Below are 121,896 nucleotides of genomic sequence, written 5' to 3' on the forward strand. Positions count from 1 at the left end.
CACTCATATCAGAAATGACAGTTTTTACCTACGTTGGTTCTCTCAAGCATAATCCTCTCACAGAATTACACACGGTCTCTGGTAGACTCCTCTGATTCTTTATGTAAGTGAAGATGAGTAGAGAGATTGCCACAGAGTTTGCAGTCTCACAAGTCTATGGACCAAAGAAGAGGTATGACTGGATTTGCAACCTCACATTAGTATAATAAATAGGTCAGGAAGGAGAGCCCAAATGCTGAGCTGGAGCAAGATTGTACCTGGAAAAGAAGGAAAAACAAACAGTTCAGAAGCACAGAAAAGCACGTAGGACTACTTTGTTTCTCACTTTGCTGACTTGTCTTGGAGATTAGCTATTGAAATCTGGCAGAAAAATACATACAACAATCCTTATCACTGGATGTCACAGTCAGAAAAAAATTCAAGATGTTTTTAAACATTTTTAAACAGTGAGGTGAATCAAGGCCCAAAGTAGCTGGACAACATGTGTGCCAGATTTGGTCATATGAAATCCCTTTATGCCTTTATGAGGATATACTGCAGCTTGTGTGGAAGCTTGCTATAGAAATGGTTGGGTGAAGTGTTCTGGTTTGTGTTACATGGTCGATATGACTTACCAAACACAGTAAGTACCTCTTTCTGGCTTATTTATTTCTGAAGTGACAGACTTGTTTGGAAGAATACCTGGCAGAAAAGAAGAGAAAATGTTTTGAAAGGTCTGAAAGCTTTTTAAAATGCCCCTCAAGCCAGGCCACAGTGGAGAAATACACTACTCAAGAAAGCAGCACTGGAAAAGAAGAGATAATTTTGTGCAATGTTGGTATCGACACAGCCTGTCCTATTCTAAGAGGAAGAGGACACCCGAGGTGTAGTTTAATTTTGAGGGTCCCTGTTTAGTCAGAGAATCCAATTCTCCTGTAATCCATGTGGCTTTTACTCCAGCTTGTTCTGTTGACCAAGCTTCCCACTATTATTGGTCACTCATTTCAACACCTTTTGTGCCATTTTTAACCCTTCTTGTCATGAAAGGTATAAGAGAACAGGCTCTTGTGAATCATTTACACACCTAATGGAAGACTGCAGGTTTCACCTGAATCTTCTTGTTGTCCAGATGCAGTATTTGCTTGTACTTGCTCTGGAAAACAATCACAGCAAGTTTCATCTGGAAGGAGGCAAGTAAAGCCTCACAGCAACAGGACAAATGACATAGCTGGTTAGCTGACAGTCAGACACTCCATGCTACATCATCCAGGCTCTTCTGCCACAAAATCAGCCTTTAGAACAGCATTTCAAAGCTTCCAACTGTACACTGTGCAAAGATTTAATACATCAAGGCCAAAAAAAAAGGGAACCTCTCCTGACTTAATCTTTCTCATTACTTCACGGGGGAACTTTTATGAAAAGGCAGCAAAGAATATGGCCTAATATGACTACCTTCTTGTTGCATTTCAGTAGTTTCATACAAAGAGCAGAGTCAGAATTGGAAAATCATTATACTTATTGACACAGTATAAATTAGCATAGTAATGTTTTTTAACCATGGTATGCATAGAAAGGAACTTTTCCCTAGCTAATCTTCTAAACCATTATAGCTCATCAATTATAATTTTTGTTTGAACTTATTATGTAAACTTGAATGACATTTTATGGGAAACCCTGCAGATTGAAATGTGAAAGAAAAAGATCTCAATATCTGGTGCTCATGTAACCTGTACTTCAGTGTATTTCTGAACTGGAGGCTGGACTTTGCAGTCAGACCATATTTTGTCTTTTATGACTGAGCCTTTACTGCTTCAGATATTTAATGGCCTAATCCCCAGTAAGTTATTTGGAATAAATTAATACAATAATATTCTCAAGGATTTGGCTTTTTTCTTTGAATATGAGCAGGAAGATTTCTCTTGACTAACAGAAGGTGTATGAAATCCAGTTTTCAGCATGTGATCCACATAGTGTCCAGGCAACACTCTTACACGCAGACTTGCCTTTTAATATTTTGGTGTCAATTCAGGTATTGTGTATAGCAAATGTGATGGAAATATTTTGCTAGATTGGATCTTGTAAAACAAATGCTGAAATGTCCCTATCACCACTGTCTTCAGTTCAGAGATCAGAGCAAGGTATATGCATCTTTGATACCCATCTAATTATATGTCCCTGATAGGTACCCTGGCCTTCTGCCAGTCTGGTGCATGACAGGAGCACAGGAAGGGATTTTCCACTACTTCTGTCCATATAGCCCCTTTCTGAGGCTGCCTGTGTGCCATTGTGCAGCCCTGTAAGAGCTTCTCTGACCACAACCTTGCTTTGACTAAAAAGCCTTCCCAATTTCCAGCCTCCTTCTGGTGTCTCCATGATACACAAGGAAGTGCTGTTGTCCCCTTTTCACTCATGTTTGGTTGAGCTGAATTTCAGATGTCAGATGATTTGATGAGCCTTGGGGTTAAGGTGACTGCTCTGTGCTTGTGTGTGGGTGTGAATTAGTGTTCTCTGAGTGGAGAACCAGACTTGCAGCTGACATCAGATCAGGTGCACCAGACATTGTCTAGCATCCTATATGACGGTCTTTATAAATCTGCACTAGCAGTATCTCACCATTGTAGCTGCCGAGATTAGCTGTACATTTGCATCACACTACCAGCGTACTCATATGGCCAGGAACTGAGTGTCACCCCAAGGGAATTAAAAAATTGACAGTAGATGACGTTCAATAGCTTCTTGTTTGGCAAGCAAAGAAGTGACCCATGCTCTCATTAGGATTACTTAATGTACTGTAGGCATTGAAGGTATTTTGCTGTAGCTGCAAGAGTATTCACTACAGCTAAGACAGTAAGGCTTCTTCCATTTTGGACCCCTTTGCTGCATGCATGATACTTCACTGTCATCAGCTCTCAAGCTATACTTTATTTCTCAGGAGGAATTTTTTTTTTTTTGGCTTTTTTTTTTTTTTTTTTTTTTTTTTTTTGGTAAGGGCAAAGGATTCCCTCAAGCATTTCTGAATTAAGGAAGAAAAGATTACCCTGTGATACATTTTGGACTTACTAGTGAAGGGGGCAGGGTGTTAAAATTTTAAGTTTATCCCTAGCACTTAAATATATCCGTACCTAAATGTCAGTAGAAAACTTAGGATGAAAAATGCGTTTGACAAATGTGAAAGTAACTAAACAGAAAAGTATAATGTGCACAGTGCAAGACTTAGAGGGTAACTCCATAGGGCAACTCATAAACCTTTGTGAACAAACATACATGGCTTTGTTTCAAAATCCATTTGAACTGAAGAAGTTTTAGATTTGTGCAGTCCAAAGCCCAGAGATACCACCTGCAAGATGGTATCTACTATAAATTAAGTCTTGGTCTTTATACTGCAAAATGTACCGGAATGACTTTTCAGAAGGATTGTTGAGAGGTTTAGGGCTGAAACACAACAAAGACAGATGAAGTTTGGATTTACAACATTCTTTCTGTGCCTTCTGGCTACATAGAATCTTATAATGCAGCAGTAATTTGGGGTTTGTTGCTTTAGGATCTGTGATTGATGGCACTCCAACTTAGTGACTCCTCCTAAAGTGCATGCTGAAAGATATCCAGGGCAGCGTGCAGGTCGATTTTTATTTATGACCTATTACATACTGATATATTTTTAAACATATATTTTTAAATTAACTCCATTTGCTTTATTAAATATGATTACTATGTATTTGTGCTCCATATCCCACTGGAATCCTAAAGAGGGACAAAGATTCCATTTGCTCAAGTGTTGCACAGATACAAGTTAAACTGTTTGTCTTTCAAAGAGGTTGTAATCCAAATATAAAGAGTTGCAGGTGGGTAGCCCATGGTGCACATGACTAGGTCACAGTTTTGGTCAGAGTGAAGAACAACTTGCAGCACATCAACTCAGTGGTTTCTAAGGAAGTTGGGGGTTTTGTTGCAGATAAAAGTTGGAAGAAAGGATTTGAGGGTGACTGAAGTTTTTTTTGTGGGCACTCCTCTCACATATACCAGACAGTGTGGAAGAAAGCACTTAAGTATTCACTAGCAAAATAGCATCTGGGTATGAGAGAGCTGAAAGGGAATAAACAATGCAAAAGTGACACTAGACCCCAGCTTTGAACTGTAAAGCTGGTGAGAAAGAAATGCTTCAGCAGAGAGCAACTCTGCAGCAGGGAGCTATGTGAGATAGTGTGAGTAAATCTCTGCGGGAGGCATCCCTCCCCTGGTGAATGAGTGACCTGAAGATGAACCATCAGCACCAACAGTACATAGACAGGGTGCCTAAGCTGGGAGGTACAAGTTGTGCTCTTTGCAAAGACCTACCTGGTACTCCTGAAAGGAAATAGAAATCCAACCAGAATCACACTGGTTTCATGTAGTCTTAATATTGAATTCTGCCTGAATTTCATTGTAACCCAGCATCAGTTAATATCCATGTGTTGTAGGGTATTTAGTCACAATTGGATTTACGCTTTTCTCGTAGATTTGTTGGAAAGTATTTTACTGCAATTGTGATTTTCAAAATTCAAAGGGTGTCTTTTATTGAACAGCTGTTGCAGAACATCATGTTATGGACTTTAGTGTCTGGAATATAGTATAATTTACATCATTCCATCCAACGTCTATCAGATTTCAAGCTGGGTTTGAGGCTACTGCATTTGAATCAATAAAACATGTACAAATTGGAAACCTTAAAAAAAAAAAAGAAGAAAAGGATCAGCTTGTGGCTTTAATTTCTTTGTTCAAATCTACCATGAGGGTGAAGAAAAATTCTTTTTAAACAAAAGAATCAGATCTACTCCTTATGAAAACAAACGATTTAGAAAAACAAGGTTAGAATGCCACCTGGGGGCTTATATTGCCATCACACTCCACTTTAGATCAGAACAGCATGCAATTTGTTGTCAGATAAAAAAAAATTGTCCACTCCATGTTCTTCACAAAGTACAGTCAGACTTTGAGGAATTCATGCAGGTGTTATTCCATTTTATGGCACTTGCTTCCTTAGACCTTCAACATGAATATAATAGAAGAAATAGGCACCGAAGAAGCAAACCAATTTGCTTTGCAAAGAGAAACACAGCATTATGCACTGTATGAGGTACTCTATTTTTCACAGATAAATGTAAACCAAACACAAGAAACACAAAAATAAGCTTATTTATTGACAACACATAGAAAAGACTAGATTACATCAGATGGAGAAGGCCAAAGTTTGTGGCGGCAGAAAAGGGATTGTTCAAGCACAGATAAACTACAACATCAAAACATTAAAAATGGAAATACACAGAAAATAACTCTAATCCATAAATCTAGTGTAAAAAAAAAGGTCTTCCCTTGACTTTAATTTCAGGGATTGTGCCAGTATGACAAAAGTGAGAGCTGATAAGGATCTTTGCCAGAAATTACAATTTAATACAAATGAAGGCTGTTAGTATGTGAGTAGGGTAGCATTCCCACACTAATAGTATTCATCTGCAGTTTTGGTGAACTTTCCTGAATCTGACCAGATAGGAGAAATTAATACATGTTTTGCACACTTAGATGTTCAATCTAAGGGGAGAGAGGAGATTTTCTTGAGAATTTAATCAAGTCACCATTTAGTCTTCCCTTGGCCAGGAGCAGTGTGATACCCTTCCCCACTTCTCTCCAGACTGCTGAAATTCTCCGTGAAAGGGTAGATAGGAGCACTGCTGTATTTGGCTCCAGTTTGTCCCAAGACCCCGAAGCACTCAGGTACCTGCTGATTGGCTCTACTGAGCTGCTCTGGTGGCAAGGATCTGGGAACTTGGGTGTCCTTAGAGATTATGAAGGATGCCTATCTTTATGGCAGAGTTATTTTGTGTTTGCTCTTCTCATGGGTCATTTGATCAACACAGAAATAAGACAGCATGCAAAGGTGACCCCATATAATTGGGCAGAATGTGAATTTCTATTGTAGCTTCAAGAGTAGCTGAAGTCATTGACTAGAAGGGTGACAAAGCCTTTTCTTGCAGCCACAAAAATCTAGAGAAATACAGAACTATTTATTTTCGTATATGAATCTGAATCCATTCATTTAACTGGCCTGTGAGCAACTCCAGAATTTCATGATGGAAGCAGCTGAACCTTCTGTCAAGGTTGAGAAACATTTCTCTCAGATACAACACCATGGCTGGAGCTGCAGAGGTCCCCTTAGAATAAAAAGGGTCAAGTTAATTACCACCTGTGGCTGAACTTCCATTCCCTCACAAGTTCTGGAATTTAGATTCAGGTTCACTTAAATCAAGCTAATATTCCTAGGCCAGGTCTAGTGCAACCAGGATTCAGGCCAAGAGGAGAAACTCAATGAGCCCAGGTGGTATTGCTGGAAGATCTCTTGCCCTTCTCCTAAACCTCTAAATGCTGGTGGTTAGTTCGGAGACAAAAATGTGACAAAATGAATTGAATCCTGTAAGGAATGCCATGAGGGTGCCCTGGTAGCACACTGCATATCAACAACAGTGCCCTTGAACTGACAGGAGCCACAGGTCTGTTTTTTCTCAGCAGTTTTTATCTCCTTCAGTCACAAAGTGAACTGGTTAGACAGCCTCAAGCACCAGAAAGATGCAAGTGACACTTAGCTGTGTTATCCCCCATCACCCAAGCCACACTACACTTCTAAGAGGGTGTACAGAACTGAAACTGATAATTTTTCTGTAGGAATAACAGGTGTCTGAACTTTCATACCACTCACCTGACCTGGGAATGCAAAGTTAGCCGTTTCCTGAGGGCGTGGATTTACCTACCGTTGAATACAAGGAACAGCAGCATGGATTTTTAAGACATATATGCTATTTGTGGAGGAATGTAGCATACACTGTCCACTGAAATATCATCTGTTGGCTGCTTCTAAATCTGTTTCTTTTATATAAAGTGCTTTAGGCTGTATATAATCTTGGCAGGGTGTGAAACACTTGCGGGCATTTTTCAATGGAACTATTTGTTAGACATAAAGGAAAACACTTGTGGGGATTAGGTATGAATTTTGAAATTGAATCACAATTATATCTCAAAAGAATATCGTCTGATTTAGAGAATCCACCTTTAAGATATTGTCTTCTAATACTTCCTTTGTAAAAATCTCTCCAAGTAATTCTTAACAGAAAGATGGATTGTAAATTGTTCACTGTTCCTAGGAACTCTATTCAATGAATAAAATCCATAGAAAAATTTGAACTGTGTAACTTGTAATAGGCCTTCAGCAATTTATAAGAGATATACAATTAATGTGACATATTGGAAATGTTATTTAATAGAGCAAGAGATAACCTAGCGACAATTTCCGTGCCTAGTCACTACTTCAGAGGCCAGGATCTCACTGGGGCAAGTTAAAAGGGAAGCCATCATGCTAGAAGATGGCAAGAAAAAGTATTCCTCCAGTCAGATGGAAAAGTGTGCTTGTATAATCACAACATGTGCTGCAAATTTCCTGCAGTGAGTGTTATGCTCCAACAATATATCATTTTTGAATAGCTTAAGAGCCTGAGCACAATCCTTTGCCAATGGTTGACAGCAACAAGCCATAAATTGCAGTAAACACTGCATCTTGGTCTAGCAAATGCAATGCTGTGATTGACTGCACTCTTTACCCAGGCACCATGACAGACACAGCACCTGTACCAACCACACCGGGAAGCAGAGAAGCTTCTGCTTCCTGAAAGTGTAAAGTACATTAGATGTTTGAAACAGTAACAACAAAACTGGTTTTTTAAGGTTGCAAGAAGGATTCAAAAAAGAACTGTACAGAAATTCATACAACCTACAAAGGTAGAAAAATGGAAAATTGAGAAAAATTCTGGAAGTATACAGCATTGTTGGTTTAAAGAAGAAATGAAAAAAATGCTCAGAAGTAGAATTCTGAAGTCAGTTCTAATTAAAGAGACAAAAAACACTCTCTTGAAGTCCATCTGCAGTGGGCTGACCCTGTCCGGATGCCAGGTGCCCATCAAGCTGCTTTATCACTGCCCTTCTCAGCTGTACAGGAGAAAGAACAACAAAAGTCTCATGGGTCAGGATAAGGACAGAGAGACATCAGCCACCAATTGTCATCAGGAAGAAACAGACTTGACTTGGGAAAAATTAAATTTAGTTTATTGCAAATCAAATCAGAGTAAGTAAGTAAGTAAGAGAAATAAGGGAAAAAACATCCTACAACACCTTGCCTCCATGTCTTCCTTCTTTCTGGGTTCAACTTTATTCACAAATTCTCTTCCTCCTGCAGATGCACAGGGGGATGGTGGAAGGAGGTTGTGGTCAGTCCATCTCACATGGTCATACAGGTCATACAACTGTAAGTAGTGTTATGCTGTGCAGTCCTTCCTTACAATAAATAAAATGTAACAAAATGACTCAACATTTGCCAGTTTGGAGAATATACCAAATTATTTAGGGACACTGCCAGGGACCAGATTGCTGATGACAAAACAGCCGATTACCATGGAAACCTTGGCAGGTGTATCTGCACGCACCAAGTAATTCCACTGGCTACATCCTTAGTCTGCAGGAATTACATGTCTAAGATGGAAATCAGCATGATTGAACTGAAATGAAAAAGCACAAGTTTGCTAAAGTAGGCAAACAATTGCTTTAAGACTGGTTTATGACTTACCAACTTCAGTTGGTTACAGAGCTGCAAGGAATTCACAGTAGCTAACAAATGGCAAAACTCAGGTTACACACCACAAATATTTTTTGAACTTAGGTTACTACAGTATAATTCCATCTTATCATCCCATGCTTTAGACACACAGACTGGTCCATAGCTGATGTTCAGAAGGGGTGGAACACCTCTCCTGTGAAGAAAGGTTGAGAAGATGGAGGTTGTTGGAGCTGGAGAAGAGAGGTCTCAGTCAGGCCTCTTGTGGCCTTCTAGTTCCTAAAGTGAACCTACAAGAAACATGGAGAGGGTCTTTTTACAATGGCATGAAGTGACAGGACCAGAGGGAATGCCTTTCAACTTAAAGAGGGTAGATTTAGACTGGGTATTAGGAAGGAATTCTTTACTGTGAGGGTGGTGAGGCACTGGCACAAGTTGCCCAGAGAAGCTGTGGATGCCCCACTCCTGGGAGTGTTCAAGGCCAGGCTGGATGAGGATTTGAGCAACCTGGTCAAGTGAAAGATGGTCCTGCCCATGGAACTAGATGAACACTAAGATCCCTTCCAACTAAACCCACTCAGTGATTTTGTGATTTAGAAAAGCACCATAATCTCCTGCCCTATGGGAAATCTCAGGAATGGTGTTATCTGAAAAAATCTGTGCAAAAAACCATGAGGGCAATTGACTTGTATTATTCAGATGCTCAGGATAGTGCCTGTTGGACATGTCTGTACACCTCCAGGGCGTCTTGTGTCTGCTCAAGAATGGGGTTTATATGGCCTTTTGGGATGGGTTTTGTGATCTTGGCCCACATTTAGCTAAAACTCAAAAGGCTTCCAAGATTAATTCATCACCTCATCAATATATATAGCTGTTTAAAGAGTGTGAAAAAGATGGATCTAGGCTCTTCTCTGTGGTGCCAAGTAATAGAACAAGAGGCAGTGGGCAGACACAGACACACAGGAAATTCCACCTGAACATGAGGAAGAACTTCTTTACTGTGGTGTGGTTGACTGAGCCCTGGAACAAGATTGCCCAGAGAGTGTGGAGTCTCCCCCACTGGGGATACTCGAGAGCTGCCCGGACACAATCCTGTGGGTCATCGAGTGGATGACCCTCTTGAGAAGGGAGGTTGGGCCAGGTGAAATCCATCGTGGTCCCCTCCAGCCTGACCCATCTTGTGGTTCTGCGATTCCGTGAAGGGCAGCAGAGGAGCAGGACAGTCAATCAGTTGAGTTTGCTTGAGTTTAATTGAGTTTATTTGTTGTTTCATCCTGACAGGAGCATCAAAGACCTCAGCGAAGGAGGATGGAAACAGCCATAGCCAAGGGAAATCTGTTACTTAGAAAATATTTTGGTACTCATTCCACTTCAAGAAACAGTTGAACACTGTCACAATAAAATGGCAGTAGCAGAATTGTAATGTGATAATATGCAATACGATGATATGGCAAAAGCTAATATCATAAATCTTCTCTGACGTCGCAAGACAGCGAGGGAAAAGGCCAGCTAATATTTCACTCGCCCGCCGTTCGAAGCCGCGCCGCATCACCCGGAGCGTCCCTCCCGGCGCGGCCGCTCGGCGATCGGCTGCTCCGGCCTGCCGGGCCCCGCCCGCCGGCGGGCGGCTCTCCGCGCCGGGCTCGGCTCAGCCGCCTGTCGCTGCGCGCTGCCGCAGGACGGGCCGGACGGGGCCGGGCCCAATGCTGCGCTGGCTGATCGGCGGCGGCCGGGAGCCGCAGGGCTTGGCGGAGGTGAGGCGGCTCTCTGCGGGACCTAAGGCTTGGGGCGAGTGGTGCCTTGCGGTCGGGATGCGCTGGGCCATGGCCTTTCCCACTGGATGGGTCTAGGCCGTGCATGGGCCGTGCTCCGGGCCGGGTCTCGGCCTGCGAGGCAGTCGGACTGGTAAAACGTATTATGGGCGTCCTCGAAGAGAAACAGGGGAGGTGGGAAAGCACAGAGGCGAACCTCAAGGACTGTGTCCAGGTCTGGCCACTTCGGTTCAAGGAGGACATTGAAGTGCTGGAGCTGTCGAGAGAAGGGCAACAGAGGTGGTGCAGGGTTTGGACCACAAGACGTCTTTGGAGTAGCTGAGGGAGCTCGAGTGGTTTTGTCTTAGGGAAGAGGAGGCTCGGGGGAGATCTTGTCACTCTTCTCAGCTACCTGAAAGGAGGGTGTAGCCGTGGGAGCTGGTCTCTTCTCCCAGGCAACCAGTGACAGAGGAGGGCAGTGTCAAGCTGCACCAGGGGAGATTGAGGCTGAGCATCAGAAATAATTTCTTCACAGAAAGAGTTATAAGATATTGGAATGGGATGCTCAGGAGGTAGCGGAATCACCATCCTTTGAGGTGTTTAAGGACTGGACGTGGCACTCAGTGCCGTGGTCTAGTTGGCAGGGTGGTATTTGTCATAGGTTAGGCTCGATCTCAGACATCTTTCCCAGCCTAATTAATTCTGTGAACAGCAGAACGACTGAGCTAAGCTCCTGCTCGGGAGTTATGGTGTGTAGCCTACTTGCAGTTCTTTCAAGTCTGCCTTTGGGACTCTGAGGTCGATAAACTAAGTCATAGGCAGTAAGTTGTTTTTTGTGTGTCACAGTAGTTTGTAGTAGCTTTCCAGCATTTCTTCTTAGTTCTTCATCCAGGAAATATGCTTTGTTATGGAGTGCACTATGCACTGACATCCTTGCTGCTACTCAGGTTAAGAGCAATGCTGCTGAATTAGACGGAGAAATTCCTGAGATTTTCATGTCTCTAAGACTCTGCTGAAAGTTCTCAGCATGAATTTAACAATAGTTAATTAAAAGTATTGCTGTGCTCCATACACTTAGTGCTTTTGTAATGCAGGCAAATACGAGGAAATAATTGTTTTTCAGCTGCTGTTCATGAGCAAGTCATGCCAATGTCATGGTTGACTTCCAAGATCAGTACTTAATTTGGGTCAGGCACCAGGTTGGAATGACAGTGTGTGGGAATACTTCTGGCTTTTGTCATCCGTCAAAATGCCAGTTGGATTGCAGTCATATTTACAGGTTTGTGTGCAGTTGTTTTTAAAAGGAGGATAGGAAATAAGATGCAGTTTTCTAAGATGTGCTAGAAAACTGCCTTGTGTCACTCTCCAAAGTTTAGACTCTGGCTTTGGTTTATATACTGTGTCTTAATAAGGCATGAGCATGAATCAAGAGGTGGCCAGCTTCTTCCATTCTGCCATTCATGCCTTGGTTAGCTCCAATCCACAGGACTTTTGTTCTCATTTTGTTCTCACAGCATTGTGGAGTGATAGTAATAATTTTACTTAGTGTAAAATCTGAAGAGCACGTATTGCTGAGGATTAGTCCCACGACCTCTCCCCACTGGTCCCTGCATCATATGGTATTGTTTCATCTAATAATCTTTGTCACCATTAGTTCTTCAATAGATAAGAAAGTCCCCAGCAGTGTGTGGCTATGGACTTAGTTTCACTTCAGACAGATGTGTTTGAGTGGCATTGCACTGGGTGAATAGAGGAAGCCTCTGGCAAAGCTGTCCGAAGTTTGTGAAGTGGAAATTTCTCCTTACCCATTTCCCTTTTTTTTTTTTAAACTGTGGAATTGGAAGTAATTTAGACTTAAGGTCCTGAATCTCTTCAGTTGATGGCCAGCCATGGTGCTCATCTTAGGCAGGGTGGCTCTGGTGGGAAAGAGTGGGAGCACTTAGGTGCAGGAGCAACATGCATGCTCCATGATCCATAGATCAGTATTCCTGTGTACTCTTGTATCCATGTTTTTCATTAATTGCTTTTAAAAATCTCACTTTTTAGATGCTTCACATCATGAGGGTTATAGGAAGTTTTGAGGCTGAGATGAACATTTTGGTTTGTTTTTTTTCTGTAGTGTTGCTTACAGGTCGTGCATAAAAATATGCATGTTGGGAATAGATTACATTAACATCAGCACCGAACTTTTAAATTCAAAAAGTTGGTGTTACTGCAGGAGAGTCCAGGTAGTAGTTTGTATAAAAAAAATAGATTTCTTCAGAGAAAGACACTCATGTAACCCAACACTTGGGTAAATATTAATGAAGGTCTAACGAGAGCATAGCTTGTTGAATGACATTTCTGGGGAATAAGATGTTTTTTTTCTCTAAGTACATTATCAGCACTGTACCTTTCAGTATTCGCAGGCACTATTAGGATTAGACATGTTGTTCAAAAGAAATGGCACATTGAATTGAATAGGAAGCAACATCAGACTGTAGAATTGCTGTGTTAATGATACAAGTTCTGAGTTTTTCAGAGTGGCGTTTAAATTATTTTCTGAATGCATGTTTTCTGAGTGCAGTATTGCTAATATACTGAGATTTCCTTAGGCTTTTTAGAACTCTCATTTTTTTAAGGAATGTTTTGATTAGCTTTTGATGGGTGAACTCCAAGTTTTTTAATTTATCATTATAGCAGACAGATTCTACTTGCTCTATTTTAAAGGGGAGCTGATGTTCTCATGTGATTGCATAAAACAAGGAACAGCTGATTCATGCAATGCTTCAGGTAGCACAAAACCAAGATAAAATCACAAGAGCTTCACTTAAAAATTAAGAACTCTTAATTTTTAAAATAACCAGTGGTTTCTTTCCATCCATATTTGTTAACTAGGTCATTCTTAGTTTCTGAAGAAAATTACCATTGTACCAATATCAAAGTACTAGAAAATAATTTATTCATCTTGCAAGAAAAAGTTCACATTTCTGAGGATAACATGTTTGTCTTTCATGTGGTGTTACCTGTCATGTGCTGGATGCTGTATAGTGCTCTGTAGTTTCTGTTTTCATGATGTGCATTCTGTTGAAGTTCTCAAAGAGGGGACAATCTAAAGGGAAGAGTGCTGTCACTGAGTAACTATCAATTTAGATGTTTATTTAGATGTTTTTTTTAAAAATAATGTCTGATAACAAGCTGTTCCACAATGTTTAAGGCCTTAATTACAAAAAAGTTGTCTTGAAATAAAATGATGATTGAGATCAGCAGAACTATTCTGCCTTGAATATGCAGTTCTGTGCAGTATTTTATTGACCCTGCCTAGTCATCAGCTTGCTCCAAGTGTTTGATTGTTCTTTTAATTAATGGTCTAGTTGGGGGTAATTGCAGATGCTGTTCTATAAAATGATTAATCATTCTCTATGTTTTTTAAGTGGTTTGCTTTGGTATTTTGAGAGTAGAGTACCAGTGGGTTATTTATATATTATGGAACAGAACAGCATTTGTTCTTATTTGTTTTAAATATGTTGTCTTTATATAGGATTTAAAAATTGAACAGTAGAGGAAAGATATGAGAAGTTCACAGCCATTTTTTAAGAGATATAATTTAATGAAAAACTGAATGTATGGTGAATTGAGTCAGGAAGCTGGCTTCACATGACAGCTTATAACTGAGCTAGGTTTTCATCTCACTGTATCAGCAATCAAATCAGTACAGAATGTTTTTGTTGAACAGAAAGTGCTACATCATAATTTAAAATGCTATAGAAAGCTATTATTACATGAAATAACAGGAAATTGTATTTTATAATGAGTTTCATTAAGGCAAAATGGTATTTCAGAAACTTCAGAGGTAAGTCTGTATGTAGATTGTTAGACATTACAAAGACCTGATGAAGATTATTATGTTAGTATAAAATGAATTTACTTTCTTTTATATGAATTTTAGAAATCCTCTGTACAGACAATTGGTGAAGAGCAAATACAGAATCCTTACACGGAACTCCTTGTGTTGAAAGGCCATCAAGATATAGTACGATTTCTAGTACAAATAGATGATTGCAGGTATGAAATGCCATTTCAAATTGTTTCACAATGCCCTTGGCAATATGTTCGTAAAAATGTAGTAACATTTTAATCCTCTCTTTTTACTTTTTAGGGGTGAGGGCAGGAAAAACTGGTATTAAGGCAAGGCATGAATACTCCCTTTTCTTGCTGTGTTACCATATCTTTTGACTTGTCTTTTAAGTCATACTTTAATGAGAAATTAATGGTGATAATGTTATGTTTCTCATACAGATTCATTAGTTTGTAAGAATTGCCTTTAGCTAATTCAGCTGTTCTTTCTCAGTCTATTCCTGGTCTGAGTGTTGCCTTCTGTACAAGCATAGATTTTCACAGGACAATATTCAGTACTGTCTGCTGTTGTTCTGACAGGATGAATGTATTCTGCGTTTCTGAATTGAGGACAGCTGTTGTTTTAACTTCTGGTTCTACAAGAGAATGTAATAGACCCCTGCAGGTGTGCTGTAGCAATTGGACGTGACATCTTCAATGAGTGTTTCTTTTCCTTTCTTTCTGAACTTTTATTACACTTTGTTTTGATGCTATAGTGCTAAGTTCCCTTGAGCTTTGCTTAATGCAATTTTAACTTTTCAGGTTCTAAAATATTTCCTACTTTATTCAGAATGACTGCTCTGCATTACATGTGTCTTCCAGTTTGATCTGGTTCAACTTTGAAACCTGATAGTTCTTTGTTTCCCTCCTTGAGGTTTCAGCTCTGTGCACCTTTCTGTGTGTTTCCTGACAGTCTCTATCTGTAACTTCTGAAGACTGAGTTATCTGTCTTCTGAAGACAGTTATCTAAAAACTGGAAAACTGGTTAAGAACATGGAGTAATTATATTTACCTTTGTTACTTAGGAAGTGTGACTGAGAGAATGGATTATGATAGTTGTACATTACAACCTAGTTTCTATTCTAGTTTTCTCTAAATTAGACTTGCATGTTCTTTAATATAATACTACAAGAGAATAAATAATTTTCTGCCTTTAAAGTAAGATTGTGAAGTCTTTATTCATTCATAAAATGTAGTCACTCTTGGCTGATGTGAAGAATTAAATAGAGAATGTTTAGTGACTAAGAACATAAGTAATGGGGAAGAGTAACTGTTAAGGAGCTATAGTAATTTATATATTTTATGGATTAGACATAAGAGAAATTCTGATATATTCATCAATACACTGCATGAAGTTAATATGGGCAAGAGTTTGTTTTACATCCTTGCAGTGTGCAGCAGGTGTTTTGTGAAGGAAGGTTCTCTCCTTCCCCATACATGTTAATTGGAAGAAACCATGCTAGTGGTCTCTTCTGGTTCAGAAATGCCACATAATCTTATTTTCTAATATTATGTATATCTCTATATATACATAAATAAAATTTCACAGATGTATACTGAATTTGTGTAATTCATCTTTGTAGAAACAACACAGTATTCTTAGCTTGCACATGCTGTCTTGCACAAAGAAGTCTTTTACTATTTTGGGCTTTGTTATTTGGTGGTAGATAAATTACTAAAGCTAAAATTATAGTAATCATTGTGAAACTAGAGCCTAGTGGCAACGTTTAAGATAGGTTATGAAATAGCATATGGATAATGAGTAAATTGTATAGCTGGTTGGTATTCTGAGAGTTTGAGGAGTTTAATAAAGTTGTTTCAGTTGTTACTGGACGGTAATTCTAAATTTTTATTTATCAAGAGTATGGTATTTTCTATATTATTAAACACATGATAATATTTTTCACTTGATTCTTTTCAGTAAGATTAGTATTATTACTCACTTTCTGAAATGTTTTTATTTAGTTACTGTAGCTATTCCATTGTGTGCTTTTTGTCAACTATTGTAAGCCAAGTTTCACGCTTCAGGTCTTTAGATAATATCATCTTAGTGAGAATTTTACAGAAGGATTTTCTTGTTTTCTCAGTGGCTCAGCTAAAACCAGTGAGTGGAAAATTTTCTCAGATTGGTTTTTGAAGGTACTAAATAAATCCTCTATGAATGTAACAGAAAGCTGGCTGAGTTTTTTGGGTTTTTTTGGGTTTTTTCTTTCTTTGCTTTTGTACTTTTGAACATGAAGTAAGGCTCATATTGATTGGAAGATCACTAAAGAAGGCTAAGCCTCAGCAAGAGTCTTCCAAAAACTGGACTGAGATAAAATTGCAAGTAATACTCTAGCATTTGACACATTAAATTAAACAGAGTTCATAACACATCTTAAGAATAGATTTTTTGTTGATCATTTGACCATTTCTTGCTCCTTCAGGAAACAGACAAGGTTATAGATGATGGTGCTCATGTCTGGAAAAGACTGAGGTGACCCATGAGGGCATTCTTTTTATAACACTATTGGAATTCTTAAGTCTTGTTCTTATATTAAGTATATGTTGATAATCGCCTAATTAAATATACTATTGCAGTTTAGAAACTGATTAGGATTTACAAATACTTGCTTATTCTTTAAAGGCAGAATCTGATGTATCTTATAAGCATTTTTGCTTCCATAGGTATTTACTACTTTTCCATTACATTGTGTTATAATGCAGTTTTCAGGTTGTTATGGTTCTTTATTTGTGTTTTTTTTCCAGGTTTGCATCTGCAGGAGATGATGGAATCATATTTCTGTGGAATGCTCAGGTTAGCTGTCTTTCTTAGGGGTGGATTGTGTGCCCTGGAGAGGGTAGGAGTTGTAGTGAAGAGGTGGAAATGTCTAGGAGCAAACAAGCAGAATAAATAAGAATTACTGCAGAGTTACTGTTTGAAAATGTAAAAGTTGAGGGATTCTGTTAAATCTTTATTAAATTTACAAGGTAGAGTTAGGAAAGTAAAAGATGGGTGAACCCAAGGGAACAGTAAGTTTTGAAAGAGTGTTTTGGGATGACATAGTGATTTTAGAGAAATGATGGTGTTAAAAGCAGAAGTGTATATGAAATTGTGGGTTTAATTACTCTTTGAATGTATGTTCTGTATGTGCTATAAATTCTGAAATGCTGAGTAGTAACTCAACAAATACGTAGCAAGATCCCAAACCTGCCAGGATTTTTATACACACTTAAGATTAAAATACATGTCAATCACTCTATTAGTAATACCTCTTTAGTATGACTGATTAATGGAGAGCTATCACAAAATTGTATTGAAAAGATACTAAAGTCAGTAAAAATTAAACATTTCATGCTGTGCGGGAACAGACCCTTAACTTCTTGCTGTGATAAAAATCTTCTTATAACTTCTGAAAACCTTTCCAAGACATTAGTTTTATCATACAAATAGTGCTCTCTAAGTGTGACACCTGCTGTTTTGCTCTTCTACTCTGTTTCTCCATACCATTAACAAAACTGTTGAGAATGGATGAGCACTAGACCTGGGTTAAGTATATGTGTAACATTGTTTAATGAGAAGTTTGAAGGGGAGACATACCGTAAGGTCTACAGTGTGTCAAACATTCAATTGAGGAAGAAAAATTCCCAGACTTTTAATTTTCTTTAAAATCTTCTGAAAAATTTATGTGACATTTATGATGGTGTAATTTTAAAATACAGAAGGAGAGACTTGATACTTTTCTTTTGAGCAGTTTCTGTTAGTGCTTTGCTGGTTTTGAACGTCTTTTGTAATTTTATAATTCTATAATTTGGTAAAGTGATTTGAATATTAAAACCTGTATGTGTGAATATATATGCCCAGTGTTCTGAGCAGTTTGTGAACATAAAACTCATTTGGATATCCAGCTTTATGAACTGAGTTCCATTTTCTACTTCTCTAGGACTTCTGTTGTGTTTGTTAAAGCAAATCTTTGTACTTTTAATTTAAAATGTTAATCCAGGTCTGTCAAGAAGTTAAAATTACCCTGTATTTTAGCTGCATGTTTAAAATGCTGGATTGCTTTGATGTGTTTTTTGTAGGGTTTTACCATTTAACTAAAATGTTAGTAGACGTAGCTGTAGTTGGTTGTCTAAAGCACCAGTTGGAATCTATAATGTGCGTACTAAACGAACCTGGCAGGAGGTTGACCATAAATATAGGTCAGGGTTCTCCCATAATTAAAATTTAAAAAAACCCCACATTTTCAAGTAAGGATTTGTCAACAAATCTGAATTGCTGTGGTATTTAAGAAGGGTGAATAGCCAAAATATGCCTTAAAATTAAATGAGTTAAATACAGAATTCTGCTCTTAAGGGCTTTTAGAGGTTTTTTATTCAGAGAATAATTTACATTATGTACTGCTACTTTAAACTTACTCAGAGTATGTTATTTAAGATCTTGAACAGCACTAAAGTAGCAAAACCTTAAAATACTTTAGGAAGGGAGATTTTAGACTCATAGAAATTCTTGCTTTAAAAAGTCATTTAATACCTCTATTTTGTGCTACAGTAGGCATTTTCCTATTTTAACTTGAGTTTTCCATGTTTTTGTTTTTCAGACTGGAGAAAAACTTCATGAACTTCATGGGCACACACACAAAATTACAGCTGTAGCACCATTTTCTTCATCAGATGTTACTGAGGAAAAAACTGATTTGATTATAACAGCATCAGCTGATAGAACAGTTATTGTATCCTTTGGTCTGGAGAGAATTTAAAATTATATGGGCTTTTTGTGGTTTTTACTTTTAAAGATAACACTGTCTACAGGGTGCAACCCATCTCTAAACTTAATGGCTACCAATACGCACTAGGTGTAATTGGATTACGCAGGGGTTTCACTAGTTATTGTTCACATGTAGATACAATCCTTGCCACAAAAATGAATCCATAATAGGCCTTTGTGAATATATTATTGAGGCCAAATACTGAAAAGACTGTCAAGAGTTTAGGAGACTGAGTCTCTGCATACCTCTTTCCTAATCTATCACTTAGTTACCAACACGGCATTTACATTTATGATATATAGAAACCTTTCATTTTCCTTAATGAATAAAGATAGGTTTGGGACTGCACTAGTGGCAGACAGGTTCAGAAAGTGTCGTGTTTCCATTCTACTGTGAAGGTACTGAGGAAGCCCTATGAATGTCTCTTGTTTTGTTTATACATTAAGCTATTATGTCTGGCTCATGGGTCATGTGGGCAGGTGGTTTAGAATGAATGGCATTGCTTTATTTAAGAGAATGAGTGGCTGAGAAATGGGCACAATTCTTAATTTGTTTTTGAAACTCTTAATACCTCAATTTTCTTTTTGAAAGGATGTGGAACAAAGGTAATTCTGTGACTTGGTTTTATTACTGTGTTGGAAAAGGCAACCTACAGCATTTAAAGTTTTTGCACTGTTGATTAAAAAATTAACATAATAGTGTGTATTTAAATGTGTGTTTCTCAGAGACCTTGATACTGTATTTCATAGCACTTACAGATGTATCTAAAGCTTATGATCATTTCACTGAGAAATTCCCTGAAGAACTTTTGCAGGAGGCATATATCTGATTTTTGTTCTGCAGTGTTTGACAGTTCTTCAAAGACTGAATGTATGGTTGTCTGGAGGGAGTGATCTATGTGTTTGGAACCGAAAATTAGATCTCTTGTGTAAGACCAGTCATCTTACTGATGCAGGTAAAAGTGGAAATGACTCATTATAGCTGTTAAAGTGCAAGTAAAATGGATCTGTATAATGATGCAAAGCCAACTTGGCAAATCCATTTTAATTCCTATGATAACATTATGTATTAGAGCCGCTCTTTATTTTTTTAAATGTCACATTTAATAGTTTCTGAACTAAGACCGCTTTTATTGTTCTATGCCATGTGAATTTTAGAATTTCTCAGATCTCAGTAACTGTACATCATCTTGGACTACAAGGCTAGAGCTCAGATGCTGATTTGTGTGTTTGCTGTAACATGTACCAGATCCTTTGACACACTTTTTGTGTGATTGAATGGGAGTTTTATTATATTTCTAAGTGAAGCTTTGTAATAGTAGAGCAGTAAAAACTACTTTTTATTGTTAAGAATTTTTGTTGTAGAAAATGCATGTTTTGATAGGAATATAATAAATCAGAAATCAGTATCAATCACGCTTTTCTATTAATAAGCATCTATATTACCTATCCATGTGAAGAAAATTGTTGCATGTTATTTCTGTACTTTAGCAAACTGTACTTTACTTTGAATGTGAATGACATTCAAAGGTGAAACCAATATTGGCCTTATTTTTGTCATATAATAGAGTAGTGGTAGGCAAAGCCTTCTGAATCCTTGAGGTTATTAATACTTCTTTTGGTCCAGTATGGAATATCATGCTAAATACTAGTTGGACTGTGATACTTAGCATGAAGTGCTGTTGAAACTTTGGTGCAAGGAGTCAATGGACTGTATGGCATGGGCCCTCTCTTCTGTCCTAATTTCTAACTTCCTTTGTGGGGAAAGAGATTGTTTATTCCTTGGGGAATTCTCCTTTAATGGTGCTTCAGCACAGCATGAGGAAATTCTGTGCAGGATGAAGACAGATGAACAGCAAGCTGGATATTTTATCATATGCTTTATCCTTCATCTTGCTCTGCACGTTATTTTAGAATTCCCCATACTTGGGGTAGTATCAATACCTAATAATTTTGGTACTGTCTGTATTTAGAGTTGCAATAATTGTCATGGTGTTTTTAAGACTGTCCAGCATTAGGACATAAATATCTTTATTGTATTTAAAATAAAAAGATAATTTACTTTCAGCTTCACCACCAATTTGATGTTCAGAATTCTGCTTGATTCAGGACCAAAACTCCTGACCTTCCCTCTGATTGAGATTCTGATTCAATTTAACTTTCAGGCAATATACTTCTGTTTTGATAAGTGGAAAGAAGATTGTTAAGAACTTTATTAATAAGGAATTAGCAGTTTGTTGTGTCTTCTTGTGATCAATAATATCCTTTTCTCCCTTCCCCCCCTTTTTTTCAAAGGCATCAGTGCTTTGGTTGAATTGCCGAAAAATTGTGTTGCAGCAGCAGTTGGCAAAGAGCTAAGTGAGTATCTTGCATTTTCCAGTGTTCATACTCTACCATGACAGCTGCTTCTCAGAGATATTTATGAAGAGCACTCTGCTGGAATTGTGTAGGAAAAGTAAATGGTATTAGGGTAGGGTGTGGTCAGCAACACTTTTTCTTCTACCATTGACAAAGAAGAGACAATCTTACTCAAGAATTTTTTAGAGATATGCATGACATGCAAATTCTGTATTTAGAATCATAGAAACTAAGTTTGCAAAAGACCTCCAAGATCATTGAGTCTAAGCTTTGACCAGTCACTACTGTGCCATCTAGGCCATAGAACTAAGTACCATGTCCAGTCATTTCTTGCACACCTTCAGGGATTCTGACTCCTCCACATCCCTGGGCAACCCATTTCAATGCCTAACTACCCTTTTAGTGAAGAAATTCTTCCTGATGTCCAAACCAAACCTTCCCTTGGACAGCTTGAGGTCACTTCCTTTTCTCCTGTGATTTGTGGTCTGTGAGAAGAGGCCAGTGCCTACTTTGTGACAGTCTCCTCTCAGGTGGTTCTAGGAAGTGATAAGGTCTCCCTCTACTCCATGCTAAACAGCCCAAGCTCTCTTCTCATAAGACTTGTGCTCCAGACCCTTCACCAAATCTGTTGGTGTTCTCTGGACACACTCAGCATCTCAATCTTGTTTGTCATGAGGGACCCAGAACAGAGCACTGAACTTGAGATGTGGCCTCTTGAGGTGTGGCCTCATGTGACTGTTGTGGACCTCACCGGTGTGTAGTACAGGGAGCAATCCCTGCCCTGGTCCTGCTGGCCATACTGTCACTGATAGAGACCAGGATACCATTGACCTTCGTGCTGGTCAAGCAGGACTTGTCTTACTTAAACCACGCTGTTTGGGCCTGATTCCCTGGTTGTCCTGTATGCACTGTGTGATCACACTAAAGATAATTTGTTCCGTAACTTTACCTGGCACTGGTTAGGCTGACAGGCCTGTAGTTCCCTCAGTGCTTCCTACAATCAGTTACGTAGATGGGCATCACATTGGCCAACCTCTGTTTGACTGGGACGTCCCTGTTTTACAAGGACTGATGATAAAAAAAAGAGATTGGCTAGGTGAACTCCTCTGTCAGCTCTCTCAGTGTTAGTGCCACCTGTCCAGATCTGATTGTGGGAATTGACTTTTTTTCTTCTGGAGAAGGTCTGGAACTGATTACCTGAGCTGTCCAATACTCAGATTCTCTAGAGCTTCCTTGTTCCAGGATCCGAAGTATGAGTTACTGATGTTCTCTTACTATTCAAAGCTATAATGAGTAGCTTTGTAGTACCCTTGAAATAGAAAAGAAATTCTGAGACTGATTAAAATAAAATCTTAATTTCTGATAATACTGATTGCCTTACTGGAGGATATTGCATTGTTTTTGAATATTAATATTTCAGATAGATCAGTCCTCAAGAAACATGTTTCACATTTAGTAACTTATCCATGAAGGTATTTGATGCTTTTCACTTCTGGTGTTGACCAGTTCTCTGAATTTCAGAGTTACTAGGCTGAAGTGTTTTATCCTACATTTGCTGTAGTTGAGGCTTAGTCGTAACACAGAAGTTTTTTGATGTTATAGTTATTATAAGTGGCTCTTATATGGTCTCAATTACAATGTTTAATTTGTGTCTGAAAAATGTTTTATTTAAGCATAACTACATCTAATTCCGAACGACAAATTTTATTTAGACAATTTTTCTATCTTTGAAGTAATTTTTAGGTTGAGTGCTACTAACAATGGGTCTGAAGGTTGGAATATTATTGAAGTAAAGCGCCTTGTTGACCATCAGGATAACATTTCATCATTAGTCAGTGTCAATGGTAAGAATAATTTTATAATGTTACTGGTTTTGTTAGTTACTAGTGAGATATTTCACCTATGGAGTTTTTATTTGAATCAAAGTTTTAACTGGAGTGAAACTTACTATCTGGTGGATGTACCTTGCTTTATAGCTGCAAAGGTAGTGATATGACAAAATATAATTCCTTTTTTTATGGATTAACAATGAAATGAAACCAGGCAAGTAATAATTTAGAAGAGTCAATGTCATTGATGGAAATGGAACTCTTAGTCTTTCTGTTCAGCAAGTTAAAAATGCTACTCTTTTTGTCTTGTTCCTTCTTAAAATTGGATATGTAATGCCGTATCCCTTGCAAATGTAGTGCTAAGGTAACTGCAGGTTTTGAGTGTTCAGATGCGAACCTTCATATAGATCCATTATAGAGGGAGTCTGGAAGCTGATGCAGTCTATGCTCATTAGAGTAACACTGAACTAATAGTGAAATTCTGTCTACTCTGCTGCAAGTATCAGCCTCTTCTACTCTTTTCTTCCTTGTCTTTTTTGTTTTATGGAGCACCCCCACAGACTAGGAAAAGGTATTACTGGTGGGATAGAGAGTGTGTGTTTATCCTTGGGTCTATCTGTGTTCTGCTTGGTTGGCACAAAGGGGCTGTGTTACAGAGGTAACAAGGGTCTGGAGAAAAGATGTCTTGGATTCTGTGGTACATGTTTCTGAGCTTAATTGTTGCCATTATTTTCTCCTTTTTGATTATGAAAGGCAAGCAGTGTTTGGCCTAAAAAGACAAGATGCTACCCACATTAAATACTGTTGTAGAAGTTCCTTTCTACATGTGATAAACAAATTCATGAGCAGTTACTTCAGTATTGCCATTAACTCATTTATTCAATTTGTGATCATATTTCCATTTATGGCAAACTTTGTTGTGTCTAGGGGATGTCTACACATCTACTTCACCCAGGAATAGAAGGGCTTTGTATGTAGAAATGAAGTTCAAATATTTGTATACACTTCTGGTGGTGTTCCTTACCTTTGCAACTCTGTGCTGTGCACTGTGGCCCATGAATATTCTCCTTTCTAGTTCCAGTTTTCCAGGAGAGCTCGTCTGAGTTATGCTAGGTAATTAGGTGAGTATTTACTCAAAAAGAGAGGTTTTTGTCCAGTCAGTTATGTACTGTATATTCCACACAGCTTTACACATAAATGGTCTGTCTTCCCTTTCTAGGGTTGTAAATTTGTGTGAAATACATTTTTAAAATACCATGTGATTTCTATGTGTTGTTTTATTCCCCTTCAGATTTGACTTTTGTGACAGGCTCTCACATAGGTGAGTTAATAGTTTGGGATGCACTTGACTGGACAAAGCAGGCATCTGAATGCAACTTCTGGGACTCCTCTGTCCATCCGGATGTACAGCCAGAAATAAAGTTATCCCAAAGCCCACATGAAACTTCAGTTCAACACTTAACGTCTGACAACGAGGTAAAAAGTTTCAGAGTAAATTAAGTAAGCTAGGATGATCTTACCACAGAAGACTAAGTGGTTTCTATTTTCATTTTCCTTGTTTTAATATAAGAGGCTTCTTTTAAATGTGCACAGCTACTTTATGTGATCAACAGTTTTTATGTAAAATATTGGCTGTTGACCTATATGAAGGGTTTAATATGTTGATGGTATGGAAATTAACATAATGGACTGTCACAACAGCATTTCTTTTTGACCAACAAAGATTTATTACAGTAATTTCACGACCATAAGGCACACCAGACTATAAGGCACATCTCTGGGAGTCGGCAAATTTCGCAACTTTGTACATTATATAAGGTGCACCAGACTATAAGACGCACTTTTTTTTTTGCAGCGAAGATCCACACCGCGCGCAACAAAGTAACGAGTTAACAACAGAATTGCACGATCGGGGGGTTTACTGGCAGGTGCTCAATTTGCAAACATTTTTCACAGATTGGTGTAGCCTTTAAACGCAGCCCCAAGCGTCCTCCCTGTGCGCGGGCCCTGGCGCTCCTGCCCACCCCCGGCGCCGGCTGGCGAGACGCAGCTCAGAGCTGCCCGCTGTCTGGGGCGGCTTGGGGCTGCCCGTGGTTCGGGGTGGCTGAGGGCTGCTGTGGCGCGGCTGCGGCTCGCCCTTCCAGATTGGCTTGGGCTGGCCACTGGCACCCTCCCTCCTGGAGTGGCGGTGCAGCGGCGGGGTCCGCCACTCCCCTTGTTCCCGGCGTGGCAGCAGGGGATGCCACTCCCCTTACTCCCGGTGCAGCGGCACGGTGGCAGGGTCCGCTGCTCCCCTTGTTCCCGGCATGACAACAGGGGCCACCGCTCCCTTCGCTCTTGGCCCGGCAGTGGTATCTGCCGCTCCCCTCCTTCCCAACGCAGCGGCAGGGGCCACTGGGGTTCGTCACTCCCCTCACTCCTTGTGCGGCGGCAGGGGCCGCCGGAGTTCACTGTTCCCCTTGCTCCCGGCAGGGCGGCACAGCGGTGGGGGCTGCTACTCTCCTCGCTCCCGACGCGGCAGCAGGGGCCGCCGTTCCCCTCCTTCCCGGCATGGCAGCAGGGGCCACTGCTCCCCTTGCTCCCGGTGCGGCGGCGTGGGCCACCTGCCTCGTCCATATGCTGCTCCTGCTGGGCTGGGACTGCCCGCTCCTGCCCCTTCGCGGCTTGGCACTCCCTGGGCACCGCCCCCCCTCGTGGCTCCCACTTCCAGGTTGGCAAATTTCGCAACTTTGTCCGTTATATAAGGTGCACCGGACTATAAGGCGCACTTCCGGATTCGGACAAAAATTTTAGTCAAAAGGGTGCACCTTATAGTCGTGAAATTACTGTACTTGTTTACAATGCCACTGGAGAAAAATAAATATGGTTGTGTGTTTTGATAGCATGCATCTTTTATATTCCAGCTTCTGGGAATGCAATTTTCCCAATAATGGGCATGTTTGAACAGTTATAGCTGAGGTTACTATAAGAATACTGTGGGGTACTATTTAAGAGCAGGCATATGTCTGTGCTTAATAGTAAATCAGCATTGCTCTTTCTGTTCAGGTGGATTATACAGAATTGTATATTCAACTGTGTTTCCAAGATCATGTCTACTGTAGTCATGATTTAGAAATAAATTTAGAAATAAATTCTTGGTCAGAATACTCAGTTAGAACTTAGCTATTACACAGCAAACACTAAAAACACTTAGGTTGATATTTAATTTTGTGAAATGTTACCAACTGTAAGTGGTAAAATAAAAGATCTTTCATTGGGGGTACAGTGGGATTTTGTTTGGGGCATGTAGCTCAGTTATTGGGGATAATTAAGAAAGAAATTATTGGAAATGGATTCAGATACATAAGCTGTAACAAAATAAAAGCTGTGGAAAAACCTTAATATAGGGTGTGGATGAAATAGTCATCTGATGCATTTGCTTCTTTCTGAGTAGAACTTCCCTAAAACCCTGGAAAGAGAAATGTTGTGGGATGTGGGGAGCTAAAAAAGATGATGTTTTCTTTAAAGGTGAGATTTCTAATGGTTCTGTTGTCAGTGCTTATTTCTACAGTGAGCCAAAAGTGAATTTTGTTTAGGATAAGTTCTGTAATTTGGCTTTGAAATGCTTTCATTCCATGCCTTGAAAGCTACATATGATGCGTTTTAATGTGTTCCATTCATGGAACTGAACTAAATAAATTGCTGTGACTTTTTTTTTTCGTTGTGAGAGTTTTGAATCATGGGAAGAAAGCATTGTTCTAGTGTTGCATATCCAAATAGAAGGTGCTTTTAAGGTAGTGCTGTTTTGTAAAGCTTCTACTTAACAGGTCATGCAAAAATGTGTTAGTATAATGAATTACTGTATTAACTGCTACCTCAAAGCAGAACACTGTTCTTCATGTCAAAAAAAAATTGTATAAAATATATGTTTCCTATGTTTTCCAGACTTGGTAGGTAGGTAGTTGGAGAGGATACACTTCTCTAGATTGGCACTGAGCTTGTAGGCAAAACACGATTCAGAAACAGATGGGATGGTAAAGGTTTTCAAAACTAGGAAACAGTGCTAAGTAGTGCATCAGCAGTCCTGGTATATGTGTGTTTAGTTTGCCTGTTAATAGAAGTGCACAATTTATGCTTCATATATTTTGTTTCCTTGGATTTTGAGATGACAAGGATTTTGCCAGGACTTGTGATAAAAGAAGAGTGTTCCATGAAGAGCATCTTTTGCAAAGCTGTAAGACTGTATGGCTCAAGGTGGAAGAATTATGTGGAATTCCGGCCACTAAATTTGAGCCTTATGCAAAACTAGGATAAATGGGCTCAGTGGTTTGGCTTTTTGTCTTCATTTGGTAGTGGTGCTATCAGAAATCTGGTTAGTTTCAGTGCTCCCACAACAGATTCACATAAGGGGGAAAAAAAAGAATAAAACCTGGACAAAGAGTTTTGCACAATGTCAAAACATTGTTGAATATATATAGGAAATTTTAGTCAGACCCTAGGTTACAAAATGTTGAGGGGCATGTTGTGTGAATTGTATATGACATGTTAATGTTTGGGTTGTGTAAATGGAAGCAGTCTGTTCAGGGAAATATTCCAGCACGCTGTCATCTAAACAAGGCATGTTCGAAACTGCAAATACATAGTAAATGGAAACATTTTGTTCTCCTCTGGTACTGATTATTAATCATGTGTATACACACAGAATTGTACACTTGTCCTCTTTAAGTTCATCACAAGTCATGAAGTAGTCCAGGTCCAAAGATCTGTAAGCTCTTTCTGGTGTCTTAGGGTCATGATGGTTATGAGATGGAAAGCCTGCACTCTTCTGAAGAAGAGCATTCAACGCAAAATGCAGTACTGTGTAATATTTTAATAAGAGAAAGTTCCTTTTCAGTATTCAGTAGAGTCCAAAATGCTTGAGCAAGGCCTCTTTATTAATTTCTGTCTTCAGTTACATTTAAGAAAAGAGTCAAAAATGCCAAGCAGTTTCCTGTACTCTCAGCCTTTCTTGATAAAACAAGAGTTTTTCAAAACACGGGATATTATTTTACTGTAAGAACGTAAGCATTTAATTGTGTTGAAGTGTGTTGATTTGTTGGTGTCCTTAGTTTCTGCTTAGACTGTGAGGTACAGGATAAGAATACAGACATTAAATTACTGCTTAGAGTATAGGATTATATCCCACATTTACTTTTTAAAAGTCTGTCTCTTTTTATAACTTGCTAATTTCATATGTTTGGGATAAAGCGGTAACATAAGGACAGAAACAAGCTAGGTTATAGTATCACTGGAAATCCATTATATGCAAGGTGATCCTTCAGTGTCTGTTTCTGTAAGTTGTTTTATTGAATTTTCTTTCCAGTGTGTGTTTGCTGCTGTTGGGAAAGGCATATACGTATATAATCTTCAAATGAAGCGTGTGATTGCCTGCCAGAGAACTGCTCACGATTCCTCTGTGCTGCACATTGAGAAGCTTTCAAACAGGTACAAAACATAGTACATTTTGTTACTGCAATAAAGAAAAACAAAACTTGATAGGGTGACTAGAGACAGACTGCAAAGCTACACTGGATTTCTGGGGAAAGGACTTGGTCTTCAGTTTGAGCTGCTTTTATTAGGTAGAACTTGTTGATCTGATTTTGGAAAAGCTGTAATTGTAATTCAGTGGGAAAACCTATATTCCTGTATGACTGGTACACAGGCTGAAAATATCTCAACTATTTTCAAAATCAGATTTGATGAAACACTTTTTTCTGTATTATGAAAGTATAGCTTGATGGTATTTTACTTGTGGAAAGCAAAGGCGTATAGCATATTCGGAATATTTTTTTACTAAATATTTTATAACACTTGAAATGTTTTAACAAAAATTAATAACTTGCAGTGTTCATTTGTTGGGGCAGAATTTATAGCTGGAGCTTGTTTTGACAGCCAACTTGGACAAGCTGCTGCATATATGTGTATATGCTCATAGTAGTGTTAAGATCTCATTATATTCTTATTCAATGGGGCAAAGTCTGCCATGAGATAAAAACTGAGGCCTTGGTCTTGTAAATTCATTGTTCTAAGCTATTCTAAATGTGTCATGAAACCAAGTACCTTTCCTTTCATTATTTTTCTGGAAGAAAAAATAGGGTTTTGCTCAATGCAAGTAAAGTTACAGAAACCAATTAGTGGAGCTGTGTTTGCAGTTTAGTTGTGTTTTGGTTTATATAGTGGTATACTTTTAACATGGGGTTGAAAAAGTTTATTTTCATCCACTTATTCTAAAAGTCTATTATAGTTTGTTCTGCTACTAGTTTTCTGTGGAACATCTGCACACCCTGCTACTTTTAAGACTTCTAGTAAACTTGTGGGGAGCCAGAGGCACTTACTGTCTCTTTCATAGAAGCATCACAAGGTGATTTGCACAGGTAAATATCCATGCAAGTGTTGCTTATCAACTGTTTTTGCAGGCAGCTGATTTCCTGTTCAGAAGATGGCAGTGTGCGCATTTGGGAACTCAGAGAAAAGCAGCAGCTGCCAGCTGAGCCGGTTCCGACAGGTTTGCTAGTAGTGGGAAGTGAAAGAAACATTTAAAAATCCAGTATTCACCATATAGGAATGCTTTCAGGCATTAAGAGATGCTTAAGAGATGCTTTGTAAAGAGAGATAATGTATTGTGTTTAACCAGCTGATTACAGGTGCGGGAGGGAAATTGAAGAGAGTGTGGGTGGACTAGTCCTCCAAGATCTGATATGGAATGATAGAAGGTTCAGCTGAAGCAACACTGTGCCATAAAGCTTACTTAGAGTTTACAGTTGTATGAGCTGGTTAAAAAAAATGACCTGACAAACCTTGATCCTTTCCTCTTTGTACCAAATAGTATTCTATATCATGCAAGGGTAAATAGTTGCAGGACTTGTTTTGAAAGCTTGCAGATAAGCAGCTGGCACCAAAAAAAAGTGTTTTCCTCATCTCCTCTTTGAACTTGGAATGACATTGGGACTTAGTTTGAAGTTGTATCTGAACGCACATACTACTTCTGGGCACTGCAGTCTTCAGTGCTAGTTGATAGTGTTACAGGAAGCATTTTCCCCAAGTAAAGGCTTTCACAGAATCACAGAATGGATGAGGTTGGAAGGTATTACAGCAGGTCATATGTTCCAGCCTCCCTGCTCAAACAGGGTGATCCTGGAGCTCATAGCACAGGATTGTGTCCAGATGGTTCTAGAATATTCCTGGTGAGGGAGACTCCCTAACCTCTGGGCAACCTGTTCTGGTGCTCATTCACCCACATAGTAAAGAAGTTCTTCCTCCTATTCAGATGGAGCTTCTTGTGTGTCAGTGTCTGCCCATTGTCTCTTGTCCTGCTACTCAGCACCTCTGAGAAGACCTTGGTCATTGTCTAGAAACCTCCCTTCAGATACTGGTGGACATTGATGAGGTGTCCTCTCAAGGCTGATCAGGTCCAGTTTTCTCAGCCTATCCACATGCTCCAGTCTTCTCATCTTTTTTGCAACCTTCTGCTTGACCTGCTGGCTTGTCCTAAGGAGCCCAGAACTGAACACAGCAATCCTGTGGAAACCTCACTAGGGCTGAATACAGGGCTGGGATCACCTTCCATGACCTGTTGGCAATGCTCTTCCTAATGCCCCCAGGATCCCATGGATTTCTTGACCACCAGGACATGCTGCTGGCTCATGGACAGCTTGTCCACCAGGACCCCCAGGTCCTTCTCTGCAGAGCTGCTTCCCAGCAGGTCAGCCCTGGCTGTGCTGGTGCCTGGGGTTGTTCCTTCCCAGGTGTAGGACCCTGCCCTTGCCTTTGCTGAATGTCACAGGGTTCTTCTTTGTCCATCTCTCCAACCTGCCCAGGTCCTTCTGAAGGGATGCACGGCACTGTGGGGTGTTGGCCATTCCTCTCAACTTTGCGTTCTCAGTGAATTTGCTGAGGAATCACATTCTGCCTTTTACAAGTCAAGGATAAACAAGTTGAGCAGTTCTGGGCCTACTGTTGGACCTTGAGGCACACTGCCAGTGACTCCAGGCTCCAGCTGTGCCACTGATTTTGATCCTCTAGGATGTGTTGTTCAGGCAATTCTCGATTCACCTCACTGTCCAGTCATTCAGTCCAGATCTGTGAGTATGTTGTGAGAGGTAGTGTTGAAATTCCTGTGGAGGTCAAGTAGAGACAATATGCACTACTTCCACTCATCCATCAAAGTAGTTGTTTCGCTGTAGAAGGCAATTACAGTAATTTCACGACCATAAGGCGCACTGGACTATGAGGCGCACCCTCCGGGAGCCGGCACATTTCACAACTTTGTAGATCAGATAAGGCGCACCGGACTATAAGGCGCACTTCCTTTTTTGCAGCGAGGAGCCATGTGGCGTGAAACAAAGTAACGAATTACTGACAGGTGCTCAATTTGCAAACATTTTTCACAGATTGGTGTAGCCTTTAAATGCAGCCCCAGGCGCCCTCCCCGTGCAGCGGGCCCTGGCACTCCTGCCCATCTCTGGCACCAGCTGGCACGGCTCACGACACACGGCTCCCACCGCGTGGCCGCACTGCATCCTGGGTTGCTGGCGGCGATGGTGCTTCTCGTCGCTTCCCCGTGGCCAGCGGCAGCGGCCGTGCCACTTCTCTCCGCTTCCCTGGGGCTGCGCCACTTGTCACCGCTTTTCGGCGGCCGCAGGGGCTTGGCGGCCGCAAGGGGCTCGGCCGCTGCCGCAATTTGGTGGCCGCAAGGGGTTCGGCCACTGCTGTGATTTGGCGGCCGCAGGGGCTTCCCTGCCTCCACTTTTTGGTGGCCGCAGGGGCTCGGCCGGCGCCGCAGTTCGGTGGCCACAGGGACTCGGCCACCGCCGCAATTCGGCAGCCGCAGGGGCTCAGCCGGCACCGCGATTCGGCGGCCGCAGGGGCTTCGCCGCCGCTGCTCCAATGCCGCTGCCGGGTAGGCTCTGCTCGGGGCTGTTGCGGGCTTACAGTTCTCATTCCCCCCGGACCAGGGCCACCTGGGTTCTTGTTTCCCCTGTGCCCAGACCGGGGCCAGCACCGCCCGGCTTCTCGTTCCCCCCCCGCCCGTGGTGGCGCCGCCCGGCTTCTTGTTCTGCCCGGGCCAGGGCTGGCGCTGCCTCCTTCCCTCCCCTCGTGGCTCCTGCCGACCTTGGCTACCCGCTCCCGCCCCCACCTTGCGTCTCGGTGCTCCCGCGGCACCGCCCCATCGTTGCGGCTCGCACTTCCAGTTAGGCAAATTTCGCAACTTTGTCCATCAGATAAGGCACACCGGACTATAAGGCGCACTTCTGGGTTCGAGGAAGAAATTTAGTCAAAAGGGTGCGCCTTATAGTTGTGAAATTATTGTAGGTTGGTCAAACATGACTTACTTTATTGAACCCATGTTGCTTGTTCCTCATCATCATCTTGTCATCCATGTGGATAGAGATGGTCTCTAGAATGAGGTGCTCTGTCACTTTCCCAGGGATTGAGGTGAGGCTGACTGGCTGGTAGTTTCCTAGGTCCTCCTTCTTACCCCTTTTGAAGACCAGGGTGACATTTGCTTTCTTCCAGTCCCCAGCATCTCTCCTGATCTCCATGACCTTTCAAAAATGATCGTGAGCGGCCTTGCAGTGGTGTCCACCAGCTCTCTGAGCACTCATGAATGTCATGCACTCAGGGCTTATGGTTTTGTGAATGTCAGGTTTGCGTAGGTGGCTTCTAACCTAACCCTCCTTGACCAAGGGAAAATCTTCCTTTCAGCATTCCTTTACCCTGGTCTCCTGGGTCAGAGAATACTGAGGGCTGCTTTTGTTGTTGAAGACTGAAGCAAAATACAGTATACTTGACTTCTCTGCATTCTGGTCTACCAGGGTCCCTCCCTCCCTCCACTTAGTAACAGTCCCACATTATTCTTAGTTTTTCTTTTGTTATTGATATATTTGAAGAAACCTTTCTTATTGTCTTTGACACCCTTGGCCAGTTTTAATTCCAGAGGGGTCTTGGCCTTCACTGTCTTGTTTCTACTTACTCTGACAACCTCTCTATATTTGTTTCAAGTGGCCTGACCTTGCTTTCATCTCTTGTGTATTTCCTGCTTATGCTTGAGTAATGGCAGTTCCTTTGTAGTATTTGCTACTCTTTGACCAAGCTGCCCTGTACGCTGGCAGTTGTGGTCTTTGACGAGTGCTCTGGACAATATAGTTAGTATCAAGGACTGGGAACAACAACAGGCTGTTGCTCTTCTGTAGGAATTTTTTTATTCAAAGTGTGAATAATTTTCTTGATATATCTTGTCTATCTGGCTGTTCATCTCTTGGTAACTTTTGAAAATATATTTTTGCAGCCTGGATTGATTTAGGAATGTTCTGTGTTCAGCATTGCTGGTTACAGGCTGATCTACACAGTGACAAGTGGTATTTGGTTTCGCAGTAGAAATTTGTAACTTCTATGAATGTTTGGAAAAAACCAAACATAGGCAGATATTCTGTTGATTTGTACTATTTTTATTCTAGGGATCCCCCTGAGAAGCAGTTCATCTCACCAGTTATCTTCCATGCATCAGGGCCACAGTTCAGCACAATTCTAGTTTTATGTGCTGAGGGAAGGATTGTGAAAGTCTGAACTGCTCTGTGAACAGCCCAACCTTCTTACTTGTGTCAGTACTATTACCCAGTTCTGGGGGCTGTGGCTGTGTGCTTTTGTGCAATTTAGATGGAACATGTGGGGTGCTATCTTTACACTGCACATTGGCTGATAGTTTTAAAACTGAAGGAAGGAGGCAATGAGCCAGCACTTAGATAGTGTAGTGCAGAACATACAGGGGAGAGATTGGCGCCTCATTTTTGTTCTCTTTACACAAGTAACAATTTAGGACAGCACAGCAAAGATAAACACAATTTGTCCTGCATCTACCTTTGCTATTCAGTTCATTCTTTTAGGAAGTCTTTGTATTTATTCCTAAATCTGTGTATTGTCTCATCCGGGTGTGTAATTCAACATGGTTTCTAGATTACATTAAGTAGGACAGATAGCTTCTTCCCTCAAGATGAATAATCCAGATTCTGAAGGATTGCATAGTACAAAGCTTTTGTCTTTTTGCCATACAAATGTCTTGCTTTTAGATTTTATGTGCCTTTTGTAATTCTTTCCTTAGCTAGAAGAAATGAATTATATTTGTGATTTTTGCCGAAATAAGAGAATTCTTTTTTCCCTCTCAGGGTTTTTCAACATGTGGGGATTTGGAAGGGCAAACAAGCAGGCAAATCAAGCTGCTAAGAAGATGCAGGAGAATACACCTGTGTATTTCTTGGAGCTGGTTGGTGATTTGATTGGTCATTCATCAGCTGTGCAGGTAGGTCAGCTTTACTAAGAATGAGAAGAAGTGAATGGTAGTAATTAATATAAGTTCGACAGCATTTCTTGAACTGTAACTTTTGACTGTGTGGATCTGGAGGCTACAAGTACGTTGTTTGGTATCTTTAGTGCAGTGTGAAAACAGTAAATACATACTGACTTAATATTCTAATGACAACTTGCTCACTGACACCTGAGGACTGTGTTTGCGCATATATGCTAGAGATAATCTGACAGAGTATTTTACTTCATTTATAAACTGCAGACAATACAACTGGGAGCCATGTACATGACCTATATTTCTTCTGAAATTCACAATCTAAACAAGGGCTCCTACAAAAAAACCAAAACCAAGTGCCACTGAGTAGTTCTTTAGCCCTCTGTGCTGTGAGCATTGAGTAGGTCTTCTAACTTAAGGAGTACAGTAATTGCACGACCATAAGGTGCGCCGGATTATAAGGCACACCTCCGGGAGTCAGCAAATTTCGCAACTTTGTACATTGTATAAGGCGCACCAGACTATAAGGCGCACTTGTTTTTTGCCACGGAGATCCATGCTGCGCTCAACAAAGTAACGAATTAGTAATGGAATCCCTGGCAGGTGCTCAATTTGCAAACATTTTTCACAGATTGGTGTAGCCTTTAAACGCAGCCCCAAGCGTCCTCCCCATGCGCAGGCCCCGGCACTCCTGCCCGCCCCCAGCTGGTGAGGCAGGGCTCGTGGCGGCCATGACTCACACCTCGGGGTTGCTGCGGTTCAGGACGGCTCGGGGCTGTCTGTGGTTCGGGGCGGCTCAGGACCATCTGGCCATGGCTCACACCTCGGGGTTTCTGCGGTTCAGGACGGCTCGGGGCTGTGTGTGGTTCGGGGCGGCTTGGGACCGTCCGCGGTTCGGGGCGGCGCGAGGCTGCCTGCTCCCTCTCTCCCCATGCGGCTCCTGCTGGCCGGAAGCTACCTGATCCCGCCCACCCTGTGCGGCTCCTGCCAGCTGGGGGCTGCCCGGTCCTGCCCGCCCCGTGTGGCTCCTGCCTGCCACAGCTGCCCCCTCCTGCCCTCCCTCATGGCTCGGCTCACAACTCCCACTTCCGGGTTGGCAAATTTCGCAACTTTGTACGTTATATAAGGCGCACTTCTGAGTTCAGACCAAAATTTTAATCGAAAGGGTGCGCCTTATAGTTGTGAAATTACTGTACTACCAGTATTGTTCCATGCTTCTGTCTGCCTAAAATAATGTGTGTTTGTTTTAAATGGAATTTTCTTTCCACATTTTACTGTAACAACCTTTTGGAGTAACAAAGCACTTTGTTACAGTGGACTTCTACATACATTCTTGGCAGGAGCAGGATGAAAGAAAGCTAGAAGGGGATGGTGTGGTTCTGGAGTAACTTTGCTAACAAACACTTGTGAGACAGACTGGATTTCAGAACTGCTGCTGCTAAAACCTGAAAGCTTTTCTTTAATAGCTGAGGTTAACCTTTCCGCCTAAGGGATTTCTGCAAGGCTCTCTGTCCCTTTCTGCTATCCTTATTTTGAAAAACTGTTGGAAGGGCTTTTTATTATCCACTTGGAAGATAGCTATCTAAGATGGAGGACATAGTCTGTAATTCAGCAAGATGAGTTGGCTGAGATGCAGAGCAAAGACATAGTGGACATGATGATGGACGTGGTTTCCTGCAATGGTCTACATATGGAACATTTTTGTGGTTTTTTTTAAACTCTGGGCAGATGGGAGCTGTTGAGGAAGAAAATGTTGAATAGCAATGAAATGTGATGGCCAAGATGAGGGCTTAGGAGACTGTGTCTACTAGAGCCCTGTAGCTATTAAGTGACCATTCCCAGGGCAAGTAGGCTTTGGCCTGAATATTTCCCCCATACAGATCCCTTTAACTGAAGTGTCCCTAAACTGAAAAATCAGGGCATTGTGAGCATACCATAGTGACGTCACTGGTTCCATTGGCTGTCATGTTGAACTGCAGTTAGTGGTTAATTTTAGGAAGTTTTGTGAAGATATTGGAAGTCAGGTGTTATCTCATAGTTTATCAGCTCCATTGGTCTTACAAAATCCTTCCACTGGTGCTGTACTTCCCTCCATGTTGTGTTTCTTGCTTGCTTGACTTCCTCTGTGTGACTAGGCATGTGCTGATGTCTGTCACAGTTGTTCATTGTTTCATCTTTCCAGGCCTGCAGTAGTACCTTACTGTGCTGTAGGGAGGAGGGGGAATCGTGTACCCAGTGAACAGAACATTGAGGCTTGTGTTCCCAAGAAACCAGATCAGAGTTCATGCTAGTCATTCACTCTTCTTGCAGACTTGAAACAAGTTTATTCAGGATTCTGTCCTTTAGCTTCCCTATCTGTAAGGCTTTATTGCTTTTTTTAGATGGAGATCTTTCAGTATGAAGTGCCTGAAGAGTTTATTGTTGTGTAGCAACTTTAAAGAGTTATTTTTGTGTGGCAATTTTATGGCATGTCAAATACACAGACAGTATGTACAGTAATTTCATGATTACAAGCCGCACGGACTATAAGCCACATCTCCGGGTGTTGGCAACATTTTGTTCTTTGTCTATAAATAAGCCGCACCTGATTATACGCCACTCTGTCGTTTGCAGGGAGGACCCGCGTGCAACAAAGTTGCCAAGTAGTAACAGAATCGTGGGATCGCGGGGTTTACTGGCTTGGCTCAGGCTGTGCAGGCTCGGCCTGCTCGGGGCTGCCGATGAGGCCAGGTGGCCCAGCTCGGTGGGGCCGCTCGGCGGGACCGCTCGGGGCCGGCCGCCGCTGCCACTGGACTCGCTTGCCCCAGCCCGGCGCTGCGCCGCAGTGGCAGGTGGGGATGGAGCCCGCCGGCACCAACAGCGGCAGCTGCAGGAAGGGAAGGAGTCCGCCTGCTCCTGTGGCGGCGGCGGCAGGAGGGGAAGGAGCCTGCCTGCGGCAGCAGGAGGGGAAGGAGCCCCCCCTACTCCTGCGGCGGCAGGCAGGGACGGGAGCCCCCTGCTTCCCCCACGGGCTGCGGGGATGGCAGCACGGAGCCCCTGCCTCCCTCCCCCGCCCCCCTCCACCCTGCTGCCAGCACGGAGCCCCCGCCTCTCCCCCGGCTGCATTGCCTGAAGGAGGGAGGGAGGGAGCCCCCGCCTCCCTCTCCCCCTGCGCTGTTGGCGCTGAGCTGGCCCCCACCCACTGCACACCAGAGTAACCAATTTGTAACAATCATGAAATCTTGGGTTTTACTGGCAGGTACTCGGCTCGGCGCCCTGGCTGGCACTTCGGGGTTGGAAATTTCAGAAAATTTTTCACATACTAGCCGCTCCTGAGTGTAAACTGCATTCCGGGGTGGGAGCAAAATTTTAATCAAAATGGTGCAGCTTATAATCACGAAATTACTGTAATTTTGTATTGCTGTCTATAAGCAGAGCCATTTTAGATACGTGTATTTGTTTAGTCCGGCTATACACTAAATAATTAAACAAGTTGACCATCTCATGCAAGCATCATGGTAATAATAGTTGTTTTATTGCAGATGTTCCTGTACTTTGGTGAACTGGGATTGGCTACATGCTCTGCTGACCACCTCATTATTTTGTGGAAGGATGGTGAACGAGAATCTAGCCTCCGCAGTTTAACACTATTTAAAAAATTGGCACAAAATGGTGACTTGCAGCTCAGACTTTAAATTGTTTGAATACGGGCTGCATGTATGTAAACTGGATGTGTGTTAAACATGAGTGTAAAGGTACTGAGCTGGGAATCAACCAACTACTGGTAAAGCTTACACTTGATGTCATGTGTTATATTGGAACTTCTCTTAGTTGCTACTCTTCTCAAAGGAGAATTTTGCATTTTGGTATACCAGAAATGATATTCTCTTGAAAGACTGAAGGTAAAGATGGCTCATTAAATAGTTTCTAATATTATTCAGAATGTTTAAAATTATCATGGATGAATGTCAAAATTAAGAATTGTGAAATACGTTGGATGGATCATTATGAAAGCAGTTGAGGGCATCCACAGTGCATGTGCAGGAAGAAGGCACGGGAAGAAATCTGCAGCTTCCTTCTTTATCTAATTTATTTCTAGAAGCTGAACTTTCCTCACTGATGGCTCAGATTTGTGCATATACAGAAAGCCCCAAAAGAAAGCATTCTCGAATAGAAATTTTGCACTTAATGTTAATATCCTGCACCAGTGGTAAGAAAAAGAAAAAAAGGTAGGTAATGCCAGTTTGTCAGGTTCTTATTTTTGGCAAACTGAGGTACATAGAAACTGTTTACTAGTAGTAGCTGAAGTTTTACGTGGACTATTCTACATTACTGGAGTTTATACAGCACCATTACCAAGTCTAGCATGCAGTGTGATTAGCTTGGTCTTTCCATAGTGCATTCATCAAATTAATTTGTATCTAATAAAAAGCATTTGCCTTACCTTGAATTTTCAGAATGTACAATACTTTCTTAAGCAGTAGGAGTTGATCTTTTGAATAGTAGTGAAACTGTGTTTTACCGTATAAATACTAAATTCTCAGCTGAAGTCTGACTTCAGAGAAATCTGCACTAAGTTTGTAAGGGTAATTAGTATTTCAGAGTTAAAAACAAAGTGTCTAAGTACACAGGTACTAAGAGTCTGAAATAGCAGCAGCTAAACAGGAGTAGGGGAAGAAATGCGAGCTAAAGCATAAAGCTCTAACCACAGAAACAAAAACACAAAAGCAGAAATCTAATCAACACACAAACAAGCAAATAATCCCCTCCGCCCCCCAACAACAACAAAAAAACAGAAAATGAAGCAAAGGTAAACCTAGAACTGATACAAAGAAGGCGTGAGGAAGGACAAAGTAATGAGTGGTACATTACCATTTGAACAGAGAAGAGCTAGGGAAAATGGAAGGTTTGGGAGCATATTGGTCATCAGACTAGGTAGAAGAGGGTGCTTCTGTCCTCAGGTCTACTCAGAATAGATACAGCACTTCAGTGGTGTAGGAATAAGTCTTGTGCAACTTTTCAGTGCCATCTCTTCTCTTTGAATCAATGGGAATTGTTTTCAGTACAGAAAACTATATCGCTGTAATTCCAGACTTCAGTTACGGTGGTTGCAGTAGGTGCAATTAAAACAAAGGGCTAAGCAGATTCTCACAAAGAGCAGAAACAAAAGGAGAAAGCTCCTAGCTTCTTATAAGAAACCAAAGAGCTTTACAGACTTGCTTTCCCCAGCAGCAGTGGGCACATGCCTTTCTCTTGCCACTCAGAAGCCCACCTTTGCCTCTTGAATCTTATGAGATCATAATCTTCTCTGGAAGGCAGGGCAGAGGGGCAGTAAGATTTTGAGTTGTAATTTTGCCCTACCTTAGTCAAGTTTTACAGCTAATCTTATTTGAGTTTAGAGCTCAAAATAACACATTTCAAAACCGCAAAACAGATGGAGGAATTGTTAAATTACCCTCTCCTTTCAATTCAAGGGAGATTAAATCACTGTTAAATCTTGAGCTCCATGTTCTTTGCTAAGGTTGGCTATTCTGTTCCCCTGAGTAGGAAAGGCATTTGGATTACAGCTGAGGATAACATGCCTTTAGGTATATTGGTATTAAACTTGAGACAGGAAAGCATTTTAAGCCTACATTGCTTCAGCTTGTCTTCATCAGCAGATGTTGCATTTTTGGCTTACCCAGGAGAAACTGGGGAAATAAAACCTCTTTTTGAATCTCTTTTCCTTGTTTTAATTGTGAAATAACTATTTGGTTATATATAATACTTGTGTGTACACATTGTTATGGCACCTTACAGTGAAAGCTTATAAAACTTAGGTTTTTTGGAGAGCCTCCTGCTGTCATCAGTTATAACTAGCGAGAAGGAAGATTATATTTTTATTATCTCTTCTTATAGCCTGAGAACAACTATTTCCTTTTTATGTGACTGCTTTTAACTGAACACCTGGTAGAGAAACAGACCTATTTAAGTGAACAGTTCTAGTCACAAAAAATGCATTCTACAGGGATGTAATTCAGCTTTAAATAGTCCTACTTGCATGTATAAATACTTAGATTTATCAAGAGTGCCATTGTTCTCAGGTAGACTACATTGGCAGTAGATCTCCCAAGGGTCTTTTCTTTTAAAGATGGTTGACTTAAAAGTACTGAGTTCTTTGTTTTACAAATGAACTTTGAGTGTAACAGAGAACATAGGTAAATATCCTACTCCTTTGTTAGATGTCACTTGCTGTTGGGAGATGCAGTGAGCAGAATTATGGTGACTAGATGAGACTTTTTACATCTAACCGATGTCCTGATTTTTTCCACCTTACAGTAACACTGAATTCCATATGTTCACATCATGGAAGTAAATATCTTTATCAGACCTCCTCTTAATACTTTTACAACGTCAATGCATTGACAACAGCGTGGAACAAGCAGCTGTTAGTAAACTGGACTAGTCTAGAAGATCTGACACAACTGGCAGATGATGATTAATTTGTGCTGGTTTATTTTGCCTAAAGAGGACCTATATCCACACAATTAATTTTTTTCTTAGTCTGACTTGGAGGAAGTAAGATCCTACAGCAAATATGTTGATTCTGAATTAATGCCTTGGCTTCAGTTCTGGTTCACAAGTAGAACTTTATTTTTTTGATGCCTTCCATTGTTGACATTTTGTTCTGTGTGACAGAAGTGTGACAAAAATTATGAATTAAATGTTTTACATGGATGTGGTCTTACAATGTTTCTATATTTAACAAATGAAAGTAACTCTTTTCTCTAATGCAAGCTGCAGTGAATGTTCATTTATCAGAATAGTTACGGTACAACCACCAAGAGCACTAGTTCTAAATAAAGAAATGGTAAAAGCAAACAGTATACAGTATTAAAAAACAGAGGTTCAACTTCTCTAATAAAAATCCACTGAAGAATGTTGCCATAGATAATAGGAAAGAGTGAATAATCATGCTTCACCAGAAACACCACTCTTCAAGTATACACGATGTGGTATTTTAATACACAGCAATCTGCCTTGGCTACGACAGAAGTAAGGATCTGTTACAATTCTAACAAAAATATAGCTTCTATATATTTTTCTGCACATACATTTTATGAATGTTGCCTTTTGTTTCAGAACTTGGTACAAAACATACAAAAAAGGTTGGCACATATGTAAGCTACGTGCAGTAAACAGCATTGTCACTATTCTTCCATAGCAACCTATGCTGTTTGCTTTTTTTCCCCCCTTTTTCTATACCCGGTTTGATTTTTGATACAGCACAGGGTAGATGGACTGCTTCTTTAACTGCAGCCACAGTTTTGACAGTCTTGCTTGCAGCCTGGAGTGCACAGTATTAAAAATCAGCAGTTCTGCTAGTAGTTGTTTACTGAATAGTCTGAGAATAGTCTAAAATTTAAACTCATGTTCTGCATGTGATTAAAATGAGATGTACAAAAATACACATTTGTGCTTTGAAAGCCTTAGCATAAATTTCATGTCTTAGAACTAATGAAGAACTATGTTTGATTTTCAACTGATTTACATATTTTGAAGTACTTCTTACATCACAAAACCAATCAGCATTTTATTAGGAGAATAAAGCAGTACAAATTATAATGCTTTTATAAATTATAGCCTGGAAACTTTTTTTAAAAAAGTGGTAGGTTCATCGTAGAAGTAGCACAATAAATTAACTTGTCATAAAATTTGTCAGTTTAATAAAAGTGATGACCATGTTTACAAACACCATTTTTATAAAAAAGGATGGTGATCAAGTGCCACAATAGTTTTTTTGTGTAAAATTTGGTGAAAACTTGTGTTATAACATCTGAAAGATGGCAGAGAACCATGTGGATGGCACTACCTAGACAGAACATGCTTATTTTCTTGTATTATATGATAATTTTTAGAGAACATTGACTCCTACCAAGATTTTATATGGAAAAGAAAGAACAGGTAGTGGTCTGAGAGAGTCTCTGTAATAAGAAAGCTGTTTTAAAAGGTGTCATGTTTGGGTTTTTTATGTTTCCAGTTTATTAAGGTTTACTTGTTTTACTGTGCATGTTCTCTTTAGAAGTATGGTTCAGAGAGCTGAAGAACATTGATAGAATTGGAACAAATTTGTGCTAGATAAGTGGGAAGTTTCTATCCTTATTTGACAGGCTATTCTTACTCTCCTGGTGACTAGATTATCCCTGTCTCTGAAAAACAGTTGTGTGAAGCATTAGTGAATACATTTGTATCAACTACAAGATTCAACAAGTGCATATTCAATATTAGAAACTAGTTTCAGAAGTACATTTTCTGCCACAAAATATTATTTCCAAAGAGCACTTAGTCATCTGTGGTTTATATAGCCTCTAAAAACATTTTTCTGTAGAATTTGTAGAAGCTTAAAAATGAGAAAATATTTCCTTCTTGTCACGCAGTCTTAATTTCACTGGAAAAGCAACATTAATCCCCTTTGTAGCCAAGAGTTTCTGTAAGTGATTCACAGTGAAACTGGTAGAGCAAGAGGTCTGGTTTTCTTGACTTAGTGTCAGTTGTTGTTTTCTGATGGGAGCCTGAGACTCTTGCACTTCAAATCATCCAGTGTTTTCCAGTGTTTGTAGTTGTTAGCCAAATGTTGCATCAAAACAGGCAGATGTGCAAATGCTGAAAGAACAGGAAAAAGTTTTACCATGTTTATAGAGTTAGCAGAGGAACAGCTCAGCGTGATCTGAAATTGGCATTCTCCTACTCTCTTTTGTTCTTCTAATTCCTTCAAGTAATACTAAAAGGGGAAAGATTTTTTTTGTAGTGTGTTTCTCTTTCAAGAAGATCCCTTTTCAAATGCTTGGTGACTTCATTAAATTGAACTGCTAACGTGCAGCCATGGTGGTGTCAGTTTCTGCTGCTCAGAAGAAATACAGTACTAAAGGAAAAAATACATAGATGACAAAAAAGCTTAGTTTTAAGCCATTACTCCTTCTCTATGTGGATTGCCTGGTAAGTGCGCAACTTCATCATGTGCAGTGAAACAAGCTTCAAAGTCGTGATAGCATAATATTCTGTGCTGTACTGCTTATATATGGATACTGCCTCTGAAAAAAGTGGATACAAGGCCACCTTGAGATTAGTAATTTTGGACTGTAGTTATATCTGTGTCAGAGCAAGGAAGAAAAATCAGTACTTACCATCCCATGCATCAAACATATCTGTTATAAAATAATCAATGAAGGAAATCTGAGACTTGGGGATGCTGCAGGTGTTTCTGTCAAATACTGGCATTACAACAGGCAGGCCCTGTCTCTTCTCTTCATCAGTCTAAGAAGACAAAACTCCAGTTAGTAACTAGAGCTTTGCTTTGACTTTAATGCTGGAGTAGCAGAGGTGAAGGCATTAGATGAATTGCAGTATGAGATTTGAGATTTTAGAACCCCTGAGATGAACTGCCTAATTTCACATGTGTTTTGTCTGGAGCAGGGACTGAAATCAACGCCTCTTTCCCTTTCACAAGTACTCTATTACTGCAGCCCTGTGATTGCACTTAGCTCCAACAAAACAGAATGCTGTAAACTCATGTAGGGTATACCAGCTAAAAGTATGGAAAATGGGGTTGCAGGGTCCTTCAGCAGAGAACAGGTTTGATCTCTCATTTTTCCACATCTGTAATGGGTGTTACAAACCATTTGTCTTCTAAGTAAAAAGAGATTGTTGCTACTGCTACTTGCTCGTGTCAGGTTGTAAGATTAATGGAAGTAAAGGTATGCCCTTTGACTGTGTGTCCCCAACTGGAAGAGGCCTGGTTTTGTTGCACTCACTATGGTGGAGGATCAGATCACCTCAGCAGTTTCTTAGAATGTACAGTAATTTCATGAATACAAGCCGCACTGTTTTGACCAAAATTTTGCTCCCACACTGGAAATGCGGCTTATACTCAGGAGCGGCCAATATGTGAATAATTTTCTGACATTTTCAACCCCGGGAGTGCAAACTGAGTCAGTGCAAACTGCAAAGTGGAGCACCTGCCAGTAAAACCCGGCATTTACGCGATTGTTACAAATTGGTTACTCTGTTGCGCGGCGGGTGGAGCTGCTCCATGCAGGCAGCACAGGGGGTGGGGAAGGCAGGGCAGCTCCCTCCTGCTGGCCCTGTGGCTCGAGGGGAGGCAGGGGGCTCCATGCTGCTGGCCCCGCAGCTCGGGGGGCTCCCGTCCCCGCATACTGCTGCTGCAGGAGGGTGTGGCTCCATCCCCGCCTCCCATGGCCGCCGCAGGTGCCAGCAGGCTCTGTGCCCCTCCTGCCACCGAGCGGCAGCGCCGAGCTGGGCTACCCAGCCCTGTCGGCAGCCGCGAGCCCACATGGCTGAGCTCAGACAGTAAATCCCGCCCTGCTGCGATTCTGTTGCTATTTGGCAACTTTGTTGCACGTGGGTCCTCCCTGTGAACAACAGAGCGGCTTATACTCAGGTGCGGCTTATTTATGGGCAAAGAGCAAAATGTTTGCCAACACCCGGCGATGCGGCTTATACTCAGTGCGGCTTGTATTCTTGAAATTACTGTAATTCCAAATAACATCCCCTTTGAAGTAGTACAGGCAGCATTTAATACAGGAATTTATGGTAGAGCACTCTGCAAAATTAGCAGAGGTGAATAAACAGGAGAACAACTCTCTGCTCCTCATATTTTTGGAAGTAGGCTAGTGCTTAATTTGGACAGTTTAAAACTAGTTTATGATACCTTGACTGTTAGGGAGATAAAACATAAATGATCTTTGATCTTTCTTAGGACATGACAGAATTTATTCACTATGATTAAAATGAAATTCAGACATGTTTCAGATAGTAGCTACAATTTTCTTTCAGTAGTAACTGTCACATGTGTGACCTGAATTTGAAGGGTAGGCATGCCCACTTTTCTTTCTCTCCACTTATCGCTTTTATTTCCACACCATTACTGGCAAATGAAAGCTAATATTCGATCAGTTGTTAATTGAAAAGCTAAAAGAGTTAAGCTGGTTGCATTTCTGTCAGAAAAACTGAATGTGAAAGAAAGAAAGCTGAGCTTCCCGTACTATCTGGAGACATCCCATGTGATAAGTATTTACACTGCCTACATGTCTGCACTACTGTTCTGCCTACAATGATAGTAGTTCAGGTTTCATCTTAGAAGAGAAAGGGCAGTCCCAATAGTTCATCTGAAGTATGGATCTTCAGGGAAGGTATTGGGACAAGAACCTGGAATGCTGACCATCTTGAATTTCAGCCAGATAAATTGAGTAGGACTAATCAAATAGTTTTGTTCAGATGACAAAAGTGTAAAGCCTCCTCTCCACCATTTTGTAGAATGAGCTTCGTGATAAGCAGCCTAGCTAACTGCTTGAGGTGAATTGTTCTGCATGAAATTGAGGGGCCACTTCTGACTGCAAACAAAAAGCATGCATCTGGACTCGGTGGTGACACCAGGCAGACCCTGTGTGGAATAGCAGATCAGCTAACATGCTCTTCCTTACATAATAGCTGAATCATAAAAATATACGTACCTGTGCAAAGTACTCCTCTGAAATCCTGCCTGCCCATTCGATACATAGCTCTAGGGGGCGACATGGATTTGCTACATCTGCACATTTAATCATCATGCGCTTGATCAATGTCTGGTTGTCTGGAAAATTCTTTATGTTGGCTGTGCATTCAGTTTCGCTGCCTTCACTCTGTAAAGGAGATTTGGTTACAGAGGCCAGTGTCAGCATCCCCTGCTAGCAGGAGCGGGGGCATCATCATCAGCTATACCAGACTTAGGCACTAAGCAGGCACCCAGTCTGCTGCCTTAAAATTTCAAGCAGAGCACCAGGAAGTTTGAGAGGAAAGTGATGTCTGAGAACTGGAGCCTCGCTAAGTAACTAATGATAACCCAAATACATACTATAGTTGTGGACATTCTTAAAATTAGTATAAAAATTTGTGAAATAAGGTGCCACAGGCTCTTTATCAGGTAGGATGTTACCTTCTCTGCATCCCACCCTGGTCCTCTTGGAAGAGGATCATGATAGGGGATGCATCCACCAACTGCAAGCTCATAAACAATGCTCATTTCTGAATGTTTAAATGTAGGGGTGGTGATGGTAGGGGATTGCTTCACTTAGTGAAGTTTCTGGAGTTAGATTTTTATTCCTAAATGAGAAAACTGAGTCAGGCATATGGGGCTGAATGGACTGCACAATTATTTCTTTTACACACAGAAGAGCAGATCTCTGACATTCAGTTCCAGCATGTTTCCAAGTAGAACTGATTTCTTTGTGCCAGATTTTAAACCTTCAGCCTGCGATAGTCTTCGATCTCAGTTCCCAGGGACGATCTTGCATATCTATGAGATTAACAGTAGGAAATCACAGGAGCGGCAGACTGACTGCAGAAATTTACTCCTTGCTAGACAGTAAATACCAGACTTCTTACTGGCTTCTCTGGAGACCAGGTGGAGGTGACAAATTTTTCCCAGTCTACTGTGGCATCACATTCTGGGTCTTGAATGGTTTAGAAAGGCACAGGTATGTAGTAATGACTCTGCTCACATGGCATTAATGCTATTCTCAAAATAATATATTTGTGGGATTTTGGCCTCCCTTCACTGCTAAATTAAACTCTTTAGTCAAAAACTGAACATAAGTACTTTTTGCCACCACAACTAAATTAGTATCTTTGTGGCTTATGGGGAAATATTTTGCAGTGACTTTTGCCAATTTAGGCATTTATCTTCTAACTTTATGTTTAGCAGTTAATCCTTTATCAGCATGGATAGCCCGGAAAAGAACTGTCACGTTAACCCTGTACCTTAACTACTGTTCAAGACCAAAACCAGAAAGCCACTGTTAACAGTAAAGAGCAGAACAACGTAATGCTGAGGGGAAACAAGAAGTCTGTAGTGGAAGTGATTCTGTCCTCTGTGTTTATTGTGAGATAAGTTCAGCTTATATTGCTGGAGGAGTGGAGCTCAGCAGTCCCTAGAAACAGGTAATTTCAGCTGACAGAGTGCTCTCTTTTAAAGTTGTAAACTGTACCCATGACAGTCTACAGTACGAAGTACAATTATGGATAGCTAACAGAAGATAATTGTGTTTAGCGTTGCTGACCTTGTCTGATTTTTTTTGCATGTTTCCAGCAAAGCATTATATTCACTAAGGTGCATTAAGATAGTCTTTTCTCAGGTAACACTGCCCTGAAGAACCTGGTCGGGCCCTGGGTGCTCAGCCTCGAGAGACAGCAAGAGAAGGTAAGAGGAGATGGGAAACTCAGAAGCAGTTTATTAATTAAACCCTGGTGGAACATTAGGGTGTGTAACTTTTACACAAAGAAGCCTGGACATCTCTTGGAACAATGAGGAAGGAGAGGTCTCAGGAACTTAGTCTTTAGGGCTTGAAGGCTCCAGGTTATACAGAGACAAAACTTTTGGGGAGGTTCCTCAGTTACATCCCTACACTCTGACAAATCCCACTGTTTGGAGACAGGACCATTGGAAGAGGTGCCAACCTGGCTCCATGCACAGAATTTTCTGTGTAAAACAACATTCACCCATATATTTCCTGAATACAAGGTGGCTTTGAACGCAGCTTATAAAATGAAGTGTTTAAATGAACTAAAAGCCGAAAAGAGAAGAAGCGTATTTTTTTACACTTAAGATACATGAGGCCACAAATGCATTTGTATCATTTGGGCATTACCGCAACACAAATTAATGCAAGGTGTATGAAAATGACACTTAAGGTTGTCTGGGAAGAATCTCACTGAAATGCCTGAAGGCATAAAGTCTGGCAAGCACTTACCCGTGGGCTGGTCTCCTCAGATGCCATAGGCTTGTTGATACTGTTCACAAATTTGTTCACATGCTCAAAGTGCTTCGTCATCTCTGTTGCCAAAACCATGTCAATAATGGCCTGTCGCAATGTCCGGTAGCGATTTCTAGGAAAGAAAGAGAGTACTTGCTTATGAGATTGCCAGGTAGAGCTCTGCCCTTTCCTCATCCCTGCCCACACAGTGCTACAAAACACTGCTCAGGGGCTCAGCCACAAGCTGGCACCTTCAGAGTTAGGAACATTCTAAGGATGGAGGAATGGACAAGATCATGCCTCTCTAAGTTCCCCCTGCTCTGTTATTTTTACCTAACGAAAATCAATCCTGTGAAGTCAACAAAAATTTACAACGTAGTTTCATAATGCTGTAAGATTAAGATAACTTCTCCAGGAATGGCACCAATGTGTCCATTGCATTGCATATTAGTATGTTAGCTTGGAATGCAAATCTCAGGTTTTTCAAAAACAGGGTAGTAGGCAAATCAATTGCTTCTGGGGTCAGGCTCTTTCTCTTTCAGAGCTCTTTCTTTCTCACCTTATCCCTACAAAAGCTAGAGTCATACAGTGGGGACTCCTGGGCTACTTGCATGCCCAGCCAACCACCAGGAGCTTCCAGCTCTCCCAGAGCTTCATATCCTTTACTACCACCTTTTCTATTCCATGTCAACGTAGTGCTGGGATGCATAGGACCTTGTGCAGATACAACATGCAGCATCTAGCTGCTGGTGTGTAAAACATTCCCCAAAAGTGTAATGCCTGGACTCTTTCAATGAAAAGGCAGTGGGCCAAGATGCAGCCTTGAGGCTGTTAACTGGATGAAATTAATGTAATCCATGAAAGATTATTAAACGTCTCTCTAAGCTTCCAGTAATTGCAAGTTGGAAGACGGGGCTGGTGAGGGGCGAATTAAAACCTTTTTATAAATCACATCAACGTAGGACTCTAGAAGAGGTTAAATTTTATTATCTGTATTTAAACTATGTATTCTTGTTTAGAAGGTAGGCTCTCAATTTTCCCCAAACTAAAACTGCCAAATAAACAGTCCACACATGGACACTCCCGTTGTCCAACAGACACACCTATCAATATTCTTGAAAATGTTGTATTTGCTGTCTTTCGTTGTAAGCTGAAATGCCAGTGCTGTGTGATGACTCTCTAATACAGCTGTATCATTGTATAGGACAGCTAATTCGCTGCCTGCATTGCACAGGAAAGAGTTGGTCCGTCCGGGATGGTCTACATCATGAATGGTGGCAGCTATTAATGCAGCCACCTCATCTAAACGGTCCAGACTTCCCTACAGGAAGAGAGAAAAATTACAATGTGGCACAAAAATTGCAATAAATATTTTCTAAGAACTTCCAGGTACCCACAATTACACAAATGTAACCTTAAACAGGGGTGCTACCTCGTTGCAGTCATTTTCCATTCACTATGCCCACAGATTATCTACCACAAAATTTCTACTCCTACCCTTATCCAAATATGCTTTTTTTAGTGAAGGTTTTTACACTGCTGCCACCTGAGCAATATTTTTGCATAGAATTCTTCAATGGATAAATCACCTTTGGGTTTCCTTACATTTTGTATGCTTGCCTGAATGCATCTGTATTGACTCTGGTCCTACACACCTTATGTTTTAGCATGGGATACAATAGGCTATTTTACTTGGAAGTGGAACCTACAACAGTCATTGGCCAGACTACCTGACCATTTCAGGGCTGAACAAAGTTAAAGCATGTTATTATGGGCATTGTCCAAATGCCCCTTAAATACTGACAGGTTTGGGGCATCAACCACCTCTCTGGGAAGCCTCTTCCAATATTTAACCACTGAGTAAAGAAATGTTTCCTAATGTCCTGTCTGAACCTCCCCTGGCACAGCTTTGAGCCTTTCCCATGTGTCCTGTTGCTGGGTACCAGGGAGAATAGCTCACATCTCCCTCTCTAAACCTTTTCTGAAGCTTTATTAAGAACTGTTACCTACAGCCAGTTAAGGAGACAGAAAAGGGCCAGATTCTCTCCCCACCTCCATCATTGCTACTTTAAAATGTAAGTTTGTATAAACAGACTTTAGAGAAACTCTGTGGGCCTGCTTGCATCACAGGAGGACTTCAAGGACAGAGAGAATTTATGAAGCCAGGACCATTATTTAAACATCTGACTTCTGGGTGACACATAAAATGGCAATCACACTGAAATCCTAGCTCAGAGAACTCCTAGGTGGTGATTCTACCTTAACTCTCTCCTTCCCGAGAAAGAAGGCAGTAGCATGCAGGACATCTGCTGCATGCGTGGAGTTGTGGTATGAGTTGGAGGAATGGTAGTTGGCTTCAATGACCTGCAGCCATGCCCGCAGTGTTGCTTCCGAACAGTTTAAAAACTCCGAGACCCCAAACCGGGCAAAAACTTTTAAGCCCAAATACACTAATGGCCTGAAAAACAATAGAAGAAAAAAAGCGCTGCTGTAAAATAGGAACTTGTGGTGTTCTAGAAGTGATACATTCAACAAAGAAACGAAGACTTCTAAAAGAGGTGGGTGAAGTTAAACATTTTAAAATTGCATATCTATAACCTCTAAAAAGCCTGGCCAAAGTTACAAATGATTGCATCTATCATCCTTTCAGATGTTGTTTTAATGTTGTGTGGAAATGGTACAGTTCCATTAAAGTTACAGCAATTCCTGTGGCTTCAGAAAAAACATCTTAAAAGCCCATATTTTGTGTTAAGTATCTGTCATTGAAACAAAATTCCATTTATTTTTTTCCTGAGGAGAAGAAGCAGACTTTGAATGTGGCATGGATACATGCCAAAGACTAAGAAGTCCTAAGCCAGGGTCAAATGTCAACTGTAAAGTGCTCTGTATGTGTGTGTATGTGTGTGTTTGTGCAATGCTAAGAAGCCCATGTGTGAAACAGTAAACAGAGTAAAACCTCTGATCTTTTTGATACTTAAATCCAAACCCACTCTGTGTTGTCTTTTACTCTGTGTTGCCTGTGAGAGAGTCCTATCCATTAATTGCATTTTTCACTCCTGCAATATGACGTACACAGTCTCTGAGCTGAAAAAGGCATAACCAAACCCCAGCATCTGTGCATTAAAACCAGGCAAATGCAAATTTAAAAAACGGCCACTTTATGCAAAGAGAGTACAAAAGAATGGGTAGTCTGTTTGATTCTTTGTGTCTTGGAATGAAGACAACTTATCTCTCTGGATGATGTGCTTATTTTTGTGGTCTGCATGACTCCAAAACTACTGATGTCTGTTTTCATTATAAGCTTTAGAATCCCAATCTGTTGATCCTATCACTGCTGTATCCTCCATCCCATTTTTTGTCCCTATAATCAAAAGCCACAGTTGCCTTAGATCTTCCCAAATTGTGGGATGATTTAGGTGGGGAAGCGGAGAGGTTTGCTTATTCCAGCCTGATCATTTGCGCATGAGCTAGAAAAAGGGCCATCTGGAGGGCATCCAGCATGTGACAACGTTGGACTATATTGAACAGTGTCACTTGGACAGAATGGATGTGAGTCAAGCAAGACAGCTCACAGATTTGCTGTGCCTTGCTTCAGTTTTTCCAGAGCTACAAGCTCTTCAACAAACTTCCTGTGGGCACCCAGGGAAAGGAGTCCAGTACCTTTTATTTGTAACAGCCTCCAATTCAAAAATATTGAAGTCCCAACTTTCCTCGTTATCAAGGAGCTGTGCAATACAGGGTGGAACATCACTGATGGTGTTTGGCACTGAAAGGTGAGTATGGCTCAGGTTCATATCTGTTGAAATGGAATTCAGGAATTAAAACATTTCTGGGTTATTCCTTCTACACTACCACAGCACCTCTTCAGAATTGCATTTAGAAGACAACTCTTTTTCAAGAAAAACAGCTTTTTTTCTTACATGAAAAAGTCTGTAAATGCCTATAATAGAAAATTTTATTACAGAGCATTTGAACATAAACCAAGAAGATGAATGAACATTTCTTTGACAATTTGTTTTTTTGCTAGCACTTTGTAATGTGTTATTTTAATTATTTGAGTCTGTTTCAACACCAAAATAGAGGCACTGTGTGCCACAGTCATTTAGACAACCATTTTCAGAGACATACATCCCACTGCAAATTAGCCTGAAGCTGCATGTTAGCAGTATCAACAAAAGAAGCCATATGTGCAAAGGGAAGTTTAAAATGATGGCTTACTCTTAGAAAACACGTACTCATTTCCTGACAGTCTTCTCAAACCATCCTGAAAAAGAAAGCAAGTTTATCTTAGATTTTGCAATCACTAGTTGCAAAAATACTACATGCACTTTAGGTACTTTTCCTGGGTACAGGAAAAGTGGCACTATTGCATAATCCTTGTTTTAGGGTCTTCCAAAAGAAACACGAAAGGATCCCCAGAACACTGGCATAAGATCTCTAGGAAAGATACTAATTACACAGATGTATTGCCTTCCTTGACCCTCTCATTTGCACCTGCAGGATTTCGTCAGCCATTATAATTTATTATTAATTTTCTTTATTGTGGGGAGGATTAGCTCTGTGTCTATTAAAAACTGAGTAAATCCATGACAAAATTTAGGTAGTCTGTCTCTTGCTGCTGTTACGGGACCAAAATTAGAACCTGATTAAAGCAACCTCACTGATACACACTGGACCAGCTATAGAGCAATCCCTCTAAACCCATGTAACCTTCTAGAGTTTCTATAAAGTATCTTCAGTATCTTCTGAGAGATTGGATGTAATTTCTCGTGGCATGTCTGTTCACTTGTATCTGAGGATGAATGCACCCAGTGAACTGAGATGTGGCCATAGCTTACTACATCCTGCATTACTGCTAGTAAAGAGGCCAAAATATTTAGCTGAAATGTTGATGACCTGCAAGTCCCCTTCCCATTGCTTGGGAAATTTTAGTACAGCAGAGCACTGAACTGTGATGTGGGACACTGGTAGCAGCAATTTCATCTTTACTAATTTTACTCACGTTCATCAGACCTCCAACAAGATCACTTGTGTGAGGATCTTCATCTTTGGTACCTAGCTGAGGGGAATAGAGTTCTGTTGTCCGCAGAATTTCCAGGACTCTGTCCAGGGCCTCTGCTACTGTGTTCGGACTGTTTTCCTGGGCAGCATTAATTATGTTAATTACCTGAAAGCAGATTAAGGAGGCAGGCAAAGAAAAGTGAATGGCACTTTTTTCTTATTACAGAATTTTTATTCTTGTCTTGATTATGCTAATTCTCATCAAATGCAATGTAATTCCCCACAACCCTTGAAGTACAACTCTGAAAATGTAAATTTGTGCTCTGATTTCCTGGTATCCATCTGCTATTTTTAACTGGCAAACTCCTGGGAAGTGGAAGTGGAATGGTGTGAAGTATATGAAATAGTTCCAGGTGGGTAGACCAAAAGCTAGCAATATCCCAGACCTTCAGCATATCCAGGTCTGCTCTGAAACGAATTCAATTCTTGGAGGAAAACCCGAACAAACAAACTCTTTGATGCGACTCAGATACCCTGATACTAGATGTAACACCTTAGTTTTCTCCATGTACAAGTGAAGGGTAGAGAGCAGAAAGAGCTGGGCTGTGGGAGAAGAGGCTCTTTGAAACCCACGCTGTGTCTCAGCCACAATTCAGAAATTCACCAATGACTGCTCCTAGCTCTGCCAAGAATAACAGGAAGAAAGTCCCAGTGCTGTCTACTCCAGGAGCCAGAGGCTGCTGCACAGCCACTACAAGCCTTCCTGTGGGTATGACTGAGGATCGGGAAAGGGAAAGGAGCCAGTTGCTCTTACAGTCATAGTGTTGCTGGGAAGTAAGGGCTTGATGATAGCAAGAAAAAAAAGAAGAGGAAAAAAAAGGGGGAAGGAAAGTTCTAGGAAGGGAAGTTTGGGGAAGGGGAAGAAAGGAAAAAGGAAAGGGAAAGGAAAAAGGAAAGGGAAAGGAAAAAGGAGAGGGAATGGAAAAAGGAAAGGGAAAGGAAAGGGGAAAGGAAAAAGGAAAGGAAAGGAAAAAGGAAAGGAAAGGAAAAAGGAAAGGAAAGGAAAAAGGAAAGGAAAGGAAAAAGGAAAGGAAAGGAAAAAGGAAAGGAAAGGAAAGTTCAGGAAAGGAAAGTTCAGGAAAGTTCAGGAAAGTTCAGGAAAGGAAAGTTCAGGAAAGGAAAGGAGAAAGGAAAGGAAAGTTCAGGAAAGGAAAGTTCAGGAAAGTTCAGGAAAGTTCAGGAAAGGAAAGTTCAGGAAAGTTCAGGAAAGTTCAGGAAAGGAAAGGAAAGGAAAGGAAAGGAAAGGAAAGGAAAGGAAAGGAAAGGAAAGGAAAGGAAAGGAAAGGAAAGGAAAGGAAAGGAAAGGAAAGGAAAGGAAAGGAAAGGAAAGGAAAAAGGAAAGGAAAGGAAAAAGGAAAGGAAAGGAAAAAGGAAAGGAAAGGAAAGGAAAGTTCAGGAAAGTTCAGGAAAGGAAAGGAAAGGAAAGGAAAGGAAAGGAAAGGAAAGTTCAGGAAAGGAAAGGAAAGTTCAGGAAAGGAAAGTTCAGGAAAGGAAAGGAAAGGAAAGGAAAAAGGAAAAAGAAAAGAAAGGAGAAAAGGAGGAAAGGAAAGAAGAAAAAAAAGAAAAAGAAAAAAAGAAAAGAAAAGAGAAAAGAAAAGAAAAGAGAAAAAAGAAAAAAGAAAAGAAAAAAAGAAAGAAAAGAGAAGGAAAAAGAAAAGAAATGAAAATAAAAGAGAAAAGGAAAAAAAAAGAAAATAAAAGAAAAAAGAAAGAAGAAAAGAAAAAAGGGAGAAAGAAAAAAAGAAAAGGGAAAAATGGTTTGTAAGTGGAAGATATCTGACACCCTGGTGTGTTACAAGTCAATATGCAGCTGATTTGTGACAGCAGAATTTGTATAACACAGTGAAGAAAGGCTGCAGAAAGTGCAGGAGATAGAAGATGGTGGCGGTGCTCCCTCTTCTGCATGGTAGTAGTGAGAGCAAAGGTAACACTGGAAGAACATCCTTCTACTCACATATGACCCAACAAACCAGTGTCCCCTTCCAGCCAGAAACCATGCGTCTAGCAGGGGCACCCTTCCGCCCTCCTTAGTATTCCTTATGACTAGCATTTGAGATGCCATGATGAGATGGCAATAAAGTGGTAAAAAAAAAAAAAAATTGCTGACATTACTCTGTTAAATACAAAGTGCAGGATGCTTCTGCTTCTTTGTCCAGAAAGTACATACTTCCCCATGAATGCAACTCAAAACTGGAGTTTGTGGAAAAGTCAGTGCTCAGAACTCACCTTTGTGATAGGAGCTTCTATTGTCATAGAATGAATCCGTGCCATTGAAGAGTACCGTCGGGTCTGTAAACTTGGAGCTGCCATTAAAGAGAGTGTGAATCAGATGACAGCATTTGAAGAATGCAGACAGCTGGGGCACAGCACAATAAAATACAGCCTTGTGTCTATTTCTCCTGTATCTCTCCCCCTGCAAGTTTTTCACTGTTTCATTTCTTGTACTTGTCTGCCTTCTTGGCAGCCACCCTTCATTTTTGCTGTCAGATTTTCCATCCGTCTTTTACTTCAGAATGGTTCATGTCCTTTGATTGCAGTGGATCTCTATCAGAGATTACTCCTCCTCCCGTAAGTCTGTGTGTTTCCCTCATCTTGGTGGTACAAGTGCTCTAATGAAAACCATTCCTGCTCTCCATGCACAGGGGCAGAAATAAATCTCTGCCACCATTGTCCCACCCCAGTAAGCAGTCACAAATAGGATCAGTAGCAGTGCTCTCAAGTAACCAACAGCAATAGGTTCCTTCATGTTAAACCTTAATAAACCAAAAATACGTATTCAGGAGCACAAGCTGCAGCTTTCTAAGACAGGTGGCACTAATGCTTCACCATGCACTCTTTTAGCAGGCTGCTCCTATGCCTTGGCACAGTCACTCCTGCTCCCTCTGAAGGCATTCAGGGCTGCTATGCATTGTATAGCAATGCTGGTACTTATGCTGGGGCACTGCTTTGGAAATCAGAAAGAAATTTTACAGCTGCTATAAAAAAATGGAGTACAGTAATTTCACGAATACAAGCCGCACCAATTTGACTAAGATTTTGCTCCTAAACCGGAAATGCGGCTAATAATCAGGAGCGGCTAATACAACCTCAGAAGTACCTGCCAGAGTGCCGAGCCGAGCTGCTGCAAAGTCGGCATTTTGCAATTGTTACAAATCGCTACTCTGTTGCACCGCAGGTGGAGCCTGGCTGCCTGCAGGCAGCACGGGGGGCGGGGAGAGAGGTGGGAGAGCTCTCTCTTTCCCTCCTCTGCCGCAGCCCGGGGGAGAGACGGGGGGGCCCCACGCCGCCATTGCCGCGGCCCAGGGAGGAGAGGGGGGGACCCGGGCCGCCCCTGCTGTGGCTCTGGGAGGCGGCGGGGGACCCGGGCCGCCACTGCCGCGGCTCTGGGAGGATGGGGGGGACCCGGGCCGCCACTGCCACGGCTCTGGGAGGCGGCAGGGGGCTCCGTCCCTGCCTACCACCACAGGGCAGTGCCGGCCGTGGTGACCGAGCCCAGTGGCAGCGGCAGCTGGCCCCCAGTGGCCCCGCCGAGCGGCAGTGCCGGGCTGGGCTACCTGGCCCCGTCAGCAGCCCCTAGCGGGCTGAGCCTGCACAGCCTTAGCTGAGCCAGTGAACCCCGCCCTGCCGCCGTTCTGTTACTATTTGGCAACTTTGTTGCACGCGGGTCCTCACTGCGAACGACAGAGCGGCTTATACTCAGGTGCGGCTTATTTATAGACAAAAAGCGAAATATTTGCCAACACCCAGAGATGCGGCTTATACTCAGTGCGGCTTGTATTCGTGAATTTACTGTAATCTCTGTTTAGTAGCTGTGAATCTGTCTGATTATTCTTTTGTTCAGCAGTTTTATTGCCCAAGCCAAGTCTGTTCTTTATTTATTTATAAATATACATGTATATTTATAGTATTGTACATACAGTTTGTTTTCTTACCATCACTACTTTGAGATGTTATTGATTTAACATCAACTGAGTCTTTCCTTCTGTTCTTGCACTTGTAAGAACCAGATTCTGTAAGTACAAAACAAAAGCTTTAAAAATGCATCAAGTAAAACCTCTACAAAATATCCATCTAAAATTTTGGAAATTTAATTAAGTGATCTTAACAATATCACATAGTGGGGGAAATATTGAAATTTCTGCACATCAGAACAGGGAGCTCAGTGTATCAATTTAAAGCAACTTGTCTGAAGTCACCTGGAAGGGTTTAACAAGGAGGCCAGGATGCTTTATGGAGCAGGAGACTTGTTTAGTCTAATTTAGCTCCCTAAAAGCAGCAGTCTTGCAGGCTGCCATCATCTAGGGTTATCAGAGATCCTGCTTCAGGAGAGATGTCTCAGGCAGTTGGGTGAACCCCTTGTGTGAGCTTTTTTTCATCTCCTCTGGCCAGTGAACAAGCCTGAGTTTAACTCCCTAAAACTTAAGCCAATTGAGAAGGTCTCATGTCAGTCTATACTCTTAAGCCAAAGCATAGTTCAGACTCAGACAGCTTTTGCTTTTATTTGTAATAATTATTTGTAGCCTGTGTTTAAGGAAAATCTAACATGCTGAGATTGATTAAACAATCCATTTAGTTCTTTTGAATATCAGCCATGCAACAAACTGTTATTCTTGAAACTGCTGTTTACTAAAACAAGAGAAATTATCACATGCAGTTAAATTCAAAAGCTGGATGAAATGCCAGGAAAAAGTCTCAAAAAAACCCAATCTGGTAAAATTTCATTTTTCTCCAAAACATTAAAGTCTGTACTCTCTTTTATGTTTGAAAACAGCAACTGTGCATCTTTTTACCACTCTCCAAGAGTCTCTGTAGTACCTATTCCCAGGTATCTAAAATGCCACTTAAGGAACAGAGACCCTAGCAGGCTTTCAAAATCAGATAAAACCATTTGAAGAATCAGAAGTACCATCACTTTGATATTCTTAACATAAAGACCAATTTTCATGATAATGTCACAAGACAGGATGTATGTATGCAGCCTCTCTTTAGCAAAATAAAATGTTAACATAAAATTCTCTAGAATTAGAAGGGTGTCCGTCCTAAAAATTACTGAAATACTTTCTGTCTTAATCCTCTTTTTCTACCACAGACTTATAAGACAGCTTGGGTCTTCTCTGTTGTAGTCTGAACAGGAGAAATTGAAAGCATTTTCCTCTGTTGACACCTAAGAGCAGGGATTAAGTAATGCACATTAAATAATTTTATTTATTATTTGATAGTACTCCTCTTATAAACTCCATTCTTTCACTAACATTTGGATGTGTTTATCATAAGGCACTTGAGTGGGAGCAAGTGTTTACACATCAACATAGCTGTGAGTGGCTATAGCTGACAAAACAACTCCTTGTGTTAAATACCAACTAGCAGATCAGAAACTTTGCTAGTGCCACCCAAAGACTGACAGGTGCATAAAAGCTATTCTCTGCCGTACTGTGGTTTCATGTATAAATATTTAAATGCCCACATAAAATTTTTTTCTTCACCGGTGAGCAGAAAATCTTCATCCAGATTGTTCTGAATGACATCACCGCAAACAGCATGCATTACTTTTCTATGCTCATCACAAATTGGTATATGCCTGTGGCTCTAAAAATTTACTCTTGGAGCACAGCTATGGACTGCAGGGAAGGACAGCCTACATCACATGCTCTGAGACTGCCTACTTTCACTGCACTGTAGTCATCAATATGTTGTTGTAGGATGGGGCTTCCCAGTCTTGCTGAAACCTGTCACAATAATGAGCAAACCTAAAACATTAGTAAGCTAATATAAATGTGTTAATTAGTAACAAGTATCCTACTTTATTTATGGGCTTCCTCACCTTCCTGTCTGCAGGAAAGAAACTGTGAGAAGAAAATCTGCTTTTATTACAAGGATGCAGAAGCAAATGGTTTAACATACTGTGGATCAGTTCTGGTGGTAGCAATGGGAATGAGCAGCCAATTTCATATTGTCTCTTCTTCCCCCTGCCCACTATTATTTGGTATCACAAAGCTCTCAGATGTGAGTATGTATTCTTAGGCTCCTTGAAAGAGCAGGGGATGTCAAGCAGTCACATCCCATGCTCTTAGTATGTTACATCCTCCTCCCATGTGAGTGTCTGAAGTTGCACAGCAACATTGTCTCACCTTTCATAGCGGGAAAGGCCTCAGGTGCCAGAAGGTAACAAGGCATGAGAACCTTTTCACTCATAAGACAACAGTCTGGCTGAGACCACTAGAGCAGCTTAAAATCAGCCTTAAGTACCTTCTTGTTCAGGGAAAAGTGATATTCCAGACACTACCTAGCATTGGAGGAAGGGATTATTCGCTTGTGCTCCTTGACTGCTAGTCAAAAGCTCTCTGCAAAACTCAAGGAAGGCTGGAGTGTGCTGTCTGCGAGTAAGCAAACCTACCTGAAACTTACTGCAGCAACTCAGTGCTGACTGCAACTGAGTTGTTCAGGCCTGGAGCCCTCAGACAACTGTCTTAGCCTGTGCTGGGGCCAAACCAATTGCCTGTTGGCAGGTCCTAAACTTGGAAACACCGGGGCAGGTGTCCTGGCACAAATCAGCACATTCCACATTTCAAACACAAAGAGGTGCCAAGCAGGATCAAACACACTGTTTTAATACAACAAAGAGCAATGCGTCTGAACTTCAAATGCACAGCAAGGTCTTCACAGGTGACTCAATTGATAATTACAAGTCCAATTCATGGTGTGATATCAGAGGCAGCTGGCATCTGTCCTTGGCTGATCTGTCCATCAGCTCTGACCACTGACCAGACAGGGAGAAAAGAGACAACAATTCATACCAGCAGAGAACCCCGACACCACCTCCAGCACAGTGGAATGTAGAGGTAAATGGTAGTATCCTAACCTGACTGGGAATTGTCTCCTGTGTTCTTATCCTCACGGTGACTCTTGTAGAGCTGGAGATAAAAGTGAAATACATATGTAAGAAAAAAGGATACAGAAACACTTTAAACAGACGGCATTCAATACTGTCCATATCCAGTACTTTCCATTCTGCTATTTAAAAAAAAAATTTGGCGAAGACTCTTCTTCAGGTGTAATTAGATGTAGGGAAATAATATGAAAGCAAACAGATAACACCATGCAGAAAATCACAGATACAAGTGCTTTTATGTACTGAATTCCTGATTAATGCTGCTATTTACAAGAGAACTAATACTCGTTTAGACAGTGTTTAAGTGCAAATTGCATATGAACCTGACAGAATAAAAAAAAAAAAAAATCTTACTACGTTATTTTTTGTGCTTTAAAAATAATTTTCCTGGAACTATTGAAGCTAATTTTGAATGCATCCTTTCAAGGGTCACTGATAAACTGGACTTCAAAAAATTCAGTTATAAAAATCTACTCTCCAGGAAGTAAGGGGTAGAGATAAGTGTCGTTCATCAGACCTTTATTTCCAAGGAGCTTTTAATCATTCCCATGAATGAAAAATGAAACATGAAATCTTAATTCTTTGTGCTTCTGAAACATCTTGGGTAGCTCCAATTGTAGATATTTCAAGCTCTCTTAGAATTTAGATAGGGTATTTCGATCTATTATAATTTACAGCTATTGCTTGGTCTGCAATAACACAGATTAAATGTTCCTCTGCTTTTTCATTTTTCTCAAAAACAAAAGTACTGTCCAGTTCATGACAGTTTAATACCTGCTAATCACCTCACCCCTTTGCTTTGTTATGTGCTTAGAAGAAAGTATTTTGCTGTTAATGGGAAAACTGACCAGAAATGGGAGTTCCTCAAGTTATCCTTTTAAAATTGGTGTGTGATGTATTTAAGCATAGCTAACAGAGTCACAGAGAAAGACTAGAAATAAAGCACTACTTTTTTTACTGCAGTCACTAGAGAAGATACACATACTCTTTTACTTCAAATGAATAATTGTCAGTGTTGACACTCTAATTACACATTATTCTGTACACATGGTATTTAGGAGTCCATTGCTGTCATATGGTGGCTGGTTCCTCTGACCAAATTAATCACCTGCCTGTAGCAAAGCACTAGATCTCATGGAAGCATGAAATCCATGGTTGCAACCTGTCAGTTAAAAGGAGAGTGTGACAAGGTTGTACTTGTATGTTTTAGTGTCTGTATCAGTTTGTGACAATGCATGCTGCAGTGTCCTCATGGAGATTATTCAGGAAAGAAAGGAAAGGAATGATACAAATTCTCTTTGTGATTCTAGCACACCTTTCATTTTTTCCTTTCTGCTGTGGGAGGGAGGCAGGCAAAGAGGGTGAAAGGAAAAGAGAAAATGGAAAGGAGTAAAAAACCATAAAATTCAGGCATGGCTTTTTTAATGAATTAAAAAAACAGGAATGGGAAACCCTTTGCTCATGCTCCATATAGATCTTATACAGGGGAGTGTAAGACCTGACTCTTCATCCAAAAAATTTTTGAAAGCTTGAACACCTCTCTTGTAACCATGTGGAAATTCTTAGAGAAATAATCTCATCAAAACACAGTAAGGTTAAGGAAATCTCATCAAATATGGTACAGTGACACAAGGCATCTGAACAGCTTGTTCTGGCCTCAGCCTGGAGCTTCTCTCAAAGCCAGTGGATATATCTCTACTGCACAACTGGCAGAAACATAGGCACAGTCCTCCAAGTGCTTTTCTAAAAAAATAAACCACATTTCTGTTCTGAATATTTCTCTTCCCCTTCTGCAGGCATGTCCTGAAAGAGCCATGTAAGGTAAGTTATGAGGGCAGTTACACAGTTAATCTTGGGTCAATATGTTCTTGAAAGAAACACCACCTCTCTTATAAATTTATGAATGTGAAAACACTGGACTCTATCCTGCCAGGTCTCAAATTGACAATGGCAGCATTAATAATTACCTAGGCTCAGCACATGGGAATAGTCACATGAAAGTCAATCCCCATTCATAAATCTTCACTGTAAGAATGCTTAATACTCTTTTAGATATTTTTTTCCATGCATAAATTTAACATGCTAGGTTTTTATATGTGATAAATCTGGCATAGAAATACATGAAGGTTCCAGTGGTCTCTGATATCCCTTACAGAGACTTTTGGTACAGGCAAAAAAACACATATATGTTTTTTAAGGTGTAACAGTGTATAATGATGTAAGGATGTTTTGAAATCAACATATGCTCTCTTGATGCTGAGATCAAGCTGTTTAAAATTATGTTGATGCAGTGAAACATTAGACATTTGCATCAAAAATTGAATTATGACAGCTTTTACTGCTCTGTAACTTAAGTAAATATTTCATTTGATTTCTTTTTATCCTTCCGTAAAGATATATCTGTGGCTTGAAAAGGAACCTTTTTTTTTAGTGTAAGGAAAAGGTCTACTGCTGCAAGTATTAAGGCATGGATATTAGAAAACCTGCCTTGTCCAGGATCTCCTACAGGCATGAGATATTTCTGTGGCAGAAGTGAAACAGAACACTTACATAGTTCTGTCAGATACATCTTGTTTTTCTCCAGGGGACCTTGAATCTCCACAGACCATATGTTCTGTTAAGCTGCGGTATTTTACCTTTGTGGCAGATCTCTGTATCTGGAGAATCTTTTGAAGGCCATATTCCCTAGGATCACCAAGAGCAAAGCTCCCTAGGTCTATAATGCTGAAGTAGCTTCTCATGGACCAATACTAAAAAGACAGGAATGGGTGGTACTTTCCAGCAGTACAGAAGAATATGAATGTTGCCTTGGACACAAGCCCTTAAGATTTGTTTCTTAACTTCCCTTTCTCTCACTAACATGGAGAGGCTATGGGGCACATGAAGTTCAAGGGCAGCCTGGGCTGCAGCAATCATGAAATGAAGGAGTACAAGACCCTCAGGGCATTGATGAGGGCACACAGTAAACTCACTACTGTGGGCCTCAGGAGAGCAGACTTGGGCCTATTCACAAACCTGCTTGGTAGAGTGCCATGGACTAAAGCCCTGGAGGGAAGAGGGGCCCAAGAAACCTGATTGATATTCAAGGATCACCTCTTCCAAGTCCAGGAGTGATACTTTACAACAAAGAGAAGTCAGGCAGAAATGCAAGGAGGCCTGTATGGATGAAAAAAGAACTTGTTCACAAACTCAAAGAAAAGAAGGAAGCCTATAGAGTCTGGAAGCAAGGGCTGGTAGCTGGGAGTAATATAGAGAATGTCTGAAGAGCCAGGGATCATGTTAGGAAATCTAAAGCCTGATAGAATTAAATCTGGAGGGCCATAAATAACAACAAGGAAAGCTGCTACGGGTACCTTGGTGAATTGAGAAAAGATTAGAGGAAATCTGGTCCCTCTCTGGAAGGAAATGGGATGTGGTTACCTGGGACACATAGAAGGCTGAGGTACTCTCTGACTTTTTTGCCTTGGCCTTCAGCAAGTATTCCAGCCACGTACACTGCCTGAATCACAGGAGGTAAAGGCAGGGACTGGGAAAATGAAAACCACCTACTGTAGGAGAAGATTGTGTTTGGGAACATCCAAGGAACTTGAAGGAACACCAGATCACAGGACTTGATCAGCATTTGTGAGTCATGAAGGAGTTGGTGGAGGAAGTGGCTAAGCCACTATCCATCAGATTTGAGAAGTCATGGCAGTCCAGTGACGTTTCCAGTGACTGGAAATGGGGAAACTTACTTAACTGTAATTTCTAAAGATTAAAAAAGAAAAAGGAAAACCCAGGGAATCACAGGCCAGTCTCATCTCTGTGCCCTGCAAGTTATGGAGCAGATTCTCCTGGAAATTATGCTAAGGCACATGGAAAATAAGGAGATAATTGTTGACAACAAGCACAGCTTCACTAGGGGCAAATCATGCCTGGCATATTTGGTGGCCTCCTACAACAGGTGGATAAGGGAATGTCATCTAACTGGACCTGTGCAAAGCATTTGATGCTTCCATGCACACCCTTGACTATACATTGGAGAGATCTGGATTTGACAGGTGGATCACTCAGTGGATAAGGAATTGCCTGGATGGGCCTGCTCAGAGACTTGTGGCCAATGGCCAGTGGTCAGTGGCTGGGAGTCTGGGTGGAGAGGAGTGACGAGTGGTGCTCCTCGGGGGTCTGCACTAGGGCCAGTATTACATAACATCTTTGCCAGGGACACAGTGGGATCAGGTGCACCATCAGCAAGTTGGCTGATGACACCAAGCTTTGCGGTGTCACAGCTGCCAGAGGGGCCACAACAGGCCAGAGGGGCCTCCAGCATAAGACGTGAACCTGCTGGAGCAGATCCAGATGGATCAGAGAGCTGTAGCACCTCTCTTATGTGAAAAGGGTAAGAGAGTTGGGGTTGTTCAGTCTGCAGAAGAGAAGACTCTGGGAGGTCTTTTAGCACCTTCCAATTACTAAACGGGCCTACAAGAAAATGAGAGGAAATTTTGCAAGGGTGTGTAGTGATAAGACAAGGGGGGGGTGGTTTTAAATTCAAATAAGCTAGGTTTAAACTAGGTATCAGGAAGAAGTTCTTGACTGTGAGGGTGGTGAGACACTGGAACAGGTTCCCCAGAGGAGCTGTGGATGCCCTGTCTGCGGAAGTTCAAGGCCAGGTAGGGTGGGGCTTTGAACAATCTGTTCTAGTAGAAGGTGATCCTGCCTGTGACAAGGGGGTTGGAACTAGGTGATCTTTAAGGTGCCTTTCCAGCCAAATCAAGCTATGATTCTATGATTAGTGGTTTAAGCAGCCTAATCTACAGGGCAAAAAATAACAAAAGGACTTTTTAGTGTATTCCTACTGCTATTTTTTACATATGGGTATGAGTTTGTAATACTTATTATCTTGTTTTAAAAATGTCATGTATACACCTCCTTGTACCAGTCTTTCAGCTGTGTGTATAATACAGAAAAAGCCATCAGATTATGTCTTACTTTAAAATCAACGTCAAAGCAGCTATAAATGAAACAATAGTTATGAGGTTTAAACAATTAATTTAAAAAAATACATGTAACTTTATCACTGCTTTTATTATAAAACTCTGTTGCACTCTAGCCTGAGCATTTTAAAACATCATGTGACTGTAAATGATACTTCACTTCTAATACTAAAATACATGTTTTAGTTCAAAGATGAAGTCAGTTTTAAATACTATGAGTCTTATTTTTCAGTGATAAACTTGCAAAGGTCTTCCAAGAATTATGCAGAGTTCTCCTTGATTTGTTACTACCTACCTCCACAAAAATTTGTGCAAGGAGGATGGTTTCAACAGTCAAATGTTACCACCTATGAAATTCTTTTAGCAGTAGTGGTATTCCAATAATGTGTTAATATTCACTATTATTCTACTCAAGAATGGGCAACTAGACATACTAGTGACTTTCTAAATACTTTTCCTGCCTAAGTGTCTGTACACACATCACAAATAAAAGCACATAAAATTTTAAATTAAACAAGATACATAACCCCTCCCCTAAACAACATGGACACATATCCTATTTGTGGAGCACATGTTTGGTCTAAAATGTTTCCAGCCACTTCCTATGCTTCCCACTTTCTATGTCTCCTCTAGAGACCACATGCCAAAGACAGGCTTCACTCCTTTGCTCACACAAGCCCAGACATCTTTACTCTACAGGGCACTTACTAGAGGATTTTTAGGGCAAAATATGTGATATGATAACTTGCCTCAGAAACTCAGTCAAAGGAAGGAAACCTGGAGAAGGTGACAGCAGACAGCTCCCTACACCACCAGGTTTGCTGCAGGAGCAGCTGGAATTTGTGTCTGGTCTGCAGAGATCCAGCTTTGCCACTGCTTCTGGTTTACTCAGCTCATGGCTTGAGTTGCACTCTTCCGCAGCAGCTGTTCTGGCAGGTGTGTGACGTCTCAGGGCCAGCATGAGGGCTACACTTCATGTAAGTACCACACATTGTCAGACCTTGGGAGCACCTTTAAGTGACCTTTAGGCCATTAGTTGTCACAAGTACACCAGATCAGACTGGCAAAAACAGCTCTACAGAAAAGGGGTGAACTCCCTTTGAATTGCATTCTGTGTTGCTCCACAGTGTTATGGACTCAACCGTCATATCCCTGCTCCAGAAGATGGAAGATGGTCTTCCTCTACTCAGGGGTCATACAAACAGAAACTAATGCATACAAATGTTGAAGTTTTCTTGCTCCAACTATCAGTGAGAATCTCATTGACAATATAGATCACATCGTCTTGGAAAAATTTGTAAACTAAAAAGTATCAGTTGACTAAAAACTATGAAAATTATCACATGAATGAAATACAATACCTGTTTGTTGTTTTCATTGGTACAATGGAGCCTTTTGAGGGACACAAAGTGTCTTATTTTCCTAGCAACAGAAACAATCACTTGTTACCGTGTCAAATTGTAAAGAGAGAAGTGAAGTGATACATTACTGTTTTCTAAAGGAGAGATTTCCAAGCCCTCAGGAAAACAGATACCAAGCCCAAAACCAGCAAGACTACTAGGTGACAAGCACTCCTTCAGCATAACATTGAGATTTTTGTCCCAGGACACCTGATCCTTCTGCTGGTCCAGGAATTCTCCTGCAAATCTGGGAGTTGAATTTGGCAATGTGTCCATTCTAAATCGTGAAGGTGGGAACACGTACAAGCACACACACAAACATGGGGGTTGCCCAGTTGCTAAATACATGGGGGTTCATATCAAACTTACAGATGCAGAAAGCAGAGAGAAGGCCCTAAAACCCAGAAAGCAATTATGTTCCGGACAAGTTAGTTACCCTCCTTGACCAACCACAGGCGTTATCTTCACGTGCTGCTGGATACTGTCTCCCGATTTTCTTCTTGCGTAGTAAACTCCTTGCCATTCCTAAAGAAACACACGAAACAGAGACAGCATCTGAGAATGCATAGCTTGTAGTCAAATACTCGTTTATTACTGCATAGTCCTTATGTACTGAATTATTATTTTTATTTCATGGTTGCCTTTTCAAAAACTATAAAACTAATTTACTTTTATGTATAACACAGAGAGAGCAAGTGAGCAGCAACTATTCACCCAATGAAGAGCAGCACCTTTAACTAACATAAGGACAGTATAATTATGTTCCACTTGGGAAAAAATAACAAGGATCTTTACAATTTTACAAGGAACTTTAGGTATCAGCTACTTAAGGAGGTGACAGACATTCTTGCTAGGTGCCACTATAAGGAGCAATACCTGCAACACATCCAGAGGATTTCCCTTGGCGCAAGCAAAAATGAACCCTGTGCCAAGCACCATTTGGCTTTGAAGCTGTCGGCATGCAATATATTCAACTAACCTCAAAGAAGAAAGATCTTAAGGAGGGAGCTACCCGGCAGGAGGGTAGGATGAAGTTGGAAAATGGGTAGAAGATACCTTTGAGCAGACAGTGCTAGCTGCTGGGCAGCAATATAAATGAGGAGGAGCACAGCAGGAGTGTCCTGTAGGTATTGCTAATGAACCAAGGTGAACCCACAAACAACTCCAGACAGTGACTCACAGAGCTCAGATCATTGCTGGATGTGACTCAAAGGTTAAAGAACTCCCCAAAGGTCTTGAAGCAGAACATGAGATGGGGAAGGGTGACAGGTACTTCTGCAGCCCAGGGGAGCTGGGGCAAGAGACTGTTGCTTGTATTAGGGGAACATATTGCCAGGCCCATCACTGCAAGGACAGGAGTTCACAGTGCACTGCAGATACTCTAACTGTAGTTATTAGGAAAGCAATTGGCATCCCACTGGGTGCCAATACATTTTGGCGCTTTAAGTATGCAGTCTGTGAAGGCTTGGCTGTTTGACAGAAGTTACACATTTTTGGTTGGATGATTCAGCCACCTGAGAGACTGACTGAGGGACAAATTGTTACATTCCAACTAACAAAAGCTCCATGGGCTCTAAGCAAAACAGAAACAGAAAACATTCTGATACTGATCTTAAGCCAGCAAATCAGCAGGAGTTCAGTCAGATCCTAAAAGCAAAGCTAATGAAATATGTAGTCACTTGTCTGTGTCAGGGCTGTTGTGCTTAGACATCCGAGAAACAGAATTCTGGTCTTATATATGTACTCATGAGGACCACATCTTGTGTGCTTAAACATACAGCAATAAAAACCAAATCAGAATAGATCTCTATAGCAATTTCACGTGAGTTTGTTTTATTTGCTTACCTTTCCTTTTTTAATAAATGTGTTTATGTTGTCCAAAAGATCTGCAGAGTTTTTATCACTTTTAGGTAGTTCAGTGAGCTCCTTGCCAATAAGTTCTCCCTTGCAGTATCCCATCATCCGTTCAAAGGCTGGATTAACGTACTGCCGAAACAAAGGTACATTGTCAAACAAAGGACAATGTCAAAAACAACTTATTTAAAGGCTAGTAAGTTATATATGAGTATCAAAGTGTGACAAACTACATGCTAAAGCCCCAACCACATACTCCTACAATTCAGTGTTTCTCATACAGAAATACTATGTAATGGTGAAACATTTTATTCAAGTGAAAGGCTTAACAGAGAAGGCAGTTTGTAATCTATCAGAAGTCAAAGAAAGAGAACTAATGCAGGTTTTACCAGAAACAACATTACTGAAAACTATCATCTAAACAAAGTTACAGAAGGAAAAGTCTTAAAAATTCAGCAGGCTTCAGCAACCAGAAATTAAGCGTTCATTGCACAAGGCTTTTTAATGGGCAACAGAACTAAAATATTGATATAGAACAGGAACTACTGAGCCAAGATCTCTTTGGGGTTCCTCTTTTCAAATTCTATAAAATAGTTAACATTTCCTCCCCTACCTGGATGACATGATCTTCACTGGTTATTTCAACAGCTTCCTGACAATGGTCTAATGCCGTAAACACTGCATTACAAGCCCTGAAAGTAGCAAATTATTAGCACAATTAGTTTTATTGTTAGAACATTTTGTTCACTATAAATACATGATTAAATTGTACTTATTGATAGACAAACCACAAAGTAGCAGTTGTTTTGACTAGACCATGTCACTATCCTTATTATGACTTTTTCAGAACATCCAGCCTGAGACATCCCTGTTATTAACGTGCTTTTACTGCAGATTACATTGTAAAAGCGCTCATAGGTACTGCAGCATCTTAATAGTATGCTTGTATCTATACACATGCTCTGAACAGCAGGTACTAACAGTTAGCAGTAAAAATAACAATTACTATTACATCAGAAGTTTTGTGATCATTTAAGATTTGGAACACAAAAATCATGACAGCAGATATATATAAAGTTTTCAATACAGCAAATGCATTGGCACTACCAAAGAAACTGTAATACAACACAGTTAAAGGAAACAATTTGAGCCATCTCAAAATTCTCATTAAAAGAATATTGATTTTCCTTCTTCGAAGTAATAATGCAGTGACTTGATTTCTGTACATCCTGATCTTTCAGAAGCCAGATGATCTTTGTTACCATTTTTTTCAGGGCTATCCTTGAACTAATTCAGGAAAACAAAAGCCTTACCTTCTTACCTGCAGAATTTGAGTTACTTAAATTATGATTTACACAGGATGTCAATAATGTTAATATAGGCTTCTAATACTGAGGAAAAATGTATATCTCAGAGAATCATAGGATGATTTGGGTTGGAAGGGACATGAAGATCATGTCGTTCCAAGACCCTACCATGACCTGGAAGAATGAATACTAGAAGAAACAACTCAGGCATACTTGCTTTGATAGAAGTCAGTACCTCATCTTTGATTTGGTCTAAAGACAACCTAATTATCTTTTACGTAACTCTCATTGCAGGGAGCGAAAATGCACCATGCATAAACATTCTTGTATAGTTATTACCTAAAAGGAACATCTTGCTTCCAGGCTGCATAGTAAGGCTTGAGTTATTGCCACTGACTGGAGAATTAAGAAACACAGGACATTGCTGCTTCTGTTTATTGTGGAAGCAACTCAAAATAGAATACATGAAGAGACATACAAAGAAACACAGACATGCAGCCGTGTGGATGAAGATTTGTAGGATAGAAGTATTTTATACAGAAGATGACAGAAGTGCTTCTCCTCATATAAAAAAAGGAGCTCAGAGTGTAATTTTATATGTGATTTTCCTAGCGATTCAAGCTGATTCCCAAGTGTGATTTTGTGCTGTGTGAAGGAACTAATTTGTCTCAGTGATAGATGCCTGTCTGGTACATCAGCTGCTAACAAATATAATTACATAGACTTTCTGTAAGAAAACACAGAGCTATGTTTGGACTATTCAAGCCTTAGTATTTTCATTTGATCTGGCAAGCAAGCCAGCAAAATTACAAGTTTAAATGGCCCATATCCCCTTTAATGAGCACACAGATGTCCAACCAACTTTCAAACCAGAACCAGCTGGGTGGAAAAGCGGAGTCCATGCTAGGAATGGAAAGCCATTTCTGACCACTGACGTGACCTCATCTTCTGCTCTCTGGGGCAGGTGCTATTTTTTAATCACATTTCTCTTGTGTCTGGACACGTGACGTATCCTGAGTTTCATTTTATCAACTGCATTCTTTTCCCTTTCACTTTTACAAAGCTGTATGGAAGACCCACAGATCAGCAACAAGCAGCACAGATGTGCAGTGCAACATTCTTTTCACCACTTAATTAAATGACACAAATGAAAAAAAAATATACCTGAATGCCATAACCTGTATGAGTTCTGATTAACCTGTATCAGTTCTGATTAGGTTTTAATGGCATCTGCCTAATAAGACAGAGGTAAGGGGAAGATATTCCTGCTGAGTTTAGGAAAACAACTGTTGAAATTGTACAAATGAAAATTCAATTCTTTTTTTCCCTGAAATTTTACTGTAATTGCAGTTTGCATGCATGAATATGCAATCACTCAAAATGAGAAGTCACTTTGTTATCAGTTTGCAAAGAAAATCCTAGAAAAAATCATCTTCTTAAACAGAGACTCTGAAACCTGTAGAAAATCTGGATGGAACTGGAATTAATTTATGCCACAGAGATAACAGCCCCTTCTCTGCATTTCTTTTCTAGAGTTTCATATGGTTGCATTGCAAAAATATCTACATGCCTGCAAAAAAAACTGTATTAAATGTAGAATTAGTCACATTAAAGAAAAAGCGCATGTGGGAATGAACATCATTTACTTCTCAATAACATAAAACAGTGCTCCTGGTCTGCCAAGTCTTGTACAAGTAAGAAAATAAAAACTCAGAGCTGAATCAAGATTGTATTCAGTTCAAGCCTTCAAATATGAAAGCTCAGACACATGAGATCAAGAATGACTTTGTACAGTTTTACCATCATGTAAATTTGCAGCCCACACCTACACTGACCAAGATTTCACAGGGTACCAGTTACTTAAAGCACTGAGTTCTTCCTTTACTATCTAACAGAAGGAGGAAATACAGAAGTGTAGTATAGTAAACATACAGATGCAAGGCACACATATGCATAGCAGGGAAGAAGCAGAAAAGTAACATAATACAATTATTTAGACCAAGAGGTTGATGTTTGCAGTTTCTTACACTGGTACATACCGTAATTTGAACTGAGATCGTACTTCCCCATGTTCTATTTGAACCAGTTCATTGTAACAAGCAGTTATGCTGCTGTTCTCCATGAATTGCTGGAAGACAAAACAAAAGTGCATGAAATAGGCTGGAATAGTTTTAAACTGTTATTTCTGTTTCTACATCTAAAACTTTAACTTCTTAAAGAGAGCTGGCATGTGGTCAGCAAAGGCCCACAAGGGTGATTAAGCACCTCTGCTGTGAGACAGGCCAAGAGAGCTGGGACTTTTCAGCCTGAATAGGAGAACGCTGAAGTGGAGAACATATAAAGGTACATAAATATCTGAAGGGGGACTGTAAGAAGACGCAGCCAGCTTCTATCCAGTGGTGCACAGTGACAGGACCAGAGGCAATGGGCACAAACAGGAACAAGGAGTTTCAGGGAGCTTGAACATCAGACAACACATTTTTTTTCCTGTGGGGGTGACCTGGTCACAGGTTGCCCAGAGAGGTTGCAGAATCTCCATCTTTGAAGATGTTCAAAAGCTGTGTGGCATGGACCACATGCTTTAGGGGACTCTACTTGAGCAGGGAGGTTGGTCAAGATGACTTCTAGAAGTCCCATCCAACCTCAACCATACTTTCTTTCCTGGTAGAAATAAACTTTTGTTGTACCTTACATGTTGTGAATAATGATCTTTTCCTCAGGAATGAGTTCCTAGTTTTTAAGACAACACAAATATCTAAATACAAAGCAAGTATATAAAAATATGCTAAATCCTGTACTGGATTTTCCCATTCGGTTTAGCAACAAACAGAATCTCTGAAAAAAACCCCAAACACATTTTCACAAAACAAACAGTATTGCCTTGATGCTTTATTTTTAATATCTATCCTTAATTCAGAATGGAAATGGCAAACCTTAGAGACATAAAACATACATGCTAAAAAAAAAAAAGAAGAAAGAAAATGTATTTGGCATTTGTTTCCAAGCAAATATTGCAGCTAAAACTCCAAAAGTGAAGTAACTTTGCTTCACAACTAATCTCACTGAGCTGTCACTGTGAATTCAGAAGTGCACAAAAGTATATAAAGTAAGAAGCATCTGACCACAGTGAAACAAACTTTTACTCCAGACAGGAGAGAATGTTCCTTCTCTGTTAGGTCTGAAAGGTCCTGCTGAATCAGAAATCTTATGTTGCTACAAAAGAAGTAGATTCTCTGATTTCAGTTAAAATTTATTGATCAACCACATGCACTGATTTTAGTTATCATAGGAAATGCCCTGTGTTGTCACTAGTTCTCACAGCACAGCTGCATGTACAGTCCAGAGCAACATGCAAATCTGCAAAGAATAGCTTTCAATAAATCTCTGCTTCTGTCCTGTATGAAAAACTGTTTTGGAGACCAGTGGCCTAATTCCAAGCTGTGAGCAAAACACAAAAAAAGTAAAATTAAAAACAACTGTTGGCACGGATCTGTTCCACTCCTGAATGTTAAGATCTTAAAATATTTCTGGAACTTTCACTTCACACACTACAGAATGCATGGGAAAACAAAAGGCACAATATCAAGTTGGCAGAAGCAAAGGTGCAAACAATGTTGTGTTTTTGCATATCAAACTCTTCTACAGCAGTGTAGACTTAGGTTTTCAGTTTTAGGGTGCTCTTTTAAATATTTGAATACATTTGTGCTAAATTTAAAAGAATAAGAACAAATGTATCAATAATATAAAATTTATCCATGATGGCAACCTATTTTATGAAATAGACTTACTAGAATGTACTAACGCTCTTTATAAACTGGATTTTACTGTAGTATTTTACTGAAAGAAATTTAAGCACTGCTATTCACTGACAATGCTCTTGGCACAAATCTTTAGCTAAGAATCAAGAACTGCAGCTTATCAAAGTGCTAACCAAGCTCTTAACTGTGGTATAGTCTTTTGCAGATGTACAGAATCACTTTATCTGAGTTCATAGTGCTGATGCTGGTCCTTTGCTAGCTGACTCAAAACTGAGAAATCAACTGGGACATGAAACATTTTTTTTCTAATCTCTGCTTCTAAGGAATAAGAAGATCTCTGAACTCTCAGATATTAGAAGGCAGACAAAACACTTTCTTTTAGAAGAAGTTTCATATTTTGCAGTACATTTTGATTTAAGTAACACATACTCTTGTAATTATCTTTTACTTCATCATAAGGGGATGGCACTGTTGTTCTATACAGAATTTAGTACAAGCCACAAGAGTTATAAGCTAGCAGGAATGCATCCTTCTTTTTGCTTAGCAATAAGAATTAGTTTTAATATTAAAGACTTCTAAAATTACAATCCAGAAAGTTTTAATAGCATCTGGTCAATGAGAATCAACATCTGTTAAGGAAAATACATTCAAAATACAAGACAAGGTTGTAATTCAGTAACTGCAAACATTAAATCCCCTGTTTGCTGATTTAAATCATAGCTAAAAATCAGTCAGGAAGCTAAATTGCTTATTCAAATTAGCCCATCCTAAGTAGGCCACTACTATTAGATTTATGAGCCTGAGAGGAAAAAAAAAATCAGCATAATTAATGTACTGGATTAGCAGCAGGATTAATACATAAACAAAAAAGCTGTTAATGATATAGAGGGAAAATCAGATGTAATAAAGTAGACTTTCTTGAGAAGAAGGAATAAAAACCAGGAATAAGTCAGCATAAAGAAAAATTTATGATTTAAACAGGTGCAATTTTCCAAAAATAAATTCCATTTTTGCTAGTGAATAAGAGACTCCCTGGAAATACCACTTCTATGTTTGAAGAGGCGTATTTTTAAATCTTTGTGTGGTAATGGATTTAGTCCCTACTGATCTCCATACAAGCAAATAGAATTCCTATGTCCACCCCACAGCAAAAACAGAAACTTTGACATCAGATGTGATTTAAAGTCTTGAAAATAATTCCAATAGGGAATTATTACATTATGCAAGCTCTCTGATAAATTTGGGACAGCAAGAGGGAGTAGTTAGTGCAGCTGTCAGGTGCAAAAAGATTTTTCCTTCCAAGTCAGAGAGTACCACTGAGCCATGCCTTACAGCCATCAAGTCTCCTCTGACTTTACTTGGTACTACACCTACAATTTAAGTCTAGCTCACAAAACACATTGCCCTGCATTGTGTTCAAATGAAACACTAGACCTGAGAAGTAATAAACTTTTCTTTGAAAAATATTAAAGTCAGAGAGAAAGAGAGAGGCAGAGAGACAGAGAGACAGAGAGAAAGAACCTACACTAGTAAAGAACTGGCATTCTTGGGCTGACCTTTCTCTTAGACTCACATTTCCAATTTTCAGAGCATCTAAGTGCTTTAGAAATGCATTGCCCCCACAAAACCCTTACAATACAGGCAAGATATTTTACCTCTTTTTTTGGGAGATCATCTGAAAATGGTAATTCTGGTTTATTTTCTGCTATATAAACAAGCTTGGGCTGAGTATGAGTTAGCTCAGACACTGGACTCAGTATGAGCATAAGAGAATAAGATTTTGCCTGGGTTAATTCCATCTCTTCCCATTTTCCTTACTACCGTTAATTTTCATGTATAGATATACACACACACAGTTAATTCTAGCTCTTGATGTGCTTCTTTTGCTTAAGTACACATCCTTCCTTCTGAATGGCTAACTTAAAAAGTGCAGCTGGTTTATTTTAGAGTAACATAACATTAATATCCAATCAAAGCCACTCACACAAAGACTGGGAGAGGGAGCAAACTAGATTTTCAGAGCTGACAGCTCCTGCCTTTCTATTCTCTGCTACAAAGGCCTTTCACGAACAGTATGAACAGTTATCTTCCCTTCTGCTGTTTGTACAGGAGTGTCTCTAACTCTGCACTGAGAAGAACTCGTGCAAACCAACATAACAGACATAATGAGGAAAAAAAAATTCATCCTCACATCACAGGCCAAACCAGATTTGTAGTCCCTATGGAAGAGACATCCCAGCAGCCTGAGACACACAGAGGGGCCTGGGTGATGAGCCAGCATGTTGAGATACGTTAATCAGTCTCCCACGCTTGTTTCTTAGTGCAGTCATAAACAAAACTGACCCACTACCCAGCCAGACCAAACAAAGGCAATCTTGCACAGCTGCTATTCGGAAAGGACTAGCTAGATCACAGAACTTCTCATTTCATATGCTTCTGGAATACACTCTTGAGAAGAAAACTTAATCAACTGCCACTGGTTTCTTATCAATAAATTTCTGACAGAAGAGGATGTGCAATTTTCAATTTGAGGAAGCAGACATCTGTGATTTATGAATGAATGAAATGAATTTATGTTTTCTCTATTACATAGGCAATTTATACATACCCTATCAAAGCCTGCATCAAGAAGAGGGAGAACAGAAGTTTCTTCTTGGTCAGCAGATCTACAAAAAAAGATCATAGGACCACAGAAATATTCAGGTTGGAAAAGACTAAGATTATCAAGTTCAACCTTTAACCCAGCAGTACTAAGCCCATTAGTGAACCACTTCCCAAGTGCCACATCCACACATCTTTTAAATACTTAGAGGAATGGTGATTCCACTGTCCCAGGCAGCCTGTTCCAACTCTTGCAACTCTTTTGGGGAAGAAATTTTTCCTAATGCCCAATCAAAACCTCTCTTAATACAACATGAGGCCATTTTGTCTTGTCAGATCTCTCGCTGCCTGGGAGAAAAGACTGACTTGGGTATACCCTGCTTTCAGGCACTTGTAGAGAGAAACAGTGTGCCCGAGGCTCCTTTTCTCCAGGATAAACACCCCCAGCTCCCTCAGCTGCTCCTCTCAGGACTGGTGCTCCAGACCCTGCCCCAGCTCCGTTGCCCTTCTCTGGACTCACTCCAGCCCCTCAGTGTCTTTCTTGCCCTGCTCCTGCTGGCCACATTATTGCTCATCCAGGCCAGGGTGCCATTGGCCTTCTTGGCCACCTGGGCACACCCTGGCTCATGTTCAGCTGTTGTCACCAGCACCCCCAGGTCCTTTCCAGCCACTCTGCCCCAGCCTGTGGCACTGCCTGGGGTCGTTGTGACCCAGGGCAGGACCCAGCACTGGGCCTTGTTGAACCTCACACCATTGGCCTCAGCCATGATCCAGCCTGTCCAGATCCCTCTGCAGAGCCTTCCTGCCCTCCAGCACATCAATAACCCACCCAGCTTGGTGTTACCTGCAAACTGACTGAGGCTGCACTCAACTCCTTGTCCAGGTAATTGATACAGATATTAAGCAGGGCTGGTATATTATTTACTATAAGGGGACACAACACTTGAGGCACTAGATGGCATGAATCTGACATAGTTCTCTAAACATAATGAATTCAATGAGAAGAGTTTTCCTTAAATACATACATAAAATCATACTATTACAGAAGTTGGTGCTACAGTCTTCTGTTACAGGTATTTGCAACTTTTATACAGCTTGATAGTTACTCCCACAGCAAATCTGACAGATCCTCCAGAGAAGTCATGTATCTCTTTACATACACAGAAAGGGATTGGAAAAAAATATATGAAGATAAAAGACATTTTGTGATATCCTATGGGAAATAATCTGAGAACATGTTATTAAGATAAAGGTGACACTAAGTTGTAAAATCTTGTTCAGCAGCAAATTTAGTTGATTTTCAAATCTTTCAATAATAGTTCTCCTGTTATTCTTACTTCCTAATATTTTAATTGGTCTAGGAAATGAATTAAAATGACAATGGATTCAATAGTGTGTAGGAATTCTAACTGGGTTATTTGAAGGTATTTGATAAAAAGTCAGTAAGAATTATTCCTAAACACATCGGTTATGAATCACTGAATAAGGGTTTAAGGACAACATTCAGATGAATTTAGCATCAACAGGATTGAAGTTTGTCCCATCACCCAGTTCAGTAAACAATGTTTTGTTATTTATCTAGTTAATCCCTTTAGAAAGTACAGTAATTTCACGAATACAAGCCGCAGTAATTAGACAAAAATTTTGGTGGAAACCCGGAAGTGCGGCTAATATTTGGGTGCGGCTAATCTATGAACAAAAATGTGATATCTGCCCTTACCTAGTATCATACCAGTCCAGTCCCGAGCCGAAACAGTTTGAAATCCATGGTTTCCCGTTGTTCCGATGATGAACCAATCAGAGAACAGCTTATTGCCTGCCTGTGGATGGCGGCGTTACTGAGGGGCAGGGTGAGTTACCTCGGCAGTTCGATAAAAGTGTGTGATATTTCTCTGTACTTTTTAAAGTGTTTTCAGTCTTGTGTGGCTACGGGGCTGGCTGGGCTCGCAGGGAGAGGGCTGGGGGAGCCGCTCAACCCACAGGGAGAGAGGTAGAACGGCCACTCGGCTCGCAGGGAGAGGGGTACAAGGGCCGCTCGCCCCGCGGGCTACAGCGGCCGCTCGGCCACGGGGCCGCGAGGGCTACAACGGCGCCGCTCCCCCCGCAGGGCTGCGAGGGCCAGAGCGGCCGCTCCTGTGCCAGCACGGAGATGTGGCTCTGCTCGGAGCTCAGCTGCCTGCCCGCGTGGCTGAGCGGCTGTTTAAAGGCAACGCGGATCCATTGGGAATGCTCGCAAAACGACCACACTATTGTTCCTGTCTTTTTCGGCTTGTAAATAAAGGGTGTGTCTTTTTTCACTTGGAAACAATGTTTCTGAGGTCGGCAGTAAGCCAGTAAGCCCCGGCGATCCCTCGATTGTGTTACTAAATGACGACTTTGTGAAAGTTCGCGGCGAACTAAAGTGCGGCTAATATTCCGGGTGCGGCTTATCTATTAACAAAGACATCAATGTTGCCAACACACCGGATATGCGGCTTATACTCCGTGCGGCTTGTATTCGTGAATTTACTGTAATACACTTTCTGATGTATTAAGTGTTCTGGTTTGGATTTTTATTTTCCTTTTCTCTTAGAAAAAACACATATCTGTCTGACTTTCTTACTATACAACCCATCATGAAGGTGACAGGGATAATATTTGTTGGCACTAAAAGAAAGTTATCAAACACTCAAATGAAACATAAAACACCACCCCATTTCAGGTGGAAAATACTATGTTTACTCTGTAAGACTTGCTAGTAAGATACTTTCTGTTATAAAATAATTTTATAGATTAAATAGCTATTCTTACAGAGTAAAATAAAAAATCTTTCACAAACCAGTAATACTTACGTGCGTGGAACCACAGCAAGTATTACAGTATGCTCTGATAGCTCTGTGGCACGAATAGACCTGAGGAAACAAAAATTTCTGTTACACTGAATGCTTTCTCAATATTGCTCTGAGTACCTTCACTGACACTATAAATGAAAGGACTGAAAGACAACACTGAGGCCAGACAATGTGACAGTGCACTGCCAAACCCAACTATCCCCATTTAGACAAACCATTTTCATTTTGCCACCAGATTTCTCATTTCTCATGCAAAGAAGGCATTTTTCATAGGTAAGGAGGCAAAAAGCTCCAAAACCACAGAGGACAAATATCAGCTTTCCAGACCCACTCTTGTGACCTAGCAAAGGTTTCCCCTGTGTACTGAGCTTATCTGGGGCAGACTGCCCTGAATGCGTGAGTCAAGGAGGGTCAGTCCATGCAAAGCATCTTCAATGCCCTTGACTAATTTAAACAAGAATGTCTACCCCCTCTCATATTTACCCCTGTCCTTCTAGACATTGCAAAATTTTGCTTAGACAGTGGGAAGTGCTTTCAAGTCATGAAAGTAAGAAAAGTGGACATAGAAAATTACGAAAGACTATAGTTTATTAAATAGTGAATAAACAAAATGTTACTCTGCAGCGTATTATTGAGAAAGCAAAAAAGATATGACCAGCTATCACAAGAACATTCTGTTTGTGTTTTACTGGCAAATGATAAGGATTTTTTCACTCATTTCACACTGTTCTGAATAAACAATCTTATGTTTATCTGTGGGTCTTTTAGAAGAACCTAGACCAGCACAAGTATATGAGCATTAAAATGCCCCTTGTCATAGTTCAGCTTTGGCATAGTGTAATTTTCATATTGTTATCCTCTTACAGATATATGCAAACCTCCTGTCCTCAGTCCCCAAACTTCCATTTTACTACAATTTTAGGTGCTCCTGTTTTGTTTGTTGTTTTTATGGGTTTTTTCCCCCTATTTTTTGGATTAAAATTAGGTGGTTTGGTTTCATACAATGTATTCTGAAGCTGAAGAGAAGCATAAGGTGTTTCAGGTTACCTGCAGATATCTTCTGCATCAAAATATTTGGAGTTCCTGTGATCTATGACAATTATTTCCTGGTGTTTATCCAAGAAACATTCAAGTGCTGACTCCAGAGTCCAGGCAACGTTGCACCTGTATCCTGCTCTGTCACAAGCCCACCAGAAACCATTGCTTTGGTTGTCTTCTTTTGCAAAGATCAGCAGAACCTGCAGGGGATGGAAAACAGCAGCACCGCATTAAGCACATAAAGTAGCCCTCTGCATGGAGCAAGTCTTAACAAACACTTCTTCCCTTTGGAAGATTGAATCTGCTTTAAAAGTGGGAAGCTCGAACCACAGGTTGTAAAACAACCAATGTGGTAGTACATCTTTCTGGATGTAGTGGTCATCAATAGATAATCAATAGTTAATTGTTTTAAACAAGGAGTGGTATTTAGGACAAAACAGCTTGCCACACGGTGATTTTTTCCTAGCTCCTGTTCCAATTCAATCAGCAACCAGCCAGAGTGTTCAAACATCATTGCCACTCTCATCAGGCCATCCCAGCTACACACACTTTTGATTGCAATGAACTGTCTGAAATGCAACTGCCTTAATTATCACTTATCATCAATGAAGACATGGACAAAAATTAACACAGTTTTATTTGTTCTTTCTTCTTTAATCACAAAATATAGCTTTAACCAAGATAATTTTAAAGCTGAAAAGAACAACAGGCAAGCAGGTATGTAGAGGAGGAAAAATATTCAAATGTGAGAATTTTTTACCAAATAAATTGTACAAAATTGTCCCTAAGCATACAAAGTAGTTTAGACAATTTCAACTGAACTCTTAAGGAACTGTTCACACAAAATCAGGAATGGAGTGTACCGAGGTGCCACTCCAAAGATCAAGGAGATGCTCTAGGAAGCTTGTTTGCAAGGTGACACACAGAATAGAAGCTGAAAACAGCTGTATTTCTGTGCCTCTCATGTAAAAGGAAGTGTTTTTCAGAGAGAATAAATTTTTCATCCTCGCCCCATAATGCACCATTTATGAGCACCGATTTATTCATCCACATCATGCAGACATTCCCCATTACAGTTGCACATATTTAACACAGCGACTGATAACTAACCATGCTACCCTATGTGTCAGATGAAGAAAAGGGCTAATTTAGTGCAAATATGCTGTGAAAAAGAAGTCCTCAAAAAGTCAAAAGTTTATCCACAGCTATTAAAATTGCACAAAAAGACAGCAACCAGAGACCAGTCATGTATAAAGCAAAATCCTATTAATTTCACAAATAAAAGTCATCCCCTGACTTTACTGAAACAAACCTGTTCAAGAAAAATAGCAAAATTTTGCCCCATATGCCTGTAGGAAAGCTCAATAACCTTTATCTGCCTTGCTTTACGCAGCTCTGGTGTCAGCACATGAATTTCAGCACCATCAGTCTAGAAGCTAGAAAAGGTGACAATAGCTTTCCTCTTATCTTTAGCTGTCTGGATTGTTGAATTCTAAACAATAAAAAAATCAATCATTGTTACTGTGACAGGACAACCAGAGAGAGTTTCATTACACAATGGAAGAAAATGGTATGCTTGGAATTTCTGTAAATATTAAGAACGTAAAAGTTTCAATGTGTTGGAAGGTTTTTGATTGCAGTTATAAATAAGCAGATTTGCTTTGTTGACACTTAACATCCAAGGTAATTGCTGTCATTCTTCCTAATCCTAGAGTTTTTGCCCAGCCATCGAAGTGCTGGAAAGCAGTGACATAGCCAAGCTGCAGATTTTCTGATTCCTGAGTGAAGTCCCTACTCTGACACAATCTTCTGTTTGGTTCCAATTGCCATTAGTTTTATTTTGTTCCTGGATCGAAACATTATGTGGAAAGAAAATTTGAGGGGGGAGGGGGTGGTGCATTTTTTGCTATCTTCCTTCTCTTAGCATTCCCAGTTTGGAAATAAAAGATGACAAAATGCAATAATTTACGAGCTGTAAAATAATGGAGCTTAATTAAACCATCCAATCTCTCACTGGTAGCTAATTATCAGCACACAAATCCTTACGAGAATATTAACTTTAAAAGTTGTTTTAGAGTATTACTACTATGCTTTCTCATTAACATTCATATGGAGCTCACTATAAATCATCAAAACATAATGTAACTAGAGGTGTATTTGAAGAATGCTGTCAAAGTCAAGGCAAAAATTTAATAACCCACATAAACAACACGATCAAGGAAATATTTAAATTCAATCTGTGCTCCTTGGCAAAAAAACTTCATATAGGTTTATTTTGCTGCATGAAGGCTACCAAAAGAAAAAAGAAAGTTACAGCATCTTAAGAAGTTACTTAATTATTTTCAAACCATCCTATCCCAGCAAGAGACTTTCAAGGTGGGAAAGACATAGTATCTCTGAATAAAGTTGCAGACGGGCTCCTGTTATATTGGTATGAGGGAGCAGCAAAATGCTGTGCATCATCGTGTTTCATTCGCAGCTCATCAGGGAAGATCACAGTGTCAAGTGTTTTGAAAGAGATAATAGCAAATAAATGTCCTAAAAAGGTGAGAAAATGCAGCATTTGAATAGGAACACATTCAAACATTTATGAGTAAGCATTTCTGCAAGAGGATCCAATACCTTTTTTACGTGCACTAATTGTTTATAATAACCACATTTTCGTGTACTTTCAGCATGGTCATTTCTGGAATCAAGCCATTCCTATTTACAAGCCTTTGTACAAAGTTGAGGAAATTGTGCAAGCTGTATAATTGGAATGTTTGGAGTGTTGGAGCTGGCTGTTTTGCTTTGGACTCTTCCCTTTGTCTCTTAAGGCCAGGAGCACCTGGGTCACAATTCTGTAGAAACTAAACCAGATTTTTAGTCTGACATATATGGTCATGAAGTCCAGTGGGGAATCTATTAAATGGTTTATGGCAGGTCACAGGCACAAGTGAGGTCACTCCTCAGACAAAAAATATGTGCCATTTCGAGGTTGGCACAGGTGTCCCATAACAGCATGAAACACACCAGAATAAAATTAACTTCACTAAGAAAAACCCCAGTGGCAATTGTTGTAACAAACGGGACTTAACTTCTCAGACAATTGTAAACATGATTAATCATCCACAAATAGATATTTAAAATGTGATATTTAGTAGTTGTGTGCACTGCACAGAGAAACACATGATTGTATTGTCAAAATGGAGTAAAATATTAGAACACATTTTTAAAATGTGTGGATGTGTGCATTACTTGCCAAATTATCTGAGGTAATGTAACTTGTTCCACAAGCAAACGAGGTGGATTTACAAAAAGTGTTTTACTTAACTGTAAATAAGTTAATATATGGCAACATCTTTAAGGAAAATGATTTTACTTAGTAATTGCTGCTTAAGGCAGATTCTTTTCTTGCACAGATTCTCAGTTGTGAAATGTAAGCACACCCATCTGAAAAGATACCAAGAAGAATGCCAGTTTTTAAAAACAACAAAGATCCAACTTTCCCTTGGGTAAACCCAGTTTCTGCAAAGTAATATCCTGACAAAAGCCCTGAGAGCATTTGTAGTTGTTGAATATCTGCTTGATGATCTTTCTGAAGTTGAACATGGTCTAAAAGTATTTTTCTGTGAAAAGTTCCACTCTTCTGTGTTAAAATTCCCTGCAAAATTCAGGACAGTTCTACTGCTGAAGCCTCTGCTCCACAGTCTTATTACAATATAAACAAGTAATTTCATCAGGTCAAGTCATTGTTAAGACTGATTGTAAAAGACATAAAAATGGAAAGCTTTATGATGCCTTTCTTCCACACATAGGCTTTTCACAGAAAGGGTGACTGGTCACTAAATGTCTCTGTATTTTACAGAATTAACTGACGCATAAATTAATTTAGATGAAATATGTATCACTAAAACCATATTAAAGGCTAAAATTATTTAATTTCCTATAATCTGAGAGTTCCAACATCCACTATATGGTAAAAAAAATAACTTGGCATTTGGTACTGTCACAGGAACAAAAGGTACAGAAAAAGATGCATGTATGGATAAGAGTTATTGCTGCTTAGCTGAATCTGAACCTGTCTTGTTGGAAGTCATGGGATTACTTGGATTGGTGGTCTGTAAAACAGTTCTCTGTCCTGTTGTGCAAAACCCAGGAAAACTGAACATACACCTAAATTTCATTATGCTCTCAGCTTTGGAATATCAAAACTGAACAGTTTCTAATATCGATAGAGGCAGCTCTTTTTCTGGTTGATGCACATATGCTACTCCTGGCAGGACAGATACAGGGACCGAGGAGATGTTAATGGAAATCTAAAGGTCTTGTTTACTTGCAGCTCTCTTCTCAATCAATCAGATGCACAAAACATACATTATCCATCTCCCAGTCCTTGTACAAGTGAAATTAGAGAATTATACTTAACTATAGAGGTTGAATCTTAATTTCCTCACCTATTAACACTGAATTGGCTCTCTCAGAAACTGAAGGAGTGTCTTACCTGAATTGGGTATTGAGTCAGTCTCATGGGCCCAACTTGCACTTCCGCAGTTGAAGCCTGCCAAAGAAGAGAAATACAGATTTTTTTTCAGTCTGGCTCTTAAGAAGATAGCACTTTACATACAAGAATTGAAGATCAAACAGAACCATGAACGATGCTAAATGCACACTGGCATATGACTAGCAGCCTTAATTTAGTTGTTTTCAAGTGCATCTTATGATCATATTTACCAAATTCCTATTTTTATTTTACTTGCCTTTTAACTTAAATATGGTAGGGTTTTAAATAAGGAAGCAAGAAATACACACTTCCTTTTCCCTCTTTCCCCAGCAGAGTACCTAGGTTACATAGAAGGACTTGCTTTTGCTGGAGACTACAGGAAGCTATTTATCTCTGGCCAAAAGTTATTCATTTGAATGTAATACAAAACTTTTAATAAAGGTGTTGTGACATACTGTAAATAATAACATTTTAATGGGATTGATAAGGAAATAAGTGACTTTTCAGAAAAGGGAACTTGTTTGGGTTGCAGATTTAAAGTTGTTTTCCAGAGCCATAGCCTTCAGTTTTCAGGTAAAAATATCACTACCATGTAAGCCATGACATTTTCAGAAGGCATAAGAGCACATCATAATTTAAATCTGATGCAAGAAAGCCAGTACGTGTGGGCTGTGGCTGCTTTGTTTGTTATACTTCTTAGGAATTGGACTATGTTAGTACTTTTTGTGTCTTGATCCATTTCAGTACACTTCTCCTGTGTACTACTGATTTGTTTCACTTCAGATCATTAGCTACAGAAGGTTGTTAAGCAACAGAACAATACATATGTCCTCACACAGGTGCACATACTTAATGAGAAGAGTCTTTAAACCCTGAAAATGTTAATGCATATGGAGAATTAGTTGCAAGTTGCCAATCTCCAGAAGGGCAGATTCTTTGCTTTCCTGGTTACCGGTTACCCCAGGTGTCCCAGGTGTAGGCGATTTAAAGCAATCACCCTGCAAGACATGTAATCTGACCAAAACCCTAATAGCAGGCAGGTTTCCAAAGCCATTCCCTGGCACATAGGAATGCTGGAGCCTTACTTGTGGTGCTCATTATTTTGAGCCTTTTATACAGGCAATACTTAATCCTTTAAAAAATGTGTTTTTCAAAGGAATGTGTATAAACATTTAAAACAGATGAAGTTCCTGGTATTCTACTCTTTTCTTTAGAGAGTACAATACTGTGTTAAGCATTAACAGCCTTGCCTGCATGTGAGACAGTGGCATTATGTATAGCTACAATTGACACGTTGGGCTTTCATGCACCACTGCGCATCGATTCTTCTCAGCCCTACAACGTACGTCAGAAGGTGGTAACGGGCACTACTCCAAAAGATTAAACTACAAAGCCTGCCACTGTTTTCCAAAGCAAAAACTGCCCCCAATATAAGTGTAGTTAACCTCTCCTTTTCTCAGAGAAAAGCTTCACTTCCCACTTGAGCTCCTGCTGTAGCAGAAGGCAGCTTAGTTCTAGTAAGCATAACTGAACAGAAATGGAAGTTAGCACTCACCATTACCATGAGTTAAGAGTAAGTTAAAGAAACAGTTCTCTGAAAACTCACAACTCCTGTTCCCCCCAACGAAAAGAGAAAAACAGCACATTCACACTCCAATGGTGCTCAATAGGAAACTCTTAAATAAATACTTTATCATCATATATTTTGATTTAAAAAAAGGTTTTGTAGTAATCTCATTAGACAAATCTCTGAGACTACACAGCAGACTTCAACCAGTCTCAGAGCAAAAGCATATTTTTTGACAATACATAGCTCAAACAGTCTCAGAATGTGTAGATTAAGAGCACGAGATTCTTCAACAAAAGAAGAATAAAGCCAATCCATGTATGTTTGGACACATATTATTATTTTATTATCCATTTATTAATGCCAGGGAAATATCAGGGAACTCACATTGTAAATGAATGCCTTCCACTTTCTACCACTTCAGAAGACATCCAGTGTTAGTCACTCTGTATTGTCAAAAATGGAGTAACTATGTCCAAGACAGAGATCAATGCAGGCAAGTCTATCGAGTCCTTTACAGAGATTACTTTATAGATTAGCCACTTTTCTTATCCTGTTTATTTTAAAACAACAACAACAAAAGAATCCGCTCAGTCGGACTCAGAGTTTTTCTCCTGGCTGTTTCTGTGTCGCCTCATGAATAGAAAACACTTGAATAGAAGGACAAAAAACCCCAGGGTCTTTCTCTCCCTCCCTTCCAGATTCAGGGTGCTCCTGCCTTTCCTAACAGCAGGAAAACGAGGTGAAAATTAGAAAATCGGAGACCCTTGCTGTGTAGGTGAACATGTCCCTGTCCTGTTCAGTGCAGACATGATTGGGTCAGAACCACAGAGGGATGCAAAATAGGTGCTGTAATACCTGGAAGATTGCTATGTGTAATCTTTAAGTTCCTAAAATGCTCAACTTCATTACTTGCACAATGCGCAGAAACAGATGGGACTGTCAAATTGAGACTGGTAATGAACCTGAGTGTGGGAAGGATAAATAAACCTTCTCATTAGATACAGCAAAAACTATATCTGACATCTTCCTTTCTGGTCTTTAAGTTCTGAGTCTGACTTTACAACCTGAATCAGACCCTTGGATTTATATGCTCAAATAGCTGTGGGTATAAGTGATTCACTTTTGTCTGTCAAAACTCAGCTAAAAGAGGCAGCAAAAATAATGACGTGTGCTTGGCCTTCACAAATATTTTACAGATCTCCTGCTCGCCTGAAGACACGAATTCCACATCTTCTGAACTCCCAGAAGAATCTGACCATGTGGACATGGTGTATTAGTGATACCATGACCATACCTCTGTTCATTTCCTCACTTAAGTGAATATCACATTGCTGATGATTTCCAATTTAAATAAAGCTCTCATTATTTGACTGACTGCCAGGAAGGACTGCTAATAGATCTGCAACCTAAATCAATTAGTGTAGTAGCTCATAACAGACTTTTATGGTAAAACATGCAGAGAACAAGCCTGATTCCAAAGAGGCCAGTGGGAAAATCCCCAATTTCACTGAGCAGAGGAAGAGACACTCTGTTGTAAATAAGTAAATAACTACCTAGAAATAATAAAAGCTTAAAAACAGTGAAAAAAAATGTTTGTTTTAACATTTTTAAATGCCCAATATTATTTTCAGTATCATTGTAATCTCCTAAGCAATCTCCACAGGAATGAGCTATGAACCAAATAATTAGATAAAGTCGATAGCACTTTCTTAGCACTTATGCTTTGGTGTTAATCAGTGATCACCAATTACCTTACTATCGTAGCAGTGCCATTAGGCAAAATAGCACTTACTACTTCATTGAATTTTCACCTTTCTAAATCACCGGTACAAAACTCTTTACCCCATTATGGCTGCAGACTTACAGCTCTTGCAGTTTATGAATCATCGATAATTACCAACACGCCACTGCAATTAGTGTTGACTAATTAGTACAGCAAAATCTTCTTGCATAATTCTGTGCTGCTTCAGTGCAACAATAGCAGCTAGAGCAAAGCAATGAAGCAAAGGTGTTGGTGGATTCAGCCTCCTGAAAAGGCTCAGGATGGATGTGCCATTTGAGAAGCAGCACACAGATGCCAAGTCCCTTCAGACACCTTTTTGCCCTGAAGACTCCCTGTCGTCTTCCCTTTCCCTTACACTAGTGCATCCCTTTGTTCAGCTCTGTAGTGCTTTCAGGCATCTATCCCTTTGGTTTTGCAAGCAGGTAACAGGAATCTCTTTTGACCCAACTCTTACCTCAGCCTTGTGTTCCCCTGGCCACATCTCCACATCTTTGCCAGACCTCTTTTGCACTTCCCTCCAGCTCAGTTTCCTCTATCCACACCTCTGGTAAAGATTGACACTTCAGCCTGTTCCTTGTTTATTACCATTTCCATGTTTGATTGTGCCAGTGTTTTCAACCTCAAACCCTATTTTTTTTCCTTGCCCCTGGCCAATCTGCAGTCCACAGCCTGGTTGATGTATGACTTCAACCCTGACCTCAGTCTTGCTTGAATTCCCTTATGAGAAACAGGGCCAAGAGCTGCTGTCCAACATCCTTGGCCTGGAGCTGGTGTCCTGCACTTCTGCCTGTTTCAGCACACCAGACAAGGGTGCCCAGCTCCCCTTCCACTCTTCAGCAAAGCTACACTCCCCTGTTTCTCACCTTTTTTCCGTTGTCTTGTCTTCCTTAGTAGAACTATATCATAACCTTTCTCTTCTTTTACTTTTTTATCACTTCTGGTCCATTCAACTCCAATCCATCAGCATTTTTGTATAGTTTAAAACTCAGCCACTCTTTCTCTATTTGTTTTCCCCCTTTCTTTGTCAGCTTCGACTCTTACAGAGTATCACTTGACCCCTTCAGCAATTTGTGTTACAAAGAAGGGTCAGATTTACCAGGGAAAACTGAAGAGCTCTTAACACCTCTGAGTCAAAAAGCCCCAAAATGATAATTTGGCAAAGGCTGGGAGACTAAGTAGGATGAATCACTCCTGTAGTACATACACATGCTGCTGGAGGCTTGGTCATGAGCTAGGATGATTTTTGGTCTGACCTCCCCAGCTTTTTCAGGTACTATTTTCCCTACCTCACTCGTTTGACTGATTGCCTCTTTATCCTCTCCACCCACCAGTACAGCCACAGCACCTCTTTCAGGAAGGACTGCTCTCTGCCACCTTGTTGTCAAATTCTGTTGGGTTCTGTAGTTGCTGCTATTTTGGTATTTTTTTTCCTGTCGAATTCTCCTTCCTTTAGCTTCCAGTTGACTTTTCCATATGCTTCCTGAGCTGCTGGTGCCCTTCATTTTCCTCGCCCCCACTAGAGGGCTACCACCTCATTCTGCTCCACCAGCTGTTCCCCTCTTGCTAGCCGACTGCCACTTTTCCACGGAGTACAGAGGAGCATTAGATGGCTGGATAGTTCAGCTATGAAGTTATTGCAAGGTCATGCTATTTTATTTCCTGAAAACAACGATCAAACACAATATTACTTGGAAGAAATAAAGTTTTATCTCTGCTGGTGCAGCCACTGCAGTCTCTGCAAGCACTCCTAGCAGAACCTGACCCACGAGGTAGATGCACAGGTAAAAAACACACACATTCATTTGGAAGTGGTGGCCTGTTAACAACATGTATGACAATACACACTGAGGCATGCAGCATGAAAATACTAGATCTGCAGGACCCCAAATCCACAAGACACGTAGGTTTGGCGGGGTCTGTGTGTAGCTCAAAGGTAGCGTTCACAAATGTACATCTGGTTCTTTTGCCTCTTAAAAGCAATTTGAATTGGGCCCAGGCCATACCAAAATCCCCAGTTAAAGCTATGTTACTGCACACAAGAGAATGAGAAATTTACAAGGGAGGAGAACAAAGTCAAGAGGAAGAGCTCTTCCTTCCATGACTACTTTCACCTCTGGGCGATGAAATCCAGCTCCTGTGTGTACTCTCACTCATGACCTTTGATTACCTTTCCTGTGTCTGAAAAGAAGCATTGACCCCCAACTTTCTTTCCTATCTCCTTCTTCCCCACCAATCTTGCCTTCATTCATTTGGCAGTGAAGCATTTGAAACCAAGCATGGCTAGGCACAGAATATCCCATATCAGATACACCAGCCCAATGTAGTCCCTGCATTTCTCCTGTGCTCTGAATACCAGGCTGACTGGGTTCCTCAAGGGACCTACCATAGAGATGCCTCTGGCTGCAAACTCCACATGTTCTCCCATGTGAGCCATGTGCCAAGATTTCATGTCTTAGTAGAGATAAGATGGTTACCAGTTCTGGAGATAAACAGAAGTCCTCACAAAAACTTCAAAGTAAGGATCAAATGCCTAAAATTGAATTTCTGTGAATTATGCAGTTGATAACATATTGAATCTCTAAGTTGTTTGGGGTTTTTTTTGTGTTTCGTTCTCAGAATCGGCTTCTATAGCTCCTTTTGTGCAAAGCTGAAAAGTTCTATCTGAGAATTAGCTTTGGGAACAGATGTTAAGATTTCTTAGTTCCTTCATTCTCATTCCTCTCTCTATGGTTTTCTGGCTTGTGTTTCAAATAAGAAATTAGAAAAATAAGTAGTCAAAACCACAGATCTGTTTCTTCTCTATTTCTCACTCCTTTTTTTTCTGCCCAAGACATAAGTCATCCATTTTTAAGCAACTAGAGTCAGTAGTGATCATATAATCTTGCTGTTTCAATTTAAAATCAGTGGTAAAGGAAGAAAAACAAACCAGAAGAATGCAGGTAAGCCTCTGAAAGACACGGGGAAGAGAAAGGGAAACAGAAGGCATTTAGCACCAAAAGATCACAAGTAGCAGATCATCTTAAGGAAAACAAAATTGAGAAAGAAATATCAGTCTCAAGTTGATAGAGATTTTAGATAACTTCTTGAACAAGCAAGCTGACACTTGTAAAATAATCCAATGAGGTCTAAGATAATAAACATGTATCTGATATAAAAGGATAACTGAAGAAAGAATATTATTTAAAAACTTTTTACATTCTGTTCACAGTTTGTTAGCAGCTTCCTTTATTCCTTTATATCCCCATTATTATAATAGGGCAACAGGATAAACAAGCAGAAAAGACATGAGTTCAGGCATTATGGTGCTACATTTGGCATAGACTCTACTGTTGTTGAGCAGTCCTCAATTCTGCTGAGAGCAGCAGCTATTTTCAGATCTTTCAAGGATACAAAAGACTCAGAAACTCTCAATCTGTAGTGTTCACATCCCATTTATTCCTATAAGCAGCAGGGCATGTAAATTAAGATCATCCCTTTCTTCACTGACCATGTAGAGTGTCTCAAAATTCACAGCACTGGGGAACTTCCTCCCCTTCCCCCAGAGACTCAGAACATGAATATAAAGGGTTCAGCTAGTGGTTTGAGATGTTCACTAAAACACCAATGGATAAAGAATCACAAAACTTTTGGCTTAAGGGACCCCTGAAGGCCATCTAGTCCTTCCAAGTGGTGCTACTGCAATGCTCGATCAGGTCAGCCATGGCTTTGCCTATCCCTTGTCAGCATGGCTGCTGCTCAGCAATCACATTCCAGCCTGTACTGACTAGAGAGAAATTAAAACCCATTTACTGGACAAGTGCTGTAATTTCCAAATTACTACGTTCTTTGATTTTTGGAAGGAAAACCGACTACAGAATGCATCAAGTTTATTTTGAATACTTCTGACTTTATCAACAGAATATTCTCTGAAAGTATATTTATTTTGTTAGGACACAAGTATGGCAGGTAGTTATGTTAATGCCCTCACAGTGTGAAAAGGTGAAGGGAAATTTCCAAACATCTGTCAAAGTGAACAGAATATGTACAGACTTATGGATCTTAGTGTGGTGAGTCTTCTTTCTGCAAATCCTTCTGTCATTACTGTCCATTCTCAACTTCACAGAAGCATGAGTCACACACATTACTGAGCAATCCAATCAAATCTCTTTACATCAACCTTAGGGGAAAACACACCAGTGGAGACTGAGCTGTTTCAAAAATACATGCACTGGTGTCTGGGAGAAAGCAAAATCCAAGACTATAGATAGAGAAAGATACAAAAAATAATCGTATTTTCATCTTTGTATGTTGAGGTAGTCAAAGGAACAACCAATGCGAGGATAGGAACAAAGATCCTAACAAAACAACTTTATACTACCATTTAAATGTATGTGAACCAACACTTTCAATGTTGCATGTAATCTTCTGCTTTCCTTGAGATAAATTAAGGAAAACGAGAAAAATTTTAAAAACCCCAATAAGAATAATAATGAAATTTTAAGATTTCTTTGGATAACTAAAAAAATAGGCTGCTTCTTCTAGGAAGAGGGCTTCCTAAGGAACTGAATAGGAGTCTCTGAAATTAGAAGTAGTGTAGAGCAGAAAGAATGACTCACCAAGAGTATTCCCAATACAAGAAATGTGATGCTTGCACTTAGAGCAGGCCACTGGAAGGGGCATTGTTAAAAGAGCAGTTGAACAAAACTTGCCAAATGTGGGCCCCTGTGCTGCAGAACACATCAGTAGGAACATAACCTCAACTCACAGGTCCTTCAGTTATAAGTTAAAAGAGGCCCAGGGAGTGATCCCTTTCCATCTGCCCTCTTTTCTCTCTGTTGCCTAGGGCTCCTTACACTTGCCCAAGACAAGATGACAGGTAGACAGGCTTGCTGTTTAATACAGTAGATTAATACTTGGGCATGGCTATTAAAATTGATACAAAACCCCCAAGAAGTGAATTTCAATACTGGAAATTCCAGGTAACATGATCATAGAAATATAAACAGAAATGACTAGAACATAACATTGCAAGAAGAGATTAGCTAAATAGTCGTCATAATCTTCCAATACCTCTTGGCCTAGGAAATATTCATAACTTGTGAAACATACTGTTAGTCTGCAATAAAACAATCATTTTAAAATGTAAAATTTACTTTGCCTTCCAAACACTGATTAGAAAAAGCATCTGGAAGTTACTTGCATACACCTGAGTTACCTGCCTCAAATAATTTAACATTACTCTTCTAGTAGTAGATAACCTGAAAAATGTACTTGTCTTGGCTTCCACTGTTCAGCCTAAACTGTATAGCCTTTTACTGAAAGTAAACAAAATCACCAAGATTATGCCCCTCAACAGTCTGAGAGCAGTCAGAAGCAGCACCTGAAAGAAATCCTGGCGTGCAAGTGCACATGTAGGTAATTATAGACTCCACTACAAAGGTTAAAAAGAAAAAAAATATTTTGACTCGAGGTATGTGCTGTGGTATTATGGTTTGACATTGGCCAAATGCCAGGGACCCACGAAAACCTTTCACTCACCCTCTCTGCTACAGCTGGACAGAGGAGTGAAAATTTCATGAAGGGTTCATGAGTTGAGATAAGGACTGGGAGAAAACACTCCAAGGGCAAAATAGTCTAAAATTAACGGTATTGAGTTTATTACTGACAGAATCAGAGGAGAATAATAAGAAGTAAAAAAAAGCCCTTAAAGAACACCTTTTCCCCCAACCCCTCCCTCCATCCCACTGACAGCACAGGGAGAGAGGGTATGGGGATTTTGGTCAGTTTGTCACCCAAGATTTTCTTATGCTGCTCAGGGAGAGGAGTCCTCCCCTGTAAGACCCTGGAGTTCCTCCCACGGGACATGGATCTCTGTGAACTTCCCAGCATGGTTCCAATCTCATGAGCAGCATTCCTCCCAAAACTGCTGCAACATGGGTCCCTCTCACAGGCAGAATTATAACTGCATCACCACTCGTGCTTTGATTTCTTCCTAAACATGTCATCACAGAAACATTACCATCATGTCTCATTGACCCAGCTCTGGCCAGCAGTGTGTCCATCCTCAGAGCCATCAGGGATTGGCTCTGCTGGACATGGTGGAAGCTTCCAGCAGCTTCTTACAGAAGCCACCTCTGTGGCCCACCCCACTACAAAAACCAAGTGGTGCAAAACCAACACCTGTGGTTTTGCTCTGCCATTTCTCCAACACTATTCACTGTAGATACTGCTAGATTTCAACATCAACCGTAGACTGCAGTGGTTACCAGGCTACTTCTTCAGAGATGCATGATGGATGTCACCATTGGAGTGTTGGCTTTGTATACCTCCTCTTTTTTCTTCTCTTGAGTGGGCATTGCTGGAAGGAATTTTTTCCTCGTTCAGAGAGGTCTGTTCCTATCTTATTTTGCCAGCTTCTGAAAGCCTAAAACATACCATCTCAGCCTAAAACCTCCATAAAACACTATATTCCTCTCACTGGAATGAAGAAGAAAAAAAGCCAAAAAACCTCAACAAAACCCAGAACAAGTATGTTCTGATGAGAGTGAGTCATTTACTGAAGTTTTCTGAATTGTCTTGCAGTTACAAAAAAACCTCAGCATTGAACTTTGATCTACATTTTACAAAAACACCAAAATAAACTCCAGTAAAGAACAGGGTATTGTGCATAAAGGACAGATATATGTCCTTTGGAAACATAATGTTCTCTCCTCCCTGCTCCTTCACACTGTCAGACAGTGTTTGTTTTGCAACACTTCTGTTTTGACTGTTGAGTTTGGGAGCAGGCAGTGGAAAACAACTAGTTTGGTTTTTGATTAAAACTTTAGCATCCCTAAGATTTGTCTTAGAATTATGCCTAGGTACTCTACTGAAAAAATCCCCAAATCCCCACAAAAATACAAAACCCAACAACACTCCAAATTGCGAATTCGTAGTACAAACATCAATAAAACAAAAACTAAATCTTCCCAAATTTATATGGACACTTTTCTCATTACAGTTTAACATGAACTTTAAAATCCAAAAATAGTATTTAAATATATGTCAAAATTAACTATTTTGCCATTGATCCTTTAGTTAGAAACCCCACAAATAGAATTATCCCCAGAACAAACCCTACCATCTCAGGTATCACGAGTGATGCTGTCTCCTGCAACGAAGCCTCCAGCTTAGCACTGTCTGTTATTGTGAAACTACAAATTATCAACATGAAAGTCTGTGCCATGTCTCACACTAAAAATTGTGCAGACAACGAAAATCAAAGCCATATTCTCATCAAAATAAACAGCTCCAAGGCTCTCATGCTGACTGAATAATTCATGATCACATTTAATTCAGTTCAAGTTTCTATTTTAGTTTTGACAAAGTCACTGCAGCTAATCCAGACAGCAACAGTCATGTCTCAAATACTCCAAGACTGATATCCAGATATCACACTCTGTGATATGCACAGTGCCTTGTCCACTCGTGAGTCATCCAACTAAGGCACACAGATGTTATCCAAACCCAGCATTTCCACCCTGTGTGTTTTGTTGTTCAAGACTATGGTGTTTATAAAGGTTGTCTCACTTAGTTTTACAATTCTCAAAGACAAAGATCATCTCTCCCTTTTACAATACAGCACATGGGCTGACTGATCCTGTAAGCCTTACCCAAACAGGGATGAGGAGTTAGGAAGAGTAGAAGGAGTATTTATGCAAGGTAGGTATAAGTGACACACATGAAGTGGTAGAGAAAGGGGAAGCTCTGAAGCTCTGACTCAGAGGAACAGAGAAGCAGGTGTTTAGATATACCTGAAGAAGTCATACCTCATAAATGATGAAACTCAATTACCCAGAATTTAACTTTTGCATGCAGTTGCAAACCAAATAAGCTCTGCAAAAGCATGGAAAGAAGGCATACAATAGACCTGCACCTGGTCTGCTGAACCAGTACAAATTATTACAGTAGTTTCACGAATACAAGCCGCACGGATTATAAGCCGCACTTCCGGTGCCTCGACAATGTTGCTGTCTTTGTCAATAGATAAGCCGCACCCCGAATATTAGCCGCACTTTCGTTCGTCGCGAGAATCCGTGCGCAGCTTTCACAAATTGGCCAATTAGTAACAGGATCGCGGCATAGAGGGCTTTACTGGCTCGGGGCGGGGCCAGGAAGGCTCGGCCCGCTCATGGTTGCTGATGGGGCCGGCCGGGTGGTGCTGCAGCTGCCGCCGGGCTCACTGGCCCCCCTCTCCCGTCAGCACCGCCTCGCCGCTGCGTTTACGTACTCGCCCTGCTGGCGGGCCAGCCACTGCCGCCGCTGGCAGGCATGCCGGCCGCCTCGCCGCTGCGTTGTTTACGTACTCGCCCTGCCGGCGGACCAGCCACTGCCGCCGCTGGCAGGCATGCCGGCCGCCTCGCCGCTGCGCTGTTTACGTACTTGCCCTGCTGGCGGACCAGCCACTGCCGCCGCTGGCAGGCATACCGGCCGCCTCGCCGCTGCGCTGTTTACGTACTCGCCCTGCCGGCGGGCCAGCCACTGCCGCCGCTGGCAGGCATGCCGGCCGCCTCGCCGCTGCGTTGTTTACGTACTCGCCCTGCCGGCGGACCAGCCACTGCCGCCGCTGGCAGGCATGCCGGCCGCCTCGCCGCTGCGCTGTTTACGTACTCGCCCTGCCGGCGGGCCAGCCACTGCCGCCGCCGCCAGGCTCGCTGGCCCCCCTCTCCCGTCAGCACCGCCCCGCTGCCGTGTTCCCTAGCCCTGCCGGCGGGCTGCCGCCGCCGCCGCCCAGCTCGCCGGCCGCGCCGCGCCGCGTTCCCTAGCCCTGCCGGCGGGCTGCCGCCGCCGCCCGCCCGGCTCGCCGGCCGCGCCGCGTTCCCTAGCCCTGCCGGCGGCCTGCCGCCGCCTGGCTCGCCGGCCGCGCCGCGTTCCCTAGCCCTGCCCGCTGCCGCCCGGCTCGCCGGCCGCGCCGCGTTCCCTAGCCCTGCCGGCGGGCTGCCGCCGCCCGGCTCGCCGGCCGCGCCGCGTTCCCTAGCCCTGCCCGCCGCCGCCCGGCTCGCCGGCCGCGCCGCGTTCCCTAGCCCTGCCGGCGGGCTGCCGCCGCCCGGCTCGCCGGCCGCGCCGCGTTCCCTAGCCCTGCCCGCCGCCGCCCGGCTCGCCGGCCGCGCCGCGTTCCCTAGCCCTGCCAGCGGGCTGCCACCGCCGCCGCCCGGCTCGCCGGCCGCGCCGCGTTCCCTAGCCCTGCCGGTGGGCTGCCGCCGCCGGGCTCGCCGGCCGCCCCCTCCCGTCTGCACCGCCGCCGCGTTTCCTCGCCCTGGCCGGCACTGCAGGCCCCCGCACCGCCGGGCTCCCCCATGCTGCTGGCCCCGATTCTGCTGGGCTTCCCCCGCTGCCAGGCAGCCCCACCCGCCGGCCTTCCTGCTTCTGCCATGCTCCCCTGCACTGCTAGCCCCAGTTCTCCCAGGCTCCCCCGCCCTACTGACCCGGCTCTGCCGCCCCCCTGCCCCGCCCTGCTGGCTCAGGCTCAGCCGCCCGCCCCCACACTGCTGGCCCCGCCTCTGCCAGGCTTTCCCACCTCTGCCGGGGCCGGCCGGGCTCCAGCTTGGCTTGGGGCTGCCGCGGGCTCTCACTTCCGTGTTGGCAGCTTTTAGAATTTTGTTAATGTATTAGCCGCCCCGGAATATTAGCCGCACTTCCGGGTTTCCACCAAAATTTTGGTCAAATTGGTGCGGCTTGTATTCGTGAAATTACTGTACTTACAGAATAAGGAATAATAATTTTGGTATTACTCATCACTACTTACACAATGTGTGTGTGTGTGTGTGTGTGTGTGTGTGTGTGTGTGTGTGTGTGTGTGTGAAATTAAAAGCTTTCTGGAAAAACTATTTTTTTGGACACTTTGTTCAAGTCTTACCAAGGAGAAGCACCATTAAATTAAGTGCCACGGTTCAGACCCAGCAACACGACTCATGCAAATGTTCTTCAGAGACCTCTTACTGCTACTCCAGTTTTTATGTACTGACATCTCTTTGAACTAAATATAGTCATTTTTGTCCACCATTAGAATTGTCCATAGTGAGGATGTAATTACACAACTTACTACCACCACATTACTGAGAAGATAAAAATAGTGCACTGTTATATTCCACACACACAGTGAAGCACAACCCTCTCGCAAATGCCCTGGCAATCAATTTTCTCCCATGGCTTCTGCACATGCACAGCATGAACTTCCACCCTTAAGAATTAAAAGCAGAAGTTCTGCCTGCTGGGTGCAATGTTAACTGCCAAGCTTTCTCACCCCAAAGAAGAGTTGCAATTGCCTAGTTTCAATGCACCTTGTATGGCAGAAGCTGAACTCAGCTTAGCAATAGTTCAATTCTATTTTATGAGCAAGATTTCTGGAGACAAAAAGGGCTTCTTGTACAGTTAAAGACAGCATAGCCCAAATGTTCAGGACTTCACTGAATTAAGCCCTTATTAATCAACAGGAACTATATACATGAACTGTGGAAAAGTATTGTTTCTCCTCTCCAAGAGATCACATGGAGTAAAATGACTGACACTTTCCAACCGCCCTTATTAAGAAATCTAGTCTCTAAAAGCCATAAACTTATTTTAGTTTCAATTCACAGACAAACATTTTCACCAACATAGATTTTATAAGACGTGATGTCTTCACTTCAGTGGATTAGACCCTGTATCAAGTACAACTCCAATGAATAGCTGCTTGTGCATAAATTATTCACAGTTACACTACAGCCCATGAAATTACAACAAAAAAAATCTATTGTTGAGTTTTCTGTTATATATCTCTCTCATATATCTCTTTCTTTTACAGCTGTCTTTGGAGGCACTCTGCAGGGAAATATGTTGTATTTCCTGTTAATATTGTACTTATTACAAGTGCATGTCACAAGACAGGAAACAGTGACTTCTCTAAGTTTCTAACTGGGTCCCATTCAGTTTTTAAAGAAGTTAAGAAATGTTTGATTCTCATAAACTGGGGGAAATGAGCTGCCAAGAGAGCAGGTAAATTGGTCTGGGCGTTCAGGCCACTTGTGTTCTGTGTCACTCTGTGACAGAGTTCTGAACAAAAACATTGAGTTATATTGAACAAAAGATGCAACACAATATCATTTTATAAACATATGGGGTCACTCTAAAATGAGTGCAGATAGAACCATATTTAAATATCTATACAAATATATAAAAACATATAAACATATAAAATTGTAAATGTGATTTTCAAGAGAAAGGAAATTTAATAAACTTGTTCTGCTTAAGACTGTTGTAAAGGGTTTGTTGGAATGCCACAGGCAAAGTTATTTAAAAAACTGGAGGAAAAGAACTACTGCAAGATAGGTAGGGTATCAGAGAACCTTGACTGCAGGAGTCATTGAAATGAGGCGAAATTCAAACAATACAAAGAACTATCAGTTAAAAGATTCTTAGCTGAGTATGTCAGAAAAAGCAGAGATTACAGCTTGGGACTCCCATCAGTAAATCAGAGAAGACCAGAAATAAACTTTTCCTAGGTTTTGATGAAACTGAAGGAGTTACAGGAGGTGCCTTCTGACAATTGCGAGGGCCAGCTCTGTGACCCAAGAACCCAGAAATTATATTTTATTTCACATAGCAAATTACTGTTAAAGAGCAATTGCTTTTCCAAAAGCAAGTAAGAGACATTGGGCCATGAAGCCTCCTTCTCTGTAATAAAATGTCTGTAAGTGTTATAGTCAAGGAATATAAAAAGTTCAGTTCTGGGCACACATAGAACACTCTACTTGCTCACTAGTCCCACCTGCAGAAACCCTGTGATAAAGTGGTAATGTGGATTGCTAGATCCTCACACTGACTAACACAAGAGCACCACATATCCTCTCAGTTATGGCATCGCAAATGCAGGTCTCAGGTCTTCAAATCCATATAAAATTACTAAAACAATGAATTTTCACATATGCAGTTCTTGGAGAAACCTCACTTTTTCTTTTTAGACCTTAATGGCATGGAGCTAACCAACTGCTCCAAATTTTGCTGCCAGACACGGGTCATAACCACCCCAAGGCTGTTTTAGACTTCTTCTGGGTGCAATGACCCTGCGAAAATGTTAAGTCAAACGGGTGCTCTGGTTTTTCCAGTCAAGCTGGATGGTTCTACTTGTGCCCTTAAATATTTTGCTAAGTCAGGCTTCAATGAAGATCAGGATTGCAAAGACATAACAGCTGCAGAGGGTCATATCAAGCCACCAAACGAACATCATATCTCTGAAAATGGTCAACACAGGAAAATTTGTACCAGACCAGTGTAAGCATGTGTGACACCTCCCACATCCATTCCCTATGGAAAGCCTTAGACATTTCCAAAATACGCAGGAGTCATTTTTTACTTATTAATCCTCCCAAAAATGCTCTTTTACTTACTTTTGTACTGTTGTTGGGAACTCATGCTATGTGCCTCATGGAACACTACCTCCTTTTTTGTATATAGCTGAGAAGCACAGCACAGTCTGACACATTCTGTAATTTGCAGTCATTATGTTTTTCACGTAACAGATATAGATTATTCAGAAAACTTTCATCAAAAATAAAGCAAAGACATTTTTAAGTCCTCTAGGTAGATACAGTCATATTTTCAAAGCTGTAAAGTGTAAATCAACATACCCTGAATCCACAGTAGGTCTGAGACAGCAGCTCTGATAGTCTTAAAGGCAATTTTACAGTCAGCATGGTGGACTTACCGTGCAGCGAGATCTGTTCTGAGATGGGGGTTTGCCCTGTGGCCTCTAGAAGACAAGTGGAGGTCTCAGGAAAAGAGCCCCCCCAAATGTTAGCAGAAAGATGAGAAAGAAGGTGAGAAGTAATTTTGCTAGGGATGGGAGACATGGGGAGTTTATAGAAGCTTGCACTGCTGACCCATTTCAGCATCAATTTTTAAAAAGATGTGTACTGAATACAAACAAAATACTGAGAAAATGCCATTTCCCAATAAAAGTCTGAATGCTGGTTTATGCTTAATATTTCATGTTAAAGAATTTTCTTGTATTTCAATTCCTCTTCCAGCATGCACACATATGTTTCAGACAGTTTGTCCCATAAAAGTTTCAATGAAATTCATTTGTATTGACTGGCTTTTTATATTTCACTTCATTAAAATAACCGCCCAAAAATATACTTTGCTTTTAAAAACAAAAACTAAAAGAATAGTCATTCTCTAATCTTGTGTTTTAATTTCAATCATGATCTATGCAGCGGTATTTTAAAATTATTCAATCACTTTTACCACATTCAAAGTATGATTTTCTCAAAACACTATGAGTAAGATAAGAAACACATATTTGGAAGTTTACAAAGGCAAGCTAAAAGCAAGTCAAGGCACAGTTCCCATTTTTGGGGGAGTGGGATCTTCATCAGTGCATTGGAAACCACCCTTCCAGCCAAGGGAGTTTGCTCCCACTTGGTCACACTGAGACCACCTCTGTGGTGTTGCAGAAATCATCATCCCAAAGCAGAAACTGTGTCCACAGCCAGTGTTCTCTGGGGAGGCAAAAGCCACAGCATGAAAAGTATTGAGCCATCTCAGAGCTTGAGACACTGAAATTTCAAGCTTTTCCTATATCAGATCATGAAAGAGTTTGCCCTACTTCTGCATGTAATAAAATGCAATAATTTTGTAGTCATTGATCATGTTACCATATTAGGAAAATGAAGAAGCCTTACCTATATTCACAGCAAATAAAAACTACTCCTGTATTTCTCATGCAGGCCAGTTACCTTAAATTTTCTTTGTTGCATGAGACCCTTAACTATTTACACAGGTTTATACACAGGTTTGCACAGTCTTACACAGGTTCAAGTAACTAGATTATAGTATGAACACCTGAATTTCACTGGTGTCCACCACAAATTATTCTATTGTCTTTGGAAGACTAGTGAAGAGGCTGTGACTGTACAAATAGGATAAATACACTCTGATGCAAAAGGATTTATAAGCATGCTTTACTACTACTTGAAACACTGATTCTGAGAAACCGAAACAGCTGGAAGAGTACTTACATTATTTAAGATAGCTTGGTTTAATGGTTGTCTATGTTGCCCCTGACAGGTAGACTTGCAGGTGTTGCTGCCTGAGATTATTACTTTTCACTGAAATGTGTACAGCATGAAGCAGCACAGGAGTCTTCATGAGTTTGTATGTACAGCAGAACATACACGACCCACTGTCATACACTTTCTGTCACAGACAGCAATATCAGGAAAGCATTCAATTCACACGCTGCCTCATATGACTAAGTTCTCCATGAAAAGAAACATAATGACAACAAAACCAGCAACAGCCTACTCATCCACCTTGCTTAGTTTCTTTTGAGCTATTTGGGATCAAAAGCAAATCAAATAAGAAACCATATTTATTTAAAGATTGCTAAATTCTTCACCTTAGTGCTCCACTGCATCTTTTTCTTCAAAAGGGAATGAACTTCCGTATGTGCTCACTGAACACATCTGCAAGCATTAAACACACAGGGGAGTCAAATCTGTAACTACATAGGAGATGTTATGACTGTTGGTGAGATGAATAAATAATCACTCATTTTATTTTTCACCCTGAATATTGTTCTAACAATGCAACCTCTATATGAGATATGAAATACATCATCACCAAAAGTAAAAAAAAAACCACATCAGTTACCAAATAAGGAGGAAGAGCAGTAAGCACTGCAATTCCATATGGGGAGACACTGAGTCTTTTTAGATCTGACCTAGCTGTTCAAGGCCACCTGCCTGCCCCTTACAATAATGGCACAACTGAGGTGCTCATGCACCTGGTCAGGTCTCCTAGTACAGGAGTGGCTGTGTCTCAGGAAGAGCTGTAAGGTCTCAGTCCTATGCTTCCAGCCTCAAAAAGAAGCATCACAGGGGTGTAGTTAGGTGTAGTCAGTGCAGTCAGCTGCTGAAGCATATATCCAGCCTGACAGTGTGCATTCTGCAGCTGATGTTGCAGTAATCATTAGCACTCAAGCTTTAGTAACCTAAAGTTGGTTTAAAACTACTGTGGGTATCTCTATGGTAACATGCCTTTGGACCTCCGCACTGCAGCATGAAGTGAAGTTAGCAGTACCAGAGAATGAGAAATTTTTCAGCTGGATCCTCCTAGCTAATAGAAGATATTATTGTATTAGAAATGAAGCTTTTTGAAGAAGGAGTAAATCAGGTGAACATTTTTATCAAAGTGTAACCAGAATCTCACATTGACTATAGTAAGTTATAATTTACATGAAACATTTTTCCAGAATGTTTTCCTTGAAATATTTCTCTTGTTTAAATGAAATTTTCAAATAAAGAGAAAATCCAATTCTCCCTAACTTCCCATTGGCATACAAGTCAATTGTTGAGTGAAGTTTTAAGCAGACAAGCAGGAAAAGTTTGAAAGGAAGTTAGAGAAGATGCACAGAAGGTTCTTCCCTATTTTACACTTAATCCTGTGATAGGAATCATGAAGGTACTTTTTTGTGTCACACATTTATACCATGATTTTTTGCTGCCTGTGGCATGCATATTGATAGTAAAAAAGAAGATACCCCTACACTGTCAGATACTAATCAGTTTAGACAATACTTGGAACAGACAAAGAACAGCTTTCCTTCAGAGTGAGGAAGAATGATTGAAGATAGCAGCTTAACAGCTTGTAGAAGCAGGCAGTGAACTGTGACCAAAAAGAACCAAGAAATCCAGACATCTAAATGTATCCTGCTTTGATCCCATTTTCAGTAATGGCAATACCTCTGCAACTGTTTGAAAGCACAAGAAGAGGGGCAATAAAATAAATGAAATATATTTTGGTGATAAAATCAACCAAAAGGGAGGAAAGATACCAGCAGATGGCTCACCCAACCTGCAGATAACAATACAGAAAGTAGATGCATAAACATACAAAACAATCTCCCATTGTTCAAAGAAGGCAGACTATCCTCTTCCTATGCAATCACTTCCTCAGTGATCCCATGCTGAAAAATCAAGTGAAAAATAAAAATCCTGTGACAGGGAGAGTAGCAGATCAACTAAAGGAATCACTGCTGAGATCTCCAAGTGATGTAAATCTTGTATGCTGCACTGATGCCCTGCCACTACCTCCTTCACCCACCAAGAAATGTTGAACGGTTATCAGGGAGCATAAGGAACAAGCCATTTGGAGAGGCAGCAGTGCCCAGCCCAACTACAGTTAAAACAGCTCAGGGCTGTGTAGGAGTTATAATGGCAGCTGTTTTGATCCCTATTTGCCCCTTAGACAGACGAGAATGTATCATGGTCTGGTCATTTATTTCTATTGAGTTAAAAATAAAATGAGGGGAAATTTTCAGAAAATTTGAATAGTCTTTTGCCCACTGCCTTTCTAAAAAAAGCCAGATCTTCATCTCACTGATGTCAGCAGGAGTCTTTCCAGATGCAAGATTTGCATTCTTAACATATGGAGTGGTGACTTCTGAATTTGTACTACTGGACTACATATATGCATTTCACATTTCTGCACTGGGGCTGGAAGTGCCAAATGATGAGTTTTTATGTTGTATCATTAAACACTGTTTTGTACAGTAAACACTGTATTTTAAGCTCATTCATCAGATTTTGAAATAAAATGCTTCTCTATCTTCAGTGATAGGAAATGGTATGCAAAAATTTCAGATGATTAAGGGTCATCCTTTGATGGGCAATCATTGTCATTAGCCGTGCATGAAAACAGTATCCTCTGACAAGACTTCACATGTGAGCTACAGAAATACAGAGCTCTTTTCAGTTTAAAACTCTCTGACTAACTACAGATCTGCAAATATTTGCAACTAAATGAAAAATAACAATAAAGCAAACATGAAAGGGTGGCCTTAAAGGAGTTACTTCCAGCACAGCAGATTTTTCAAATCTAAGGTGAAGTCGCAGATGTCTTATAGCTCCAAAGGGGCAAAAAAACCCTTCATCTAAAAATAGCCACTTGTACAAATGTAGTAGAACCCATGAAGAAGGTTCCCTTCTTTGAAGACAGTTCATTACTGAACTCCTTGAACTGTACAGATAGTCGCTATGCCACTAAAATGTCAGAGAGCCAAGAGAGATCTTTATGTACATCAGCTGTTCTTGCTAATGTGTATCTGCAAAGACACCCATTCTGAGTGTAATACTCACCTGGCTCAATGTAATACTTATCAGTCCCACTAGTTTTTCTGTTCTTGATAATTTTATATCTCCCTCTCATAAATCTGAAAAAAAAAAAGTCTGACTTCTTTCTGACTTCTTTACTACCAGGATGCACAGAACTGAACTTAAAATTATGACATTTAAAATATATATAGTCTTTAAGACTTGCATAACTCCTGTCTTGAGTGTGAGCCTTAAATAAATCTATCAAACACACAGTTTTTAACCCAGTAATGGTGTGAGAAAAAAAAAAACAACCCAGTTCTGTTGCTCAGTCTAACCTCACCTGAAGGATTAGAGTAGTAAAAACTCTGTCACGCTGAAAAGAAAAAAGTCTCAGAATGTACCAAAGAAGCTGTTGCACCAAACAAAATGACAACATTTATACAAAGTCATGTCTGAAAGAAAAAACTACCATTGAGTTTAATTAATACCATGCACCAGACTCACAGAGTTAACACATTGTGTGAATTCTGTCCTAATTGGGATGGCAATGCAGGACTGCATGCTGCCATTTAATAAGTTATCACAGAAATTATACCAAAACCAATTATACCAGTACTATCACCTTATTAGAACAATTTTGATTCTTGGTATTGACTCGTTTTGATTTGGTTTTATTTTGTTGTTGTAATCTTGGATTTGGGGAGAACACTTTTGCCTCTCTTTTGTCAAAGCTTTCTTCAGAAAACAGGTGGTTAACGATCTTCAGTTTGTCTAGACAAACATTAGATATTTCACTCTTGCTTTCAAATATTTAATTATAAAATGTAGAAGGAGTCCTCTGCTATTGTGATGGACTCATTAATAAAAAGGAGACAAGCACGGACTGTCAAGTGACTTTAGGCAGCAGTGGATACATTATTACAGTTTTGTACACAGAACTTCATCTAGGCAATTCCTGCTGCAGTAGCACTGAGAGGTAAGATACATTTTTGTTGTGCAACTCTAAGACCTGGACAGAAATCACTATATTCTGATATCACATCTCCTCAAGACTCCCAAGGGTCAAAGACATCCAGTGCCACCCAGAAAAGACTTTTTTTCATTTCCCCCCAGAACGCCTCTCTACCCACATCCCCACTCTTTTTGGCATGTCTCTGCTCTGACCTGCTCCAGCCCATGACTCAGGACCCATCCACAACCACCTCTGCTTAGGCTAGACTGATCACTTTTTTCCTACTTGAACTATCTCACCTGCTTGGCCCATCTCAGATCTTCATCTCCCTCTTCCCTAACCATCCACCACACCATCACAGTGCTCCAGCTGACCTTTCTGATGTCTTTAGAACAAAGGCAGCCAAAGGTTTCCCAGGTTTCCATCAGTACACTGCCATCCAGAGCTCCAAGGGGAAGGAGCGCTGTCCAGCAGCTGCAGACCAGAACACCACGACCATGAGAATGCAAGAAATCTTTATTTATTTTTTGTCATGCTATCCTAGTCTCCTTCACATTGCAATTTGAGGTAAAATGAAGCAGCCTGAAACAAGGCCATGGCAAGATGCTTGACATGACAATTACTGACTTCTTCCACGAGCCACAATACTGCTTGGAACACTGAGACAGCCCTTAACACATGTGAATGGTTTTATTCTGAAGTGTAATACAACCACCCTTTCTGAAATACTGTGTTTTTTCACAATATAATTAAACAGCTGTTTAAGAAAGATTTGTCTTTGTGATAAGGAGGAAGTAGCTATTCATCAGGCAGGACTCTTCGGAATGCATGGATTTCAGGAACCAATCTTAAAAGCAAGAGAAAGAGAAACCCACAATTGCCAACAGTCCAGGAAGAAGTCACTCACATGGGAGGACCTTTTAAGGACCCTTTCAAAACAGAGACTTGAGCTTGGGTGTCTCTGCAGAAAACCCATTAACACCTACTCTGGGATCTCAAAAGAAAGTTGATTAACTTTGGAAAAGAACACACACAAAAAGCTAAAACCTCATTTTCTCTCTCCTTTTCTAAAAGAGGTTTCTTGGTTTCCTGGCCAGCACAATGGTTTGATAAATTGCTTTTCATAATGGACATGATGACTGCAGAACAATGACCATTGACAATGTTCAAGTCCACAGTGCCCTCAGACAGCCTTCCAGATCTGCAACAGGGGAAAAGGAAAGCCTCTCCCACTGTCCCTGTGGCAAAGCAGCTAACCTAAGAAAACAGGGAAAACTGACTGCTGGAAGCAGCTCCCAAGCTAACACCAGAAACCTCATGACCAATTCCACATTCAATTACACTGATTTTTAATTTTTTTTCTTTACAGCACTGACAGTATTCCACCTGTAACTATATCATTATTTGATGAAAACATGCATATAACAAGATAGGAATCAGACCTCACTCCTCCAAATATAAACAAATGAATTGTAATTAAATCTGACAGGCTGCAGCCCTATATGCAAAATGGCTGTGAGTAGTTTCTCCCAGGCTTACTAGCAGATGTTGAATAGCTTAATTTTTAATACATATATTGCTTCAGAACTCCATTCTGCCCATTTCATCAGAGGATGTTACTGGCCCTACTGGTGCAGAGTCTCTCAACTATACATTGTTCCTTTGGAATTCTTATACAAATGGGGTTTAATAATATCCATACACATGGTCACATTTGTCTACATTTTTGTAGATTCTGTGTGCTGGAGTCCAGGTGGCCCAGATCTTTGCAATTCCTGCTCCATTCTTCCATGCTATGAAACCAATTTTGTTGGTCCTTTTTTGCCATCTTTTTGGAACAAAAGCTGCCTCTTCAGATGCAGTCTGAATCCAGGGCAAAAGCTCAAGAAATTGTAAATCTACTTCAAAATTAGATATACACTTTCAAAGTGAATAACTCACATTATTAAGAGTTTAATATTGAGACTGTTTCTGAAGTAGCTCCATGAGGGGTTTCTTAGCATAAATCTATTCCAAGATATGAAATATTTGGTGTTGGATACCAAGTCAGAGATATACAGGGTAGAGATACACAGGGATTTTTAAAAGCTATTCTCCAGAGTACCTCGCTATTCAAAGAGTCAGAGGTAATACAAAGGAACAGCATGTCTCTAATGCATTTTGTTCTATTACAGCTGACAACACGGGTGAGAAAGACATTTATAAATAATTGGATGCTGAAGGATGGGGCTGTGGTTGACACAAATGGCTGAATGAAAGGGAAAAATAAAGTTCACCAAATGGATTAATGGTCCTCTCATATGAAGAAAGTTACGTGGAGTAGACACTGCCACCAAAAAGCTGTACAGAATGTCACCTTAATTCAGAATTAATAATGTATCTTTGGACAGTGCTTCTTCCTCACATACAGGGATAGGTGACTCAAGCTTCATAAGCCAAAAGCACTGGCACTTGGGGGAGCTGTGGAAGCTCCTGCAGAATGAGCCCGTTCTGCATCATGGCCTGTGAGATTGCCCCAGAGAAGATGCCCTCAGAGAAGCAAGGGCACAGCCAGGTGCTGTGTTGCTGCCCTGCAAGGCTGGTGACTTTCGGGGCTAGAAATGCACCGACTGATCTGTGCCAGAGGGAGACTACACAGCAGAACTACACAAGACATCATCAGGTAGCAGTTGTTACTGTAAGTTCTTGTCCTCAAACACTGAAACATACAGGCTGTTTTTCATAATGCTCCGTGTACTTTTACCTTCACATGAGTAAATGCGATTGCTGTTTTTCTTAAGCTGTAATCCTGGGTTTGACAAGATTCACCAAAGAGGTAAACTCTGCTGCATCATAAACCTCTTCACATGCCATTTTCTAGCAGCCACACAGTACATCCAGTGGGGTCTTTTAGAAAAGTTACACGTACAATAGAGAAAAGGTCAAAAGATTCACACCAAGATCCTCAGAAGATAAAACCTCAGTCTCATTTTGTGCATAGCAAACAGTAAAATGTGGAAAACAGATGCTGCTAGTGGTCAGTTTAAAACCACTTGGTATTTTGGGCACTGAAAGCAAATTTTCCAAAATAAATTTTAACTGAAGGATTTATAGGGGTCTTGGATCTGTTGAGTTCTATTGATGAAATAATTGAGACTCATTGTTCTCTTACAAGCTTTCAGCAATTTTCTTTTCTTATACACATGTGTGAGTATGTACATGTGCTCATTTTATATTTAGTGATATAAATGCATATCATCCAGAGGAGTTTTGGAAGTCCAGAGTGTTGTGTGGCTCAATGTGAAGTCATACATCAGGCTTCTCTTTGCCAGGCAGTTCAATATTTTCTGAAGAAATGGTTTTATCTGTTCTGTAACAGTTCTTCTATCTAGCATTGCGTAAGGGCATAACTACAGTGCTTGCCAAAGTTTACCTGCATCATTTGAAGGAGGAATGGAAAGGTCAGACACATAGCAGCAAAAGTCCTTTCATTGTATTCATTTAAGATGTCTGGGCTTAGTCACAGAAGAGCACTTCTGTACTGGCAATTTTCTTTATGGTAAGAGCTATTCAGGCCAGCAGCTCTCAGACAACAGCTGGCCTAAATTAACAGGGTCCTGCACTGTAACATATTTCAACAATTTTTGGTCTGCTCATTTTTTAATGCCATCTCTGCAGACCTCAGCTATGTCCAAGAGGTGTCTTATGTCTCAGGTGTCCTACTGAGTAATGAAATGGACTTTCATGACACTAAATTACAGAGTTGGGACGTTTATATTCCAAGTTTACACTACATCTGACATGTTCCACACGCCACAGTACTTACTAGCAGCTAGTTAAACCATAGCAGACTTCAAACAAAACCAGAAGTGCAATTACTACACTGAGTTTTCTTACACATGGTGCTGCTTGAAAGATAACTATACTTGAAATCAAGGCAATAGTGATGACTGTGTTTCTATAGGACCTATGGATCTGGTGCAACTCTCTCAGGGCTGGATTTTTCAATCTTCTCCACTTTATATTTGGCAGCTGAAGTCTTTGACTTATTCCCCTACATTAAAAAAAATTCTAAAAGCTAGGTCCTTGTCATTTTGGAGAGAAGGATATGTCACTTCCACCTTGGAACTTAACACAGACCAACAAGCTGGTAAGAAATAATGTCCACCATATTTTTGCTTATTTATGAGCTTAGCTTCTAATAATTATTTTGCTACAGAAGAGCCTGAAAATTGTCAAAGCCTATTCCTACTGTGACTGATCAAGAGAGGTTCACAAATAGTTCTTTCTTTTCTGCAATGAACACAGCATAAGAAGAACCAAATAATTCACCTGCTGTTCTTGTAATTTCAAGAAGAAAAATATGATAAAGTAATCAATGGAAGACTGCAAGCTGTTTGGAGGTTTTTTACATCTAGCTATTATGTTAGCAACATGAGTTGCTGTAAAGTTTTGTTAATGCTGAAGTCTCAATCAAGATACTCAAGAAAAACAGAACTATTCACAACTTCTGCTTAAGATTTGGCCATAATTAAAAGATGTAAACATATATAAGTTAAGTATTCTTTTACATTTTCAAATCCCCAAGGAAGTGTCCAGAAATCTGTTTACTTCTTGCTAAGCAGCTGGTACTATTGCATTTCAGAGCCAGCAATAACTGAGCAATGGGTGAAGCAGCCATTATATAGCCAGCATCTTCTCAGCTCATTGCTGTGCTTCCGAGGGAACCTAAATGCCTTGGATCTTTACACAAAGCTGATGGAGCATTTGAGATATTAGCACTCTTTCTTTTCACGATACTGTTTGGCTTTATTAAGGAGGGTACAAGGGGAAGGAATGTCTGTCTTTTTCAATTGAGTGCTTCTGCCCAGTACCTGAATAACAGAGCATATGGCTGGGTACCAGAAACTGTGGTTCAAATCAAGGTACAGATGTGTCTTCAAACTCTTAACAAGACCACTTGAGATCTCTGTCAGGCAACCTGTAGATAATTGCTTACCAAGCTTTCAAGATCGAAGGAAACACACCCACCCGCCAAAGCTGCTGAACAGTTACTCATAAACAGTGTGACTGAGATGGGACCAACAGATCTCAATGCTCTGAACAGTTCAGAACTTTTCATTGAGGAAAGGAGAAGAAAACAAAAAATATTGTCTTTTATAATTCTGACCTTATGCCACATTAATACAGATCAAATAGACTTTGAAAGTAAGGTTTAGAAGGCCATTTCATTTTAAGAGACATGGGATTATTTTTTGTTTGGTTTGCTTTTGTTTTATTTTTTATTTGAACTGAGTAGAGTTGAAATTATTATGGGCTGATTTATTTTAATGCTAGTTTCATAGCATAGTGTGGATGAGTTTTAAAACATTGTATAAAGGCAGGATGAGATGCAAATAGCGCGATATTCTGATTGTGTAAACAACTAAACAGCAGTTTAGAACATAAAATGAAGACACACCAAGCAACAAGGTTTAAGTGATTTGAGCAGTTACACAACTGGAAATTATTTTAATATATAATAGTGCTAACAGCCATTTGACCAGTGTATTGGTTTTGTCCTGTAATACATTTAGAGAAGATTTTCTGGTGGTTTAACCCCAGATGGCAACTAAGCTCCAGGTAGCTGCTCATTCACTCCACCACCCACAGGATTGGGAGAGAATCTGGAAAGTGAAATTCCTCATGAATTTTGACACTTTAGTAGGTAAAGCAAGAGATGTACACATGAGCAAAGCAGAACAAGGAATTTAGTCACCACTTCCCACAGGCAGGCAGGTGTAAAGTCATCCTCAGGAGAACAGGGCCCATCATGTGCAGTGGCAACTTGGGAAGACAAACACCGTCACTCCAAATGTCTCCCCCATCCTCCTTCTTTCCCTTAGTGTGATGCCATATGGTAAGGAATACCTAATACAGCTAATACATGCAACCAAGCACCACAGCAGCTAAAACCACGTGGTATTTTTAGACCCCCTTTCCATACCAAAATAAATAATATTTTTCTTCGCTTTCAAGCTTTTATGGAAATAAATATTGTAATCATGTACCACTGCAGAAACATGTTTCCACACTTTTCCACTTCTTATTATCCATCAAGTATAGTATACTGTTTTGCTTAATTCTTATAAGAATGGAAATATTTCTACATATAACTGAAACAGTTGCTAAATAACTTAAAAAATCTCAGATGCATATCAAACTCATAATTTGTTAAAAGCAGTGAATCTATCAAAAATAATCACTGAACCACAGAATCATTTAGAAAAGACTGGATGTGGCACTTTGTGCCATAATCTAGTCGACAAAGTGATATTATGTCACAGGTTGGACTCAGTGATCTCAAAAGTCTTTTCCAACCTAGTTAATTCTGTGATTCTGTGAAAAGATGTCCACGATCCAATCTTTGACCAATCACTGCTGTATCAATGAGACCACGGCACAAAGTGCCCCATCCAGTCATTTCTTGAGCAGCTCCAGGGATGATGACTTTATCACTCTCCTGGGCAGTCTCTTCCAATCCTTGACAGTCCTTTATGTGAAGAAATGCTTCCTGATGTCCCACCTGAACCTCCTCTGGAGCAGTTTGAGGATGTTACTTCTCATCCTGTCTCTTGTTGCCTGAGAGAAGATACCAACCCCTACCTGGCTACACCCTCCTTTCAGGCAGTTGTGGAGAGCAGGAAGGTCCCCTCTGAGCTTCCTTTTCTCAAGGCTAGACACCCCCAGCTCCCTCAGCTGTTCTTCACAGGACTGGTGCTCCAGACCTTCACTAGCTTTGTTTCCTTTCCCTGGACTCACTCCAGCACCTCAATGCCCTTCCTGTAGTGAAGAACCCAAAACTGAACACAGATTTGAGGTGCAGCCTCATCAGTGCCCAGTACAGGGAGACAATCCCTGCCCTGCTCCTCCTGGCCACACTATTGCTGATCCAGGCCAGGATGCCATTGGCCTTCTTGGCCACCTGGGCACACCCTGGCTCATGTTCAGCTGTTGTCACCAGCACCTCCAGGTCCTTTACAGCCACTCTGCCCCAGCCTGTGGCACTGCCTGGGGTTGTTGTGACCCAAGGGCAGGACCCAGCACTGGCCTTGTTGAACCCATAACATTACAAATACTAATCAGAAGGTTCAAAAACATCTGAAATACATTCAGTTTTAATAACTAGAAAGTTGGGAAGCACATTTGTTTCTAACAGCACATAATATAATAACATATAATAAGTAACTATTGAGAACCAATTTATGACTCTAAAAAACCTTTTTTTTCCAATTATTTCCTTTTTTTTTTTTTTTTTCAATTCTCAACTTAAAACAATTGTAAGAATTTCAATTTTGGTCTCCTCTACATTAAAAAACAAATCATATTTTGACGAGTATTTTACTCTGACAAGTAAAAATAAAATAAATTTATAAATCCAAGAGTTATGCTTGACTTTTGTCCCAGTTGTTGATGAGGCAGGCTCTTCATCTGAATGAGTAAAACAGTCAATGTGACTACAGACAATTCTACAAGTTTCTCAGCATTTGAACTAACAAACTGACAGTGGGCTGCGGGGGTGTTTGGGTTTTTTTTCTGTGATTTCTCCCCCTTATGTTTTCTTTACGACGACTTCTGAATTTTAAATTATTAAGTAATATTTTATAACTTTGGAATTTCTTTCTGATATTCTAACAAAATACTATGATTACTTTGTGACATGATACCGTGCTTTCTTAGTACAACAGAAAATTAACCTGATGCAGCTAGGATCATGACATTGTTTTGTTGTTTTTTTTTTTTTGGTGTTTATTTTTTTTAAAATAAACTTTGGAAGAGGGTAACAAAGTAAAATTAAATTTCTAAAAAGTTTTTAGGCAAGTTACCTATTCTGATATAAAAAATAAAAATAAAAAACCAACCAAACAACAAACCAAACAAACTTCAAGGAAAAAAACAATCTAGCGCAATGATCTCTGTTCAGGTGCTAAACTTAAGATGTTGACAGGCTGTTTGCAGCAGTGCCTGCCTTAGCCTGCGAGGGGGACCCAAGCCTTGCAGGTGCGCTACAGACCGACAGCCCCCGCCCGCTCCTCCAGGAGCATCTGCCCAGCCCGACCCCGGCGAGGTGCGCTAGCGGACGTGTGCGGATCAGAGCGGCTCGGGTCGCAGCCCAGCATCCACGCCTAGGAGCAACAGTTCATTTAACCAGATAGGGCGCGAAGGAAAAGGGATGGAGCAAAGCCAGCGCCAAGTACTCTCTGGCATCAGTCACAGAGCTCGAAACGAGCCCTTTCCCGTCTCGCTGTGTGTGCGTGACCGATCCCAGCCCAGGGCGCCCCGGAGCCGCACCGAGACTGTGGGCTCGGGGCGGAGAGAGGCGGAGAGAGCCCGAGGGGCCGCTGCTCCCCCCGGCGAGCTCCAGGCAAGGCGGCCCCCCCGAGCAGTGCCAGCCCGGCCCGGCCCGGCCGCCGCAGCTGCGGTGAGTCAGTGGGCACCAGGGCACCGCTCCTGCCAGCTGCATCCCGCCCGCCGAGCATCCTCCGGCGGGGGAGGCGCCCGCTCCGGCAGCGTCCTCCCTCCGCCGCGGCCGGCGGGGACCCACACCGGCCCCGCCGGGGAGCCGTCCGGAGCAGAGGCGCTTACCTTGGCGCTGGAGCTGCTGGTCTGGGTCTCCGCCTCGACGCTGCAGCAGTGGGGCGTCCTGGACCGGGCGGAGGCGCCGCCGGACTCCCTGCGCTCCTTGCGGCGGGGGCCGGCGGAGGGCGGCGGCTGCCGGCTCTGGTAGGCGAGCACGGAGGGGATGGAGTCGGCCGCGTCTGTCTTAACGAAGAGGCCGTGCAGGGTGGTGGTGCCCTGCGAGATGGTGGTGGTCTGGTGGGGGGAGTTGGACTCCTCCGAGTCCCGGCAGTATATCACACCGCTATGCGAGACGTGGATGCTGGGTGCGCAGCCCATCCCTTCCCTTCCCGGCCACCCCGCCCCGCTGCACCGCCGCTCCGCTCCCACCTGCCGCCCGCCCGGGCTGCGGGGCCGCCGCCCCTGCGCCGCCGGCACCGGCGCCTCCCCCCGCCGCTGGCGCTGCCCCGGCCCCTCCCGCCCTGCGGCGCCTCCCCGTCACCCCCGCCCGCTGCCCGCGCTGCCTCCGCGGCCCCCAGACCTGCCAGACCCCTTCCCCTCCTCGGCAGCGCCTTTCGAAGCGTCTGCGACCACCGAGCGGGCTGTGTCCACGTGGGGTGGGGGGAAGCGCGGGAGGATGAGGAGAAGGAGAAGAAGGATCATGAGGAGAAGGATGAAAAGAAGGATGAGGAAAAGGATCATTATCGGTGATGCAGCCCGCTCGTGACCCGGGCAGAGGGTCTGCTTTCAAGCCTCCCGTATGGACAACATTACACACACACACATTCCTAGAAACCCCAGTTGGCGGTAAATAAAAAGTTACAGATACTTGTTTTGACAGTCAAAATGTGCCCTAGCATGCTCACGTGGGTGAGCAAATCTCAGTTGTTTGGGGGTACTGAAGGTAGCAGTTTAGAGCCACATAGCACCCACTGTAAGTCAGGGAAAAAAGGCCAGAATTGTTTCACAATTCTTAATGCTGCTTCTCAATCAAGCCAATATTCAATTACACAAGTTGCCATTTTACCCTAGGTGTCTGATAGCTGCCAATCCCTGTTTCCAGTCCCTGGTGAGATAATCAAGAAAAATGTTTAATGCTACAGAGATTTACACACCTTCTTATCTTTCCACAGTGAATAGTTTCATTGACCTCAGTGAAACTATGTAGGAGGTGTAAAGCTAAACATGGAGGTTTTAAGCCTTTGCAAGATTTTAGTTTAAATCGCTCTGTTTTAAATGGCACATAATAAATCCTTCAAGAATTGGTAATGTCATCCAAGCAGTATGCTTCCTGCCTAATAAAGCATTTATCTGAAACCCAGTCACCAAGGAACACTTGTATATACACGTTTTCTTCCTCTTGGAATATTACCTGATGTCTGACTGCTGTTTCTCCACCTAGTTTTAGTGAGTGATGTAAAAATACTAGGAACATGAAGCATGGCTGGTGCAAGGATTGTGATGTTGTATGACAAAATGGTCAGAATATGTTATTTTTTGTTCTTAATGCTTTTGAAGCACTTTAATGAATTAGATTTCAGTTTCTTCATAAGTGATGGTTTCACAGCTAAAATGCCTCAGTTCAAGGAGACTTTGAGCCTTAGCCTCTGTCTCTCTCGATGCAGTTCATGGGCTGTTGCAATTATGGCAATCTAGACAGGTGCTAATCCATCAAGAAACTGCACTGAGATCATCAATCTGTTTGACAAAGTATTTTTAGTTTCCCAGTTACCACAGCGAGCCCGTGTTGACCCTGGTAATAACAATTTTCTAGGTAACTGTTTTCCCCACTAGCTGTCACTGTTCACAAATCAAGTTGTCGCTTACATCCTGCATTTGCTACGCATTTGCCTGTTTGCCCACTGCCACGGTGCAGTCCTCTTCGAGGACAACCTTGAAGATAGGCTCAGCAGAAGTAAAATGAAGCAGACTGTGCTTCATCACTCACCCATGCAGCCTTTCTTGCTGCTTAGACTGCAGGTCTGGGTGAGACCTCACTGCCTCCCAGAGTACGATGCACTTAGTTGTAGATGAATGTGCCCTAAACCCTCACTAAACAGAAGCAGACAGTTTTATGCATTCATTGCAATACTTTCAAGTCTCTCTTCCTTTCTATTAATGGTTGGGAAATTTAAGTTGGGGATTTGAGCTGCCTGCCCTACACCACAACTGCGATTTGGAAGACAGCCAGCAGTTCAGGAATGCCACTCAGAACCCATACACTTGTGGAGTACACCCAAAACCTATCACTTTTGGGTAAGCAGTGTTACCCAAAAGGCCTCTAAGATTAGTTGACTATGTAGTCTGAGACTTCTTTAATGGGAATTTACCCACCCCAGGTATCAATGGCATGTAGAATTTTATTAAAATATGTCAACATAAACCATATTTTAACTTTGCAGACTGAGCTTGGTAAAAATACTATGTCATATTCTAAATTGTGTTGCTAGCTATTCACAGTGCCTTTTTCTGAATTGATATCAATTCTCAGGTAAGTTACTTTGTTAGTCAGTCAGTCAGTCAGTCAGTCAGTCAGTCAGGTTTCCTTAACACCCTAGTATTCCAGTTTCTGCCCTGTTCCCATTAAATTCAGACAGCATTGAATTCAGACAACATTGAATTCATAGACAACTTTGCTATTGATTTCAGACAGCATTGCAGGAATCTGCCCATTCTCACATGGATTTCCCTTCCTTAGGTATATATTCAAGTTGATGCCAGAAAAGCTGTAGGAATAAGAAGTCCTAATTCTGGAGAAGCATTGCTAAATGCAGCCCTCAAGCAGCAACCCCCACACTGTTTACTTTAAGTAATGGTGGAAGACCACAACTAGAGGATGAGCCTCTCTGTGCAATATGCCAGAGTGCTTGAGAGGAGTGAAGGCTGCTGCAGGATGGGGAACTATGTGGACTGATGAAAAGCAACAGGAATCTGTGAAGAACAACAATGCTTTGCCTGACAGGATCAAAAAATCCTAGAACCAAGTGAAGGTTGAGTTTGAAAGGGTCATCTGGTCAAATACCCCATACACCCAGGAAGGGCCATCTGTAGCAGGTTGCTTGGGATGGGCATAACTGGATGTGTAATTTAGTATATCCAAGTATGAAGACAACACCTCTGGACTACCTATTCATTCCAGTGTTCAGTCACTCTTACAGGTCCCTGCTGATGCTCAGAGAGGATTTCCTATTTTGCAGTTTCTTTCATGTCCATTGCATCTGGGCCTGTCACCGGGCACCACTGAAAAAGTCTGTCCTTGCACCCTCCCTTCAGCTTTACATTGATGAGATATGCCCCGAGTCTGCTCTTCTCCAGGCTCAACAGGCCTAACTCTCAGCCTCTCCTCAGCAGCACAGTGCTCAGGAGGAGCTTAGAGAGACAGAACAAGTGATGATCAGTGTGAGCAGAGGCTGGAGGGGAGCTGATTGAGTGGCTGCAGAGGGGAAGTATGTCTGCCACTGAAGTAGGAACTAAAGGAAAGTTAAGATTCCTTTTCCTACCATCAGTGCTCTTCCTGCATCTTGCCTGTGAGAAGACAACCTTGGATTTACTGAACAAGGAGAAAGAGGGAATATTTAAAGAGGGTACACATTTGCACCACCTCTTATAGCACACTCCAGCCAAGCTCCTGAAGCCATCCTGCTGCAGCACACTTTGACAGATGAGCAGAAGGCTTTACTGCAAGCAGCATGTGCCAACCAAGGATTTGCATAAGGGACAGCTATATTGAAGTAGAATCTGCCCTCAGAAATGCATATTTAGTATGGCCCCAGAATGAAGTCAGTGCATCCAGGCACTGGAAAATATTCACATGTATCAGTTTTTCCACTACTAAAGAGCCTTTGCTGGCTTTAACTGCAACTTTATAAATCCTAACAAATTTTATGCCAAAAGGAAACCAATTTTTTACACATGACTAATTTCAGCATGATGAATTTAAGCATATGAGTGACTTTGGAAGCCAGCAGTGGAACCCTGAAACATTTCGTTTTTTTTTTTTCCAGCAGAAAGCAGTGGATATACATTCTCTATGGTGTTTACACCTGCAAATCCCTCCAGAATGAGGAAAATATACTCCTCAAAACTTTATATCCCTTCCAAAGCCAGTCATAGGCTTCACTCTGACCTCAATATTAAGGCTTTATGCGATGAGTAGATTGCTAAGTTTATATTGGTATTATTGGAAGTATCATCTGTAAATCCCAGTTCACTGCAGTAATAATATACTACTTCAGAGGTCGTATTTTACAGAGACTTGAAAATCTGGTACTTGACAACCCGCTATCGAAGACAGTTACCTCTATTCATGGTTCATTTACTGTAAAACCAGTTTAAGAATGTATAAATAAGCCTGTACAAAAAAAAAAAAAATTACTAGGCTCTTAGTAGGTTCAACATTTTCACAGTCCTTTCATATTGGTCCAACAAATTTCTTAACTACAGTAAAAAATAACATCCTATACACCCAGATTAGAGCAAAGTCAATACCTAAAAATTATTTAAATTATCCAGACTACATGCACTCTTTTAAATCTAAACTAGATATGAGAAAAATAATCATGATAGCTAGAATTGAACTTTTCTCTGAACCCCTCTGTGTTGTTAATAAACCTCATCTTTATGGTACTTTGATTATATATAACATATTGTCAAATGCTAACTTAATACTCTTACTCATCAACAATACAAGAAATCATGGCACTTGGAAATCTGAAAGACAATAAATACAAGACGTGAAGGTCACCTTTGCTTGAGAAAGAGCAAAGTGTGGTTTTCAGTCCACAAACCCAATGACTCACTCAACAAAGAAATAAAGAGGAACATCACTGACAGCAATGACCTCTCTCAAACTCAACTAAAAAGCAATATGGTTTTTTTGGGTTTTTTGGGTTTTTTAAAATTTTTTTTAAAATTCCTGCCCCAAATTCCTCATTCACTGCAGCAAAACTGTGGCTGTCCCTGGGACTGCTGTGAATAACAGTCTCCCAGTCACAAAAATCCCACATAAAAGATACTCTCCAGCAGGTATTGTTCTATAGAATGAGGTTCCTGGAATTGCTTGCTAATCTCACCATAGAACTTGACTTTGATCTTCCTTTAACAATCAGATTTTGACGGGCTTGGACAATGCCATTTAGTTCAATTTTACCCAGAAGTTCATAAAATACTTTTTACATTATGAATATTTTGCAAGTGAGGAAATAAGCCTGTTTCAAGGGAGCAAAGCTGAGAGGAAACTCAGTTTGGTTTCCTTCCCACTGTGTAAGTCGCCAGGCACAAACAGCTCAGAGGGTGCACAGAGGGGCAGGCGGCCTTCTCTCACTCTCTACCTTCTCCACCACTTTGTGCGCAAGCGAGGAAGTTGAACTGGCTCCTGCCCTTCTCTGTCCACAGTTGTTTGTCCCTCCCTACGGGTAGGAGAAGATGCAGTCCTGGCATTTTGCTCCTCACTGCTGAGAGGTGATGAGCAGCCCCAGGGATGCAGATTCCCTCCTGGGGATAGACACCCACAGTGATTTTACCTAGAAGGGGCCAAAATGCTACTGTCCTTACTGTCAGCTCTGTTGTGAGACACACAGCAAACCTTTACTACACCGTTTTGAAGAGGAAGAGTAATATACAGAAACACACAGCAACAACAGTCTTCAGCCACTAGCAGTAGCAACAGATATTAGCGTTTACCCGAGGAGCTTAACTTCTGGCAGGACAGTGGCCACATACTTCTAGTTAGGAGCAAATTTTCTAGAACAACACTGATCACATCACATTTGAAAGGCTTAGGCTGCAGCTCCCGACCAAACCCTTTGGTTTGCTGGAATCAAATACTTCTCACCACTCAAAAGTTAAGAAATGCAACAGCAGCTCTCCTGACAGCAACAGTTCCCCCAAGCAGCATTTCGGTGGTCTTTTCCTCACAAGCAGCTTGTTCTTTGCTCGTTATTACTCCAAACAGAACTATTTTCCCTTGATTTATTCCTCTCCGGGAACATCTGCACAGAAAATCCCTCTAGGGTGGTCACAGCACCACCAGAAATGTTGACTCCTTGGCTTTGGGCTACGGGCACTGCCGAGCTCAGCTCCCGGCGAAGCCGAGCCGCGCTGAGCGGGGCCGGGCAGGGACGCATCTATTCCAGCCCCGCCGACTGAGCGGGATAAAGCTCGGAAAGCGCCAGCAGTCGTGTCCGGGCTTGCAGCACCCTGGAGCACGGGGCAGCCTCTGAGGTGCCCGGCCATCCCCTGACCCTCCCGGCTTCCCCTTACCTTGCTCCCCGGGCCGTTCATCCTCCAAGGAGCGGAAGGAGCGGCGCCGGAGCGCTGTGCCCAGGTGAGCAGAAGCCGCCGGCACCTTCGGGCCGGCCCGCCCCGCAGCTCCGGCCCCGCCCGGCCCCGCTCCGCCCGCAGCCCGCGGGGATGAGCCCGGCCCGGAGCCGCTGTCAGCGAGGAAGGAGCGCACAAAGGCTTCCCCGAGTTATCCTGCCTCGCGGGCCTCCTCTCCTGCCCCTGCTCTAGGCTCATCACTGCCCTGACCAGGAACATTTAGTACTGGGGGAAAGCGCCCGGGGAAAGTAAGGCAAACCAAGGGCCCTGAGGTTCACATGGCTGAGTTACACAGCCTTTGAGAGACGGTGGTAAATCCACACGCACAGCTGATAACTCGTGGCTGGTGCTTTTCAGGATTCTTCAGCAAACCCAGCCTCATGCTCGAGAAGAAGGGAGGCAAATTGCCTGGAGCTGAGAAAGAGTAGCATAACCATGCTCTGGAGCACATCTAAACTGCCAGAGGTGGGAATGGAAACATACTTCAAACAGCCTATTTTCATCTTTGAGATATTCTAGTACACAGCAAGTACGAGATAGGTGGAAAGCATCATCTTGGGAATGACATATTTGGGCTTGACTCTCTCACTTTGTTACTCTTTCCCCCCTCCCACGCCTTAAAAACAGCCAATGTTTGTTTTCTTTTTGGAGTATTGCTATTTCTACAGAGTTCATTAATATTGTCAATGCTTTGTAAAGCTACCCAAGGCCTCAATGAGGGAACCCTATAAGATACTCAGACAACACTGTAAAAAACAATCCCTACGCTCAAAAAGTCAAATACTTGCACACAAGGCAGTGGAGAGCATGTGAATGCCACAAAAGCAGAGCAACATTAAAGATGACTGGGAGCTTTGGACAAGTAGTGGTCAAGTCACAGCAGCTGTAACCAAAACCATCAAAAACCCCAAGTACCACACAAAATAAACCTAATGCACTAAACCTGTACAGAAAATTAGTTCTAGACAGAAGAAGCAGAACCAGCATCGATCAGCAAATTATGCCAGATTGAGGCTAGGCACTATGAAGATCTGCCCTATTTCTAGTGAAAAAGACACACAGTCAGCAAATACAATCCTTGAGCTCCCCAGAAATGCTAGACAGTGCACATACTGAAATGTCCTCAAAAGCAGGTCAGAACATCCCCCTTTTTGTGGCC

General features: G+C 41.2%; 2 protein-coding genes across 4 annotated transcripts; one reads left to right on the plus strand and one right to left on the minus strand.

Moving 5' to 3' along the window:
• The first annotated feature begins 10,256 nt into the window (after positions 1 to 10,256).
• WDR41 (WD repeat domain 41) lies at positions 10,257 to 38,912 on the plus strand. The gene is made up of 13 exons (XM_033085813.1): positions 10,257 to 10,362; positions 14,288 to 14,403; positions 16,984 to 17,032; positions 18,816 to 18,947; positions 19,319 to 19,381; positions 19,827 to 19,938; positions 21,278 to 21,340; positions 23,074 to 23,184; positions 24,461 to 24,645; positions 28,511 to 28,632; positions 29,604 to 29,692; positions 34,350 to 34,483; positions 38,005 to 38,912. The coding sequence occupies exons 1-13, from the start codon at positions 10,312 to 10,314 to the stop codon at positions 38,155 to 38,157; spliced, it is 1,380 nt and encodes a 459-aa protein (XP_032941704.1). The 5' UTR covers positions 10,257 to 10,311; the 3' UTR covers positions 38,158 to 38,912.
• A 2,159-nt stretch (positions 38,913 to 41,071) lies between these two features.
• Positions 41,072 to 120,702, minus strand: PDE8B (phosphodiesterase 8B). Of its 3 annotated transcripts, none has more exons than XM_033085810.2 (22): positions 120,681 to 120,702; positions 84,445 to 84,501; positions 79,971 to 80,161; positions 78,924 to 78,983; positions 76,100 to 76,157; positions 71,773 to 71,861; positions 69,040 to 69,118; positions 68,418 to 68,558; positions 67,009 to 67,097; positions 66,534 to 66,594; positions 60,170 to 60,221; positions 57,243 to 57,320; positions 55,537 to 55,613; positions 53,252 to 53,416; positions 52,468 to 52,513; positions 51,910 to 52,045; positions 50,509 to 50,707; positions 49,353 to 49,570; positions 48,247 to 48,382; positions 45,973 to 46,140; positions 43,627 to 43,756; positions 41,072 to 43,105 (listed from the first exon to the last, which is right to left on the minus strand). In XM_033085810.2, the coding sequence occupies exons 1-22, from the start codon at positions 120,699 to 120,701 to the stop codon at positions 42,990 to 42,992; spliced, it is 2,367 nt and encodes a 788-aa protein (XP_032941701.1). In that variant the 5' UTR covers position 120,702; the 3' UTR covers positions 41,072 to 42,989. The 3 variants fall into 3 exon arrangements, with proteins under 3 accessions (XP_032941701.1, XP_032941700.1, XP_032941702.1); XM_033085809.2 differs by lacking the exon at positions 120,681 to 120,702 and adding an exon at positions 114,447 to 114,827; XM_033085811.2 differs by lacking the exons at positions 49,353 to 49,570; positions 50,509 to 50,707; positions 120,681 to 120,702 and adding an exon at positions 114,447 to 114,827.
• Between the last annotated feature and the right edge of the window lie 1,194 nt (positions 120,703 to 121,896).

This window comes from Catharus ustulatus, chromosome Z (genome assembly GCF_009819885.2).
Source record: "Catharus ustulatus isolate bCatUst1 chromosome Z, bCatUst1.pri.v2, whole genome shotgun sequence".
In the NCBI taxonomy this organism is placed as follows: Eukaryota; Metazoa; Chordata; class Aves; order Passeriformes; family Turdidae; genus Catharus; species Catharus ustulatus.

Coding starts and splice junctions, on each gene's coding strand:
- PDE8B (XM_033085809.2), bottom strand. CDS start 114,758: ATGGGCTGCGCACCCAGCATCCACGTCTCGCATAGCGGTGTGATATAC. Junction 76,158..78,923: donor CTTGCTGTGGTTCCACGCAC/GTAAGTATTACT, acceptor CTTTTTTTGTAG/ATCTGCTGACCAAGAAGAAA. Junction 69,119..71,772: donor CGATCTCAGTTCAAATTACG/GTATGTACCAGT, acceptor TGCTACTTTCAG/GGCTTGTAATGCAGTGTTTA.
- WDR41 (XM_033085813.1), top strand. CDS start 10,312: ATGCTGCGCTGGCTGATCGGCGGCGGCCGGGAGCCGCAGGGCTTGGCG. Junction 21,341..23,073: donor AGCAGTTGGCAAAGAGCTAA/GTGAGTATCTTG, acceptor CTATCTTTGAAG/TAATTTTTAGGTTGAGTGCT. Junction 28,633..29,603: donor ATTGAGAAGCTTTCAAACAG/GTACAAAACATA, acceptor CTGTTTTTGCAG/GCAGCTGATTTCCTGTTCAG.